Consider the following 144,179-nt stretch of genomic DNA (forward strand, 5'->3'; position numbering starts at 1 on the left):
CTCCCGGTCAGACCCTGTAAGAAGGAACGTTCCCTAAGGAGACGCGATGAGCAGTAAGGTTGTTGAGTTATCAGGTATTTCCAGGCTACATTGAATTCACTGCACTCTAGCGACTGGCGATAACGAAACTTGCATTTCAGCAAACGGTCTTCTTCATCTTACACTAATACAAGAACTGAGTTTGTACGCTTTTGTTTTGTGTTTTATGTTGCGAATCGCGTACTCACAATGTTTGTTTGGATTCGTATTTTTAGTAACAATCGAATATCGAAATTCAGCAAGTACACTCATTTATTAACAACACAACTCGTACTCAAATACATACTTCATATTTATTTTATGTATATTATTTCGTATCGTTTTTCGTCTAATCTACTATTATAAATTTAAAAATTTTTAAGTATGTTCAAATGCTTGCAGACTGGTTGGATTTCCCTCCCTAGGGAGTTAGTTATATATAAATTTATTGCTTTTGCAATCTCTTTTGAGAGGGAAAACATTATTGAGAAGGGAATATGGAAGTTTAGACATTTACAGGGCTTACGACCGGTAGTTGGCTGGTTTATTTGCCTTGTAGGTGATTTGGTTCAGCCGGATAAATCTCGCCCGCATGATAAAGGTTTCAGCTCCTTTACTTCACAAAAGCCAACAGATGGAAGAGTCGAGGAAAGGTGGATGTTTGAACATGGGCAGAATGGTGAATGTTACACAGTGTGCAAAGTGGCCACTTAAACAAGCCAATGACAGGTCATAAGTCCTGTAAATGCCTAGACTTCCATATTCCCTTCTCAATAATATTTAGCTCTCTTTTGCAATAAATTTACCTTTATAAGTATTTAAAGATAAACTTTCATCGTTTTTTTACTTGTTTGACTTATTTATTTTTATAAACACTTTTTTTTAATTTACATAATTTTTGCCTATCATGATTGAGGTCTTAGGCTCAATTCCTAGTAAATGGCGTGAAATATTGGATTTAACAGTCCAATAAACTATTGTGTTATAATATATAATATCCCCTCATACCAGCACTTTTGCTAATTGGGAACAGTTCGTACAAATAAAATATGTAATGTAATGTAATATGTACAGTTTAAAAATCTTGTATTTTGTCATAAATAAATAAATCTTAATCTTATCTTATCTTTTTTTTTTCAGAACTTATTTCTAATGCATAAATCTGATTACCTTCACTTTTCACTTTACGAAATATAACTCAAACTCAGAAAAACAACATTGAAATTATTAGTTTGTCCTCGTGAATCAAACCTAAAACCTTGTTATTAGTGTCTTAGCCATTACTTTCCGGCACATTAAATGTATTACAATATAGATGAACAACATTTTAGAGAAAGGTAAATGGTAGTCTAGGGATTAACAAAGCTTGCGACCTGTCTTTAGCTGGTTTTCCACAATTGGTCAAAAATATATATGTAGAGCAGTAGTAATCTTTATGAGAAATAATTATTGTTTTCTATCTAATTTATTCCTTAATTTACCGGAAAAGATTTTTTTTATTGTTTTTCAAAATATGGTCAAAGTTTGCATTCAAAATTAATTTGGATTCTAATAGTATGCCTAAATACTTCATTTCATCCGCTTTCTCAATAATTCCACCATCATGCGCGGTCCGTCTCCTATAGATCAGGATAGACCAAACGCTTTCCTAAAAAAATGACTAATTAACATTCAGTGCCTATTTTTTTAAAAATAAAATAAAATCAATAAGTTATACTAAAAAAAAAAATAACTAATCTTTTTGGTAACTACAAGTTTTTTTTTCTAAAGTTTGTTGTTAATCGTAGCGTTGTGCGATGGGTTCGATGTTTATTAATTAATAACTTTTTTCCTGCGCAGTAATGCGTGAACTGAAGTAAAAATCACTGCGCTCTGTCATATTATGTAAGAAAGGACGGCGATCTGTTGATTTATATAAGGCGGTCGTTCTGTACTAAATTCACAAGTCGGCGCGTGCGCAAGTTAAGATCTTTAGAAGCTCAGTCGAAGCAGTTCCAAAAAACAAGCTCTTGTTTATTTTTCATATATTGTGACTATTTAATAACAAATTTAGCACTTTAATCTGTTAAAACGGTAGTACTATTAAATAAGCATAACTCTCTTATGCTGAAATCGTGGCATAAAACTCTTTTTTAGTTAAAATACATATTTAACATTTATTCCCCAACCAAAAACCTCATCGCACACCCCCAATACATGTACATACATTAATTTTCTTGTTTTTTTTTCTTCCTTTTTCCATTTATTTAGTTTTTTCAACGTGAAGTTTTAGTTTATTAATTTCAAAACAATTTTAATATTTTTTTATTTTTTTAGAAAAAAAAGAATTATTACAGTTTTCATTATTTACATAAATACTTAAATTTTCAGACCATTTCCAAAAAGTCGTAAATAATTTGTGCTTGAAAAATGAAAATCCATTTGTGGTAGAGTGGGATTTGAACCTGGGACCTTTGGTCCGTGAGTCCACAATACTGTCACGGGACCGCAGCTCAGTTCGGTATGCTTTTTATGTCCCGTTAATAGAACACTGATCCTGGTACATCAACCCTCAAAAGATAACGCTTTAGATGACAGCTGAAAGATTATAAAATATTACAAAATAAGGCTATAGGCACCGAACCTAAGATGTTTTTCACTAATGACAAAAGTGAAAAAAACGCATCACTAAGCATTATTATACGTTTATCCATAAAACTTTCATTTTTGGCACCAAAAGCAGCTTATCGTAATAAAATATTATCTAAAGATAAAGTGATAGGTCTAACGCTTCGAGTATCAGATAAGGGGCTATATTATATTTCGCTGTGTTTACATATTCGCCAAGTAGATCAAAATTTAAACCTCTTATTTACATTTTACTCTTTATTGAGGGAAAATTTGTTTAATAAAAACAGCAATACACAGCACTCGTCTTAACTTTATTTAAAAATATTTAGAAATTCTTACATAGGTGGTAACCTTAGATATCTTATATTAAAAACCATTAAACAATGTTATGCAGCTATTGAATTAAAAAATACACCAGAAATAATGCTAAGAAGAAACAAATCTAAAAAAACATATGTAAAAACTACGTAATATAAAGGCATTTAAGGTAAAAAGTTTTAGAAATGCAGGAAACATTGTCATTATATTTGACCACTTAAATACCTATGTAAAACTTTTAAGAGTGCACTGACTAAAAAATATCTTTTAAAAAACAATGACATGAGATGAATGAATAATTACCTATACAGTATTGCAATATTAATGATATAATGATTAAATACATTGTTTAAATACATGAATTTTTAAAGTAACTATTTACAATGTGCAAACACGTGAATCAAACACGTAAAAAGTATTTTATAAATAATTACCCTACATCAGTTTACATAAAATGAAAGAAAGAAAAAAACACGTTGAAAACCACAAACTAAAAAAGAAAAAAGATCATGTCGAAAAATGATTTATACAAGATGATTCACTAGGAAGTATTACAGGAAAAAATAAGAACTAATAACTCGTACTTAGAAAGAGGAAGTCTTGCATAGCTGCTAAAAATTAGTTTATGAACACAGATTTCGTACAACCATGAGCAAAAACATCGATAGTAATGCAAAATCAGACGGGTTTTTAATGTTGCTTTGGTTTCTGTAATCTTTAACTTCTCCTTGACTCGGAGAGTCCGTGGTATCTTTAAGCTCTTCTGGACATGGAAGGAGACTGATTGGTATTTGGAAGAGATGTTTTTGATCTTGTTTTTCGTTCATATTAGCGCTCGCATCTACATCGTTCGTTCCATCTTGCTGCGCATCGTCATAGTTCTCGTCGGCCTTTTGATCCTCGTACATTGATTCTGGCAATTCGTAGTGGTCTTCTTGCGCTTTCACTTGGATGTGGTTTTCGTGTTGATGACTGATCTGCTTTTTAACGGAGTGTTTGGTTGGCGTTGGGTCGTTGACGAGTTGGTTGTGAAGCTCAGGTTTCAGGTGGCAGGTGACTTGTTCTAGGGACGATCTGATCTTTTCGCTTTTGGTATCATTTCTCAGCATGTGCATCCAAGACAGGCGGCAATCACAGTCGAAGTTGTTACCTGTGAAAAAAAAACATTTTCAAATTAAAATGTTGATAAAATATGTTTTTTTAATTTATTTATATCTCTGGAAGGGTTTGAATGTTTTTTATATAACTTAAGTATTAATGATTTTTATGTAATTATTAATAAAACTATCAATAAAACTTCTTTGTTTCGTTTAACTTTTTTATTATTTTGACCAACGAGCGCTTTTGCCTAAGTAGGCATGTTCAAGACTGGTAAATTGTCACCAACGTTTACAGCTTTTATACTATTTCTAGCACATTTTGGAGATAAGAAGATCAAATAAATATTTTAAAAGAGAACAAAAAACATAAATATTTACAACTAGTTTGCTAAACAGTTCATTTTTGGGAGTTATTGGACTGAAATTGGGATTAGACATTTATTATTTATAAGGTGAAAAAAGAACACATGACGAAATACAACAAAATGGGGAATACTCATTTTAACAAGTTACATTGGCACAATACTTAAATTTTTTGACAGGGAAGTTTACATATAGATAAATGACAAAATATTTTAAGATACATATCTAGATTATTCATTTGTTCATAGAATGAAGTAATTATATCGAATGAAGTAAAGTAAATCTATAGAGTTTTATTTTTGTATTTGATTTGTATTTGATTTGTTTTTTATTTTCAAAATAAACCACAAACCCATGGCAAAAACATGTAAACACACGTGACATGTGACACATTTTCACCATTTTAAATCTTTGACTTTGGAGATTATAACCTATTTATTTATTATTTACTCAATTATCACTGTCATTAGTGCTCCAAAACACAAAATAAAGCCTTATATTTAACTTGAGCTCTAAACAACATATTTTTAAATATATTTAAGTATGCATCATAATAATACGCCATGAATAGAGTCGCCCATTCTGACGAAATTCATTCTATGATTATAACCACGATATAGTTACGGTTTACAGAAATACAACACGGGCCGTAGCTACTCAGGTCGAGAATGAAGAAGTTTAGCTTTACGGGGAATTAAGTATAATAAATGTTGTCTTACGAGCTGTAAAATTGGCAGAACTGACCGAACTGAAGCGGAAGAGAACTTGAGACGTCACATGCGGAGTAAATTCATAAATACAAAACTTTAAAAAATCATAACGCTGGTAATACGATACATGATAAATTAAAAAATATATTTTTTGCTTAGTTAATTAGTCTATTAACAAATAATAATAAAAAACACTGAACTTCATCATTGCAAGTGGAAACCGAAAGCGCCCGTTACACGTTAAACGTATAAACAAACTTGGCAAACTAAAAATTTGGAAAGCTTTTGTTGTATGCAATACATTTAAAGACCTTCTTTAGGGGTAGGAATGATTACTCTGAGTATGTTTCTATATCAGATAATAAACCTATCATGTTATTTACAATAGTAAGTTCATCCACAAGAAAAACTTTTATGCAATGATTTATTAATTGAGTTGTATGTAATGTTTTAATTAGTGTATGAAAAACGTCGTTAATTTAAGCAAAACAAAATTGTTTATCAAAATGGCTATCATAATTTAGTGAATTGCTCGCCAATTAAAATACTATTATTGTATTGCAACGGTCGACACGTGGCACATTTTGAAAATAGCCATAATGAGATGAATAATTACTACGAAAATTAATCCTAACGCGTGAATGGCATACTGTTTATTTTGAAAATCGCGAAAATAATTTATTATTTTGACTCATTACAAGTTGTTTAATTCATAATACAATTATTGAAAAAATTATCCGTGGAATAAAAAAACGAGTTTCGTATTTTGATTAATCTGACTTCAAAAGGTATTTTAAGGCTGATTTTGTTAATATTTCTTGATAAAACTCCATAGTAAATGATTTTAATAAAATAATAAATCAAATTATCAATGAAACTTCTTGGCTTAGTTTTAGTTTTTTATTATTTTGACCAACGAGCGTTTCCTTGCTTTTTTGCTTCGAGCGCAGTCTTGAAGATACCTATAAAAAAAGCGCAACAGCGCTCGTTGGTCAAAATAATAAAAAAAGTAAATATAAACCAAGAAGTTTCATTGATAATTTTATTTGTAATTTTATCAAACTCATTATTTTTAAGGTTGCAATCTTATAAAAAGGAAGGGAATCATACGGTTTAGTCATTTCAAAACGCTGTTTTTCAAAAATCGTGAAATATACCAAACTACGTGAACAAGCATAAGATATAAAAAAAAAATGTAATATAAAAAGTTTTATATAACTAAAATATGATTACTTTTTGACTGGCAGATTACGCCGTTTAAAATTAACACCAAAATTTGGTAGATTAGTTTTCATATAGAAACTTGGTTTAAATTTTTTTTTTTCTGTCAAATGACTTGAGTAACTTTAAAAAAAGAACTGTGGTGGCTAAATCTATTTTTTTTGTTTTATAAAAGAAATAAAAACTCTTTAACTTTATAAATTATATAATACATTTTGTGGTATTTTTTTTTTCAATTCTAAGTGAAATCATGACATTCAATAATCGTTTTTTTAATATTTTTAATAAAACAGTTCTAAATTTTAGTTTATACCATTTTTTTGGAAGTAAATTTTTGTTTGTAATATGTATAATCATATGAAAATATTTTCGTAATAAGAAAATTATCTTTTGATTTAAGTCCAAGTAAAACTTTTTTTTATTTCTTATATTTGAAGCATTAACTTTGTGGCCAAACATTCCAAAAAATGGTAATTAATTTTTGTTTAAAATCACTTACCGACTTTTCTATGTCAACTGGCTTCGAGACGTATCCGTCTCCTCATTAGGACACTTTTAACACTAATATGCAAATCTCTTTGTAGACATTTACTGTAGTAGTTGCACAAAAATATGAAACAACGTGTAGGCTTTTAATATCATACGTAGTATCGGCACGATGTTTTATATCAAGGTGTATTGTGGGATTTGCATATTAATGTAATTTGAGTCCCGACAAAGAGACGTACGTCTCGAAATTGGTTGACATGGTAAATTCGGAAGGTGGTTAAGTATTTAGAAATATTTATTTACCAACGATTACATATTTTTTTTATTTATAGTGTCTAAACGGATTGAGACTGAATCAGTATAAAACCCAACTTAAAAAAAAATAATTATCTTCAGTGATCATTTTGATATCTAGCTGTTAGATATTATATAAAGAATATCTTAGTATAAAAAAATATCATCTTAATAATACGATAAAAAATATTATAGTTAATAAATATAATATTATAGATGTTAACTGAGATGGATATGTTCTCATCATCACTATGGCTGCATCATCTGCGTGGCATGACCTTATCTCCCTTAGTATATTCACAATTTTTTTCTTTATTAAAAGTTTTTTTAATATATTTATTCGGCTTGTGTAAGAAAAGGTTTTTGGCATAATATATATTGTTGTGCTATATTTAGTTATAAAGGTGCTAAACTTGCTTCGTTTCTTTGTTGTTCTCAATATGTGTCCCGAATTGAGTTGTTGTAACTCCTGAGAATGTAATTCAGCCTATAATACTTGTAAAATACTTTGCGATGTATGATTTATGAATAAAAAAATAATTTAAAAATATATATTCTTCACAAAAAAAATCTATCTTGACAGTTTTTCTTTCATGAGACTTATGAGTACTTTGGAAAAATATTTGAAAATTTAGGAACAACATTACAGAGGCAAATATTTTAGCGTGATAAAAAATACTTAAGAGAAATAATATCTAAATTATTGGCTGAGAAATCGGGTGTTCAAATTCATTTTCTTAACAATTTTCGATGAATCACTGGAATAATAACTACTGGTGTTAGAAAATAACTTTTTATATTAATCAAGTTTTTATTTGTAATTCCACAGACCCAAGTGACTCGGAATAAATTTCGTTACTATCGTGTTTTACGACCGTAAATGTCTGTGTAGCCAGTTTATTATAATATTATTTGTCTGCTTCTACGTGACTGTGTAAATTTAAACAATTATATTTTTAAATGCTAAAACGCCATGCAAAATGTTAACCCAACGTTATTTAATTATTGTAAAAAACATGAAAAATATCATTAATATTTAAAGCATTCACTTTATGGTCAAACATTTTACTATACGTTATTATACTATTAATAGTTTTCTATTAAATAGTTTAATTCAAAACAAAATGGCTTTAAACAATAATGATATATACATTTGTAGCAATTTAGCTGTCAAGACAATTAATTATTGATATAACTGGTTATTTTGAACTTTTAGATAAAGCAAGAAATTTATGATTTTACTTTTCTATGATATTTATTATTATTTAATGTAAATATAAAAAAAATTAAATGCAAACAAAAATATTTTGCCAAATATTATTAAATATTTGTGGATAATCACCGATTTTTTACGTTTATTGGTTTCGAGTCGCACCCGTCTTTTCCGTGTTATATACAAATATTTAATAACATTTAGTAAAATATTTGACCACAAAGTAAATGCTTTAAATATAAAAATATCTCGAACCAAAATTTATGTTTGAAGCACTACTTTTTTGGATATTTATTATCATGAGTATTATATAGAAGTTTTACTAACAATATTGAGTAAGTCCAGAGGTTTGTAGATAAGGCCTGGGTTGTATTATTAAGATATAATATATTTAAATGACACTCCATACAAATTCGACCTAAAAAGTCATCCCTATAGGACAGGGATTGACAAGCAGAGATAGCATACTTGCTATCTCTGCTGGTCAATCCTCACGTCAAGCAAAACAAGTCGTACAATCAAAAACACGGACTGTTTACATCGGCCTACTGTAACTTCTATTAAGTATGTCGCTCCCTTCCGCATACGCGTCACCTTTGTTTGTCATTTCGCTTTACACCTAACTAAGTGAGCAGAACGAAGACAGGAGATAACTCACGAATTGTAACGTATTAATAAGACGTTTTTTAACATAAAAATAGCTATTTTAAACAGGTATTTACTAAGGTAAGAACATTACTTGCCGGTGAAAGGTTATACCATTGCTTTTCCAGATCAATTTGTGCAGTGTCATAGCTTATATATAGACATTTTAGTAATTTAGAGGAGAAAAGTATCTGGCAAACGCTAGCAACAGACTAAATTCCGCTCTATCAAACATATACTAATTGGCCCAAGGTGAATGAACATATTTCGAACCCTTATGTTTACTCTAATTTTATACCTCAATGGGTGTACCTCGTATGATTGATGAGTTAATGTGATAAATGATTGATAATAATTTTGAAATGGGAATATGAATGTCTAGGCATTTACAGCTAACTTCAGTCATGTAAACATCAACATAATCTAGAAAAGGCAATTAATTAATGTACAAGTTACATATAATGGCAGACGCCATAATGCGTTTTATAGTTGTGCAACCGGTGATAAAGCAACGCCATCTAGTGGTCGTGGCTGTAACTATAACTAAAATTAACATGGCCGACAACGCCCCGCTTACAATGATCATAAATTATTTACATTACCCCATACACCCCGTGACGTTTTATTATATTCCAACTCTTTATTCCGAGCCTCGGTCGTAAATCTGAAATTACCCGGGCGTACCCGCACACCAGATAATAAACACGATACTTATTGAGAACTTTAAATTAATATGATTTTTTTTAACAAATAAACGAAGCAATAGACACGTTCTGAGTCAAAGCGTTGATTCATCATTAATAGTATTACTAGCTTTACCCACGGCTTCGCTTACGTGGTATTATGGAGAAATCAGTTAGGAAAATAATTTGTTTGGTCGTTTAATAAAAAAAATCCCATAAAATGATTTATTTTTTCGGGATTGGAAAAAGCTTGGTTTTTCAAATATCCCTATGAAAAAAATACTATGATCCATTAGTATATCCACAACTCCTCTTTCTTCTCAAGCTCATATATTGTCCATGCGGCTCGATTGTGGAATCATCTCCCATCCACTATCAAAGGTAACATACAGTATCTCTGTTTAAATAATATTAAAATTCCTTAATTCCACACAAATCATGGTCACAATAGCTTTGTCTTTGAAGGTGTAAAAAATTATAATTATCTTCCCAATGAACTAAAAACTATTAAAAATAATATATCAATAAATAAATTTAAAGTAAATCTAAAGAAATTTTTTGAACACGTGTCAATACTACATTAAATTTTAATTAGTATAAATGTATTATTGTTTTATGTTTTTCTTTTATATATCCTATGTTTTCATTTTTTTCTCATGTACTCTTATTTAAAATTATATAAACTCCTATAAATAAACAACTACAACAGTGTAAGTCACTCTCCAAGAACAAGAGTTAGTCTCTTTTTTTGGAGAGTTACAGTGATAACATTTACTAGATGTGTAAAAGTAGATATGTATTGAATTTTTAAAAAAACATATACCTTTTATGAAATTTATCAATAAACAAAATAAAATAAAATAAAATAAATAAAAATCACGTCCTCTTTATTCCCTTTTCTCTTTGGGTAATAGTATTGATTTAAGATAATTTATATACAAATACAATTACGCATATTTTTCTTTACATATATCTTTAGCTTTTCTAAAAATTTGAAACTTTAATATTTCAAAAATTTTCTAAATTTCTACTGTGTCTAAAAACATTTGGACATATTCAAAATACTGTTGATTCACTGGTATAACAAAAAGAAAATTGAAACATTGTCATCTAGAAGGTGAAATAATTCAGCCAGATGAATGAATAAAGGTTTTGGCACTTTAATTTCACAAAAGTCTTAACAAATGTTTGTGAAAAATTCTTGAAGTTATAGCAACCATAATATCCAAGCTTTTGTTCGTTGTATAAGTTCAATGTATAATGTCAAACGACCATTGTAAATCTATGCTTTGTAAATTAAAAAATCAAACCAAACTGAAATAATTGTAAAATGCATTCCTCGGCACGGGGTTTCCCAGTGAAGAAAATATTACTAATACCAGTATGCAGAGACAAAACTTAAAGTGAGGAAAGTACATTTTAATCTCAAATGCGGAGAATAACCCGAAGGTGAAAACAATATAATGTACTTTCCTCACCTTAAGGATTGTCTCTGCATACGGGTATAATTCGATTATATTATGCTCCGGTGAAGCAAATAGATATTAAATAAATAAATAAAATAAAGACACTGGAAAGGAAAAAGTTACTAAGTGACATAATGTTGCAATTTTACAGAAGACCCAGCAACGGTTTTTTTTGTTTTTTAATTAACAAAAAAATCCTGTACATACGCATTATTTAGACATGATTAGATAATTGAAATATAATTGTGAAATACGAGATTATTAATTATAAATATATCGCTTGGTAAACTTTACTATTCCAGCGTCGATTGAACACGAGTTTAAGAAATTTATCAACTTTATCCGATGCGTAAAACTTGAACAGATGATCGAGAGACGCAGTATTTTTTGTACTAAAGCATTGTCCTGTGTGCCGTCCGGTGTACATAAGGAAACAAATACATTTTAGCTTGCATTTAATTTCACCAAAAAAAGTATCAAATAAAAGTCGTAAGACAATTTCTTTCCGGACTCTCTAATTTATATTTACTCTAGATACAAACGTAATATATTAGTTTATGTATCATGTATGAATTTACATTTCAAAATGCAAAGAAATGTCTTGGAAACGTTTATTTTTATTACAACGCATGCTTTTTAAGTATTGTTTTCTTTTCTTGAAAAAACAAAACGGAAAATAATTTATTTTGGAGAGAATTTAAACTCGTCCCTAAAGCATTTGTGCCACATATGATGAAATAAGTACATTATGTTTGTACAATATATATTTATATTTATGTGTATGTGTGTGTATATATATATGTGTGTAAATGTATCTGCGCATATTTATATATGTAAATATATTTCATATCATACTGAATACTCATTTACCTATGTTTGTACATTTCCTTATTTTTAACTTGATATTTTTCCTTTTAGTCTTTGTTATGTTATTCTTACTTTTAACTTCATTTAAATACTTAATGTATTACTAATATATGCATAAAAAAAATAATTATGTGTACTCATTTCATCATCTATTGCACAAATGCAGTACAGACGATATTATGATAAATTACGCATTAACCCACTCGTTCCTGTGATGTGACCGGCGCGACGTTGCAAACTGTACTTAATTAATTAATATTGCGGCAACTACTAAGAATATTAACACGGTTTTGTTTGTAATATTTAAGTAAATCGTAAAACATAGGAAAAAATATTATTTCACGTATGTTAGTATATTATTTCATTTTAAATTAAATATTTTGTCCGTCTGGATCTCAGAAAATAACAAAATATCGTGTACCCTTAGACAAATATTTATTTGAGAGAAAAATATATAATCTTATTAGATCATTGAGTAAGACACGTGCATTATTTAAATTAGATGAAAAGAGACAGAGGTTATCAGGCAATTATTTCCTTACCACAGATTACTTTAAGTTAACCTAAAGTAACTTCTGTTAACCATATAGCGACACAGGTGAGTTTTTTCACACAGTATGTTTAAGGTTAAATTAAACAATATATGTATATATATGTAAATATTATAATATGAATGTATATTGTATATGTATATGACCTGGTCATGGTACCGTGGTAGTTCAAATCCTACTTTACCACAAACCTTTTTTAATTTTTCCAGCACAAGTTATTTACGACTTGTACGAAACGATTAAAAAAATTAAACATTTGGGTAAATAATAAGAACTTGAATATTTATTTTACAAAAAGTCAACTGCCAAGGCAACGGAAACGATTTAAAATTGTACGGGGAAAAATACGTAAAATCGTAAAAACATGCTCGTGATAAATTTTGACAGAAAATGTTATGCAATTAAATGTTTAGATTGTTTTTTTATGTGTGATGAACAAACAAAAACACAAGTATTATAAAAAGGTATGTTGCAATGAGGAAGTTCTGTGTAATTTTTTAATTTTTTTAATTTGTTAATACACTACTAAACTAGTACAAAATATTTTTTTTTCAATTTTTTTAAATCGTATTATCAGCACTACGATTTTTTAAAGTTTTATATTTCTTAAATAACTCCGCGTGTGAGGTCAGAGGTTCTTTTCCGCTTATTTTCATTCAGTTTTTCCCATTGGTTCATCCATGATAAGCAGTGTATCCATTTTGCTGTTGTTTTTCAGAATAAACAAAAATAAGAAGAAAAGAAAAATAAGCAAACAGGAAATCATCATACGTTGATTCATATGAACCAGTGACGCCATTCAAAGTTGTTCGTTTTTATAAAAATGTTTTTGATTATTTTTTTCGTACATTTTCAGGAAGCTTTGCACTACAATTTAATGCTACAATTTTTAGCGCGCGCAAGAAAACATTGATTGTATCCAATTTCCGGTAGGGCTGAAGTTTCTCATTAGGTAGTATAGGAAGTATATCATTATTAAGGAAAAATATTTTTCACTTTTTTTTTCGCTATATATCTTTAGCTATAAAATATATTTATGTAAAAAATATTTATCGGAAGCGGGTTCTGTTAATATAAGAAAAATGGATGTCATTTTTAAAATATCTAGATCAAAAATAATTACGACGTACTAAACTTGGACGGCATTTTTTTTATTTAAAAGTTTCTGATAATGTTTCTGTTTTCTTTCTGTTCCTTTATTTCTTACTCGTATCCCTTAACGTATAACCCGGCTACAACAATTGTTTCATATTGATATTTCAAGCACTTATAATAATAAGAATGCATCTTTTCCCAGATTAATACTTTTTTTTTTCTGAATTCGGTAAATATTTCCTCACAACTATTGAAAAATTCTAGAGCTTTAATTAAAAAAAATAATCATAATTTGATCTAACTGTACCTTTTGAAAAAGGTTTAAAATACTTTATTTTTGTGAATACAATTTCATATTATATTTATTTTCTATTGTTTGAAAGCAAGGCTGGGGTTTTCTATGAATCCGCTGATGAAATTTTTTTTCAAAACCGAGCAAACGAAAAATCGGCCTCGGGGTGTAGTGACCAGCGCGTTTACCTACCATGAAAAGGTCTCGAATTCAATTCCTGACATGGTTAAAATGAAATAGTTATTTGAAAAAGGGTGTTATTACACTGGAATATTTCATAGTCTCTGGACTGGTACCTGAAGCCTAAGACTGATAACCTTACTTTTATGTGACAAAAATGATCAAGATGCGCTTCGGATTGGTGTACCAATTCAGTGCCTAATGTATCATTAGGTGCGAAAAGGGAATGACGATGAAAAAAAAAAAATCTATTTCATTATTATTATCATATTTTTAAGTTGAATTGGCTTTTTACAGGTACGCCTTTTTCCAATTTTTTGGCATTTTATTTAGTTATATGGAGAAAACAATTAATCAACCTATAATTTTGGATTGTTTGTAACTATTGTATATGGCTGTTGTTTTCTTTTAATAAATAAACAATGATAAACATAAATAAGGAATACTACAAAAATTTTGAATTAATTCATTTTACGTCATAAAAATATGATAAATGTATGCTACAGAAATGAAATAAACGTATTTTCATCTGTGTTTTCAAATAAAAAACAGAAAACAAAAAGACAATTTTCCGATTTCACTTTTCGCTTTTCTTTCTACAGAAATGCTTGAATTTTATATGGCTGAATTTAGCTGGGATATCAAACGTCGACTACTCCATTGGGTCTGACACGAAAGCTAAACATTTCACGAGTGATCGGATGCGGTAATCAAATAGCAGGGAACGTTGGTTGGAATCGAGGAAAAAATACACGCCAAAAATAGAGCATGTGCTGAAATAAATAGCGTACGAACGAAGAAGAATGTATCGTTATTTTAAATAAAACTTGAGCGTTATTCAGAAATCATTGGTTTTTAAAAAAAATCAGCATTTTTTCGGTACTACTTACGGCAACCAACAAAATGACATTCAATGTGTATTTATTTAGGTTCAAGTTCAGTGCCGAAATACGGCGTTTATTGGCACAAACAAACAGTCAAAATTTTTGTTTATCAGTGATCATTTGTGTATGTAAATAAGGCCATTTCTTAACGTCCGTATTGCTTTATGCAAAGGATAATACAATAAGGTTGATATGTCTGTTAATCGTGATTTCATGACGCATACTATTTCAAATCAATAAACGTCAAAGGATAAATATTATAGCAACTGTAGCGAATTAGTTTTTAGTCAAAGTACGGAACCACGTAGCTGCAATTATTCGTTCTACAAATAAACTTCACAGAACAATAAACGTACCGAATCTCGGAGCCGCTGTGTTCTAGAATGCACATAACGCTAATAAAATATAATGTTTACATGAATATAAACGTAGTATAAACCGGAAAATTGTAGAACCCAGCATCGCAACGTCAGTGAAGCGAGCATGAAATGCAATTACAATTCAATGCTGACCACACAACTTGTGAAATATTCCTTGCACTTAAGTCCAAATCTAGATGCATTAGCGACATGTTGGTCGAATGCATTTTAAATCAATGTTTAAAATGTTATCCAATGCATTAACGCAATGTCAGACAAGACTTCGTATGTGAACCAAGCGATGGATTAAAAATAAGTTGATATTCAAAATACCGATTTGGATAAAAGTAGGATGAATATTTGTCTTACCTTATTTTATTTTATGAGATTTACATAACATTATTACAGTAATATTAAGTTGCTCTGACAGTCAAACTATACAATATTTTTTTCATATTTTATCGACCAAAAACACATAATAAATATATACATATAATGAACAAAAGTCATAATGAATATATGGTCGCCATTCAGGCAAGTCACCAACCCAATCGACATTATTTTGAGAAATGACCTAAAAAAATATCGGATTTTTATGTTTTGGAGGTTTTATGTACTTTTTCGTGTCTTTTAAATAAATTCTAGTGTTAACTTCTGATTTCTGATATCTTAAAAAATACCTCGAAGGTTTTTAATGAGGCAAGGTGGCAAATATTTTTTTTGAGTAACTTTTGCTTGTTCATAATTTGATCGGGTTGTGGTCCCGTGGCTAGTGTCTCGGACTCACGTACCAAAGGCCTGTGGTTCGAATCCCACTCTACCCCAACTCAATTACCATTTTCTTACAGTGAGTTATTTACAACTCGTTGAAAATGGCCCTCAAAATTAAATATTTGGGTAAATCATAAGAACGCAAATATTAAAAAAAAAAAATATATAATAATAATATTACGTAACATGGACAATGCAAGCTTTAAGAGGAACAAAATTTTACTATAATATTGTGGTTAATTATTTAAATAAATATTTTTTTACGCGTTTTTTTACGAATTAATAAATAATTTAAAGTCAAATGGCGAAAAACAAATAATTCGGATTTGCGCACCTTTTTTTCTAAGTTACCTCCTTGAGTTTGCTACTTAAATATCATAGTTTTATAATTCAAATGGCATATACTTAAAAATTGTCATGTTTAGGGCTTGTAAATTTTGCCCGAACGGTGACGATATATTATATTAAAAACAATACATACAATATAAATCGAAAAAATAGTGAAATAATAAAAGTAAACAAGATATTTAAAAATCAGTTAATAAAAAATAATAATATCAATTAGAACATGTGTTGACCATCTATTTGTATCAATTACCATCAACTCCTTAGACTTTACGCGACCAATTTCTTTAAAAAAAGTAGTTTCACTAAGGGATAGTCGCTGTAACTTGAGTATCTTACTTTGTTGAGATCTTAGAACAAACAAATGTACAGACTGATATCTTAAAGAAAACGAAGGAAACAGTTTCAGGGATTTTGACGTGTCTTTCATTGACTGGTTTATGAGATCACCTTACATAACTTGTTACCCAATGTTTGATTTCCACATCTTCATAATTGTTTTATGTTGTACCAGTATACCTTCTTTATGTATTAAACATTATTTATTTATTTATTTATTTAAACGCTTTTATCAAGCTTTATCTCAAATGTAGTGTTATTCTATAATGTTGATTATTAAATAAAGTTTTATGGAAAACATAATATATTTATATATTCAACTTAGGTAAGAAATGCATTGATTTAAAAACCGAAGAATATCCGAACAAAAAATCAACCGGCTTATTCTGTCACAATTTCATTTCGTAAGTTCGTACGTTCGTCATATATCCAGCTCTCACTAACGCAACCAAAAACATATTTTGATCTTGTTCCCTTTCATATTATATGAACGAATTTACGAAACAAATTAGATACAGAATAAGGCCACCGTCAATTACTATAAGTTTTTATTTTGGTGTTTTATCATAAATTATATTCACAGAATGTTTGTAAAGTAATTTTCTTTTCTTTTCTTTTATAACTTCTTACTGTCTTATTTTCTTTGAAAAATAATTTGTCTTACTTTTACTCAACCTTAATTATCATTTAATTTTATTTGATTAAGCTACCTTCTTGTAATGTACCTTTGTATAATGTATACAAGATGGTGGAGTTCTATAAATAATGAAGGATATATATATTGTGTTAATAAGAATTATATCAAGGCTCAAAAAAGTTGTATGTATTTCATGTGTCTTAGTATCAAATCCAGGACCTCGAGTATGGTAAGCAAAAGAGCCAACCACTACACTACGAACTAGACTTTTCTCCACTCATTTTCCCTTTTCGGCATTTTAATCTGAGATAACCCATTGAGTCAAAAACACTCGTCCAGAATTCTGATTATATTTCACAAACAGAACTGTATTCTTACTCCGCCTGGACTCATACTAAAAAACGTATCCGCGCTTTCATGTTTGAAATTGATCTACCTTACAGTATTCTAGTAATAAATATAATATTACAAATACCGAATTTAAGAAATCTTGAAATAAAAAAATATGAAATTTGTTGCAACGGAGAAGGAAAACATAGAATGTATGGAAGTCTAGGCATCTATAGGGCTCATGACCTGACATTGGGTGGTTTAAGTGTCCACTTTATAAACTGTGTTACATTCACTATTCTGCTTATTTATTTATTTATTTTTATTCATACAAGTACACTTGACACTCTACACTCGATTGTTGGATCATCTCCCATCCACCATTAAAGATGTTACTACATTATCTCTGTATAAATCACGTCTGAAGAAACATCTCCTTTCTCTTCCTTAATCTCTCCTCCTTTTCTCTTTCCTCTTTTTTCCTTTTCCCCATAAAGTAATAGTTTTTATTTAAGGTGAATTATAAACAAATACGTTTATTTCTATTTTTATAAATCGTTTACTTTTTAATTTTTGTTTTATACTGAATATGTTATGTTACTTGAATTATAAAAATTAAACTATAATTTTAATGGTTAGTTGAAAGAAAACAAAGAAAAAATAAGCCCACCAAAGTACAAATAACATTACGTTTAAAAAGTTAAATAAATACATAAATATTACAAAAAAAAATAATGATAACGTATTCCAAACTCTATGAGACCAAAGGCCCTGTGTTAAGTAGGGATGCAACATAATAGGGGTTGAAACATGTACATAATTAAATTAAATATTATTACATAAAAATACATTTATTTCAAAGGGCATTTGGACAACACACCTAATAGTTTATAAATCTTTGTAATATCTTGCAGCAGTTTCCTGTAATGGTCTCTTCCCTTAGACAAAATCCAGACTTGTACACTCTTTCTGAAAATGGCTTAAACGTACAAATTTCTTCAACTCTTCCATCTGTTGACTTTTGTGAAGTAAAGGAGCTAAAATCTTTATCGTGTGGGTGAGATACATCCCGCTGAAAAAATACACCTACTAGGTAATGCTTTCAAATACTTCCCTATTCTCTTCTCAAAAATATTTTACCTATATGTTGCAACAAATTTAGATCTAAACAACACCCTAGGGAAGAAATTCAGCCTGTCTCCAAACATTTGGACATACTCAAAACATTGTAAAAAATAATCCTTCTAACCCCTGGGCCACTTAGTCTTGCCAGTGGCAAACCTTGCGATACTTTCTATAAGTGCCATTGAAAAGGGAAAACATCAGAAACTCAAGACAATTATATAGTTAAGGTGCGTGTATTAGAACACCAACAAACACGTAGTAAAAATAATGTTTTGTCTTCCGAAACATTCTCAATAATGTATAGGGGTATCTTGACCTAATCTCATTCATCACGTTAGCTCAAGATACACATTAGCCCGTTCTTTGCCTCCGTATTTACACGCGGAGAATTTCTTTATTTCGGGAAATCATAACAAATGCCTTAATAGAGCAATAACCGTGACAAATATACCGAAAATGGGCACGGTCCCAAGAATAACAAAAGTTCCGCCATAACCGCTTAAGTACCTTCTCCACTCGAGTACAGAAAAGTCGGAATAGTCGTCGAAGGCCCTATCAAGAATATGGTTTCCAAAATGTGAACCATATTAAAGAGGTGCTTTAAGATTCCTGCGAATTGTACAGGATGATCTAAAATTATTTACTTTTTTGTCGTAATTAAAAATTTACCTTATTCATGTCAATAAATAATTTTATATACTCATTTGCCGACTTTTCTATGTCTATCGGCTTCGAGACGTTCCGTCTCTTTATCAGGACATTAATTATACTTACATGCGATTCCCAAGTTTTACAACTTAACAAGCGCAGTAGTTACACAAACATATTAAACCAACGTGCTGATACGAGACATGCTGTTTATAGCTAACGCTAACTTCCACTGATTTAGTTTTTTTTGTGTTTGGTTTTCGGAGAAATAGTTGAAAAAAGAAGACAGAAGGAAGAGGGAGCATAATTTTAGTAGTTAAAAGGTTTTCATCTATTTTTTCGATACGATAAGTCACTTTAAAAAAAACAGCGCATATTGGTAAGCAATACAATGTAATTGCTCCAAAAATATTTAATTATTAATTGCCAAATATAAAAGACTCAAAATGTAAAAAAAAAATAAAAATAAAAATAACTGCACTTATAAATAATGTAGCGAGAGGTTTTTTTTAAAAATATGTGTAAATCAAAAAACGTAGTACTTTATATAATTAATACACATATTATTTATATTTTTATGTATTTCATTGCTTTATATTTGTTTCAATATATATATTAAACTATATTATTTATGTTTTAGTAACAAATATAAACTTAATTTTTGTATAATAACAATTTTAACTTTCTTACATTTGATTAGCTAGGCAATAATAATTAAGTAATTTTAGTTTTTTTTTTTTATGTCATTGTTTTATTAGTATAGGACTACTTATTTATTTATTTATTTTGTTCATTAACGCCCAAAAGGCATTTACAAAAAATAAAAATGAAATACATGCTAACATACTAAATAATAAAAGAATATACAGAAAAAAATTGTGAAATTAGTTAAAAAGGATATGATAAAAAGTTTTAAGAAATTAAAAAAAAAACAATAATAACAAAGGTATGTAAGAAAAAACAGTAAGCACATAAACAAAAAATGCAAAGATATAAGCTTATGAAATAAATTCTGTAAAGCAAACAAACAAAGTGTTATAGTGTGTTGGGCGATGAAAAATGAAGTTCTGTTCTTGAAATAAAACGAGAATCCTGTACGATCATTTCGACTCGATGGCTACTCTCATTTAAAAATCCTTAAAAAGTCAATGAAGCAGCAATAAGTGCGCCTTATGATGTATCGGTTAGTGCGTTTGAAAATTTTATTAAAATTTTTTTTGACGTGCAGTATTTTATAGTCTCGGTTCTAACAACTAAAGCGTAAGATTGATTGACGTAATTAAGTTATATACACGCTTAATTAAACATGCTTACATTATTACTGCCCTTTTTTCATCTGTCAGGTAAAAATCCTGTTACAAAAATCAAGTGAAGATATTTCCACCCCGTAGTGTGGTAATTGGCGCTTTCGCTTACCATGCTGGAGGTCCCATGTTCGATGCCTAGCAGGGGGTAAATTATTGGTTTTCATTGAAGTTTTCAAACCGGTTTTAGACAAACAAAAGTTTTTTTAGTGTGAGCGAAACCGACCAGAAGACCCTCGAATTTCATTTTTTTTTATCAGACGAAACATTTAATTGACTTCTCATTTTCCATTTATAGTGGATATAACAATATAACATTGTTAGAAATAAACCGTGTGCTAAAGTTTTATTTGAAATTTATAAGCTTTCATATTATTTGCTTTTGTGATGCCAAAAATTAGTATCGCAAAAAGTTTATGAAAATACCATCCTGTACTGTGGAAACATCACGACGATGGTTTTATTGGGTATATGATTTACTACTTATTCCAAAACTGGTGAAACTACATACATGCTATCCTAGTGCAAGGTAATCTATTTCATTAAACATAGAATACGTTAATATTTGGATACCTTAACATGGAAATTCGTATGACTTCAATTTGAAATTTAATATTATTTAATAGTTATGATATAAGATAGAATACATTTTTAAAGAATATATGGTAAGTTTGATTTATTTGTTTAAGCACTATTTAACATTAGCATTCACCATTTTGCTAATGTCTTAACATCCACATTTTTTCAACTCTTCCATTTGTTGAATTGAGTGAAGTAAAGGAGCTGAGAATTTTTGTGAAAAAAGTTTATTATTTGACACAATGATGTACATATTTTCACCAAACCTCTGTTTGAAAACAAAAAAAAGGAAAACAATTTTATTCTGAAAAAAAAAAGGAATTAATTCCCTCTCTAAACACAAGCAGTTTCCTTACTTAGATATGATGCAGTGATGTTTTGAATAATATTTGAATTTATCATTTGTTATTTACGTTTTAATATTCTAAGTTTATTTAAATGAATAAATAAATAATTAACATTTTAAAAATAACATATTGAAGTAAAAACTGTCTTAAATTTTGGTAGAATACCTTTGTAGATTATTTAACAAAATGATTACACTTAGTCAATTACAAGATTGGAAAAAATACAATTTATTCATATTATGACGGAGACGTAAACATTACAGCTTGATGAGAATGTATTTATAATATTACTAGCGACCTCCTTGGGGTAATAGCTAAGACTTTTGTGTCACGCATGAAAGATTTGCGTTTGATTCCCGGTAATGTGAATTTTCCTAGGTTTAATTAACCACTGAAACTGGTACTTCTGGTCTGTCGAGGTTCAATAAATTAAAATTATATGTAAAATAAAAATAAAAATAGTTGCAGTGAACAGTTTCCGTGTAAATGTTTTAAATAATAAGTCGGACGTACCAGAAGGTTTGTTTGAATATTGTGCGTATTAAAGATTTACTTGTGTATTAAGTGGAATTTAATATGCTAATTTTATAACTTAAAATATGACAATAGTGAAGGAGAGGTGTAGACAATACTAAATGAAATCTAGCCGGGTTAAATGAACACAAATTGAATTTACATTTACGATAAATGTCGTTAGCTGTGTCGTGTCGGGCGACCGGTACCAGCACTGATCGAAGAGAGTCTGATTTGCGTTAGCGTTGACTTAAAATGCCTTTTTTTGGTTTTTGTCCGAATGAAAAACAAAATAGATTCAACAAAAAAATATCAATTTATCGACTTAAATATACTCGAATTTGTCATAATTTTTTTTACAATTCTATTTATGAGGTAAAAATTTAATTTAATTTAATTTAATGTTCAATAATATACTTATTCAAAGATAAAACATGGAAGTAAATATATGTGAAAGCCGAAAAATATAATAATGTATTAAATGCATGGCTAGATACTAATTATTTAACTCTTAATAAATCTAAAACTAACTTCACCCCATTTCAAATCAGTACTAGAAACTATTCACAAAATGCTTATCTAAACATCAAACTACATAACAATAATTGTCTACATTGTGCTTATTGTAATTTCCCAATATTGGATAGGGTAGATAATGTCAAATAATTAGGAGTAACTATTGATCTAAATTTTAAGTGGAAACAGCAGATTGAAAATATAACAAACAAACTTAAATGACTGACGTATATATTCAAAACAATTCGTAATACAATTAATGTTAAAAAAAAATCATTTTGTATTGTGCGAATCAATTTTGGAGTAAAGTATACTCGGATGGGGTGGAGTGAGTGACACAATTTTAAATAGTGTAATTGTTGCGCAAAAATCGATAGTTAAAATTATATTTGTAGTCCCTATACAGACATTTATTGAATAAATATTCCACAAATCACAAATTATGACGCCAAAGCAATTATACGCTAAAACAATACTTGCTTACATATTAAAAAACTATTCTTTTTCAAATAAAAGACATAACCGTAACAATACAACAGATATAAATAATAATCACTAGAGCCTCAAAACAAATACCACTTAAACAAATACAAACGAAAACCACTTTCGAACAAAGGGATTTTAAGTACTATGCCATTTAAATCTATAACCTTCCTCCTTTGTCTATTTAAAAGATTAGAATTAAAACATGTTCAAAAAGGCTTTGAAAAAATTGATAGTGGAGCTAGGTAGATGTAAAATGGGTTGTCTCATTCGCCCAAACCAATATTGAAAATACTGCTCTACAAATGTATATTTTATGTTATGTTTTTGCTATTTTATTGTACGTTTTATAATATAAATATTATAGGTGTACATTAATTAATTATAAACTTATATACGTAGTGCTCAAAGCTGTCTGAATATTTTGTTAATTATCTCTTCTTCTTCTTATTTTGTTAGTCATCTTTGTTTGTTCTCACATGTAAAAATATTTTTAAAAGTATATTGTTATGTGTCCTCGGCACGGGAAACCCCGGTGAGGTCACATCATTTATATTATTAATATTTGTTTATAATGGAAAAAAAACAAATAAACACATAAATCAAAACTAATTATGCATTTTAAGAGGGCGAATGCGAAAATGTTTTTGTAATTTGTGTGTATGTGTGTGCAAGTATGTTTCTGACAATGTTGAATGATTAAAAGTGAATTTAATAGTCATAATTAATGTTTATTTGTTGTTTTTTTATGATTTTAACGAGGTAACGAAACATTTACCTTATTGATGAATATAAAATTGTTAAAAATGCTCCGGCCAAAAACCCAAGTTATAAGGGTAAAACCAAAAAACCTATTAAGATCTTACAAAATAAATGATTTTTCGGTTGATTGGCGAATTTTTTAGAGCAATTGTTTGATTTTGTATGTAAAACAAAGGCGTACGCGTATGCAGTATACGGCGTAGGGGTGCATACAAATGTAAAAAGTAAATAATTCAGTGTTCACAAAAAAACTAAATTTTAGTAAAAAATATAAAAACTTTAAAGTTTAAAAAAGACAGAAAAGGTTGAGGGTGACTGTTTTCTGTGACTATTGTGACTTCAACTAATTCATAAGAATTTTTATCATCGCTTATTGCCGGGGCATATGGTGTTAACTGGCGCGCACTCCGATGATTCATGTCGCTGAGAGAAATATTTTACTCTCAGAGACATTTTAGCTTTTTAACGGGTCAACTCGTATAAGGAATGCCTACTCAGTACGTTAAATATAACTGATGGCATAAATAATCACAAATGCAGATGTTTTTTTTACAAATTGTTCCTAATTGAGCTGGTGAAAGGAAATACATTAGAAATCAATTTAATTCATTAAGAACCCATAAGTCTCATATGAAAAAGAAGAGTGAATTAATCACAAATTAATAATATTTAAGAGAAAGGAATATGGAAGTCCAAGAATTCACTAGCCTTATGACCTGTAATTGGCTGGTGTTACTTTCACCGTTCTGCCTATGTTTGAACATCCATATTCTTTCAATTCCTTTATCTGTTAATTTTTGTGAAGTGGAATAGCTGAAATCTTTATCGATGCGGGCGAGATTCGCATGACTGGATTATACGAGCATCACCAATATACTAGGCAACAGCTGAAAATAAATCTTCTTGGACCAGTTGCTTCCTAGGGGATGAAATCTAGGTTTTTTTCAATCTTCTACACCAGCGAGGAAGTTCCGTGTTTATTTAAATTTTCTTCATTAGTTGAAAGACGATATTTTTTTAAAAAAAAACAATATTTTCTGGTCCCGACCGTGATGTATGGGAGCGAAGTATGGACTTAGAAGAACGGGGACGAAAGTAGGCTGAATGCTGTCAAAATGCAATATCTCAGGCAAATGTGTGGTAAAACTATGTGCGATAGATGCACAAATGTTGAGATCCGTGCATTATGTAAGGATGAGACAAGCATTTTTGACAAAATGAAGAAAGGAGCTCTGCGCTAGTTTGGACATGTAGCGCCAATGGACGGCAATGCAAATGTTAATGGATGCATAAATAAAGGAAGACCGAGAAAGATATGGCATGACCAAATCCAACAAATACTTGAAGATGGACAAGTCAAAAGTCGGAATAATCAGCGCGCGTGCATGAGAAGATGATTGAATGTAGAGGAAGCGAGATATGTATGCAAAGATATAGTGATGTGGCGTTTTATCCTCTCTGTCTACCGCTACAAGGAAACGACGTGATAGTTTGTTTTTATATTTTTTTTTAAACTCGTATATCGTATTATCAGCGCTATGATTTTTTAATGTTTTGTTTGGATCGTGTACGGTAAGCAAATCAAATACCCTTCATAGCTCTCATATCATTGGTATAAACTAGTGACGTAGTTCGAAGTAGTGCGTTTTTATCAAAATACATTTTTCTTTTTTTTTCGTACATTTTAAAGAAACTTTGTGTTACACTTTAATGCGCTAATCTTTACCGCACGCAAGAAAACATTGTTTGTAAAAAAATTCCCGTAGAGCTGAAGTTCTCCATTGGAGATGACAGAAGAAACAGTGTTGGTGTTTGTACAATAAACGTAATTTTATGTCATATTTTTTTTGTTTCTTGTTGATTATGTTCCATTGTTCTGATGTGTGTTTTGATCACTCACCGGCCAGAATTTATAATGTTACAGGGGATGTGATTTCCAAATTTCGGTGGGGATTTTAAAAAACACAAAACATTAAAAAATCATAGGAATGAAATAAAAAACAAAATTGTTGCTTAATTCGATTTGCTCAGTCCACTGGAAATCCACAGAAATTCCTCGTTCAATGAAAATAAGTTCCATTAGACATTGCGTTTTCAATATCTCGAACAGAAACCTACTCGTAATTTAATATCGGAATTAATCAGACAGTTGATTGATTCGAATAAAACAACTCGTACAATATTAATCAACTAAAATTGATGCAAAAGGAAATTAACTAAACGAAGTAGTGGGTAATTAGATTTTCTGAGGATAATTCAAATATACATAACCCATTCGTATTTCCTCAAAATATTCCAGCCAAATTTCCATAAACATTAAAAATGAATAAGCTTAGTATCCATTTTGTCAGTATTGTTATTTACGTCTGAGATTTGGTTTTATGATTAATGTCAACCCGCATATTTAAGGCGCGCTCCCACTTCGGTGATAAACGTAAGTGTAGGCGGCGCGGCGTCCTGAGTACTAATAATATAATGTCGACATATTTTATTACATCTATCAATTTTGTACGGAATTTTTTGATGGATTATTTTTCTAAAAAGACAGACAAAGCTGCCATTAAGCCTATCGAAGCAACGCTTGTAAGTAATATTATGCTAGTGCTCCTTAATTTTAAATGATATTAAAATTGCATTTACGTTTTAAGTGATAATAAAAATGTTTAATTTATGTACGCGCAGTATGAACAATCAGTTAATATTATTTTACGATCATTTTTATTTCCTTTTATGCTTTGCATATAACTCAACTAAAATGCAATCAATAACCGCTATTCAAAAAAGTGGACATAGATCAAACTTAAAACCTACAAATAACATTATACATTTTAGGTATCAGAGCATACAGAGACGAAGAAGATGAAGTGAGTATCCAGCAGGGGCGAATCGTCAAAATTAGCAATCATGCACAGCTTACTATTATATTTGACTTTAGATAATAATGTTTTATAGTAAATATGTTTCTTCAAAAATAAATAAAATAATTGTAATTTAATACAAATAACCACCACCGTTTATATTGTCCTACTAAAAAATATCTATGAAGTGCTCGTTCTCAGTGAACGATGAAACTAGCCAATTATCTCAGTTTATTCCTCCATACAAAACTGTACACTATATTTACATCTTTGACTCGAGTCAGCGTTTTTATTACAAATATTATTTGAAGATTTTTTCTTTGGAAACTATTATTTCGAACGTTATTTCCGAATAACTATTTTTCTTTGATAGGATACCGTTGACATATTATTATGTATCACATAGGATATGTGGCGTTTGAAGTGACCGTTTTTGGCATTATTTTAAAAGGAATCGGCCAGTGCTTGGTGTAAACAGTTACTGCTGAATGTCATTGTGGTATTTGTTAATAAATTTTTGTACGAGTATTGTATTAAAATAGTGTAGAATAAAACTAAGTTTATCGCGTAGTAATAAACAGTTGATTTTCACAGAACCACAGAAAAAGGAGCCATTTATAATTATATGACTTACATATTATTTACTTATATGCACGTACAAATTAATAAGCAGTTTTTGTAGATTACCTTTAAAATAAAACATGGCTCGCCACTGGTATCCAGTTAGATGCTAACTGGACTGTTTCATTATATTCACTCTTTATTTGAAATGTCCAATGATGAGTTTTTCGGTCTTCTTCGTTTTCTGAATCCATCATAATTCGCATCATAAACCGGTTTAGCCGTTTTCTGGCTGTTCATTCAATTAAAAGGTCGAGACAAATACAGCACTCCTTTCTTAATGTTTTCAATAATGTTTGTCTCAGCTTTACAAAATGCACAGGTATTGACATTTATGCACCAATTGTGCCAACACAGTTTTACTACACATTTACCTACGTGATTTCATCTTGATCAGCATTCAAATGATGAAAATCAAGCAAAACTTACATCGCTAAAAAAAAACAAAAAATCGATATTCAGTTTTGTTTACTTTATTTTCAAATGCAGTTGTATTTTTAAAAATGTATACGCTTTGAATGTATGTCTGTAATGTTTTTGTTATTTCACAGTATTAAAATGTAGTTTCTCTATTTCAGGTCCCGACTCCCGACTAGCTAGAAAATTCCTGTATTTAAGAAGAACCTTCTTTAATACGTGGGTTTATTTTTTTATTGCATTAAATGATGCTTAAATAATTTAAATACTTAAATAATATCCAAAAATTAGAAAACGTGCAGATAATAATAAAAATTAAAACCTACATATAAATTTGAAAATATACCACCAAAAGTTGAGAAATGAGACATAATTATTATAAATTAGAAAACATATCGATAGTGATATAAATTGCAGCATAAATATAAACTATCAAATATACTAGTAGTAATTATAAAATGAAAAAAGTATATAAATTAGAAAAAAACCGATAATAATAATAATTGAAGCATAAATATAAATTTGAAAATATACCGATAATCATTTAAATTGATGTACGAGTATAAATTAGTGTATATATAATTTATAATTAAAAAAAATAAACATAAGTGTAAAAACTAATAATAATAAAAAAATTGAAACAAATGTAAATGACAAAACATGAAAAGTGAAAAGAAAATAAATTTAAAAACAATAAGGAGATATTTGACAATGAAATGCAACACAATTTTGCAACACAATTGAATACTTCTGTTAAAAATTTGCCAAAAAATCTAACTAGAAGGAACAAAATATCGTTTGAACGAATAATTTTGGTACGGAGACTTTGAATAAACCAAAATGATACAACGATCTAGGTGTTTGTATATTGTAAGCTTGATTCAAGTGAGAGCGTAAAGTCAGATATTTACTATACCCAATATGTTTCGGAGATACTCAGATCTCTTTTCACAGTACCGTGTTAAATTTATTCAATTTACTAGTAATTCAAACCTCAGCAAGCCAAGCCTTTCACACCTTCTTTCCTCTGGTTTAAATTCCCATTTCCCCTTTTCCAAGGCCCCAGGCGCCTCACTCATATTTTGACTACAAAAGCCCGAGATAAGAGATATCTAAGCATAAGTGTACGCTGTATTATAGCCTGAATCCTATATCCCAGTGTGGTTGGATGAAATTGAAGGAATTCGGGAAATGTGAGATAGAGCGTTTTGGCGGAGAGACGTCCCGAGAGCGCGCGATATCAGTAAAAAAAATCAAACACATTTCCTGGCAGCTTTTAAAATTTGTTACACTGTATATTTATGTCATTTTTATTTTTATTTTTAAATCTAGGGTAACAATACAATTAACATATAAAAACAGAGATGAAGAACATTTTAGAGAAGGTAATATAGAATTCTAGGCATCTACAGGGCTAATGACCTGTCATTGTCTGTAACAAAATGATGAATTGTAACATTCATCATTTTGCCCATATTTGAACATCTTGTTCCTTCATTTCTTCATTTCATTCATCTGTTGATGTTCGTGAAGTTAAAGATCTGAAACCTTTAATTATGCGAGTAAGATTTAACTAATTAAATTATTTCACCTATCTACATACTAAGCAACGCCTGAAAATGTTACATTATACAATTTCTATGCTTCTTTATGGACCAGGTGGATTTATCAACAGTATTTTGAGTTTGTCCAAATATTTGTAGACAAAGACGGGTAAAATTTACCATTCTGCCCATATTTGAACATATATATTCATTCAATTCTTTCATCTTTAGATATTTTATAAGGTCATAAGCCCCGTCGATGTCTAGATTTATATATATCACATACTCTTAAATATTCTTCATCTCTGTTGTAATATGTTAATATTAACAGCTCCTCAGGGAATTGAATCCAGTTTTTGTATACAAAAATTTGGACTTACTCAAAATATTGTTGAATAATAAAATATTAAAAAAATAATGATATTTTTTTTATCAAGTTACTGAATAAGCAATATCCCTTCATTTTTTTGTATTTTTTACCTTCTTTCTTCAGTATGAAGATGCCCATTAGCGGGTGAAAGCGCTAATTGGTCAAAATAAATAAGTTGAAGTGTAACAAGTATTTTTAAATATTAATAACTTAAATGTAAGTATAAGTTATTACATCATTACAATGGAATTCTATAAAAAATTGTCGATAAATAATTTTAATGAAATAAGTATATCACAATGTTTTTTTTTTCAAATATCTGAACTTAAGAATATTCCGTTTTTTTACTTGTGGTAACACAATGTCATACTATCGCGCGCAAAGGTATTATTTACCAGAGTCTTTTAAGAGTTAAAAACAATTTTAACGCAATAAAATAATAGTTCTTTAATAAACAATAAAGAATATGCAATCTAAATAATGAGTATTATATTTAATTCACTAACGTTCTAAATGGATCTTAAACTTAAGAAACCAATTTATAAAAATATGTTTTTCGTTGTGTATCTTTGCTACCAGTAAAATTACATTATTTTTTCATATCAAAATCCTGTATTACATAAAGCAGAAGGCATGAGAAACACTTTCAATTTTCATTACCAAAATCTTGAAAAATGGAAACACGGGAGTTCAAAATTTTCTTCAGGCACGAGCAAATTTAAGACCGCGTCTACCCTACCTGAAAAATTGAGAATTATCGTACGTCGTATTTTTTGCGAATTCTACTTTTACATTTTTACAAAAAAATGTTTGACATACATTAGATTAAATCATTTAACGAATTTGATTAAAACGATCAAGCCGTTTGAAACACGAACTTTGTAAACTAATTAAATTTAAAAAATATTAACCTGAACAAAAATGTAGGCAAAGGCGTGAAATTCCATGTCAAAGTTAGTACACATTTTTGCTAAGCAGTTTTATGCAATGTATGTATTCATTGGCAGCTTTCAAAAAGAAATGGGAGTGCGATTAGGAGTAACAGGTGCCACATTCAACAGTATAAAGGCTGTCTGGAGATCGGGTATTAAGTTAGTGAAAACTAAATGCCGCCTTTATAACACCTGCATAACACCTATTCTCCTCTACGGATGCGAATCGTGGCAGCTCACTAGGGCCCAAAACCATGAAAAACTGAGTTTTGAGACTAGGGTGTGCAGTGCTTTGACTTTGTGAGGAATGAAGTAATAAGAGAAAGGACAACTGTCGTCAAGCGGAGGACATACTGTTGGCTGGGTCAAATACTGCGGATGCCTCCTGACAGCCTGAGCCACGCTTGCCTACTTTACAAAGCATCGGGTTCTTGACATCCTGGACGTCCTCTGGTGACTGTTCGTCGGCAGTTTATATCAGAACTTTGGGACAAGAACCTTACTTGGGAGGACGCGAAGGAGTTGGCAGCCGATAGAGATGCATGGAGGCTCTTTGTGGATAAAAACTAGGAAGCGGACATGGAATGATGATGATGATGATGATGTATTTATTACGATAAGAAATTATATTTCTGCTTGTATTCTGTATACTCGTATTACTATCAAAGATAAAAAAATAAAATTTCTAAATTAGTCCAGAATGAATGCAATGGACTGGTTTTGGTACCGTTGGAAGTGTTGCTGACTCAGGAACAGGAAGTCGAAAGCTCGAATCCAGCTCTTTCGCAACTTTTTACCCATTTTCTTATACGGTTATTTACGTTAAAAAAATAGGCTCAAATTTCAAGTTTTTGAGTAACATAATATAAGGACGCTAATATTTATTTGTTTTTGTGTTTATATTTTAATATATGTATATGTATATTACTATTGTATTACCGTTGTACTTCTTTACAAATGTATATATGTATATTATTGTGTTATTTTTTTATTATTCTATCATTCCCTTTCCAGTCCTAATGGTTCATAGGGCACTGCATTGGTATACCAATTGCAGCGTATCTTGACCATTTTTTTGTTGCGTGAAGGTAAGATAAGATGATCAGTATTACTCTTCATTAACTTGTTCAGGAACAATGAAATATTCTAGAGTAAAAACACCCTTTCGAATAAATATTTCATGTCAACCATGTCGGGAATCGAACCTGAGACCTCTTGCATGGTAGGCAAACGCACTGACCATTACACCACGGGGCCGACCAAATTATTGTTTACTTGCGCTATTTGAATTTGTTTGCCTTTTATATATTAAGGATACAGAATAAAAAGGACATTAAAATAAATCTACAAATATAAAGAATCCAGCTGAATGTAAATAGCCTTTACTTTTTTAAGTACTCTGAAATTGTTTTCATTTACACCAAATAATGGCTGAATTTCCAATATTTATCTGACGTCTACCCTTTATTCCTTATACGCATTTTTCAAATATTTTTTTTTAATCTTGGAATGTAATAAAATTCATGTCAATTTTTATTAAAAAAACAATGTAGATCATGTGACTACTGTCAAATTCCATTCTTAGTTTAAAACACATACAAATTTACATTCATCCTTTATATCATGTACCCTTCATATTTATAAAAATGTCTAGACGTAAATAGAATATTGTTAACCGTTTACGTTGCGTCATTGGCTGAAAGAGAGAAACCTTTTTTAACTGATTAACATACAAATATTTATTTTTTACTACATATACCCAGATGCTAATTACCTTAGAGTAATTGATAGCCGGTGGCTAACAGAGTCGCTCATACGGACAAAAACAATTTTATGCTTATCAACTACGAAGTTAACTACAGTTTACAGCAATACAACGGTCGGTATGTACCCAAGTCAAGAATTGCAAGCGAAAACCAAAACCATCCGTAACACGTTTCTTGTTAAACTAAAAACTAAACCAAACATTTACAACGCTTGTCTTCAATAGAGCAAAGTGGTTTATCTTTGGGCGAGAATAAATTGTTACTCCTAGGTAATTTTACAGAAGTCATGTTTATTGTAAATGGGTCTATCTTTATTTTAAACTTTTAATTTAAACAACAAAATTTTGAGTTTGTCCAAATTTTTGTAGACAAGGACTGGATTCAACTCCCTGGGGATTTAATTTAAATGTTTTTTTTTATACATACTTACTTATAAACTTTTTACTGTAGTTTTGTTTGTTGTGTTGTATACCTTGCTATTGTCGGCCTCGCGGTGTAATGGTCAGCGCGTTAGCCTAACATACAAGAGGTCTCGGGTTCGATTCCCAACACGGTCGATTCGAAATATTTATTGAAAAGGGTGTTTTCACTCCAGAATATTAAAAAGTCCCTGGACTGGTACCTGAAGCGTAAGACTGATCATCTTATCTTCATGCATAAAAAATAATCAGATACCCAGCGATTGGTGTACCAATGCAGTGCCCTATGCACCATTCGGTGGGGAAAAGGAATGATGATGATGATAATATCTTGATAGTTACTTGTTTTCTATGAATAATGATTGTAAAATATTGAATTTATCTTGAAGCACTCGATGACAAATTGCTTAAAAAGATGTTTATCTGGACTTTTAATGTATTCACGTATTTTCGTATTTTTCTACAAAAAAAACTTTGTGAATTTGTGTTTAAAAATGAAAAAAAAAATCAAAATCCTCCACCGGTTCATTTTTTTTGCCGATCCCTGTCAGAAAATGCCTTGATGGCTCGTATATTTTAATCGCAAAAAAAAAAAACCTATTTTTTAATTAAAAATAAGAATAAGCGTCTTTATTTCGCTTGTGTAAAAATACTGAATATTAATTTTATGAACATAAAAAAAAACATATGAAAAATCTTATATTAAAATATAAAACATATGTTAACTAGTATCTTAATTAACAATATTTTGAGTTTGTCAAAATTTTTGTAGACATGAACTGGATTCAACTCCCTGGGGAGCTGTTTATATTAACATATGACAACAGAGATGAAGAACATAATTACCTGGTCCATGAAGAAGTATAGAAATTGAAAAAATAACATTTTCCGGCGTTGCCTAGTATGCAGGTGAAATAATTCAATTAGATGAATCTCACTCGAATAAATAAAGGTTTCAGCTCTTTAACTTCACAAACATCAACAGATGAAAGAATTGAAGGAATAAAGATGTTCAAATATAGGCAGAATGGTGAATGTTACACAGTGTGTAAAGTGGCCACTCAAACCAGCCATTGACAGGTCATAAGCCCTGTAGATGCCTAGTATTTTAATTCTTTAGTTCAGCAGATTTAATATTTGCACTTTTACAAAAGACAAACAATTAAACATGACAATTTGATGTTTAATTGAAAAAATATGTACCTTTAATAAAAATATATTTATAATTAATACATGGGTGAAGTTTAAAAGGAAATGAAAGTGGTCGAGAAATAATAAGTAAAAGTAATTTTGACGCCATTTTTCTCCCAATTTATCACTTCAGGAAGGCATCCTCGTAATATTAATTATGACGCTTAAATCATCCAATTAAATTATAATGTTTCCGTGGTTGGCAGAACAATGCATAGATTTGTTATGGTGGTATGTTTTGTGAGAAAGAACGGAAAAATTAAGTAGATAATATTTATTACAATGCTTGGTTAGCTATTGTTTTTTTTTTCCAACGAGCTTTTAATCAGTAATAGTATACTTATTATTTATATTATGGATAACTTTTATAGCGCCAATTTCGTAATATAATACCTCAAAGGCGCTTTTTATAGTGATTTTATGGATAATTAAATTGAATTTAAGCTTTAAAATTTGTAATTTAATTTGAACAATTTATTTTGCTGTCACATGCTACGTATTCATTCAACTGATTTAGAGAACGAGTGGGTTTTGAGTTTTTTTCTGAAATTTTACAGCCTCAAACCTTTGCTGGGAGAGAATTCCATGCCATAGGGCCTGCAACCGCAAATACGCATTCCCCCTTCCTGTAAGAGGCTACAACAATCTCTTGATGAAATATTTATAAATCAAAAATCAATACAGTCAATACATTTATAATTTCGTCAGGACAGGTGTTTCATAGATTGCTTTGCACATACACATGTGTGTTTAAATAATTATACAATAACTACGTTCGACGATTAGTCGCTTTTTATTATATAATCATTTTAAAACTTACCAAAAACCATATAAATAAGTGAAAGTGCCAGTTAGTTAAACAAACCATATTTTACTACCTTGTTATTATAAATAATAATCAATTCACTCTTGAACGGCTGAAATTTGAAGCTAGTTTGCACCACCACAGGTCAAAAAAGCTTTAATCATGAGTAATTATTGTGATCTCACCAGGAATCGAATTAGGAAAACACCATATGAGAGACAAGCGAATTAGTCATTATACCATGGTCGGGAAATCAAAAAAGGTTTTTAATCAACAGTATTTTGAGTTTCTTCGAATGTTTAAGGACATGCTAGATCTTCTCCCTAGAGAGTTATTTAGATATGAATTTGTTGCAACAGAGAGAAAACATTTTTAAGAAGGCATTACAGAAATTAAGGCATTTACAGGGCTTTTAACCTATCATTCGCTGAATTAAATGGCCACCTTACGCACAGTGTAACATTCATCATTCTGTCAATGTTTGAAAATCCACATTTTCTCACCTCTTTCAAGTGTTGACTTTTGTGAAGTAAAAGAGCTGAAATCTTCATCACGTGGGCGTGGGTGAGATTCATCTGGCTAAACCATTTCACGAACTAAGCAACGCCCTCAAACGTTTATCTATGTTTATACTTCTTATACCATTTAGTTGAATCAACAGTGTTTTTAGTATGTCCGAATAAATGAAGACAGGCTGGATCTACCCCCTACGGAGATATTATGATGACAGGTCATAAGCCCTTTAAATGCCTAGACTTCCATATTCTTTTCTCAAAATTTTTTCCCTCTCTGTTGCATTTTTTTTTGTATATGTTTAATGGTAATTCACACACGCACAGTTCTTAAGATAGGAAAATAAATTTGGGGAACTCATTTTTCTATTAATAATAATTTTGAAATAAATACGGCTTATACAACGAAGCGTCTCGATATCTTAAATATTCCAATGAAAAGGGGATTTTGGAAATTGGATTTCTGTTTACAAAAGGGCTTTAGGACGGGACTCAGGAGAACAAATTTTCTTGAATAAAAATGAAATTTTTGGTAGATTTGAAGGAATGTACCACAACATAATTTTATAAGAAACCGAAATTTCTTTTTTTTCTTTGTGACAAGTTTCCGTATGGAAAATGATTTTTGAAGAACTTAAAATAATATCATGTGTCCGTATTATAATTCCCTTACACAAGATACGTGAAACAATGAAAAAAACAATTGTTTTTAAATCATTTTCTCTCCACGTCACTTTTAAAAATATGCGTTTACCTTATGGTTTGATGATCAAATGGCATTTTAAAAATAAATAATTGAATTTGGATATTTTTTTAACGATTGTAAGTATTCTTATCTTTGCAGGTGAAATCAATCCAAGCATTATTTAATTATTACGTTTATCAATTCTTAAAGAAATTGTGATTTTTTAAAAAGATTTGGTTTGGTGATAATTTTTAAAACATCTATTTCAATAAAAAAATCCTGGTAATGGAAGAAAAAAAATATTTTAATCGACTATTATTTTTTTTTTGCTTCATCACTTTTTTTCATTTTAAATATTTCTGCAAATATAATTTTAGTTTCAAATTATTATTTGTTTTTTTTTCGGTTTTGTTAATTTGAAGTACTGACCATATTTTATCACTTTCATTATTTTTATAATCGATAAAGTATGATTTTTTTGAAATCCTGCCAACAGTATTGTTTTTACTGTCAGGAAATCGTTTTTTTTTTATTTAATTCATTTCAGTTTTACTGACTTTGAATTGAATTTTAAAAAAAGTGTAAAAGAAGCATAAAAAATTAAAAATTGTTTTCAGGCGTTGCCTAGTAGGTGAATTAGTTCTGCCAAATGAATTTCACGCATACTAAAAAGGTTTCAACTCTTTCACTTCACAAAAGTCAACAGATGGAAGAGTTGAGGAAAAAAGTTGAGTGAATGTTAGACAATGTGTAAAGTGGCTACTTAAACCAGCCAATGACAGGTCGTAAACCCTGTAAATGCATAGACTTCCATATTCCTTTCTCAAGAAAATTTTCTCCCTCTGTTGCAACAAACAAATTGAGATGTTCTCTTTCATCTATTTGACATTCAAATTTGAAGGCTTGCTCAAATAAAATGTTGTGTAATGTAAAAAAATTACAATTCTTGAAGAACAGAAAATTTTCTTTCAAATTACGTATAATTTTTATCGATTTTTAAACTTTTGGTCCTTTAACTTTTTTAACTCATTTTAAAATTTGGAAAAAAACTAAGAGTGTTGTCGCCTAATATTATCACGATGTTATTTAACTAACGATTTACAAAGCCAAAATGAAGATTGCAACGGACAAAAAATAAGACTAAACCTTTGGTAACATTTCACAATAAATACAGTTACGAATCTTATGCGACCTTTCTTAAACCTAGTGATTCATTAGATAAGTTTGGGGGTAAAGTTTATAGACCGAAGCTGAAGGCTATTTGGGGAACAAGAAGCACAAAATAACGCAGATAGAATTACAACTAAAGTTAGAGGTACAGCGCAACTACCTCTTTACAAAGTTTCGAATATAGGTACACTCGTAAATATTATATTAAACTTTTGAGCGCGTTTCAATAATAATGACTTTGAAACATTACAATTCTCAATGCCTTAAACACATAGGACTTGACAATCTAGCTTTGACTTTTCAAATAACAATTAATTAATATAACGTGTGTCTAAGATAATAAGATAAAATTACAATAAACGTATACATAAATATCATTTTTTTTAAAAAAAAGGACGTTTTAATTTAATTATTTATTCTCTGTCTATCAATTCATACAACTTTTCTTTCAAAAAGCGTGGGTGCCTCAAATTCGCAATTAAAAGCACTGTGTTTTGAAAACAGAATTGTTCACAACAATTTGTTTAAAAATAGCAATAGCTTACATCAATTTGTTTGAGAACAGAAGGATATTTTTACCTATTTAAATATGGAGAGTTAAACTAGGTACCATACAAGTTTTCGAAAAAACGCTATTTTTTTATTTTCGCTGGGCATACTATTTTTTTGTTAAGTGTCCATAAAAACACAAATTTTCAAATATTGTCTAAAAACAGTTAACATCGCTCTAAAATTTGAAATTATATTTAAATATACATACAATAATACAATTAATAACATCTATATGGTGCACCTAAAGTATTTTTATGATTTTATCACATTAAGATATATATTTTAATGGTATAATTATACATTTTTACAATTAAAAAAAAAAAAAAATCACTTGTTATATTTTTACTTAAACTAAAATCCCACCAAACCACTTTCTGTTGCTTGTTGGCGAAGATTATATTTGTACTAACTTAATAATATTATTGACATTTATAAAAACAATCAAAAACAGATAAAAATTAACAGCCGGAAAGATCAGAATAAACATGTTTATACAAATAATAATACATTTTTACACTAATAATTTATTTTTTAAATACAAGAAAATATATGAAAAATTAAAATATTTACACCTAAGCTACTATAAAAACAATATTAAAACCGTTGTATTCAGTTTAAACATTCCCGAAAAATTGTTGGTTTGTGACATTTTAGGTTTTTAAAACGTCTTCAATTACAACTGCGTATTGTTAAATTTATACTGGAAAATTTTTCTGATTATTTTTTTGAATTTTTATGTGTAGTTTGTCGTATTGTTAGTAATTTTACATTTCTCGTACAAAATAAAACAAGAGTAAATGCTTGAAGAATCACAGGTTTTGATCTTAATTTGCCAAAGGCTTTGTCCTTGTTTTGTTCATGACTGAAATGCCAGAATACACAAATGTCAATTCGCATTATCATTTGGTAGATCTGCAAGCTCGTCAGACGCAAATTCAAAGCTCCGTTCAATAAAACGTTCGGCGACGCTGAAGTTTTTTTATCTCGCGAAATGTATCTATGCTACGGCATATGTGATGTACTTTTGACAGTTTGATAATGATTGATTATGGCCTAGAGTTATACGAACGAATGGGAGAGTGAGATGGCAAAAAAGATGACAGAGATGGCGAAGTATAATAAAGCAAAAGAAAAGATTCCCTAAAGAGAAAATTGAATATTGTTGAAGGGAAAAAATTCAAGTCGTAGCTTAGAGACGCAATTCCAAGCCAAAATCGAATTTATGGTGAAAGGTGTGTTTTCATACTGATCCTATGAGGATTTACTATGAAAAATTCTCACGCATAATATGTAGATCGATCATATTATCTTTCATTCTATTTTTACTCTCACTGTGGACGAAAATAAAGTCACATTATTGGGAACATAATTTCATTGATGAGAATATCATAAATTTTATATTCAAAGCACTTTGTGCTTATTTATTATAATAAAACAAATAAAACAACTTCATTTTTGAGCAATTTATTTTTTTATATGTTTCTGCTGACCGGTTTCAAAGCTAAACAAGCTTTTTTATCAAGGTTTACTTAACTAATCAAAATAAACCCGACCCTCTAGTCTTATTTACAATTTTCAATTCACTCTTCGATGCGCCTGAACTACTGAGCTCGATAAAATTAAATATCCCAACTAGAAACCTCAGGCAAAACTTACTCTTTCATACCGATAACCATAGAAATAACTATGGTTTTCATTCCCCTAGGCCCGGAATTCTTAGGTCTGCCAACAAACATACCAGTCTTGATTTCTTTGATAACAAGTTATCTTCTTTCGAACGATCACTGAATCAAATTCAATTATAAACACCCCTCTCCCGCTTCCACTCCTATCAAGTCTACTACATACAATTATGTATTTGAAAATATTGTATTAAATTTTTTTGAATAAAACTCCCGTTGATCCCTTTTTCTCTTACATCATTTCACATTACATACATTAATGTTGTTATTTTTAATCAAATTTCTCTAATAAAATTTTAATTATTGCTAAAATCGCTTTAATGAAATTTAATTAACTACTTTTGGTTTAAAAACTTTTATTAATATTGCTTTTTCAAATTTTAAAGATTACTTGCTTTACCTGTTATTCTTTCATTTTTCTCTGCTGCATTGTTTATGCTGCATTGTCTACGTCATTGTCTGCAACTACTTTTAATTACTTATATTGTAAATATAAAGTCAATATATTGCTGCTCTTACCATAATGTGTCATTGGTTTTAAAGATGTTTTTTTTAATTGACTTAAATTTATTGTCTTATATTATTTAATTTAAAGATTATTCTCATCGTTTCATTGAATCTGACAAACTATGTATGTGTTTGTTAAAATAAAATAATACGTTTTTCCTTTTTGAAAGTATTCCTTTTTGAAAATTTTTTAATTTTTTTAATATCTGAGAATGTTTTTCAATCTTTATTCTTACCTTTAAATTACTTTTACAAAAAAAATTTCTTCATTTTTTATATTATTTCTATTTGTTAATACTAACTACAAACTTTTAAATACCTTTTTCAACTTTAATTTTAATTTTTAAACAACTTCCATTCATGTTTTTTTCCTTCTCTTTTTTGTACTTTTATTGATAACTTTACATTGAAATTATTATAAAATATGAAAACTTCACTGGTCTATTCAAGTTAAGTCTTACTGTGTGAAATATAAAACCATGTAACCTAACTGTATGTTTCCTGGATAAAAGAAAAATTTAAAAAATATCATTATTTCTTTCTACTTTCCTTTCTAATAATTTTCTTTATATAAATATTTTCTCTCAAAATGCACATTGGGCATATAAATAAATAAATAAATGAATAAAGATTGCTGTCTTTTTTTATTATATCAGTAATATGCTCCACACGTGGAACAAATAAATCAAGTGTTTTTGTCTTTTAAGGATGGGAAGATTTCTTCGTGACTTTAAGATTCTATAAAGAAATTTAGCATATTTCAAATTAAAAACAATTCTCGTGTGCAACTGTAGGTATGATGTCTACTTTGCCAACAAAACATCAAAAACAAATCTCATAAATTTCAAATATAACTTATCCTCTAAAAAGTTATTTTACATTAAAGTTTTTGAATTTTATAAAATTAAAAGCTTTTACTCGCGGCTTCATTCATGTGATATTAGGGAAAAATTAGTAAGGTTTTTTTATTTTTATGTGCTTTCTTATGATTAAACCAAAATTTTCAATTTTGGAGGCCATTTTTAAAGAATTGTAAATAACTCACTATTAGAAAATGGGAAGCAAGTCGTGGTAGAGCGGGGTGCGATCCTTGGACCTCTGACCCGTCACGGGACCACAACCCGGCTTAAATTAGTTTGATCATTTAGCAATACAATTTTTCCCGATAGCATTGTATATTTTTTTTAGGGATAGAAAGTAGCCTGATCGATTGCCGACCCTCCAAATATCACCATGAAATAAAAACGACGATCCGTTATTCTATGGCTACGTAGCATCGTTATTCTGTTTACAAATCCAAAATCCTAATACAAAACCAAACTAACCATAAGGCGGCCTCCGTAGTGTAGTGGTCAAGACGCTTGACTCACGCACGGAAGGTTCCCGGTGAGAACACAAAAAAATAAAATGTGTTTTTCTCAAGCCTGGGTGCTCTGTGATGTAATTTACCACTGTAATTAGGCCTCCTGGCCTGTTGTGGTGCAAAAAAAAAAATGTAAAAAAAAATGTTAATAGCAAGTCAAGTATAGAAATTAAAAGAATCAATTAAAATTGATTATATTTATTATGAGCGGCTACTCATTTTCAAATAGTGTTGCTCATTGTTGCTATATTTAATAATTTATTATTGTACTTTTTAAATTTTGGAATGAAAAGCCAGTAATTTATTTCTCTTCTCACCTCTCCGGCTATATCCATGCAAAAAAAACCACGTTAATCGGTCGTTTCGTTGCGACGTAATGGAACCACAAACAGCAGAAAAACACGGAAAATATGGAATTATAGATATCATTATAAAATAATATTTAGGAGATGTATTTACCTACGGCAATCAAAGTTTTTTATTTATTTATTGTTTTGGTGTTTATTTTGTAAGACTCCATATTATAATGTTATTACCAAAATTAGTTTTAACGAATGCATTGTTTAAGTAAACTGAAAGTCTCTTTCTAGAGTTATACAAGTTTTAAGCACTTAAATCATAATTGAACGTATCCTACTTAACAATTGGCTTTTGATTGCTATTTGTTTTTCCCATAACTATAATTTATATACACGCCAAGCATGATGCGTTCAATTATTATTTGAGTAACAACATTTATATGGCCGTAAAATAGAAGGACCATCAGTCTATTTTATCTTCGCATTCATGCAATTGCCGGATTTTCATTTTAAAGAAATAAAATTACATCACTCAAATCATTGTTTGATTAAAAAATTGAGGTTTAAAATACATGTAGTTTGATCCCTTCCCGCTTTTTGTAGATCTCTTTGTCACTAATATATTCTAGGATAAAGTAGGATAGACATGATTTAACTAGAAGTCTTATAATAAAGTAGGTATACTGGCAAAAAATTTTAACTCGAAAATATGCAGATTTGTCACAATTACGCAGTTTTGTAAAGTTTTTAGCGCCCTACAAACTGACAAAATACACTCAGCCGTTTTGAATTTCATATATCTGTTGTTTTAAAAATAAATTTAAGCTTAAATCGTATACTCGGTATTTTATTCAGGCTAAAATATTAAAATTACTTAATATTTAATGAATTTAAATTAAAAAACGGATAAATTAAAAACATGTTCTTAAATGTGCATTTTATTAATTTATCATTATATTTTAATAAGATATAAAAGCGTAAAATTGGAACAAAACGTAAATGCTTGATTTCTCAAAATAGGGATTTGATAGCTAAACTTTTTTGCCAGTATACCCACGATATGTAGATTATAATTTCTGGCTGCGATACGATCCCACTTACTATTTAATGATGCTCACACTTACACACACTTACACACACCTGAACACTTACTCCCACACTAATACACAGAAACACACATCTACAGTTACTCTCAAACAAATACACATAAACACACCCTTTTGTTGTAACACAATTTAATAATATGTATAATTCTTATTTAGAAACATCGCTGGTCTGTCTTTAAACCGTATTTTTTTAATGTTATTATATTATTGTCGACTGTTTGTTTCTTTAAAATAAATAAATAGTTAACAAACTACAACAGGGATGGAGAATACCTTAACTTAGGGAATATGGAAGTCAAGGCATTTACAGGGCTTATGACCTGTCATTGGCTGGTTTAAGTGGCCACTTTATACACTGTGTAACATTCACCATTTTGCCCGTGTTTAAACATCCATATTTCTTCAATTCTTCCATTTGTTGATTTTAGTGAAGTTGAAGAGCTGAAACCTTTATTGTTGTGAAGAGATTCATCTGATTGAATTATTTCACATACTAGGCAACGCATGAAAATATTTTTTTCAATTTTTAAACTTCCTCTTGGACTAGTTGGTTTCATCATAATATTTGAGTTTGTCCAAATGTTCGCAGACAAAAGACTGGATTTCACTCCCTCGGGAGTCATTAAGATTAACAAACTACAAAAGTGACGGAGAATACCTTAAATTAGGGAATATTACACTTAAACCAGCCAATGACAGGTCATAAGCCGTGTAAATGCCTTGACTTCCATATTCCTTAATTTAAGGTATTCTCCATCCCTGTTGTAGTTTGTTAATCTTAATGACTCCCGAGGGGGTGAAATCCAGTCTTTTGTCTGCGAACATTTGGACAAACTCAAATATTGTAAATAAATAATTGTTTAATTATACTGCATACGATAATTTGATTGTTCGTGTTTGTTTTTGCTGAGTGAAAATCTGTTTACGCAGTTCTTTATATATGCATTTTTTTCATGTAAGTTTTGTAATTGCCTTGGGCCGTAAATGTAATAAATAAAAAAACCTATGTTTATGCTTGAACTTAATGTAAATTTATGTATTTTTAAGAACAAATTAGTGAGTGCGAGTTACGATGTAACGCGAGTCTATTTATAACAAAACCAATTAAGTTAGACCAAACAGTGTAATAATACTCGGTCTATATTAAGTTGTGACAAACTAGTTGAGTTCTGGTCCATTGACATAACACGCTTATCCGCTTAGTTTCACAGTCTCAGCAATCACTCGTAAAATGGGACAATTGATGTTTCACGGGATCCTTCATTCTTTGCGTATCCTTTGAGAGTATGCCCATTTGTATACAGTCCTTATAATCCCTGTGTTGAATGGAAATGCAACAATTTCAAAAGGATTCCCAGGGACAGACGCAGGTAAAGTTATTGTAAGTTAAACATAATTGAGGACTTCAAAAGAAGTATTGTTTAGTACGGCAGTAAATTTGAAGGAATTTTAGCCATTTGACAGTTGGTAGTCGATGGGTATTGTGAATAAGTTTTGGCGCCATGATTGAAACGTTATTGGTTTCTTAACCCTTTCAGACCTGAATTAATTTCTGTGACTAAAAAAATAAATTTAAATAAAGGTTTTTTAAAAATAATTTTAGGTATTTTCATTGTTTTTAAATAAAAATATGCTTGAACAATTTTATATATTGATTTTTTCTACAAACAATGGTCTTAAACTGATAGTCAACCAAAAACATAAATTTAAATATATCATTTTGTTAAAATGTATCTAAGCATACAACGAAAATTGGCCAAGTCGGAATTCTCCTCTGTTGGCAAATCAAGATTGAAATTTTTACATAGACACTAACTTATAGTTTTGCTATCTGATACATAATTGATTTAATTTATTTTTTGCTTTACATATTACAAATCATTAGCAATATATTGTTTTAGTATGGAAGTGTTTTGATTTTATGAATATTTTCTGTAGCAGATGTTCATAGATCGACTTGATAAATATTTTTAAAAAAAAGATTTTTAAGTAGAATAAAATTTGATATAAATCTCAAAATTTTACCTGGCCACTTTTCCTTGGATGCTTGCAATATGTTTATTCAATCAAATTAATTTGTTGAGAATTCATAATGTATATTTAAATTTGCTTTTGATATTATTGATAAGGATGACAGAAATTCACTCCAAAACAAACAAATCAGCCAATGTAAAAAACGAACTTGACGGGAGAATGCTGATTACTGAAGTGTACAAAAAAAAGACGTTTTTGGGAGTTCTAGTACTTAAAAATAAACTCGCCGCCTTTACATTTCGGTAGGTACGACAATAAAAAACCTTCAAATTCGTAAATATTTTAATGAACACCTGGGCTGAAAAGGTTAAGTTATAATAATAGATTCGTCAAGTCGAATAAAAAAATATCTCTTTGTTCCATTTTCTGACATTAAGCATTTCATTTTCATTATGTACAAAACAGTAAGGTACAAGATACAATATTACATTATTAGACATGAAGATGTATCATACAATTACAAATCTCAAAGTTATATTCATGATTGATACAGGAAGAAGAAAAGAAAAAATAGTACCTACTAAGTAAAAAAATATAAATATGGGTAATTTTTTAACATGTAAAAGTGAGAAGACATTGATTATTTACAACACGGATCAGTTATATCCGGTTCAGGGCAGATTGGCCGGAATAAAAAAAAAATTGTTACATATCACCTAAATCCTAAATTTGTTTAAACAAAGAGGACAACATTTTTGCAAAAGGAATATGGAAGTCTAGGCATTTACAGGGCTTATGATCTGTCATTGGCTGGTTTAAGTGGCCACTTTACACATTGTGTAACATTCACTATTCTGCCTACGTTTTGACATATATATTTCCTCAACTTTTCACGAAAATCCTGTTTTCCATGTCATTTTTGCGTCTCGTAGTTTTGACATGAGCTGCCTACAAAAAGTAAGCGGACGACGTTCAGGACGTCGAGGACTTAATGTCCTGTAAAGTGATTGTATCGTAGTAACGGCATCTACAGTAAAAACAAACATAACTTATAAAATAATTAAAATTTGAAAAAAAAAGATTTACTGATTTCAGAATATTAATATACAATACTGATCAGATAATTATTTCTCATATTTGATAATTTTTCATTCTTTTGGTTTGTACAATATTGTACATGTAACATAGACGCATTAAATCCCAACTTCCAATAGGTATAAAAATACTCTCTTGGCAAAAAAATAAACCTTTACGGGTGATGAAACTTTGCCATAAAAAATATATAGCCCCTGCTATCACTATGTACTTAATTTATTTTAGTACCTAAGTCCACTCCTTGTAGGGAGATACAAAATGTTTAATTTAGGATTATCTTCCTCTTTTATTTTATGTCGATCTAGTCGGCGTCACACGAGCGTGTAATTGGCTGGCATTACGAAGGCTAAGCTGTTATTTTTAAATAACTAGGTTGACGGAAAACCGACATAAACAGTTTAGACGCGTAAGTCAATTTGTAAAAGTCTTAGACATCCGACGGCTCTAAGCGAAACAAAACATTGGCTGAAAGTAAAAGCTCGCCACGGAAAAAGCTCATGAATTTACATTATGTTACTTTTAACCAGTCTTTCCAATATATTTTTTCAATATATTTTTTCCTAATTGAAAGCTTCGGATTGATGACACCACATTTTGTAAGCCAAAAATATCGATACATATAAAATAGTAATACAATCATCGTATCTAAAAAAAAAAATATTTAGTAATTACTAAGCTTTAAATTTTGCACTCTTCACTGATGGTTTTAAGTTAGCAGATCATTATTTGATAATTTTTTTGGAATTATTTGTAAAAATATTATAATGTAATATAAAACGAAACGAAAGAGTGAAAAACTTTAAATAAATATTATTTAGATCAGTATATTAACAGAGATGAAGACCATTTTACCGTAGCAAATTTAGAAGTCTAGGCATCTACAGGGCTAATGACCTGTCATTGGCTAATTCTAGTGGCCCCTTTACACACCATTATGCCAATATTTATTTATTATTTTTTTTTTCCACATAATCAACCATGATTAATAATAAAAATACCTAAAAAGACCTCACTGAAGTTACCCGTGCCGAGAACACTTAACAATATACTTTTTTTTTAAAATATTTTTACATATATATTCCTTCAATTCTTCTATCTGTTGATCTTTGCGAAATTAAAAAACTGAAACCTTTATTGATGCGGGTGACATTCTGATCGAATTATTTTACCTACAAACTAGAAAATATTTTTAGATTTTTTATATCTTTTTGTACTAACTGGTTTTTTAAACAATATTTTAAATCTAACTAAATTATTGTACACAAGAACTTACACTTAAACTTATTTTTAATACAACTGTCAATGTATTATAAGAAAGTTTTTATTAAAAATTTTCGGGTTTAAAAGTAAGCACGTCATTTTGTCGTCACACGTTATGACCGCCGACTGCGCTTCTAATAAACATTGCGTACAAGTTTGACACCAAAACGTTATACGTGCCGTTAGTCCCACAGGGCGCAAAACGACTAGTTTTTGAGTAATTCAAAAAATGCACATTTTAAATAATTCAGCAAAAAAATATCCAACGTTGCACCAAAAAAATACTTATAAAGGTTCCATCGTATTTTTTTGCTTAAAACTAGGTATTCAATAAAATAAGCAGTTTTTATTGCAGTCCTGTAAGAAATAACAAAAATGTCGTAGACGGTGGTGTTGCTACCTGCTTATGGGATGAAATGCAAAACTGACTGCACCCTGGTTCCATTATTATTATGATTAATTGAGATTATGGATTTATTATGATTTTGTCAAATTTGTTTTATATATAAACGCCCCTCTGGTAATAAAACGAACCTTAAAATATATATGAATATCTGTTGATCAGTCTGAAAATGCCCATTAGAGAGATAAAGCGCTAATTGGGCGAATAAATATGTGGAAGTTTACCAAGTATTTTTAATTGGTAATTTATATGTAAATATAAGTTATTACATCATACATACCCTATTTTAAGGGCATCAAATGAACTATTTCAAAGTAATATATTTGAATTGTTTTTGTACATAAGGCCGTTTACATGTAGATAATACAATAGATTTAACAATATTGTCTTGTCCTAGCTCCGTGAACAGCCTGGACCGCGTAGGACAGAACGCTAAAATTCGGCCCCAGTTTACAGGTGACGGCTGCGAAAATGAATACACGACATCGTTTGTTAAGATCGAATTCAAGAAAAGCCTAGGTCCGTTCATTCATATATTTTTTTTTCATTTTTATTACTAAGGTCTTTAGAAACTTAATTTATCTTTCCGCAGTGACTTCATTTTTTATTATTTCTTTTGAGTTTTCAAAAAAATTGGCCGTATTGAGCGCAAATTTGTTTGCAGTTTAACCTCTCGGTGTCAAACATAGGACAATCGTTTAATATATGGAGGACGTCCTAAGAGATAAGTCCATCGCAAGGACAGCAATCATTATCTCTTTTTGAAAATCTATAATGATATTTTCGGAAAACGACACGTTCACGTCAAGCAAATCGCTATTGTCACGAAATCCTGTCCGTACGTGTTCATGCGAGGACAGTGTGGCCGCTGCGCGGTGGTGGAAGTAATCATTGTTCCAAGGAGATAGCCTGCTCATGTGCCCATGAATCTCGGTGGCGATGTCTCCGAACATATTTTTTCCCTGAAAGTTGCTGTTTACACGTGGACAACGGTCGAGTCCTGGGACAAAACAATATTTTATTGTCTACGTGTAATCGGCCTTTGTGTGCAAAAATATTAAAATTAAAAGCTGTAAATGTACCATAATACAAAATGAATGAATTATTTTGATGTTGTAAACATTTCCGTTTTTTTTTATTTGTATTTCTCATTATTATTTATTTAATAAAATAAGCAATGATTCTTAAATAAAGTATCAATTTTTTTTTAAAATAGTAGCAAATTTTCACGCAATTTGTTAAATTTCATATTTCATGTGAACTGCTTTTCTTTGTTTGACGTTTGTGGTGGAATTTGTTCCTGGGAATATTAATAATTAGTGCGAGATCGTTAATTACGACTTGACATTTATATTTGAGTTTCTGGCTTTTGAGATTTTGATAAATATTTAAACGCAGTATTCTAATACACATATCAAACGAAAGCTTTCATGTTTGGCTTAATAAATAATGCTTATCGTTAAATTTATCGAAAATCTACTTTAATTGAAACAGAATAAACTTGCCTTAAGTAGTTTTGTTACTAAACAACAAATCATAACGATAACTTTGTTTTATTAGCAGTAATTTAATTTTAATTATTTTTTATATCTTATTTATCGAATATCTTATACGAAAAAAAAAACATGGAAAGCCTTAAAACTAAAATAAAACACTTGTATTAACCCATGTTTTTATGTAGTTATTTTTGCTTTTCTTTTCAACATGTAAAATTCAATATTCCGACTCGTAGATTGAGAAACAATGAAGTACTGTTCATCGATCAGCATAGAACAAACTATGGCCTAAATTATCCAATGACCCGCCTTTGTCATATTGTTAACTCAAGACAGGATCTGGACTTTTCTAGTTTAAGTTTACAATGATTTAAACAAGCACTAAATAAATAGTCCAGATCTTGTCTCGATGTCCCTTATGTTTGTCAATGTTTCTTTTTTTTTTCTTTAAAAGTTTTAAACTATTCTTTTATTGTAATATTTAAACCTTATAAATTGTATACATGGACAATGTCCGTTAATAAATAAATAAATAAATTTAAAGTAATGCTGATGTATCATACATTTTTTAAAATAAAAAATAGAGTGAAACAGCTTTTTGTTTCACATGGTAGTTCAGGATTTAAAAAATATTTCATTGAGAACCATGTTTAAAATCAATATTTTACTTCCACCCTGCCATTGAGTCGAAAACACTCGTCCGGGGTTGTAGTACTTCTATTTATACTTCACGCACAAAACTGTATTCCTTATCTGCCCACATACATACAAGTATGCAAGATTTGATGCACGTGGATCCATGAGAGCTCCTACCTAGTTGGATGTGACAGAAAAAAACGGTAATAAGCTTTGATACGTGTTTATTACACGTATGGACAGAGCAACGGAAGAAGTAACTACGTAAACGTTTTACGTTAGTAACTGTATAAATATTAAACTATTCAACTACATGATGGAATCGGCTGTACGAACTGACAAACTAAAGATGCTACCACTTATACACATTTATTACCCAGTGTTCATTTTACTTCCTGGTGTGATTTTGAGGTTGCGTACTAATACCATGTTTCTCAGAGATTTTATATCCGCTCGTATCAGCAGTTTGTTATTAGTTATTTAAATTTTTTAATAATATAAGGTTTGCATACAGACAATGTATGATTCACCTTATAATATAGTCCCACAGTATCATATATTAGGTAAACGAAATAAGTCTGTCTCGTAGTGTAATGATTGACGCGTTTGTATCTCATGTTTTAGATTCTAGGTTTGATTCCTGACAAGATGTAAAATATTGAATTATATAAACGCTCAGTTTTATTGTTCCTGGACTGGGCACCTAAATCGTAAGACTGATCACTTAACATTGCGGTTGAAATTGCAATGCCGTGCCGTATGTACCACCAGGTGCGGAAAGGGAAATGATGATGGCGATGCATTATATTGTTATAATTATAATTAATTTAAAGCTTTACCTTGCTTTGAAAAAGTTTTATTATAAAAATGTGAAGATAAAAATTATAATTACATTTTTGCCGGAATGGACAGAATGAGTTAAATAAATCAAATAAAACAACCTACAAATTTTGACCTTTTTGATACGAATTAAACATTTAACTGTTTTTTCTTTTGTTGATGCAACTGGCTTTTGTTGGTACAGAGAAAATTTATATATTACAGGATGAAACAAAGGAATCATAAATTTTATTTCACTTATAAAAAATATTTTGCAATTGTGTTTTGGCTTAATCAAAAAATAAATCGGAATATCCAAAGAATTTATAAATATAAGCCTCCGATGATTTAATGCACGGTGCAGTATGAATATTTCGTTACTGACCACCTAGAAGCCTTTGATGTTCGCTAATACCGAACAGGGTTTTACTGCTTAATGAGGATTTTTCCTGGTTGAAAAATATAACTGAAAATACAAAATTCACGAGCTTTTGTTAAAGCATTCAGTTTTTACCGGGCTGAAATTTTTCGCGTGATATCAATACTGCTATGGTGGAATTTTCTACATCAAATTACACACTTTAAAAATTTGTGTATTTGTTATTAAAAGGATTATTAATTTTGGGGTAGACTATAAAGGATTATGATATCGTCAAAACTGAACAACCCCCGTGTCATCAATCAAACTAGTTTAAACAAATAATGATGGATAAGTTTTTATTTATCCTGTGCAAAATAGAATAAATGCTTTCAAAAAATAACTTTTTTCTCATTGTTTTATTGAATATTATTTCATTTCCTATTATCAAGTCAATTTTATGAATTGAGAGTAAAATTAATTCAGCTCGGAACAATCTGTATCATAAACGATTAAGTATGTTTAATGAGATGCCGAAAGAGATAAAGGATGCTGAATGTAATAGTTGACGCTATTGCCTACTGTTTTGAGGTCCAGGAGTCGGTATCTGGAAAGGTCACCATGAAATATTCATTTTAAAGGTGATACTGATTTATAATATCATTGTTATATTTTTGAGATATAAAGAAAATTACTTTGTTTTATGAACCACCTGTTTATTGTCACAACCGACTAGTTTTGGCAACTGCACGTTGCCTTCTTCAGGGTTATATTAATTTAAATGAATTTATTAAAAAATGGTTAATTAATAAAGGTCGTTAATAATTAACCACAAAGTTAGTGCTACAAACATCCAAAATATAAAATAACTATCCCTGGACTGACACCTGAAGCGAAATACTGATCACTTTAACTTTAAGTAAATGATAATTGAGAAACATTTAGTTACCAACACAGTCTCCTATGTATCATTTACTGCAGACGGGGAAATGTTGAAAAAAATATTTTTTTTAATCTAAAATAAATTGCAGGTAAAAAAGATGCTTCAATTTTCTTTGCGTCCTACATTTTAAAATTAAATTAGATTAAATAAGCTACTTAACCAGCCATTGACAGGTCATAAGCCCTGTAAATGCCTAGACTTCTATATTTCCTTCTTTAAGGTATTCTCCATCTCAATTGTAATTTGTTAATCTTAACTACTCCCGAGGGGGTGAAATCCAGTCTTTTGTCTACAAACATTTAGACAAACTCAAATATTGTAATAAAACCAACTGGTCCAAGAAAAAGTTTAAAAACTAGAAAATTATTTTTAGGCGTTGCCTAGTATGTGAAATAATTCAGTCAAATGAATCTCTTCACAACAATAAATGTTTCAGCTCTTTAACTTTACTAAAATCAATTAATGGAAGAATTGAAGAAATATGGATGTTCAAAAATAGGCCGAATGGTGAATGTTACACAGTGTGTAAAATGGCCGCTTAAACCAGCCATTGACAGGTCATAAGCCCTGCAAATGCCTAGACTTCCGTATTACCTTCTTTAAGGTATTCTCCATCCCTGTTGTAATTTGTTAAATTAGCTACGTTCATAGACATTTAAATTTTTTAATTATTTTTCTTACTAATAATTTATCGTTCTTCTTATAATGTTTATTTAAAAGTCTCAGGGCATATTGGTTAATAATATAATTATAATCATTACTCTATTCGTAGCTAATGGTGCATAGGGCGCTAAGTACCCCAATTGCTGGATATTTCGGTAGTATTTTGTAAAATTAACGACAAATAGTAAGAATTATGCCTTAGGGGACAGTTCAATGACTATGAAATATTTTAGTATAAAAATACATATTTTAAGCATTTTTGACGACTATGTCGGGAATCAAAACCGAAACCTCTTGGATGATAGGCAAACCATGGCAAAGCAAGGCCTTGAACATGATACCACAAGGCGGACTGACGGTCAGCGTAATAATGATCAACAAATATATTAACGTTACATAGATAATAGATGCTAATTATAAAAAAAACACTAGTGGACCCGACAAACTGTATTCTGCCCGAACGTTGGCTTACCTGCTATTAGCTTGGAAAAAGACTTTTCATTAATACGTAGGTACTAAGTTACTTGTAAATGATTGAATTCCAAAACCAAAAATTATTAATATTCAAATATTGAATTTAAGTGGGTACCTAGGTTATTTTTACCAAACATAAAATTATCATTTTTTAAATATGGAATTGTTTTTCCGAATTTCAAACTCTGCTCTTCTTACAACAGGGGCACACTATATTTAGGACCGTGATTTTTAAAATGTATTGAGTGTCAGTTACTATTGTTAAGTTTTACCAAGAATCCAGTAAAAAGACGTAAATGGGTAGAAATGATAACGAATTAAAGGTATATATATATAGATATATATATATATAGGTATATATATATGTATATAAATAGATATATATATATAAAGGTATATATATATAGGTATATATATAGATATAGATAACGAAATAATCTAATTGACATCCACAAAAAACAAATGCTGTTTGGAAACATTCAAATACATTTTTTTTTATGTGCAAAAAAAAAACATCATCCTAATTCTTTAGTATATGCATTCTCGTTTAATGCAACACTGGTACGTCAATTAAAGATGAATTCTCTTAACGTTATTTTTATGGATTATATTAGAAATTTTAAAATCTACAGACATGCGCAAGGTAAAGCTCATTATTTTGCAAAAAAAATGTACCAAAATCAGTTAAACCGATTAGAAGTTTAGTGACATCGTACATACACAAGAATTATATAATATATCAAGATGTACTCATATAAACAAAAATTTCGCTATCCTCTTGAATATTAGAAAAATTAATTATTAATTAAAACAGTGTGATATTATTCGTTACTCCTCTCTAAAAGTGAATTAAAATATAAAACCCCCCAAAACAGTATTATTCTTAAATACTATTGTATGTTTTACATACTCTCAAAATCAATTTTCCTTTTTATTGAAATGTAATTTGCTTACAAAAAATACTAAAATGTTTGTACAATGTACGTACATCCATTAAAAAACAATCAGCAAATTATATGAAAGTAGGTATAATTATTTCCAGAGTAACACAAATTGCTTTTAAACCATTTAATTATTTAATTTATCACGATTAATGAAAAATTTACGAATAGTATACGTTTGGTTCAAAAGAATACTTATTTAACGAAGGGCGGTAATTTATGTGGGTGTTATTTTTATAAACTTTTTTCTTAGGGAAATATATTGAAATATTTAATGAATATCAACATAATAATCTTCGCATTAGGTTTAAAAAAATTATAACAAAGGTTTTGTTTTACACGTTTTGTTTATTTTAGTGTTATTTATGTATTTATTTGTGTGAATTAATTTATTAAAAACATGCAGTCAAAGAGTAAAAAGCCACATAATAACTTAGCATTTTTATCTACCATCAATGCATTTGAACAATTAATTGTTATATTTTTGAATATCAGCAATCCTTTGTAATTGAATAAACTGGTTATCTTTGACACAAACCTGTTATTAAATATGACATGACTGCAAAATAAAGTACTCTATTTACGCTTAATGAGCTACCACGGTGGGGTAGACTTGATGTCGATTTTTATCAAAGGCATTAAAATTTTCTGTAGAACATTCCACAAACACAACCCTTAATTTTTAACCCATGAGTGATTAAAAATATAGATTTAAACGCAGAGCAGGGAACCAATTAAAAATACCAAGTTACTGGGGCAGTACTTTAACGTATAACCTACATTATTTAACTCTGTGCGTACATACATACATAAATACATAGGTACCTTCTTTATCTGATGTAAAATTTATGCACCTATGGCGCTGAAAAGGGCGATGAAGTCAAAGCGTAGTAAAGAGAGCTCTCACAAAAAGTTAAAACGTAAAAAAACATTTATTTTATTTATTTTCTTGCGATCTCACGGCGACCCGAACCACTTGTATCTTAGCTATTACACCACATAGCCGTCAAAGTGTGAGCTTTGTAGTTATTGTTTTAGGCAAATATTTTTTTAAATTTTATTTTCTTAAATATATCGATTCTGTTTCTTTTAATTTCATAAGTTTACTGTACATGCTAATAATAATAGAACAAAATAAACCGAAAAAAATCACTTATAGGCATAACCTATGCGTGGGTATACTGATTTAACTATTATTAATATCGGTATGTTTTCTATTTTAAATCTATTTTTTTAAGCATTATTTAATGACATGAACAAAAACATGTAAAAAACGGTCATTCCTAAACACGGGAATTTCCTAGCTAATCGGGACATGAAGCGAAAAACCTCTGTACATTTTAGAACTGTGAAATAAATAAATAAAGCAGTTTAACGAGACAGCACGAGTATATGAACAAAATTACCCATACGTACTGATACATACATGGACACACAAATATTCATGCACAGCATACATGCGTATATAAACAAATATTTGCATACGAATATATGAAAAATGGAAAGTATAAATATTTTAGTACAAAAACCAAAATATATCATATTATGCTAGCAATTTAGCTAGAGTAATCAAGTACGTCTCTATCTATAACCAACTTTTTGGCATGTTTTTTAAAGGTGATATTGATTAACCTTTTAATGTATCTCACTTGATTTGTAAATACATTGTATGGTCTGTAAGCGAAGAAGAGTACATTTCTCTTTCCTAGTCTTGTAAAAATGGGTACTTTTATTTTAAGGTTTAGCCTCTGACTGGTTCGATTTTGATTAGTTTTAAATAAGTTTTTTCGAATTAATGTAAATTTCGAAGCCTGTACGCAAAATGTTTTTCTCTCATTCATGATTTTAGTTTTTAAAAAATAATTGGTTAGATAAGTAAGTAGTGGGTTTTTAATGCGTGATTTTAAGTATTATTTTTTGAGTTATGTCTAATTATGTGTTTATCTAAGGCTCTGAAATGTACAAGAGAATAAAAAACTTAGGAAAACCTACTCGTGTATTTAATATATAAGTTAAATTATTTATATTATTATTTATCAAAACGTTTATTTTTATTTGTAAACGTGCATGTCTTTTTGTAAATCAATCCATCTGTATGATAAAAATGGGAACTATTTTAAAAACGCGTTTTTAAAATTTCAAACAAAAATAACTCGAAGTTAATATAAAAAATAAGTTAAATTTTTAAGGGTCCTTTTATCTTTGATTTCGTAGTATCTACCTAGGCAAAATTTATTAACATATTAAATTTCAAAAATTAATGATAACGAAACCGTAATAAGCATTTGTTGGGATTTAAAATTGTATATTTACCTTTGTATTAAAAGCGATAAAATCAACAAAAGTGAAATACTTGAGTGTATAATGAGAAAGCAATGAAAAAATTCCTCGCATTTTAGCAGAAAAAACAGATATTTTATTTAGGCATAAAAGTAAAAAATGCCATTAAAAAGCATTGTGTCTTTTTACGAATTGCCCTATAAATTTACCTTAGAGCCGTCTTATTAAGATATATCTCCCTTAATTGTTAACAAAGGTATCAAACAGGCAATCTTTTATCTACCCTTCTGGGGGGCTAAGGGCCATTAGGAATTCGGGACCCTTTGAAGGGTAGAAACTTATGACTAGGGTGGCTCCTGTATTGAAATAATCATAACATATGACAAACATGTGTGACTTTTACGGATGCTCTTATTCAAATACATTTTTATTTCTATCACGCGTACTCGTATTTCTTTTCTGATGCATGACAAAAAATGATTGAATAACGCATCGGATAACGCACGAAATGAAATATTTTTTTTGAAAATGTATTGAAAACAATAATTTAATATACTTTCATATTACAACAGAGATGAAGAACATTTCAGAGGGGGGAATATAGAATTCTAGGCATTAACAGGACTAATGACCTGACATTGGCTGGCTACTTTACGCATTGTGTAACATTAACCATTTTGCCTCTGTTTGAACACTCTTATTTCTTCAATTCTTCCATATCTTGATGTTTGTGACTTTCACAGTGACTTGATTAATTGACATAGTTAATAACCTTTAAATAAGCGGAACTACATGCAGGATTATGGGATTTACCTTTTGGTGACTTATTTGAAAGACGTTGGGGTTAGGAAAGTTAACAATAACGATAATTATAATCTAATCAAACGTTATTTTATTTATAAAATTACTGGAATGGACAAAGGTTATTGTAATACAAGTAAATATAGTATTTGCTACCAGTCGTGTTTGCAATATGATCATGAGGATAAATGACAATATCCGAAAAGGTCCTTCATATGATTTGCCAAACTCACAGAAAAACGCAGTGAAATAAATAGCGTAAAATTCAGTTAAAATTGTGATATATGAAATTAAATTTTTTAAAAGACTTACTCGTTGATAGACAAAAAAAACTGTGCTTTTTTATATGAGTAAAACCGATAGAATAATCCACGGTCAGTAAAATGATTTCGGGTATGTGAAAGAACGTATTTTCTCAATTTTTCTGAAGTTAAAGAGCTAAAACTTTAATTGATGTGGATGAGATTTATCCGACTGAATAATTTTTTAATCATTTTTCATAGCTCTAAAACTGTTTAATGCATTTCATACAAACAGTATGATAGAGATTGATTATTTAAATTTGTTTTGATTTAAACATTTTACTGAAATTATGGATTAAAATAGCAGCTTTGAATAACGTCTTTTTTTAATGAATTTAGCATAATACACATATATTATTATTTTCTTATATTTTATTGACGTTTTTTTTTCGGCTAATATTAACAGGATTTTTTTTTTTTTTAATATCTATCGTATTTTTCCAGTAGCCTTTATTTGAATTTTAAATAAATGTATACTCACACACAGGTCATGCCTTTGTAGGATATTTTTTTTGTGTATATAGAATAATATATTTTGTAGTTGTTAGTTATATATACCTATAAAAAACTAAAAAAAAAAAAAAGTTAATCTACTGGGCAACGCCTGAAAACATTTTAAATTTTAAATTTATCTTTTTACACCATTTGGTTTATCATGCGTAGTGTAAAAAAAAATTAAAACTTGATTTCTAAAGATCAACTATTGTCAAACTCATTACAGTGAGAAAAACACGTTAAAAAATCTCATTCAAATGGAAACGGAATACAAAATGAAGCTATCTCACAAAAAGAATTTAGATGTAACATTAAAAAACATAAGTATCTAATTTCATAAAAACAAATCGTCTCTAACGGGTAAAGAGAAGAAATTGGCTGATTTTTTTAAGGTACTTTCAGTCCATTTACGTCTGGGTACAGCTGAAGCTGTAAGGGCTGTTATACTAAGAGTAAAACAGTATAACAGAACTAATGTTCGGGAGCGCTTCTAATATCTTTTAAGCGAAAAGCCTTCTAGTAAGAGCCTAGTCATTCCTATCACCATATGTTCTATTTCTAGCTTATTAGGAAACAAACGCCAAACTTTGCGCAGATTACTGTTCGTTGTTTACGTAACTCTAGTCATTTGCATGCATACGACAAGTTGGCTTACACGTTTTGTGTACTATCTCAAAAACTTGGATGAACTCCATACATAAACATGCTTATTTGGAAATATCGTCTTATTCCGCGAAAACCTATTGTGTCAAAATTTAAATAGCCAGTTCGAGATGGTGCAACATTAAATTTCAGTAAATATAGCTGTATTTTATTAATTCGAATTAATTTATTAAACGTAACTGCACATTGCATTTATACAGAAATTTTCTTCATGGAGTTGATTATTTGGGATAGTCGTTAAATGAGCATATTGAGTAGTTTATAATATGTATATGTACCGCATGTAGATTTGCGTATAGATGTGTGTATATTTATGCGTTCATATATGTGTACATGGATGTTTCAGAGGGTGAATTCGGTTCGGTATTTTTATTTAGTACCAATAATTATCTCCACGGAAAACGCAAATGTTAACGTTATTTTATTTTCTCACTTACGTCTCTATTTATTTATTTTTTGTTACATTTAATATTTCCATCTTTTGTTTAATTTATAAAATTTTAATTGTATTTTTTATGTTTGTAAAATCTTTGTTGTTAAATGACTGTGTTTTCTGACTAAAATAAAAAATATATAAATATATTTATAAAAAAATGGTGGATTCAACATTTAAAAAATATTTTTTTCTGATTAAAATTTACTAGATCAAGAGATATTTTTCATTTTTATTTAACCGAAAATGCTTCGTTTATAATATATATGATGTATTTAAAGGGTAAAACTCAAAGTATCTGGACTAATATTTGCCAGAAGTTATGTAAGTATGCAGAAATCCAAATAATTAGATCAACAATTAAATTAAGGTTTTTTTCAAACGCAAGATTTAATGTAGGATTTTTTTATTGCTTTTGAAATACAGCAAATTGGAATAAAATGAAAAAGTTACTTTATCACGTCCTGCAAAGTTAATTGGCTTGACGAAGAAATTCATTTACGAGCGGCGAGTTTTTTTTTGTAACAAATCCTTTATTTTTATTTTACCGATAATGACTCGGATATTTGGCAATCCGGATGACTGGTGTTCAGATAAACAAAGCTCTACTAACGAAACAAAGCAAAATTGCACCAAATATTTTACGAGTATGTCATGTGACTAAGCTGATTTAAATTAAACCAATAAACAACTTGTAGATTTACGCCAAACATTCCTTAAACCAAAATAAGATGTTAATGCATTTGAATGTTGTTTATTAAAATATGTTTTTATTAGAAATTACACTCGTTTAAATATTAGTTAACTATTAGGGCTTTAAGGCTATGCCCGTGATAAACCATAATAATTGACAGTAAAAAATACGTAGTAAAATTAATTCAACTATAACATTTGATGCAATAGAATAACAATTCAAAAAAAGAAGGTATAAATAATAAATAATAAAATTTCAAAGAAGACAATATAAAAAAAACAATCAGATACATTAAAACAATTGACCTTTTTTAATATCTACATCCCAAACATAATATAAATAATTATCTTCCTTAAATGGAAATATTTGAATTAAATTGAATAAATTGATAACTCAATAATAAATTTGTATTGATTTATTATATAATCAAAATTAAAATGAAAAACCTTCGTTTTGAACTACTTAATTACGGACAAATTTTTAAGCTGAACAAGAATCTTTGTTATAATTTCAATAATATTGTTTTTTATTTCGATAACAAAAGCGTAAAGACGAACCCATAACATAATATCGGTGAAGTGTTGTTAGTTCGTATATGAACACACATGTATAAATTTTTACCGTCGTTAAGTCGTAAAGAAAGTTTAGACAAATGTAAGGATTTATTTCACCCAATAGCAATTTTACCTATTTTAAGCGGTACCGGCGCCGGGTTTACGTTAGGATCGGAAAACGTTAAACGGAATCCTACACACACAGGTCCTAATAACCCTTTTTGTACCGGGAGATTTATGAGAAAAAACTTTTATAAATTCCGCTACATTAACCCATAGATCGATTGCGGGCCATATATTGTGCCGAAAATATGGCTTAGTCAAAAACTTATGCCAGTTCTCATTGAACGTCGATTTTAACATTATTTAACTTGTAAGCTGAATGTCTTTACAAACTATATGTTTGTTCTTTGTAAACTATATGTTCAGGTGAATGAACAGCAATGCAGTTATGTATGTGAAATTGCGTTCGTCGCGGGTTCGATTAACGCCAGTTGCAAGGAAAAAAACAAAGAATTTCTTTTTAATGGGTCTGGGTGTTGTAGTTAATTTTTATAACTTTCTTCTATATCCTCTCTTTAACATCTCTATATGAAGCCTATAATGCCTTTAAAATAGAGAGTTGACGAGAAAAAAAAAAACAAAATAGAAACAGAATTCTGCATGTGTGTTTTTGAGTCGATGGCTGCTCTCAAGTAAAAATCCTGAATAAGACAATCGAGTAGAAATAAATCCGCTTCATTGTGCAGTGGTTGATGCGTTCGCCAACCATTATCGAGTTACCGAGTTCCATTCCTGGCACAGTGGACGTGAAATATTGATTTTATCGGATTTTTTAACTGCAATATTCCATTGTTCCTGGACTGTCATTGGAAGCGTAATATTGATGAACTTACTTTCATGTGACAGATCATGGTCAAACAAAAATGCATATAGTTAACCAATGCATTTCATCACCAAGGGTGCGGATAAGAAAATGATAAAAAATATTTCCTTTTGAAGTCGTTAAATTTGGTATTAAAATATCTTAATAGAAACAGCGTTTTCACCTTCTAACAGGTTTCTTCAGACTGGTAAATATTATATAGAAATTATAAAATTTATACAAAACTAGATATTGTTTATCTTATCAAGTATTTGATTATCTAGTCTTCCTTACTTATGTATTTATTTAAATACCACATAATTTTATAAACATTTCAATACCACGATAAGAATTCAATAGTCTTTAGTAAAGGAATTTAAAATATATTAAAAAAACAAAACTTTTGCCACAATTTGTGTTTGCAATATGGCCATGAAGAAGAATGATAATGTCCGACAAAAGCTTTTTATATAATTTGTCAAATCCAGAGTGAAAAGAGCAATGAAAACACTAGAGTAAAATTGAATTCAATTCGCGGCTTGTGAAATTAAACATAAGAACAACGCGTTCATTGACAGAAAAACATTGATTTTTAGTACGAGCAAAATTGATGAGAAAACACGCGATCATTGAAATGGTTTTGTAGAGAAAATATTTCCACAGCAAAAAAAAAATAAAAAAATCTACAAACGTATCGAAAAAAAATCAGTGTTTATTCGATCAAAAACGCTTCTTAAATTTATTATTGTTATCGCATTTCGCCTGCTTCATCTTTCTGTGATAATTTAAAAGTCATTACAAATTGGAACGTCAACACATTTTCAGTAGAAATTTATGGCCATTGCGTAATAAAATATTCCGGTGACATTTTTCTCGTTCGTGATTGAATTAAGATTCGTCGAAGACAATAAATCATCTTCACTGTAATTGGTATCCCAAAATAATACGCCCCTGCCTCCGGAGCGGGCCGGCTACAGATTTTTACGTGAATTTTTAACGCGGCAAGAACACTAGTACCTACGCGTATCTGCGTCACGCGCGACATGGTAAGCTCCAAATTCTTCATCCTGACAGCCAATCAAGTGTAAAACACTGAAATCAATTATTACGGTGAAGTAACCTATCATCGTACCCGCCACCTATTACCGCGTCATTTTTAACTGTATTTTGATGTTAATGCGAATGAACATCTTATGGTTCGTTCTCGGTGTCATGAAGGGTTTAGCGCGACTAACATTTGTACATTGTATATATAAATAGCACATAAAAAAAAAGTTCAAGAACTCTACTATATCTATGTTCAGGGAACCAAGAGTAAGGTTGCATGCAGAATATTTGGAAACGCTGTTTTTAAAAACCAAAACTTAACATGGGCCTAAGAAACTTATTTTATGTTTAATTATCTATTTTTCGTAATTTAATAAAAAAGTTTTATAATTAAGGCCTCAACTTTATTATTTAATAAATAAACACAAATATGAAGGTAGTAGAAGCAAACTAAGAAATCTCCACCAAAAATGAAAAAAAATAGTTATTGATGCCAAAATAAACTAAACATAAACACCTACCTACCTTAATAATAGCGTAATTCTAAACCGTCTCTAAATCTTGCAAAAACAGATTTTAATTGTACTACCTGACTCCGCAAACTTAGCATTCTCCATTGAGTTGGTGAAGCATAATTATTACAAATCTCACAATTCTTTTTTCAAAGTTTATCGCAAATATCTCAGTAACTCCTTCAATGGAGATTTTTAAGTTTGCTTCTAATACACTCATATTTCAAGTTTTTTTTTATTTTTTTTTTTTTTTTTATTCATCTAAATTACACATCAAAGTTTAAATATTAATGGAGTAATTGATGCTTTTTAGGCTATGCCCGTGTCAAGCCATAATAATTAACAATAAAAATAAGTAGTAAAATTAATTAGATTAAATTATAATGACATGTGATGCAAAAGAATAACAATCTAGAAAAAAAGGTATAAGTAATAAATAATAAAATTCCAAAAAATGCAATGCAAAAAAGATAATCAGAAGTAATTTTTAAAATATAAATATACAAGTTAAGAATCACACATTATCAAATAAAAAAAATAAAATTTACCAAATAATAGTAAAATATAGAAGTATTAAACAAAACAAAAAGGGAGTATCATTGGAATCAACAGAAATAGAATATATATATAAATCATAATTGAAATGATAATTAAGATATGTTTTCTAGAAACTCACTGGCTGCAGACATTCTGTCCAATTCTTTACCATCTTATAAGTCAACAATATCAAGTTTATTTGTAGCTGCTCGTCAAACTATTATTGACAATTCAATTTCATAAATCAAAAAAAAAATACTTACTTGTTTATTTTTATTACCTTATAGTTGTTTTTTATTTTTTGCTATTAAATCAAGTTGCACTGTAGTATTGGCAAATACGCATTTCATAGATACATATTTTTATTTCTTATTTTTTCGTGATAATATATGCTTGCTTGTTTATTAATTTAACTCAAAAATGTCTTTCTTGCTTACCGTAACACTTTATTTATTGTTTGATTTACAGAATTTATTTCATAAGCTTATATCTTTGCATTTTTTGTTTATATGCTTACTGTTTTTTCTTGCATGCCTTTGTTGTTATTATTTTTTTTTTTACTTTGTAAAACTTTTTATCATATCTTTTTTAACTAATTTCACAATTTTTTTCTGTATATTCTGTTAATTATTTAGTATGTTAGCATGTATTTCATTTTTATTTTTTGTAAATGCCTTTTGGGCGTTAATGAACAAAATAAATAAATAAATACTATAGTAAGAAATATAAGAAATAGGAGCAATAAATAATATGCCAAATAATAGTAGGAATATTCTTTGTAGACTCATATTTATGTCAATGTTGCCACACAAGAGTAAAGAGTAATTGAAGTATCTAAAGGCCTGTTATTTTTTTAAGTAACTTTCATAGAATCGCGTTGGTGATAGGAAACGTACCGAATATTGGAAAATTGGCAAATTCGTCTGTTCGGTATTTCCAGTAGACTGATGTTCTATGTTCCGCTGTCTGATTGATGCTTCCAGGAATATGAGAAATTACCAAAGGAGCAACCCTAAATTACTATTCCATGTTAGGTTTCGTGTTATTGATTATCTTCTGTAGTGGATAAATAGTTCAAAGGCCCGGCCGCTTTGATCGTATTACATGAAATAAGTCAACTAATTGACGAATAATAATTATTCATGCACCAGTTGAATGAAGTCAGTAATGTAGGTAAAAAGAAATATAAATAAAAAATGAAGAACAAATGAAAAGCAAGAAATTTCACCTACATTGAGTAAAATTCTGTATCCTTCCTGTATATATATTTTTTTATTTCTTATTCTTAGAGGTGGGGGTCATTGCTATGCAAGCTCCTGACGTCACTGTGACCTGTAAAGATCAATTGTGACGGGTTCTCGTGAATAGTTCTTGTCCTCCTGTATATGTGCATTTTATCAATTTTATTTTTTCTTTGAAATAAATTAATAAATAAACAATTTTTCAACAATTTATCTTTAATTGGTTATGCGTTGATTGCATATAAATCAAGTATTTTTATTAACATATTCCAACAGTGATGAAGAACATTTAAGAGAAGGTAATATAGAAGTTTAGGCATCTACAGGGCTTATAACTTGTCGATGGCTGGTAAAAGTGGCCACTTTACACACTGTGTAACATTCCCCATTCTGTATTCCTTCAATTCTTTCATCTGTTGATGTTTGTGAAGTTGTAATATCTCTCTGTTGTAATATGTTAATATTAACAGCTCCCCAGGGAGTTGAATCCAGTCCTTGTCTACAAAAATTTGGACAAACTCAAAATATTGTTAAAGTATTTATATTATTAATATTTAAAGCATTAACTTTGTTTTGAATTTTTTTATTATTTGTAAAATGATATTAAATTTATGTGTATAAAAACCTACCGGCTTTTTTATATCTACTGGTTTCGAAACGTACCCACGTCTTTGTCACGGCACCGATTTAACAAGCGTTCCATTTTAATGGTCACCCTTTACCTAGTTAACTGATGATCTTCCCTTCCATCCCTCTCCACTTTTCCTAAATATTTCTCCCAAAACATCAAACATCTTCATTCAATAAAATCAGCGAATGTTAGTGCTGGCTATTAAAAGCATGTGGTATTAAATCAGCAAGTTAGCTTGACATTTTTATGCAATAACAACGGTAAAGGTGCACAGTGAAATTTGCATATTAGTTCAATGGGTGTCCTGACAAAGCGACGGATACGCCCTGAAACCGGTAGGCATAGAAATATTAAAAAAATATCCGTCTCTTTTGCCTGTACCATATCTTTGAATTTAGATTGAAAACGTTGAGAACGTTTGAGAACGCATTTTTTATGTCTAGGCATTTAACAGGCTTATGATCTGTCGTTGGGTGGTTAACTCTACAAACCATTCACTATTCTGACAATATATATACAAACATCTGAATTTCTTCAATTCTTCCATTCGTTGATTTATATGATATTAAGGAGCTGAAACCTTTATTCATGCGAGCGAGATTAATTTATCTGAATTATTTTATCAACTAGGCAACGCCTGATTTTTTTCCTTCTCTCCAATCTACAATCAGTCTTGTAATCATAACTGTCTTGTATAGTATTGTTATACATTATAATATTTTTTGAGTAAGAAAGAAGAGTCATCAAGTTACCTATGATATCTCATTAATTAAACTGGTAGGCAAACTACCTATTTGGCAAATCCAGAACGCTAAAGCAATAAGGAACTACGGGAAATTGGATACAATAAATGCTTTATTGCGCGCGATAAAAATTGGACCATTAAATTGTACACCAAAGTTTCTTAAAAATGTACGAAAAAAAAACAAAAGTATTTCAATAAAAACGAACTACTTTGAACGGCGTTACTGGTTCATATGAATCAACGAATGATAAGAGAGAATAGAAGAATTTTCAAATATTTGCGTTCTTATACTAATTTTCTCCAAACCTAAAAAAAACATTTTTTTTTCTACAATTTATTTAAATTCGTGTACGTTTGTTCTTTATGTACTTGTGTTTTATATCACTTAAATTTCTAAGCCCCATGGGCCTTAAAAATGGAAAAAAATGTTTACATCGACAAAAAAATTATAAATACCTGTGCTCATTCATTAAACGCTCAGATTTTTTTAAAGAACCGGGGCAATAAGGAAGAGACCATTGCAGGAGACTGCTGCGAGATATTTCATATACATACATGTATTTATGTACTATTTATCGTGTTATCCAGATGTTTATTAAAATTCATGATTATGTTTTCATTTTTATTTTTGGTATTCTTTAATAATACGAATGCTTCCACTTTCCATAATGTTGTATCCCAACTCAACACATAGCTCTTGGCCTCAGAGAGTTAGGGGGACCTTATTTTTTTTTTGTAAAATGTATATTTGTATAAATGAATAATAAAAAAATAAATAAAATAATATGTATTATTATCTGTTCTGTGTATGTCTTAGTACATTTTGGTATTCCAAATAAAATAAAATTAAAGTCTAACATACCAACTTTACCGGATGTATAAGGATGTTTTAAATTGTTCCTTTTATCCTGTAACCCGATACGTACAATCTTCAATTACATCCCCCTAAAGATATCAGTTGATTTAACAATCGGAACATTTTTATCTCACAGAAATATGAAATACATTGTAAGGGTGCATATTGCTCAATCGAGTGGAATACCTACTTTGAAGAATTTAGGATACAAAAGGCGTAAGAACTTTTGTTAAAGCTCCTTTTTATATTGTCTTCAATACACAATTTGTTTTTTTTTTCTCTCAGACAAAACTTTTTGAAGATTGTTATTTTGTTATGGAAACATCATATAACGAATTCCTATGATATAAAAAATGTTTTTTTTAAACATTTTTATTTATTTATTCATGCAAAGATACAAAATACAAAAAAAACGTATCTCTAAATCAAAGAGACCACAAGTCTTTTGTTGAGTTGGGATACAACCATTTGGAATATGTCCATCATAATCATTGTTTTTTCATTTTCATCGAATTTGTAAACCAAATCCAGCGTGTTTTGATCATCTGTTATATCAAGTCTTACGCTTACGCGCCAGTCCACAAACAATAAAATATGTTCAAATTGAAATATCGAAATTTAAACAACCTTTAACATCAATAATTTTCATCTTCCCTTCCATGAATCAAACCACGAACCTCAAAAATTATAAACAAACGCACCCCCCACTTCACAACGATGCGGACTTATCTCTACTCAATTTCCTTATTCAGGATTTTTAGCTCAGAACAGCGAGCTGCAACCATTGTGTCTAAATCACTCCTTCAGGGTTCTGATGTTATTTTACACACAACACTGTATTCTTCATCTGCCTGGACACAGAACTTAATTCGGTATTTGGTAAATTTAAAGTGCCCTATATAATATCATTTCGTGCAGGTGGCGCTAAGGAGGAGAAAGAATAGGGAAATATCACATACCACAAATGCCGATGAAAATATATAAAACGGATTTAAAATAATAAATTGTATTTTTAAAATCAATATGGGTATTGTGGAGAAAAGTTTTCAAATATAACTTTTAAAAAGAAATTATTAAAAAAGATGTCACTAGAAAAACGCGACATGTTTGGCATTGATAATTGTGACGTCAAGATTTGTGAAGACGTTCAAGACGTATTAGGGGCGTGGCTAATACAATGACCGATTTTGCGGGAATCCAAAATTACAATTTCAAAAATATTTTTTATGCTACTAAAAAGCACCAAAAAATATTCTTTCTACTTGTAAGTATTTTGTAGACTATTAAAAAACTTCAAAAATATAAAAACATATACTTGATACTTTCTTATTGTATAAAAAACCATAAAAAATTTGAATTATTTCAACGAACATGGTGAATCTCTTTAAAAATGGAACATAGCTAAAGGCAAGATGGCTAAAAAACATTTTGCACTTAGATCAGCTTTATTAACCATCATTGGAAAAGGTCATTATATCTGGACGCAACTAGCTTAGTAAGCTATGCGTACGTGTTTTTAAAAACAGCATTTGCAAATCTAGAATAAAAGTAATTATATTTGTCTATATTATAAAAATATCACTATGGAAAAATCCATTAGGATTGCAAATAATTTGTAAATAAAATAACAAAAAACGCAGTCAGCCATATTTTTGTTACGTAAAACTGTAAATACTTTTCTTTTATAAATTATATGTTGACTTATTTCAAATTCAAAACGACATTCATCCGTTATAAAAATTTACAAAAGCGGCTCAGTACTATTCAATTCAAATAAAATGCCTATTACTGCGACCCTTATTTCTACATTCGGAGTTATAAAAATAAATTACACACTCTATGTTTACATTAAATAAAAGCTTAAGAAAGACACAAAGAAACTTGATACGGTAATATTAGAGCGTAATGTTGAATAAATACATGTTATATTTGTTTGCTTTTACACTCATAGGGTGATGTATAATGGTGTCAACTTCACAAAATGTACGGCAGGGAAGGTACCGTTATACATTATGGGGAAACACTCACTGTTTTATATGAGCTGATACAAATGCCATATTTAAAAAAAAAATGTTATTATAACCCACTTGTGTAAATATACAAGTGTCGATTCCTTCGCTACATTAATGTGTTATATACAAAAAAAAAACTTGTCAGTTTATCAAAATACATACGAGTATTTTTTAACGTTTTTGAAATTATTTAAATTATCCAACAACAAAAATATAAAAATTAATTTAAAAAAATCACATTTTTCATATACGAGTATGTACATGTCATAATAAACTATAAAATACTTTTTTGTATGTGGATGTAGCGATTTCAGAGTGTAAATTGTAATATCAATTGTCAATTAATTTAATTAATATTAATTTCATGCAATTTGAGAAGAAATTAGAAAACATTTATTTTTTTAAACCGTCTTTATTTGTTATTGATAAAATAATTTTATAAAATGAAGAAATAAAAGTTTTTCCTATAATTTTACAGGATCATTCAAATCTTTGTAACGTAATTATAGCATCGAATAAACACATTGCCTATTTCTAGGCTCCACAAATATGGTAAGCAGTATGATGACAAGGCAGATATTTTTGGTTCTGGACTTGATAGTTATAAAATGAGTCTAATTTATTTTTTTCACTCGCAATATAATTCTTTAACTTTTCTTTATGTTTATTAAATAAATAAATATATATTAATTACTGTGTCTGTTAACTGTTTTATTTTCTTATTTAATATTATTTCCTTTTTATTTGTATAAATTTATAATGTCAGTGTCAAATGTTTATAAAATGGTGTTTGATTTTTTTTTTTAACTTAACTTAACTGAAATGTTGTACTTTATACGTACATTGAATATGTGTACCTATTGATATTGTTTTAAGGGTAAATTTTTTTATATAAGTACATTTATAATCACGTATTTTTTTTCCTAAATAAGGCCTTAAACCGTGTGTAAAATAAAATAACATATTATGAAACATACCAGTAAATGGTATAAGTGCATTAAAAAAAAAAATAATTGAAATTGCAATCGCTAATTTAGTAAGTTAAATACTTTTACAACAAATGTATTTATTGTATGCAAAATTACATAATCAAATTTATTCGTTTTTTCAAATAACCCGTTTTCAATCATAGGCTGTTTCTTCGAGAAAGCGTTTATTAAAGTAAACATTTTAAGTTCAATTAAAAAAAAAAAAATGAATAAGATAGAGTAAGTACATTTATTCTTCGTATAAACATATTTAAATTCGATTTCTTAAAGAGCTTTCATTGAAATATTTTATTCTGTCATTTGTGTTATGTAAGTCCATAATTTTCAACAGAATTGAAATTTTTAATTTTTTTAAAATTGCACTAATTTCAAACCTACATATATATTGCAAGTAAATGTAAGTTATTTACTCTATTTTTACCGTCTAAAGTATAATTAGTTTCTTTTAAATGATCAGCGAATACATTTTATTTTACAGAAACACTTCTTGTTTGTACATTTGTCCTATACATTTATAAACATTTTCAAAACGAATGAAATTCGAAAAATTTTTTTTTTAAAATATTTTACAGAAAAATAAATGCGAATGGTTCTACCTTGATTTTTTTAGATGGGATATGATTTTGACGTGTGTTTCTTCAATTTATGGGGGATCAGAAGCTTGCTATCGCAGAGAGATTAAGTCATTTTACGGTCACAATAGAATTCGCTAGCGTAACGATGTACTTATCCGACCGTAAACAACTAAATTATATAATGCCCTTTGCAAACAAAGCGGTTTTAACTATTGTTATCTCATTCTCATAAACTAGGATCAAACTGGATACGAGACGAAAATAAAAAGGAGTACTACGTCGTGAGTTTATAATAAAAAAGCTAGACAATAACATAAAGGTAGGTACTCACCATCAAGATAGATGTAGCTGGATACGTTTTTCAAATTGTCGATTATTGGCCGAATATTCTCGAAAGTTAGGGTTTCGAGACTATTACTGCGTAGATCCAAAAACACTAGTCCGCGAACTCCTTCAAATAATCCTCCAGTTAAAGAAGAAAGCCGATTTTCACTGAGGGATAATCGCTTTAATTGAGATAGTCCATCAAAAGCGCGCTCCGATATAAACTGCAGCACGTTTTTATCTAAAAGTAACTCTTGCAAGTTCCATAGTTCGGTGAAAGTGAAATCTCCAATCATGCTCATTCGATTGTTCTTAAGATCAAGTCGTTTCAAATTGGCGAGACCGTCGAAGGATTCTCTAGTGAGAATTGAAATACTGTTTTTATCCAGTTCCAAATCTAACAGTTGCGTCAGGTGCTTGAAAGCGCCGTCATGTAGCAGGCTTATATTGTTGTTTATAATGTAAAGTTTTTGCAGCTGGGGTAGATTACAAAAAGAATCTCTTTTTATTTCTGTAATCCTGTTATCATCTAAATTTATGGTTGTCAAATTGTAAAGGCTTGCAAAAGCATTTTCCTGAAGTCCTACAATTTTGTTTCTTTTCATCGATATTTCCTTCAAGGCTGTCAGGTTCGCAAATGCAAAGGGAGTTACCTCGTCGATATTTGCGTATTGAATGGTCAGCATTCTTAGATATCTCAATGGTTTTATCGCTTTCGTTGGAACAAAGCTTAGCCCGCCATCAGCCCTGACGTTGAAATTGAGTTCAACTAGATTAGTCTGCGAACCGAAAGCAGCCCAAATAGGATCTTCATTCAGTAAGCCGCCGTTAAATACCCAACATTCTGCTTTGCTTGCATTTTGCGCTGCCTGGTTCTCCTCGCAATAGCAGTGAACTTTAGAATCTCTGTCAGAAATGTCGCAAATGTTGGGTCTGTGCGTGTGAATTAAGGGTCCCGCTGATTTCTCTTTGCGCCTTCTCTCTGTATGCCGCCCTTGTACTAAGGTATCTTGCATAATCAACAGAGTGTATAATGAGAGGATCGAAATTTTTAACCATCTTACAACCATTTTTGTGATTGGTAAAACAGGACACCACGAAGAAAAATCTGTAAAAAAAAACACTCATGAATTACAAGGGAAAAAATGGTTTATTGAAAACGGATTTAATGGGCAATTTAAGTCGCAAATTCATTCTGTGTTTTCTATGAAAATGGTTTTCATGCGACCATGAAACAGTAATAAACATATGGTGTAAAAGCGCCGTACAGTAATTGAAATTATTTATTACAGTAATGTCCATAAAATAGACACGGAATATTGAACGTGCTTTGTGGGCGACATTTTGCGAAATGTGAATATACGAAGTGCGTGCCTGATTCAGAGAATCCACTAAAAAATAAAATTCGACCAATAAAATAAAACAAACAATTTAACATTGGTTACGAAATCCTTCGTACAAGGTCTGGAATCAGAAAAGCTTTTACTGCGTGAAAATTGGAAAAAAATATTTACTATTGAACTAAAAAATAAACTCCTTAATAAAAAAAAAAGATTTAATTTTTATTATTTTTGATTATCACGTATTTTATTTAAAATCTAAAATCAAAAAACAATATTATTTTTATAAAAGGTTATACTGTTCATCAAATTCTTAATTTTATAATAAAGTTAATTACAAATCAAAGCCACATACAACTTTCAACCCATAGTAGTCTGAAACCTAATTTCACATTGCCAGTAGGTCGACTGAAACCCACCCTAGGTAACGCACGCGAATCTATTTTGTCCCATTGTATAGCGGGTTGAAATGTTTATAGCTAGCGCTTTACACCTAAAATATGGCGTGTTGTCCACATCTGTTGCGACATGAGTGCATTTTGTGAAGTTATGTTTTACGGTCCATCAACTAATATGTTGTGGAATTGAAATAAAGCAAATATATCGTACATAAGCCAGTACTCATTTATCTCCCTCAAAGCGTGTTAAACATATTATTGTGTGAATTAGGTTTATTTCGGATTTTAATTCAAATGTTGACTTTCATAAAAAAAAAATTTTTTTTTTTATTATATCAATAAAAGACGAGTGATACTTTAATCCACAAATTTGGAATATCCAGTGACCGGTTTCATCGCTTTCGTGACATCTTCGAGACTGGTATCTTTACTAAGCAGCTCAATGTATTTATACAAAACAGAGGTAAGGATAGATAATTCAAAATTATATGAAAATATATTAAATAAAGTTATTTTTATCTTAGGGATCATTATTAAAATTTTAAAAAAATAACTTTCATTTAGTTTTGAATTGTCTATCCTTACCTCTGTTTTGTATAAATACATTGAACTCCTTAATAAAGATACCAGTCTTGAAGATGTCGCGAAAGCGATGAAACCGGTCACTAGATATTCCAAATGTGTGAGTTAAAGTATCACTCGTTTTTTATTTATATAATAAATTACAATGAACTTCCATCAAGAATTTTCACTTACAAACTTAAATGTTTTAATAAAATACAGTCATTATTCATACCGATTATTAGTACAACTTATTTATTGTTTTTGTATTTAAGATACGGTCTGCATTTTTTAGATGTAATACAGTAATGAAAAAGCTATCTTATTCAAGTGAATGTCGTTTTGAATTTTCGCTTTTTGACCCTGATTCATTCCGTATTATTCCATAGAACAAAGTAAGGCTGCCATTTTGCAAGGAAACAAAGACGAAGAACTTGTTGATATACTGAGCTGTACATTCATATCATAAGTAAATACCATGAGAACAAAAAAATAAATTATATAAATACGAGTATAAGTTAAAAAAATACATATGTAGTGGATATGTAAAAATAATCGTAGTCGTTGGCATAGCAGAAGTTTTTTTTTTCTTCCAAAACTTTGTATTTCTTTTAGAATCGATGATTTTGTAAACGTATCGAGAAAAAAATTTTGCTTAAAAAAATCGAGTGGAGATTGGTCAGTAGTAGTTAGTTTACCTACCTTTTAATAAATGAAATAATTGTTAATAACTCCACCTTACGATACTTCTAAAAAACTAATAAACAAATAAAGAATAGACATAAATAAATGAAGAAACACTTAATATATAAAATATAATATAGTCTTTATTAAAAACTAATTGCCAAATGGAGTTGGGGTTAGAATTTTAAAATTAAAAAACACACGTGTGGATTGAATGAAAAAAATCTAAAGTACCTACTTTAAATAAATAATATTAATTCAGTCGATCCAGAGAAAGTTAATAATGCACGTATGTTTTATTACCTATGCTTTTTTAGATTTAAATTTTTTTTAATGAATAACCTGGGCTAGGAAAATGAATTGAGCAGTATGAGAGTACTCACCCTCTACTCAAAAGCCCGGCCATTTAACGCTCGTGTGGCTATAATATAACACGAGGCTACATAGGATACAAGACTTGATATATCTCTCTTGTTTATTAAAATAATGAAGTCGTATTTTCTGTAATCTTCAAATGAACATTTTACATCGGATTTGGAAAGTAAAATTTGTGGAATATCCTTGCCTGGCGAAGAATAATTAAACAAATGAAAGTGGTGCCAATACAGCAGTTAATAAGTTTTGTCGTATAAAAAAGAGCGCGAGAATAGAATTCTAGAAATAAGAAAAACAAAGATGCAATTCTGTGCTAGTTACGAGTGTATGCCCGGCGTTTGAATAATTTGTGATTTATTTTGCATTAACAGGCCTAAGTTGTATTTAAATTTTTATGATTTATGGAAAAAGAATTAGTAATTTAACAGTTTGTCTCTTTGTTTTTTTTTCAAACGTCAACTCCAGAATATTCTGTAATCTGCTTGTGGTAACACGATGTTACATCACCGCGTGTAAAAGAATTTAGTGGCTCAGCTTTTAAAAGTTAAAACCTTAGGCTTGTAGGACAAAAACTAATATACGGAGACCCGGCACAATGAACTGCACAGGTCGCAGTGACATCAGGGCCCCGATTCCAATGGGAAGTTAACATTTATCTCAAATTTTATCTACAAAGTAAAATGAAGTTTTCTGTATATATTGTTTTCAGTGTTTAAAATATATATTTAAGAACCAAAATTTATTTACAAGCAATTGAAATAGATCAAGTCAAAGAAGGAATCGTGTGTAAGAAATACCACATTGTAAAACGAGGCTCGCACAGAGACATGCATATTTTATTGGCCCAAAAAATTTTTAATTCTTTTTTTACTGATAATATTTCATTAATTCCAAATTTTCAAAATTTTCTTTCTATTAAAAAACATGCACTATCCTGAATTCAAACTAAAGATATGAATTTTTCTTTATATTATATATATATATTATATATATTTTCTTTTTTTAATTACTATAAAAAAATGCCATATAATCTTTTACAGAATATTTTACATTTTCTTTCTTAAGTTAAAGAAAAATATAATAACTGTCCATTATTTATTATAGGAGCAAAAATTCATTAAAATTTTCTTGTATATCCACGAACAGGCCATGCCTTTGTGATTTCATTGTTTACTATTTTTAAAATTAATATGTATTTCATTGCTATGTTATTATGCTCATTATACTTACAGAGGAATATTTTTCTTCAATGAAATGAACAAAGATAATAAAAAGTACAGTCAGGAATACAATATATTTAAGAAAGAAGTAAAAAATACATCTATAATTATTCTTTATGTAACACTGATTAAAAACATCGTAAATATCTTTTTTGTTATTTACATATGCTATTTTTAAAATATTACTGATCAAAATAAAATAATCTAATGTAAGACGTCACCCCCCATTATATACACAAGAATTGTTTATTTATTTTACGTAATGGGAAACGTTAATGTAAATATATATATATATATCTGATTATTGTAAAAAATTGTATTTAGTTGTAATATTGTATTTTAATTTGTTTATTAATAAATAAAAAATATTTTTTTTAATACTCTGTTTTATCACTTATGTTTATTGTAAAAAAAAAGCAGAAAATGAATTCATTTTATTTTTTTAAACATGTTTAATTATAGTTAACTGACAAAGATACTTGAAATTTTTATGCAAATATACAAATTTTTGTTCACAAATATCAGTTTTTCTTTATAAACAATCGAAGATATCTTTGTTAACTTCCCATTGTAGTTGGGGCCCAGGAGCTAATATAGCACTGACCCTGATTTTTAATCTTAATTTTTGTATCAGCAGCTTTAAGTACGAACGTACACGTATTCTGGTAATTCTGATGTAGGAAATTCCATTCTTATACAAGTGGAGTGAGTATAAGTATGCAATATGCGGTAGACGGTTTACAGGCATGTAAGTATGGCAGCTAACCGATATAATGTCAAGGCGGAGAAAGGCACAGGGGATAGACAAAGGCGTCTCGCAGAATGCAAGTTGCAAGTTCGTTGGAGGGAACGTAATTTGATGGCTTAACAGTATCGGCAGTAAAGTGGCCGGATGTAACTTAATAAATTCTTCAAAGATATCTCCATGTAGGTGAGCTCCACAAACAAAAAGCATTGCACAGTATATGCTGACCGAATGGTTTAATATTAAGTCACAACATAACTTCTTCGATCAACTTTTGTTTTTATGCCCAATGTCCAGACCAGAATATGTAGATTAGTCGATTTGTTGTAAAAATTTAAATTCCTTTCAATAAATCTTCCAGCTTTTCATAGATCTCTTCGTCATTAACACAGTATGAGATAAAGATGGATTGCCATGGTTTATCTGTAAATGTTGTATTTGTTTAATTTGTTTATATTTTATTTGTTTATTTATTCACTTTATATACATTTACAGTTTACATACATATGCATAAGAGTGGACATGTTGCCATAAAGCAATTTTTTTCTACCTACTCAAACCGTTCGATTTGATTAAATCAGTGTTATATAAACATGTTGTTCGTTGATTAATACTTTCATTATGGAATAAAATATTGATAAACATTTTAAAAAATTTAAGAAGTTTAAATTAACTAAACATCTACACTATACTATGAAGAGAGGAAGGGGTGAAAAAGTGGAGAGAGGAAGAAGAAAAATATGTTAACATATTTGAATTTCACCAGTGGTAAATATGGAAAATATTCGAAAACTCTATTTATTTATTTATTTATTATTTATTATGCTACTCATTGCATTAAGCCTGCAGTTGGCAAGCCAAATGTCAAGAAAAGCAGTCGCCATAGTAATTGTAATTTAATTTTCACTTTTTTGTATTAGATACTCCTTACTATTTTGCAAATGCAATATATTGTATAATTTTTATAGTAAAGGCCAGTTTTTCGCCAGTGAACTGTAAACATTTACGAGGAAAACAAAAAAACTAACTGACACGAGCGTTGACTTAGAGTTTACATACGCGTTGACTTATGACTGCGATAAATTAAGAATTGTCATTATTGTTCATTGTGATCGCTTAAATGCTAAACATGTTTTTAAGCACGTCGATAGTTATTTGTGCTTGAGCTACAGAAGACGTATTTTCTACTCGATGCCTACTTTTAGGTAAAAATACTGAAAATGTTAATCGACCAAGAAAATAACGCCTAGTAGTGTAGTGGTTAGCGGGTTTGTCTACCATGTTTAAGAAGGGTCAATATAAAATATTTGTAATAATCCGTAAAGGATTTTTATATACTTCAAATAAAAAAATATGAAAAATTAACGTGGCACAGCAATATTTTATAAAATTTATACTGGTATCTGAAGCGTTAGCTTGATCACAGTAAACATAATCAAGATGCGCTGCATTCGCATTCGTTTATTTTTTAATTTCATTTTTTTTCATTTATAATGGTTCACAAACAATTACATACGACATTGGTATAATAATCACAATTTGTTATGTTTAGATATTAATTATCAATTACATGTTAAGCGTATTTATACATTCCTAGTGCCCTATGTGGCAAAGGGTTTGATGATGAATTATGATGACACTTATTTGTATGACAAATGTCGGATTTTCAGAAAAAAATCAATTTATGCATGTGATTTTTAATGTTTTGTTAATATTGTTTGGAATCCTCATTTTTTTCATAATTGTGAATGCTTCGTAGTGCGCAAAGTAATTTAGGTGATTGACCAACATCTATGCCGAGTCTTCTAGTATAATATTCCCTTTGTTTAAAATGGTTCTTTGTTTCTTACTGTTTAATTGATGGGTTTTTGAGTAACAAACAAAAACTGTTAGTTGAATTAGAAAGTATCCCAACGTGATTCAATCAACAAATATTTTCCCCAATGAATTTTATGGAACGTAAAAAAAATCCATCAGCAAATTTTACGCGTCGACCGCCATGATGTAAACATTTAAAAAATAAGTTTTTCCCTAAAATAAAGAAAGGCGAGAGGGTTTTTTGGAAACAGGTTTTTTCAAGTAAAAGTTTTTACATAAAAATAATTTAATGAAGTATATTTAATTTATTTAAGGCTTTATTATAAAATTTCCAAAATTTAAAATAAATCTGTTTTTTACACGGGTACCTACTTACATTTATATTGTGTATTGATAATGTTATGTACGCATGTATTTCGTATTTATGCAGATACATAATAGAACCAGAATCCTAGTCGAGTGTCTTTAACTACCCCTATCGGTACATAGTGGTTCATAGGGCATGGCATTAGCATTAAAAGTGGTTTCACTTTACAATCGGTTTCCCTGATCTGGCACCTGATTTGTGGTCAACTTATCTTCATGTAATTTATAATCAAACTACGTCGTATTTAGTTTACCAACGCAGTAAGTACCCTATGCACTATCGAGTGCGGATAAAGGTATAATCTTGATGACTTATGTATGTTGTCCCGGTCTTTATTTGACACATTTTCATTTCATAATCTATGTGAACCTTGGCTGCATCCAGTAGTCTCCTCCACTATTGTCGGTCTGCTGCCCTTCTTCTCGAGTTCTTTACTTCCAACATGGTCATATCGACGATGATGCAGTCCAGCCATCGCATTTCGACCCTCCTGGTCTTCGTCATCCTTATGGCACAGAGAGATTTAGGCGTTTTATAAGGTTTTCGTCGTCCATTCTAATAATGTGGTAAAGCTAGGGTTTCCTAGGACAGCGGTGCCCGTATTTTAACGGCCGTTAAGAACGGTGATGCGATGGATAGCCGTCGTAACGTCGACTAGAGAGTGGTTTCCTAGGGAAACGGTGTTAAATGGTTTGATAACACCGTTTTCCTAGGAAACCACACTCTAGTCACCGTTACGACGGTTATCCACCGCATCACCGTTCACTACGGCCGTTAAAATACGGGCACAGCTGTCCTAGGAAACCCTAGCTTAAGCCCACCTCAAGCATTCCACCTTGATGGTGTTGATTACATCGAGCGCTTGGTAGATATCAAAATGCTCTCTAATGTAGCGTCGACGCCCCCTTTCATTTATTTATGTAAAAAAAATATTTCTTCGGACCATGTTATTCATTTATTTAATATACGGCCAAGGCAATTAAACAGCTTTTGATGAAACATGTGTATGAGAAACTGAACAAAAATAACATAAAACTATGACAAGATTCAAAGACAAACAAGAGTAATAAAATATTGATATAAGATGTATTTACAAACACGATCAAAATATAAGACTCCGAGTTAATCCATGCCAATTCATCTTCATCCCACACTGTGTTTATGGCAAAGAGATCTAGAAAAAACCGGAAGATCTGTCCCAAAGAATTACGATTTAAAGTTTAAGGTTAAAAGAAAATAATATGGAAATATTTCACACTAGGAAAGCTTTTAAAAATGTTCCTTTGATCCATTATTAAACAAACTTTCAATATATCCCGATATACGATGTTCCTCCGTAATGGTCACCCTAAACATATTAAGCTTACCCCCTCCCTCCATCCCCTCTACCTTTTTTCAACTTTTCCTCAAACAACATATAATATTTTCATAATAAATTCAGTGCATGTTTGTCTTAATCAGTGCATGTGCTTATTAAAATGCATTTCTTGTTGGTTTTATATTTTTGTGCAACAACTATAATGAAGTTGTGTGGTGGGTTTTACATGCTGGTTTGCATGTTGGTTCAATTGGTGTCCTGGCGAAGAGACGGGCACGTCTCGAAACCGGTACACATAGAAAAGTCGGTAAAGCTAGGGTTTCTTAGGACAGCGGTGACCGTATCTTAACGGCCGTAGTGAACGGTGATGCAGTGGACAGCCGTCTTTACGGTGGCTAGAGAGTGGTTTCTTAGGAAAACGGTGTTGTTAAATGTTACCAACACCGTTTTCCTAGGAAACCACTCTCTAGTCACCGTTACGACGGCTGTCCACCGCATCACCGTTCCCTACAGCCGTTAAGATACGGTCACCGCTGTCCTAGGAAACCTTAGCTTAAGTGGTTATATACAAATATTTAATAACATTTGGTGATTCCAATTTGTGTGACGAATTGTTTAATCTACGCATTCTGGACATCGGGGCATAAAAACAAAAGCTGACGATTATTGATGATATTCCATCGCAATATTTTAATACAAAAAATAAAAAATACTTTATAGATTTCCTCTATTAATGTAATTTTGGAAAGCGTCAGTATTAAGTAAACGTGTTTTGTTTTAGAAATGATTTTTTGTACATATTGTTTGTAAATAAGTTTTCAGCTAGTTTTTCAAATATACATTTTTTGTACTGCTATCTAAAATTAATACAGTGCATCAAATATATATTTCAATAAATTGCAGGGTACCAAGTTAGCAAAAAATAAAATGACTGGTGAAAGTACCTACGATCACGAACCTTGGAACTGAAGAACGATAGAAAAAAATATAAACTAAGGTATTATCAATTAATTACTTATATCAAAATATAACGAAGTAATTATAAAAAAATATGTTTACAAAGAAAACTTACTGAAATGAAATATAATAAAAGTAAATAGTTAATAATATATACATTGTTTTTTCTTTGTTTTTTTTAATATTATGTTTTGAATTTACTTTTAAAAAGTATGTTTTCCAAAACAATACGATAGAATAAAAATATTTTATATTTATGTAAATCTGCCATCAGATTGAAAGTATATTTTTTGCTGAATTTCTCTGGAAGCCAATTACTTTAAAAATATGTAAACAAACTTTAAAGCCGTTATATTCTGATATTGTGTTTCTTTGAAAGAGAAAAGGGTAGTATCACTTTACGTTTTATCTAAAAAAGTATTACAATAAAATAATTTTATTTTCATGGATCAATTTATTATACGCAATAATAAAATAAATAGCAAATATGTATTCATAGAAAAAATGAATTTTTCATAAAGTAATTTTTTTTTTTTTAAGACAGAAAAATTGAGGTTCGATGAAAAAATAACATGTAGTATAATGTAATAAAAATAAAAACATATTTTCCAGGTTTTTCAAAAACAGGTTTCTGGCGTATTAGTGCTCCCTTGACAAGGTATAATTTGGAACTAAATATACCTAATTATATTTTATAATTTCAATTTTGTACTCTCATCTAATACGTATGGAGATAATAAATTAAATGTTAATCGGAAGCAGTATTTTGTGTTTGTTTTGAGGCATGGAGTGAGAGGTGATGTGTTCAGCAAATTCGACAAAAGCAGGAATTATTGTTTAATTTATTATTTATGTTTTTGTAATATGGAAATAGCATGTACTTTGAAAACCGATAAAAACATATGAAATAGATAAAAATATATTAATTGTATTTCTAAAATTCATATTTTGATTGTGGAGAAATGTTTTCATTCATAACTTTAAAAAATAAATTATAAAAAATATTTCAATATGAAAACCCGACATGTTTGACCTTGATAATTGTGACGTCAAGATTCGTGACGATTTTCTATTTAAATTTAAACGGTCACAAACAAAGTTCAAATTTTACACAAATCTTGACGTATTAGGGGCGTGGTCAAAGCAATTGAACGTTTTCGCTGGAATTCTAAATAGTAAATTTAAAAATATTTTTTTGTGGCCAATAAGTAGTAAAATATATATTTTTACTCGTAAGTATTTCATTTCTTTGAATCCCTTAAAATATGTATGTGTATATTTATAATTTTCCTTTAAAAAAAAATGTTATTATTATTTTATTTTATTTTTACATCTGAGCATGTTTTTCATTCTTTATTTTAATTCTTAAGTTTTAATTACTTTTACAAATTTTCTTCATTTATTAACTTTAATTTTAATTTTTAAAAGACTTCTATTTATGTTTTTTTTCATTCTCTTTTTTGTACTTTAATTAATAACCTTACATATAATTACTTTATAATATGGAAACTTCGCTGGTCCATAAGAGTTAAGTCCAACTGTGTAAAATATAAAACTTTGTAACTGTACTGTATGTTTCCTAAATAAAAGAAAATAAAAACTAAATAAAACTAATAAATAGACCCTAAGTATTTTTATTTTTTTTATAAAACGTGATATTTTCCTATTGTTTATCACTTTTTAAATTTCTACGATTATTAAATAAGTTTACTTTCGTAAATAGGATTAAAAATGGAACGAGTAATACATGTATGTAAATTAACCAATTCCACCCTCGTTTTTGATAATAAAGAACAATGTTTTAACAACAACAAAAAAACAGTAAATGTTTCTTTAAACGTGATTTAAGTTACTGTAGAAACATCTTTGATAATGGATGAGAGATGACTTCACAACTAAGCCGCATGGACAGTAGATGAGTTTGTTAAGAAGTAAGAAATGGATGAAAAGGAATCCAGAGAGTGATTTGATAATGGGAATGAAGAGATGAAGATGATTTGACAAGCGATTTTTTTTCACTAAGACAAAGCGAAGCGTTAAGCTAAACTAAATATTAAGCCAAGACTTTGTACCGATATTTCTATTGTATACATTCAAAAGTTTCCTGAATTGCCTCTCTTTTGCGCACGTTAGTTAATTTTATCGTGGCAACGAACTGAAATGGAAAAGACAATATTGTTGCTTTATTACGTCTTAATGGACAGAATTATCGACAAGTGAGATTTTTTACAAATAGGAAGGAAAAGGAGGATCGTCCTAAGTAATCTAATTTATTCGCCCATAGCCGGGAGCGTAGTGTAACAATGTTACAATAGTGGAACTAATCTATAGATTCAGCTCACGTATCTAGAACCTAACATACGTATTCCATACATTTTCATCCCAACTTTCAAATTTCTCGATAGTATCAGTAGTAAGAGTTACTGATCATTTCCCCTTTAAAAGTTTCTACACTTTATCTGCGGTTTTCCTTGTTCTGTCAATGAAATTTATTTATAACAGAGATTGCCATTTCACGTGCAAAGTACATTTGAGTTAGAGGCAACCAAACTTACAAAATTTTAAATTGAAATCACATATATAAGTTAAAGTTGCATACATACTTGCAACGTTAATCAAATTAATTCATTTTTAAAGATGTGCAAATGTTAATACTTCTGGTTTTTACCCCTTTAAGAGTTAATCAAGATTATACATATGAAAGTCTAGGGATTACAGGTAATGTAAGAATATTTTCGATTTATCAAACTAATATACATCAACGGAGACTGGACCGTTGTCCACGTGCAAACCACGAGCCCACTGCGTGATATTACGTGATTGGCCTATTTCACTTTCGAGAATCGATATTAATTATATTACAATAGTTTGATTATTTTCAGCCAAGCAAATTGTATATAACATATACTATCAGATATTTGAAACTCTCGACCATTTCAATGATTTGGTTTGACAGAGTCAGGAGATTTCGAGCATCAAGACACAAAGTGTCATCCAGTACATATGTTTTTGCAATATTCATTTTTAACCCCATGCATACGGAGTACTCATTCAGCTTATTTTTAGTGACTTGAAGACCTCAACTGAGTCATCAATTATAACCGCATCATCGGCAAAGGTATTCTAAGCATTTCATATATATGTTTATACAAACCGTTATAATTTGCTTTTGTCTCGAAAAGAAAAAAAATTGTCATGACACTTTTCTTTTTTTTTGTTTATTCAGAAAAACAACAGCAAAACAAAAATATATACACAACATTATAAAAAAATTCATAAAATAAAGCCAAATCAGTTTTTCACATAAATACAATTATAAAAATCCAGTTCAGTTAGATATTGATTCATAGAAGTGCATGTGTGCGAGTTTTTTTGTGTGAGGATGCGTGTGTAAAAAATGGAGTGTGGTTATGGTAGGTATGTGAATATGTGTGTGAGTCTATATGGGTGTGAGGGTGGGTTTATGGACAGAGTAAGTGTGTTTGATATGAGTGAATAGAAACAACTTAAATTTATAATCTAAAAATATGTTTTTTTATAAAGAAACATAATTTTTTTCATGTTATAGTTTTTTAATTTTTGTTTTAAAAGTGAGTTTACTGCAGTTAAATATGTCTATGTTATTGAAAAAAACATTATAATTACGCGCTGAGCGAATCAGAGGCGAGTTCTGTGCATAACTGGTGCGAACTGTAGGTACATGGAAAAGAGATAGATTTGTGTGACGGGTGCGGTAGCCAGGTACATTAAGGGCCAACTCAGAAACCAGAGCAGGACTATCAAGACGTCCATGAAGAATATCATGTAAAATCCCCATATCTAATACCAAACGACGATCCTCAAGATTAAGTATATTATGTTTATGACAAGAAGTTTTATAGTTAAGGTCCGTAAATCTGGATCTCCAATTGAGATGTCCCAAAAATGTTTTCTGAATATTTTCAAGCCTTATCTTGTGTATTGAATACTTAACGGTGCATGCGCATTATGTCATCTCAAACATCGAATGATCTAGCAATTCCAATTGGGATAAGAACTCTGCATCAACAAGCTAAATCGTACAAAATTATAAAATTTCCCTACAGGATACATCTTGAGAACCATTTTAGCCTTTTTAACTCTTTCATATTTTGGAGTTAAAGAGCTGAAACCTTTATTTGAGGTACCGGGTGAGATTCATCTGATTGAATTATATTACCTACATACTTGGCAATGCCTAAGATTTTAAATTTTTATACTTCTTCATGAACCAGGTGGATTTAATAACAATATTTCAATAAATAAGTCAAATCAAAATAAATATATTTTGTTTTATTGCAACCGAGGGGTAGTTTAATCAATAATATATTGGTTTTCAAAATATTTCAATACCCTACCGTTCATCAATTCCGCGTGTTAGAAATGCTACAAAAATGTTCTCTATCTATGTTATAAAATAATACACTTATTTTACAGATAGATTTATTACTGTCAGTGAGAGAGTTAAACAGTTATGTTATTCTGCCAACTTCGGACCATTGCATCCCATCCCAATCGAGTGTGACGTCACAAGCCGGTTATAACGCGACCCAATAATAATTTACGACCCCTGCTTACGGTTCGACACGGTCCAGTGCTTAGATTCATGATTGAATTTACCCCATTTTGCTGGAAAAAACAATAATCCTAAACAGGTTTGTTAACTAGGTTAAACTACCAACTTTTGTATTTTCAACAAAAACGGAGAAACTTTATGATAACTGGAACCTGGAAGTCGGAAGTAAGGGTGAGTTCCAACAAAAAAAGTTAAATGTATTATTAATACAGGTAAACGTCGTTGTACGCCGGGGTTCCGTTTCGAGAGACAGGCTTAAAAAAAATCGGCGTAAAATAAACACAAATACAATGGAAGAAATAAGGTTAGGTTCCTTGTCAAAATTTTAAGAACAATCTCACATGCTTATTTATTACATATCCTATTTATACATTCGAAATAAATTATTAATGTATTTAACAAATATAATTCAAATTCGTTTACAAAATAAAGAATAATCTCTTGATATAAATAATAATTTTTTATAATAAATACTAACTCACTAGTTCGTCGGACTCAATTTAATTCTCAAACGTTTTTGAAAACAAACATCCAATTTTATTTGTTTTGATTGTTTCTTCCTTTCTTACAGAATCATGGCATAAAATTGGACTTCTCATAAATCCAATAAAAACCCAAATTGAACTTGTTGGTTGTAAACAAATGTATTCAAAAGTGAATTTTCCGCACTAACTTTTTTCAAAATGGATGGTACAGAAATTCCATTCATGACTTCAGTCAAAAACTTAGGTTTTATCATTCATAAGCATTTTGGGCAGCACGATCAGGTTAACGAAGTTAGTCGTAAATTTTATAGCAGTTTTCACTCACTTAAAGGATTATAGGATTTCTCACCAATTAATGTTAAGCAAACATTAATCCAGAGTTTACTTCTTCCTCTCCTTGACTATGCGGATGTATGTTATCCAGATGCTAACTCTGTATTGCTTGATAAGTTAGAACGATTGCAGAATATTTGTAATCGTTATATCTTTAATCTTCGCAAATTTGACCACATAACCGAGTATTGCACGCAACTACACTGGCTCAGTATCATGCAAAAAAGAAACATTCACATTCTATGACTTCTTCACAATATTTAAATAATCCTACTTCGCCTGTTTATCTGAGAGAGCTCATCCAATCTCTTTTACAAAACGGACTATCACTTCGTTCTAGTAACGAGAGAAACCTTTTAATACCCTATCATCGCTCTAATTTTCTTGCCTCCTCTTTCACAGTAGTAGCCGCTTGATTGTGGAATAATCTATCCACTAATGTTAAAGACGCTCCTTCTTTATTTACGTTTAAGTCAGGATTGAAATGTCACTATCTAAATATTTAAATTATTTCTTTATCCTTCTTTTTTCCTTCCTATCCCCTCTCCACTCTTCATAGTATAGTGTTAAATATTTTTATATGTATTTTTATTTTTGTCAATCTTTGCTTTTAATTTTTCTATAAAATTGCAAGATTCAATATGTCTATGTATTTATAATTTTCTTAAACTGAACGGTTCGGGTAGGTAGGAAGAAATTGCTTTAATGCAATATACCCTTATGTATACATATTGTTTATGTATATAAAGTGTCAAATAAATAAAATAAAATAAAATTTCAAATATTTGACTATTCTTTTGATTTAAATAATAATAAAATGAAAAGAAACTCTTCAACAATTTCACGCACACAATAGGCTGCTCGCGTTCATGGTTATAGAATAAAACAACGTGTAAAAGTGTCTCGGCTATTAAAATCGCGGCGCCTACTCTACCGTCTGCCGTCTGGTGTCGGCCAAACCGGGAAATCTCACGCTGACACCAACTGGCGTAATTATAAATCGGCGTAAATCGAACCGGCGCTAAACGACGTTTACCAGTATTTAAATTTATTGCAGTGAAAAAGAATATTTTTTAGAAGGGAATATGGAAGTCTAGGCATTTATAGGACTTATGATCAGTCATTGTCTGGTTAAACTGGCCACTAAATACACTATATAAAATTTACCATTATGCCTACGTTTAAACATCCAAATTTCCTCAACTCTTCCATCCGTTAATTTTCATTAAGTAAAAGAGATACCTTTATTGATGTGTGAGAGATTTAATTGTCTGAACTATTTTATCTACTACGCAATGCCTGAATTTTCTTAACATTATATATACTTCTTTAATACTAGGTTATTGAATCAACAATGTTTTTATTATTTCTTAATGTTCTAGAAAGCTTGATTTAATTACCTATAAGGTTATTAAGATTTAAATTTATTTCAAAATAAAGTCATTACATTTTCATTTTCACAATATCAGTAAAAGTATTGATATATTTAGTTGTAAAAAAAACATAAGCAAATAGTTATAACTAACATTATACTTGGTACGCACAAAAATAATTTTAGTTACAATACGAGTATTGCAAATTATTAATTTCAGACGCATCATGTTTCCTATTTTTTTTTGTATATTCCGTTCTTCTTCTGATGAAATTATTTGAGCAACCTTGTATGCGTGGTTTTGATTGGTTTTTTGACGCCAATATTCAAAAAATCAAATTGAAAAATATGGTGATGATTTGGAAATGACACACCACTGCATATATTATTTTTAAAAATGTTTTCTTAACTTATATAACGAGCATCGTGCGTTTTAGTTTCTTACAGAACCTCGATTGAAACTATCTTTGAATTGCGACCATTACGCCTCCTGTATGCCGAATCAACGAATCACATGTGACAGTCATGTACCCCGGGATATTTATTCATTATTTATTATTTCTTTTATTACACGTGTTTCACTTAACATCAGCAAACATGATTTATATTTAAACAATCGTACTTCTAGTTCTTTGCAATGGGCTAAAACACTTGAGCACATATGTGAAAGTCGAGACATTTACAGGGCTTAAAACCTGTCATTGGATTGTTTATGTTTATAGCCACAAACCATTCAGTAACATGTCAAAGCTCTATAAATGCCTAGCCTTCTATACCTATTCTCTCGATATTATATTTATACTACCCGTAAATGGCTAGATTTCCGAGTTCTCTTCTTTAAAATATGTAGTTGCGAATTATGTGGATATGCATTAAAATATTGTCACAATTCAACATCCCACATAACTATTCACTTCCCACCTTCAATATACTTTGATAGCCCGCCGCATTAAGACCTCGTATGGTGAATCACGCGTTCATTTTGTTGAAAGTGTGCAGCATCATAGACTCTGTTTCCACCAACCACCAGTGTTCGGTTTCAAATCGGAGGCCTGTCCTTGTGTTGGTGCCGCTTGAAATTGACCAGTCAGAGAACCGCAATTTCATCAAGAACGAACCAGGTAAGTGGTATTCATTCCTAATCCATCTCATTCGTTGGGGTTGTGACCAATTGACACTGCATAATTCAAGAGTTTTTTTTTTATTAGTCCAGATGTTGTGTATTGTTTTATAATTTCCTTCCATATTCCCTATTTTCCACCTGCTGACAAATCTCCAAGATATAAATTTTGTAATTCGTAATATTATCAATATTGAAATCATTAACTTTGTAGTCAAAGGTTTCAATGAATATTTGTAAAGAGTTGTATATATATTATTACCATTTACCGACTTTCCCATACTCCTTTTTTCTCTTCCCCTTTTCAAACTATTGCTTCCACAAGATAAAACATTTTTTATTAGGCATAACACAGGCCCCGCGGCGGAGTTGGTTAGATTGCCAACTGTGAAACTAGTGTCACGGATTCGATTTCCGCCGGTTACAAAAAGAAAATTCAAAAAACGTTTCTTCTTTGTAGAATAATAGGGCAATCTCACATGCTACAAATACCGATAAAAACACGTAAAATGGATTTATAAAAATTAATTAATCTTTTTAAATCAATATGGATATTGGGGAGAAACATTTTCATACTTATCATGTCTTCTCAAAAACGGTTGACCTTGACAATTGTGACGTCAAGGTTCGTAACAGTGCTCTACTTAAATTTAAACTGTAACAAACAAAGTTAAAAATTTAACTGAAGAGTGACGTACTAGGTGCATGGTTAATGTAATGAATCGTTTTCGTGGAAATTTTCTTTTTTTTAAAGTGGTACTAATAAGTACAATAATATTTTATTTACTTAACACTATTTTTTATTTCCTAATTGGATTAAAATTGTAAAAAATAACTCTTTGGTTTGGGTGTTGTGGTTTTTTTTTTATAACTTATCCTCTCTTAAAAAAAAAATCTGCAAATTGGTGTCAATTTCTTAAAGCATGTGTCCTCTCAGCATGTTGGATTAATATTTTTGTCCAACTACTGTAATGAAAGCGTATCGTGAAATTTGCATGCAAGAGATGGGTGCGTCTCGAAACCAGTAGACACCGAAAAGTCGGTAAATGTTTATATACAAATACTCAAGTCCCTTTTTTTAAGAAATATACTTATTTCGCTTATAAAGTATGCGTAAGAACAATAATAACAGGTGATGTTTGATGAACACCTGAGGCTGAGGACATCGTAAGATGAAGATGGCAGTAAAGGAGAAACTGGTTTAGTCATGCCTGAAGAAGGTTAAAGACCAGAAGGAATTTGTATTTAACTACGCATTTCTTTCGATTTTTGCGCGTTAATATTGTAAGAAATGTTGCGCAGCATTGGCTGTAATGTTGGGTATACCTTAGACAGCGTCAACATAGACTATTTAACATTACAATATACAGGACAAATCTACCAATCGTTATGCCTGTTGGGACTAGAAGTTGCAATGGCTCAAAATTAGACAGCGGAGAGACTATCTCTCCCTCTTACTTCTGTTCAATGTCCTTCATAGTCCTAACGCTCCTATATATCTGCGTGAAAAATTTCAACGCTTATCAGTTCATGGTTTACCTCTTCGTTCTCATTCTCAAGGCACTTTCTTAATACCCATACACAATTCCTCTTTCTTCTCTAACTCATATAGTGTCCATGCGGCTCGACTGTGGAATCATCTGCCATCCACCATCAAAGATGTTACTACATTATCTCAGTTTAAATCACGTCTGAAGAAACATCTCCTTTCTCTTCCTTAATCTCTCCTCCTTTCTTTTTTCCTCTTTCCTCTTTTTTCCTTTTTCCCGTTGAGTAATAGTTTTGATTTAAGGTAATTTATAAACAAATACGTTTATTTCTATTCTTATATATTTTTAACTTTTTAATCTTTTTTTTTTCTATTGAATATGTTCTGCAACTTGAATTATAAAAATTAAACTTTTATTTTATTGGTTGGTTGAAAGAAATTGCCATTTGGCAATAAGCCCGCCAATGTACAAATAACATTATCTACAAAAAGCTAAATAAATAAATAAATAAAAAGTTGCCTGTTTAACATAGAGATAGCAACAGTGCTATCTCTATGTTAAAAAATACTACTTTGGACATTTTTCATGTCTCTGAGGGGGTGTGTGAAATTCCGTGGGGGGATTGTAACAATAAATATATCGGCCAAACTGCGAGAAATTAAAAAATTAGAATTAACACACACTGCCGTGGGTTTTCTTGAAATAGTTTTTCTGAATTTGCGAATTATTATGGATATAAACCATTCGTTTCATTCTCAAAAATTAAACTTTTTCGTTCTGTCACAAATAAAGATATTATAATGAATAACTTAACTAACTTAAAAAATTGAAACACAATTTATTATATTATTATATTCCAAAATTCTTCGCCCCTGCTATCAATATTCCCCATAATTGGGTAAACCCCACCCCCTCCACTACACATTGCCTTGTCCCTTCCACCCGACCCTATCAGTACCTAAGTTCTAATCTGTGTATGTATTTTAGTTAAGTTTACATTTACACCTGATGATGGGTAATTTAGAATACCTGAAACTAGTTGCGTTATAATAAATGAAACTCTTATGTGGTAAAAATTACAAAGCGTTTCACTTAAAATAAATTCTCTGAGGTAGTTTTTTCGTTACAAAATTCTCTTACACGATTCTCATGATATTATGTATACCTACGTGTTATTGATTGACTTTTTATTTATATTATTTCTATGTCCATGAACTATTTTGTTATTTTCAGATGTATGAATAAATAAAATTTAAATTTATATAAATAATAGACACCACCAGACTCCCTTATAATATTGCACCGCACCGCATATTTATCCTCACGGGACTGTTCCTCGTGGAAGACCTAAAAAATGGAAGGACAGCTAGGAATCTGCTCAACAAAGGAACAACCCTATAGATAACAGAGCGCATACGTCTTTTATGGCAATGTAGAAGAAAATTTATTCAATTACTCGTAATATTTACTTATTCAAAAAATACATATTTTTTTTAGATAATGTGAAATAAATTTATTGAATTACTTTAAAAAGTAAAGAAAGTTTTTAATTAAATTCCACCTGTAGTCAAACCAATATGACCTTCGCTAGGTACTTAGCTAACAAAAATAAAACGGAATTTTCATCTACCCATTAAAAAATTCGAGAAAATGGAGAACAGAGCCCATTCAAATCATTTATCAACGGCCGTTATACAAATTACCGTATCGGAAAATTCTGTAGCCAGAAATTTACAATAAATTGTAGTTGAATACCCCAGTAATTTATCAAAAAAGCGAGACATGCTTCGGTAGAAATTTGTTCAGTAACGTGATGCTACGTCACTTTTGTCATCAATCATGACGGCTAAGTTAAAAATGCAATTTGGAGTTGCAATGGTAGAGCTGCATGCGCAGTGCAATATTCTACCGGGTTCCAACTGCAATTATCATGACTCCAATATTTTATTTTATTCCTCTCATAGTGCAATGGTAAGTGCGTTAATATAACATATATGAAATTCAACATTCGATTCACAGTGTGTCAAATGCAAATATAATAATTAGTTGGGCTGATAACTTGTTTCAATATATTTTAGCCAGTAAAGTCACATGGATGTAGATACTGGTTAATTTTTGTTTTGTGAGGTTTCTACGCCTTTTTTTAACGATAAAATAGCATACATCGTTGTATTGTTGATCCCACAAATCCGAGGCATATTTGCAGGTGAAATTAAATTTATTTTTTTATGGAAGGTAGGTACAGAGTTAAATAAAAAATGAAGAAAAATTGTATGTGCACACATAAGATTCACTTGATCTCTTCAATAAGTATTTGATGATTTTCAAAAATAAATTTATAAATTTCCTACAGTTTTGGTACTACACTCCTCATTTTTCTATTTCCATAGTAATTTTTCAAGGCACCGTCAGCTGCTTTGCCAATACTTGTCGGGTCACGATCTGATGGGTTATTTTGAATTTAAAACTGCAGTCGAGGAAATGATTTGTCACTTTCTTATACTGACACTGTTTGATATAGGCAAAACGTTAATATTGTCTAAAAATACTTTATCATTGCCTTTATTTTGCCTTAATTAAAGGCACAGTGGTTTTTAATTTAATTTTAACTTGTAAGTTCAAGACCATATAGGTATAAGACTTAGGCCCCATATTGAATTATTGGCTCAACTAGTCCCAAGTAAACTAGTCTCAGCACTGAGCCTCAGCCAGAGCCTAACAGGACATTATTCGGTTTTGGCCACACTGTTTTGCTCCCGAGCGCGCCGCTTCGTTATTTCGACGGCCGACATATGCGCACGGTTTTTTAATTCAGCGATAAAATTATTTTCCGCTATTCGCCTTGTAAGTGTTTTATCATCATCATAATTTATTTCCACGCATAATAGTGCATAAGACACTGCATTGGTACACCAATCGCAGCGTACCTTGATCACCTTTTTGTTATATGAAGGCAAGATGACCAGTCTTACGCAGGGACAATTTTTATTTTTTTTTATTTAAGAAAAACCACAATTCTTATATGAAATATGAAAAATAGTACATACATCCAGTTAAAGTTTTTTACAAATATAATAAGAGGACATGTTACATAGTTAGGAGAAAAAATAATATAATATATAAGAGACGAGAAAAAAAAAGAGCAAGAAGGGATAAGGAAATAGAATGGAGAAAAGGAGGAGAGGAATTTTTATAATAAAGTTGACTGATTCAAAATGTTAATATGATAATTACATGAATTAAGGGAACATAAACTTATACACACTGACAAATGTTTCATTTTACAGTGTTTCAAAACTTAAGTTAATAAATATTGTATTAAAAATATTAACGATCGTAAATAAAATATCTTAAATAGGGACAAAGTAGGTAATATTTGTAGCAGCTACTATGAATAAAATATTTTAGTTCAAAAACACACTTTTTAAATCCATATTACAATCATGTCGGTAATCGAACCCGAGACCTCTTGCGTGGTAGGCAAGCGCGCTGACCATTACGCCACGAGGCCGACGAGTTTTTTACAGCTATGCCTTCACTCGCACAACGCCGCAAACATTAAATATATCACCATCGTCCATCGCCTCTTATCATCCTCATTGGTTTCCAGTCAAAATTGTGTGCCTGCAGTGTTCCAGAAGGCCAATATAATAGAAGGCCAACAGGGAATAGCGTGAGCTGATTTCCGACTATGAAAAAGACTTCACACCAGATTAGTCAGTGTTATTACATGTTTATTTTCTCTGGTCCAAGTACATCTCTAGTAAATTGTTGGCTGCATAATCCACTAGCTCACATTGTGAGTAAGGAAAAATTTATTTATTGTTCTGTCCGCTATCGCGAATTTATTTTACACCCAAAAAGCGGATCTATTTACATGATTCACCAGAAATTGTTAGAATGCATAAGTTATAACTTGGGTTTTAAGTTTTAAAACTTTAAACAAGTGATTAAATGTGTAATTAAGTTGCGTGTAATAATTTATTAAAAAAAAAATTACATCGATATTGTTCGTTCCCATTTTATATAAGTTTAATGTTATTTGTTGTTGTTATAGCTGGTGGCATAAAACAAAAATAATTTTAAAAATTGAGAGTAAATAAAAATTCTTGCATAAAAAAGTTGGATAAAACGCGATCTTCAAATTATAACTTTTGTTAACACAACCTTTTGTGGTCCAACTGGCTCTTAGCCAATTATTAAAATTGACTTAAGTTTAGGCCACCGAACGAAATCATTTCCCTGCCTCGCTATGTTACTTATCCCAACGTTTTCTTGACCTTTATCCTAGTGCTAATGTATATTTACTCAACACAATACCCTTAGTTATGGCAAATCAGATTAAATTGAATACACAAAGGCTTTAAACAGATTTATCGGTGGATTACGGCATCAAAATTCTACAGGTAGCTAAAATACTCAATGAAAAAAATTCTACCAGGTAATCAGTTTATAATTATTGTAACCTTTAAATAAAATGTGGTCCTGTGGGATATTTCATGAACAATATAATAATAATAATAATAATAATAATAATAATAATAATAATAATAATAATAATAATAATAATAATAATAATAATAATAATAATAATAATAATAATAATAATAATAATAATAATAATAATAATAATAATAATAATAATAATAATAATCAAAGTTTATTAACAAAAATAACAATAACTTTATCTACTACATAAACACTTAGGTAATAGATTTCTCTGGATCATGTCTAGTCTGGCTAACTAGGTACAACCTGTTTTAAGGCAGACATTTTTATGCAAACATTAACAATAACATAAACACCTTATTGGTAATATACTAAACAGTTATACAATATTAATTTATTAGGAATTTATTTTTAGTAAATTTTCCGATTTTTCTCGACCTAAATCAAGTGACCAATTTTTTACAAATTTGTTAAATTGAATCCAGGTCATGGTTTTGAAATCTTTAAGTAGCATATTGAATATTTTGAGGCCCAGAAACCTGAAATTTCTTTGCCCGAATTCAGAGTTTGTGAAAGACCCCTTATATATCTTTATTTTTAATGAATCATTTACGAATCACAAAGAACGCTTTATTTTCATTTTTTAATTTACATATTTTGGAGGTGACTGGTGAAGTCTACGGGCTGCACCCAGAAGCTAATTCGGAAAAAAAAAACATTTTATTTATGTTTGAATTTTTATTATAATGAGTATTGATTTATTATTTAAACTACTTTATTTCAATTGTCGGCCTCGTGATGCAGTGGTTTGCATGTTTGCCTTCTATGAAAGAGGTCTCAGATTCAATTTCCGACATGGTTGACATGAAATATTTATTTAAAAAGAGGTATTTTTACATTTGAATATTTTATAGTCCCCGGACTGGTACCTGTAAGACTGATCATCTTACCTTCATTGAATAAAAAATATCAAGATACACTGCGATTGGAGTACTAATGTAGTGCCCTATGCGCCCTTAGGTTCAGAAAGGGAACGACGAGTATTAATTTTTATTGTATATTTTTTAACCTCACCAACTGAAAAAAAATACGTGGAACATAAAAGGCCCGGCCTTGTCATATTATTGGTTGTTAAGTTTTATTCGTTTTTTAACAAATGAAGATAAAAAAAACAAAAAAAAAACAACAAATTAATCAATAATTCATAGTCTCTTCACCGTATACTGTGCAAAAAACAAACATAACAAAAGCAAACAGAATATCATGTAGAGCAGAAAATAATCTTTTGAATAACGTATACTCGTATGGTACCCTTACCTTAACCACTTTTTTTTACTTGTGCTTATTTTTTAATTCAGAAAAAAAGGACGTTTGTAACAACAGCTAATATAAAAAAATGTTCAGCGTACTGCCGCTAGAAAACTAATTTGCTCATGAAATTAACATCATATTTAGACACATAAATTAGGTTTTCAGCGCTGTTTTGCAAGCAACAATTTACATGCAATATTGTTCTGCGTCCAGTAATTTGCCTCAATGCAATGGAGGGCGAGAATATTTTAAGTTTCGCTAGAGTTTTTAGCTTCTAGATATTCCAAGTAACCGTACCTCGTTCTATAACAAATCGTTGCAGTCTAGCAATAAATAACTTTCGTTGAAAAGTTTATCATAACATTATCACGTTTTCGTACTCCCTGGAAAATGCATAAAACGCAAACTAGCATTAGCACAGGTATGGTGTAGTTACTTGTACTGTAAACTAGAAAACTTTATTGTTCATTACAGGTATTGGACAGAAAATCCCTCATGGTTTGATGAGATTATAATTTATGTACCCTTAGCTTGTACTAAGAAAATAATAAGAGTCATGAAAAAAAAAAAAAAATACTTAGCAAAAAAGCCAAAATTAGGTAGTGTGAAATACTACTTAAATACTCCGAGCACAAGTAAACACAATTTGCTAGGTTAGATTAATACTTTAGATTATAACGAGACTCTTTTTTTTCTCGATATATTATATTAGGGAGTTTAATACAGTTATAAAAGAAAGGACTTGTGACCGACTAGGAAGGCACAACCCGAATGATACGAGAACTCGGCCGCGCTGCACTACTCCCACCGTTTTCTCACATATACATATAACTATGTTAGTTCCCATACATTAACATATTAAAATACATGGATTTTGCAGTAAGTAAATGTGTAAACAGATGTTGTTTTAAATATTTATATGTTTAAAACACTACAAGAAACATTAATATCTTAGAACTGTCGTGTTTATGAGTACCTATGTTTGACATTCATCAACTTTTGTATACCCACATTTTACTTTTTTTTTTCTTCCTTCTGTCTAACTGAATATTTATTTTTTGTAATTTTTTGGTTTTATAAACCTCTTTTTCATAATATTTTCAAATTGCATACTGTAGAATACTAGCCTAGTTATAGTTTCTATGTAAGAGTTACTAGTAATGTTTTGTTGTTGAAAAATAAAACAATGTTAAACTATGGTAAACATAGGTGCAAAAAAAATGTTTTTAAGGTACGAATAAAACATTTGATTAACTTTCTTGGAAACGAACATATTACAGCTATTAATTGACAAGTGTTACTTGGTTTTGGTGTGATTGAAAAATGGAAATAATTTTGAAATTTTATCTAATCATCATATTTAAAGTAATTTTTTTCCAAAAACTAGCTTTTTAAAAATATTATTCTTTTAACTTTGTTTTTTTTAAAAATATATGTATAAAATGATAAACTATGTGTATTTAACTGAATATATAGTAAAAATGTTATTCGTATTATTACTTATATTATAAGTTGTATAAACAGTACAATTTTAATATAAATGGTTTATATTAAATCAAAAAGTTAAATATTTGTTTGTAAATGAAAATAAAAATTCATCGACTTTTTAAAAAAAAAAAATGTAATTGTTTTAAAAATAAATATTTCTATATTTCAAATATTTGGTACGGATATGTTTTTGATAAATAAACATATGAACATTTTTTATTTAAGATATTTTTTTCATTATTTTTTTTTATTAATGAATTTCGTAAAAAGTACATGTTTTTGTAAAATTCTAAACATATCTACTTTTACACATCTAGTTAATATTATCACTGCAACTCTCCAAAAAAAGAGACTGACTCTTGTGCTTGGAGAGTGACTTACACTGTTTTAGTTGTTTATTTATAAGAGTTTACGAGTATATAATTTGAAATAAAAACATAGGATATTTAAAGAAAAAACGTAAAACCATAATACATATATAGATAAGATATAATTAAATATTCATTATTTTTAATTACATTAAAAAACATATTATGATTATATGTAATAGCATCTTCGAATAGTGGTAAAATTTAAAATACTACGTCACATCGCGTCGCGACGATTATTGGGTAGTGCATTCTATCTTAAATTGAAAAAATCCATGAAAAATTTAAGCTGAAAACCGGACAATTTATCTTAAAATGGCATTTCAACAAATTATTGATTTTATTATTTCAAATCGCTACGAATTTGGAGGAGTTCTGGTGACGGACAAACAACATAACTTACCAACAAACAAAAGTATAAATTGCATTTTTAGTGGTAAAATAAATATATTGGCGTGATAAAATATTTCATTTAAACATCCAATTAAATATTATAGGATAATAAAAGGCAAAATTAATTATTGCGGTTTATTTTATGCTTATTTTATCTTAAATTTATTGAAGACCATTATAAGTTTTTGTTTATTTTGTAAGGTGTAAAAATATGCATTTAACATGAAAACATGTGTTCGTATAAAAAAGCGCGGCGGGCTTTCATAAAAAAGTAAACAATATTCACTATGCAAAATAATCACTTAAACCAGCCAATAATAAAGCATTACTCTTGTAAAAAGCAATTTTACATATTTTCTTTTCAAGAATATTCCTTTTCTGTTTTCATATTTATCGTGGGTAATATAAATTGTTCTCTTAAATGTATTCTTGCATTATATATTTTTTACGCAGAAATTAAAATTTAGTCAAGGATTTGCACTTAAAACGATATTTAAACACATAATTTTATTTACATTTTCGCTTCGTTTATTAGAAAGATAAATATTTTTTAGGTCGCAAGCCGAACACGCGCTTTTTGAATCAGAAAATTTCTCGAAAATTTTAACTACGTTAACTTTGTAAACTTCTTACCACTCAGATTAAATTTAACCGGCCGTATTCTGATGTCCTGTTTTATAACTAAGTTAACAGCTTGCGTGTAAATAGGCACCTAATTATCTTTAATTCGATATCTTAAATACAATTTTTGGTGACAAAAATTACCCTAGGCATCACAAGCAGTCCTGACCAAAAATACCGGCGGTGTTTTTTTTAATATTTTATATTGTTGTTTATTTATATATTTACGTTTCAAAGATATTTTTTTTTAAATTTTGATATATGATCTTAACTTTGGTACAACATGTTTTATTAAATGACTTATCTGTATTGTATTTCTTGACATAAATATTTTTTTTTTTTTTTTTTGTAAATTGATTTGTCATGATATTTATAAGTGTATTGGTTTTAGTTTAGAAGAGTTCTTACTTAATACGGAATTTTCTTGTAATTTGGGGCATAAAAAAATATGATTGTGATTTAATAAAATTGTTTATTGTGGGTGAAAAAATCTGATTTTAAGGAATCTGTTCGAGTTAGTAAAATAAAATGTAAGTAAAATATAAAACAAATGTATTTATATATAAATAAATGTTAAACAAACTCCCTCTCTAAACACGAGTTTTCACTCTATTAGAGATGTAGAAACGTTATTATTGATTATGTATGTACCAACCATTATGTAATTTTACACCATGTTTGCCAAAATTTTTTTTCAATAAATAAATGGTTTAAAAGTTCATAAAATAAAATTTTAAAAATTGTATTTAAAAAAATATTATCACAACAAAGATTTATGTGTTCAGTCTCTTAGTAGTAAACACGTTTTTTAGTCGTCTTTCCGCCCTGGTTCGCTCCTGCTAGCCACTCTTTGCTCCGCTCTACCCGCTGACTGCTTTTGCCTCCCTTGATCCTTGTACAGGGTGGTAAGTCCTTTTCAGGGCTGTTGAGGTTGACTTGTAGTCGGTGCAGTCGTGCCTATACCTTCCAGCTTTGTCTTTTGGCTCAGTTTTGGAGGGCGGTGCCATGTTTACGCCAGGAAGCCTGATTGTGGCAGACGCGGGTGACGAACCAGCGCAGACACCTAGTAACGCGTAAGTTACACACCTATTCTTTCAAGAAAAACGTTCCTAAGCGCCACGCAGCCAACTTTACAGAAGAGCCATTGAAAGCACATTTTTTTTAATTAATAAAAAATCTCGTATTTTTAATTTTTAATTTAAATGATGTAGATTAAATTGGCTCTTCTGTAAAGTTGGGTTCATGTCGTTTAAGAACTTTGTTTCTTTGTAATAGGTACTCACTTTTACTATAAATTATTTATTCACATATTACTTGCCTGCGCATCTCACTTATGCACATACTATGTTACCGCCTTTGCGACGCAACATATATTTGAAAAACGGCGTATAAAAGCAATACAAAAGAGGTTTTAATACTTAATTGATTTAGCGTCTAAGACAACTTATCTTGTAACTTAATTTATTTACAAATTCAGAGAATAAGTTTTTTCTCAAACTTGACCTAGATAGGTTTACAAAGCTTACATTAAACTCAACAGGCAAAATCTTTAACTGAATGTCTCCGGCTAAATCTAACGATCAAATATAACTGCCCAATAAACGAAGGTATTTGAACGGCAAGGTCTGTAATCTTTCAATTCACAAAGTTTCTGATTTTTCAATTACTTTTTTTTTTCATCTCTTAGTAAAACGACTTGTAAAAACTATGTGAGAAACTCAAAAATCAAGATTAAAATAGAGATAAAGAGGCTTTTGTCACATTTTTAATACAAAAACACGAATGTTAAATTGTGTTTTTCTTAGCTTGTTTTTTATTTGTAAAAAAACTTATTTCAGAATGCTTCAAACATAAAACAATTCCGTTTATTTCATTTTATTTGTCCTTGTGTAGGCGGATACAGAATAAAGTTCTGTGTGTAAAATAAAACTAAAACCGTTGACGAGTGTTTTCTACTCGATTGCTCCTCTAAGATAAAAATTCTGAAAAACAAAAGGACTGATCACTTTACCTTCATATAAATTACAAACAATTGTTGATACGCTGCATTCGGTGTAAAAATCCAATGCGCTATGCACCATCAGATACAAATAAGGGTACTAACGAGACTATTTCCATGTATGTATTGTTATGACAAAAAATCATTAGATGTGATAACTTTATTTTAAGACATGTATTGTTAACATCATTATTAGACGTTCAAGGAAAAAAGATGAAAAGAAAGACATAAAATAAATTCACTTCAAAAACCAGTAAAGCACAAGTGAAATAATTGTTCCGTTTAAAGTGCTAGAAGCGTATTGAGAACAAAAAGGGAATTCAACAAATAATTTTACACATAAAAATTGGACATAAAAACTCTAATGTCTTGTAAAATGAAAGCCTTAAAACTAAACGATCTCTCTGCTTTTTTATCAAAGCATTACGACGAACGCAATACTACTTGAACCGAGCAATTTAAATTTGCGTAGTCATAAAGTATTACTTATCAAAATTTCAATTGTAAGATATAAAAGGAATTTCGATCGTAGTAAATAAAATTTAACTCAATTGGTTTTCTTGGAAAATTATTTGTGCCCTAAAACAGTGGTTCGAATTCGTCGGTCATCTTACCGCATCACTGTCAATGATCGACTGAATATTTTCTCACAAACACTGGTTACAGAACATCGTCTCAGTCTTTATTGTTTTGAATAATATCTTTGTGCTCTCTCTTTACATATTTACTACTGTATTAGCGTCTTATCCTTTTGTCGCAAAACAAGGATAAATATTTGTTGTATTAAAATCCAGCATAGTTATAAAAATTTTACTTTCCAAATCCAGCGTAAAAATGTCTTATTTATTTTGTATGCAGATAATTGGTAGAATTCCTTTTACTTTTATTGGATTTTATTCTACTTTATTTTTTTTAATATACTAAAGTGTAGAATGTGACGCGTTTTGTCATTTTAGGACATTATTAAACTTACTTAACTAACCAAACTAAATTACCCTACAAAATTATCAATATATATATTTGAAGATAATAAAAAATACAACCTTATCATTTAAAAAATAAGACAGATTCATCAATTATTGTATCGTAACTAGTGTGAAATCACAGCTACACAAGAGTTAATTTGGTTATATCACGTTCGTCGAATGTTTGTCATTCTTTTGTTCCTACTTTATTGATTTTCTGTTTGATATTTATAAATGATGTTTTATCGCGTATTATTGAAGTTTAATATTCGTGTCAACTAAACTCAGGACTTGGGACTTTTGTCTCAATGAGTCATTGATACTGTGGCTCTTCTTTAACAGCTTTATCCTTTTTATCACGGTGAACTGGTGACTGGTTATTATTAAAAGAGAATGCCATTTATTTATTTACGTACATTCATAAGTTTATTGTACATTATTTGAGACATAAGTCCAGACTCCATGGGACTAAAAGCCCTGTGTTGGGATAGGTCTGGCAATAAGTTGACACAGACACATGAGTATATCACCACAAATATAGGATCAGAAACATTTTTTTTAATGCACATATATATATGGTATATCAAAACAATAAATTAAAACATTTGGAAAATCATCAAGGAGTTTCCCACTCCAATCCCTCCCACTAAGGAAAATCCAGTCCTTAACTACTTTCTTGAAAATAGTTTTTATCCTTGAGAGCTTAATACTATCTTCCAAAATAATGAACACTCTCGGTGCGATAAATAAGAGATGGCTCTGAGCAAAAGTCGTACGGGTTTTGGGTATGACATAATTCATGCTCTGGGAAAACCTCGTACGGACATTTTGCTGAGACCTCTCCTCATTGTTCGACCAGAAGTTTGTAAGTGCTTATTTTAGGTACAATTGTCTCGTATCCAGCTCCTTCATGTATTGGAACAACTGTTCTGACGGGTATGTTGGAGGGCGCCGGAATATTATTCTCAATAATAATTTCTGTGATATTATAAGAGGCTTTAAAATAGATGCCGCACAACCCCCCCAGCCAGCTTTTCCATAGGTTGCAGTGGATTGAAACATAGCAAAATACACACTTCTGAGAGTGCCAATATCCAGAAATTAAAACATAAACAGATAATTTAACCATTTGTTTTTGTGTTCATATCATGTTATGTGTTTTTTTTATATTTCTAGATTGAGTATTTTTAGCGTGATGATATGGGTGGCTTTGCACAAATAAAATAAAACAGCTCGATTTATAATCACTTAATTTGTGGAAGGAATTTTTTTATTGTCAGTTGAATTTGATGAATTTAATTTTTCATAGTTCTTATTTTTGATCAACTCAAAATAAATTAAAAAAATGGCAGTAATGGAACCGGGTCACCTATTTTAGTTTTCGAACGATAACATTTGTGACATTCGTGTTTTATTCCTATCGAATATTTAATGAAATAGATGGGGGGGTAATCGCAAAATTAATCTTTTCTCTCACTTTCTTATTTGTGATTAGGTAATTATTCAAAACTCCCTGATAAATTACTTCTATCCAAGGCGTACCTTTTTCTTACCTTTCTGAGAAATAGCTTAAGTATGGTCGATTAACCCTCTAGGCCAAAGCTAATCCTACCGAAGGCCTTTTTTATATCGGCTACACCGTTTAAGTATTTACAGTATAAATACTTTTAATATCGGTAAATTGTTTCTGTAAAATTTAAATTATCTGTATTTATTTTAAATAAAGGCTTTTTCAAAATAACATTGATAATTGTTCCTGAAAAAAATCATACATAAAATAAATGGAACTCTAAAAGCTTTCTAATTACGCATCCAATCGTATGTGACTAACTCAAAATGCACAAAACAACTTTTTGAAATTGTCATTGTTTATGTTTTAACAAAGAAATACAGTTCCCTGCATCTGTTTCGTCATTTAATCGGTTGAGTGTCATAAGCGCGTCAACGCGCTCTGCATTTCCGTGCTCGTAAGGCCAGCCATACAAAAATAGCACTTAAAAACGCGTGCTTTTTAAACACGCTTTACGCGTCGAGATCAAATATTCCGAATGATTTTAAATTTGTTGCACTCGGAGACAACTGTAAAAAAAGAAACACTGGGATATACGGGAATTATTAAAATTAACGAAATCATTTTTTTGAAAATTGCCTAAAATTTCGCCGCCCGTTGAAAACTGTCGAAGCGATACCTTGCGGAACAGAAAAGGTGAAATAAAATACCTTCATCTTTATGCGGCCATAGATAAACTTGATACGCAATAAATTATGTTGGGTTTCAATTTTACGTCACAAGTTTAGTGGTTAGTTGTTATAAAGTGAGAAAGGGTGTGTTCAAATTAAATTAAACACATCCGTTTCGTTAGAACACACTAACAGTGCCACTCTATTTTATATAATTACATGCGCTTTCATTATTAAGAGACTCGTAACATCACAGGGCAAAGGAAAAATGGCCGACACTTTTATTCGAAGCGGTCACGCAATATTCCGGTAGCACTTTTACACGAAGGGCTTGGGGTCTAATAGCATTACCATGTTCACGTCTCAACTCTGTGCTCATTTTAGTCAAACATTTTCATAACAGGGCACTGATAAAAAATCTGAATGCGGCTTTGTTATTTGCCCCTTTGCCATGACGTACAGAACTGTCATAAACATCATAATCCTTACACTTCTATTCGCTTATGATGGTGCAAAGGTCATTTATTAGAACACAAAATGCAGTATACCTATAGTATTTGTTACATGAAGGTAGGATGATCAATTGCACGTTTCAGTTATTTATTTTAAAGTTCATATACATAAAAAGGCGAGCAAATTGCCTAAAGGCAATTTCTTCTTACCTACCCAAACCGTTCAGTTTGAGTAAATAAGTAGTATATGGACATGTTATAAATATTCTAGGTACAGATTTTAATAGTCCAGTTTACAGTCCATCAAACCCTTATCTGCACACAACGATGCATGGGACGCTGCATTGTTAGATAAAATACAGCGTTTCTTGATCATATGTCACAAGAAAGTAAAGTGATTAGTCTTACGCTTCAGGTACCAGTCTAAGGACAGTTAAAAAATTAAGTATTAATCATCTATAAAAACAAATATTTCATATCGACCTCCCCACGGATCGAGCTCAAGACCCCAAGCATGGTAGACAAATGCAGGAACCACTACACTCCAAAGCGGACTTTCTTCCACTCAATTTTGTTTTTTAGAACTTTAACCTAAGAGTCGCTTTTTATTATTTATTTATAAATTTATTTCAAAAAAGTAATGTACATACTTAATAACAGGGAATCTATATAAAACCAATTAATGTAAAATGAAAACGGAGTGTTCTCTGTTTATGATAGTTTCCATCTTAAATGGCACAGCCTGTTCTAAGATGGAGACTTTCTATCTTTAGAGCATAAGTAGTCCTATACTCATAAAACAATAACATAAAAAAGAAAAACTAAAACTACTTAATTATAAATGCCTAGCTAAGCAAATGTAAGAAATTAATAATTGTTATTATACAAATATAAAGTATATATATGTGCCAAGAATACATGTTAGTTAAACATAAAAAAATATAGTTTAATATATAATAAAACAAATATAAAGCAATTGATACGAAAACACTCGTTCTGAATTCTGGTTCTTTAACAAATATTTAATTGTATTCCTCATCCGCGAGGACACTGAAAACCGTACTAAAGAACGCAAAATATTACAAGAGATAAACCAGAATTTAAACAAATATTTTACTTCAACCTTGCAAGCATCGAACCCGGAACCTCAAGCATGGTAGACGAATGCATCAACCACTACGAGATCGACTTATCCCTAATATATTTCCTTTATCACGAATAGCTGTTGAGTCGGAAAAACTCGTCCAGGGTCCTAGGCCCTAACTACAATAAAAAGTAAACACAGTTATCTTCAACTGCCTATAAAAATAAATTGATTTTTCCGTACAAAAATTTGAATATTTGTTCGATTTTTTTCGAAACGTATTGAATTACAAATTACCGATGATGGCACTTAAAATTTTTACACAAACATACACGTCTTACTACACAAAATTTGATATTACTTTATCGATAATTAAATATAACTCTCATTTAACGTTCCATTGAAATCGGCGCCCTGGTTCTCTTTCTTGCACTGAAATGTATTATTTATGCTAGAGACAAATATAAATGTCGTATTTGAAACGTCATGTTTATTTATGCCAAGTCAAATATTACGCAATAGACGTTTTGAGTTCCGCGATATAAAAATATTGATATATTTGGTCTTTAAACAGTACACACATAATATAGGTAAACGTCCTTTTTTGCCGGTTTGATTTACGCCGTTTTACAAAAGCGGTGCCAGCGCGGGATTCCTCGGTTCGGCAGACACCAGACGAGAGACGACAGTAGGCGTCGCGATTCTAATAGCCGAGACACTTTTACACGTTGTTTTATTCTATTACCGTGTACGCGAGCAGCCTATTGTGTGTGTGAAATTGTTTCCAAGTCTCTTTCTGTTTTGTTTTTAGTAAAAACAATAATGTATGATTTTATATATATTTTTTATTATTATTAAAATTTAAAAAATACTCAAATATTTGTAGTTTATGCTATGCTTCTGTAAAAAGGAAGCAACAATCAAATTAAATGAAATTGGGTGTTTTTTTTTAAAAGTGTGAGAATTTAATTAAGTACTGACGAACTGTTTAGTTAGTATTTATTATAAAAAGTTCATTATTTAAATCAAAAGATTATTATTTATTTTGTTAATGAATTTAAACTGTTTTTATTTTAAACATTTATAATTTATTCTGAATATAAAGGATATTTATTAAATAAACATGTTAAATTGTCTTTAGAATTTTGACACGGAATCTAACCTGTATATCTTCCATTAGATTTGTATTCTTTTAACGCTGATTTTTTTTACTTCGGTGTCTCGACGTTTACTTTTATATATAAGTCCTCATGTTAACTTAATTCTTATAATTATTAAACTGTTTATTAATCATATAATCAACTGTTTAATAATAAATATATTTCATAGTCCCTGGACTGGTATCTAAAGCGTAAACCTGATCATCTAACCTTTATGTAACAAAATTGATCAAGATACGCTACGTTTGATGTACTCATGAAGTGTTCTATACATTTTAAGGTGCGGAAAGGGAATAGTGATGAACTGAATGTACATTAATCATCAATATTTCCACCTTATCATTTAACCAATAAAAATTCTAATATGTTAACAAAGAAGATTATATAAAAACCTTCAGTTTTGGTAATAGACAGAAGATCTAATGATGGTGATGATTAATGCAAAACAACACGGAACCACACCGCATACCCACCACCACAGCTGTATATTATTAGTGCATACATGTCCACCCTCATTCCAATATAACACCCACCCTCTCACTCACTTACACTCACACAAACACACTAGTATGTATTGTACGTGTATTTAATGTATTTCTGTGGATATCTGTCATTGGTTTTATTCTCTGTATATTTTATTTGTTGTATTCTCGTTACATGTATTACTGTTGATATCCCCAATGAATAAAATAAAAAATAAAAATAAAATTAGCCTGTCATACCAAGAATATTTAAATAAATGAACCATATAACAAAACAAAGCTCTAAGAATAACCCCGAAAAAAAAACAGATACACAAGGGTAAAGTGTATCTTTTTTTCTTTTCTGTCTCTTAAAGTTTTAATAGCAAATTTACCCGCTACACACATATATTTTTTACGCATATTTAATTAAAATAAATATGCCTTAATTTTATATTTATCACTAAAAAGCTTTGGCTGCAAATAAAAAATAATGGTAAGGCATAATGTTATCGTCGGAATGTTATTACTCATTTCAGAGTGTCAATCGATAGCTGAAAAAAATGTATGGGAAAGGCGGCTTGAAAATATTAATTAGTTTACGAGTGTTATTTCGTCTGGTGTAAATAATGACAAAGTGCTTAGTAACGTGACAAAGCGAAAACAATTTAAATTAATAACCGGAGCTTTTGAAAGTTAAAATCATGTAACGGGCTAAAGTGGCGGGATATAAAAACCATTTCCATATTTAAAATTTGCTACACCAATTTGATGTGTGAAAAAAGTGAAAAGCCCTTCATTTGAATGTTGAAATTTACATTCGAGTCTTTTTCCAACAATCATTTGGTAAATATGTAAGTGTGTAGTTAGATCCGCGGCACGCGCTGGCGTGTAGAACTGACATTTGCCGCGTACAAAAGGAAAGTTCCAGTTATTTCTTTTAATCAAGATTATGAGAAATGTGTACACAGTACTCACACAAAAATGGCATCAGCGCGGCTTTGGGAAAAACTTTCAGCGGGAGCGGTAATACCCCATTTTTAGCGCTTAAAATAAACACGAAGCTTATATTACAATTACTCAAATGAATCGGTCATGTAAGAAACCCCGTTAGTCAGGTTTTTGACAAACATAACATTTTTTTTTTTAGTTTATTTTTTTTAGAAACGTGTGTTATTTCGTTAACTCTTGTGTGGCTGTGTTGTCACACTAGTCTACATACGATACAAGACTTGGTATATCTCACTTTTTTATTTGAATAACGAAATCGCATTTTCTGTAATCTTCAAATGGACGTTTTTACAGCATATTTGGAAAGTAAATTTTGTATAACTAAGCTGAATTTCAATACAGCAAATATTTATACTTACAACGCAGCGGTAATTATGTGTTCTTACACATCTCTTGAGAGCACGAAGATATAACTCGTAACAAAGACACTGTCATGTAGCCGGTGAAACTGATTCAGTCTGCTATTGACAGTGATGGGTAAGGCACGCATGAAAAATGAACGGCGTATTTAAGATTTTTAATTTATTTTGCTGAAACAGGACTAAATTACAAGTTTGTTTGTAAAAATTATGGGAAAGGAAATATTTAATAGTAGGTATGTCTCCATGCTTTTTTTTTCAAACATCTGAACTTAAGAATATTTTGTCTTTTGCTTGTGGTAACACGATGTTACATCACTGCGAGCAAATGAATTATTTACTTTAGTCTTTTAAGATTTAAAAAACCACTTAAGGTGTGTCTTTTTTAATCAATTTAAGCATGGTTAACTCGGCCAGTCAAAAAAAAAATACACAAGCCACTGTGAATTATGTTTTTACTTCTCTAAACGCATTCATAGCGTACGAGAGTTGACACTTGACATTGTGAGTACCTAGTCTATGGTCTTACGTATTTGATTTGGGTTTCGTAGAGTTTCAATTTGTGATCTGTTTAAACAAATTATTAATATAATACTAGCAATATGTTCAAATGTCTGCTTCTAAAACTTCTGCTGACGACAATATAAAAATATCTAAGAGACGTAAGGAGCGGAATACGTGAAAAAAAAATAAAGTTGTCAGTAGTCATCAAAGTATTCCTGAAGGACCCAAAAGAAGGAGGTATTGTTGTCAATTACATGAAAAATCTTCAATTGCTGGAAGTTTTGGTACGAGGAACATTTAACTTGTTGAAGCTTTCAGTCAGTGTGCTCTGTATTCACAACTTAAAAGGCAATACTGCTTTATTTTATTTTTGTTTAAAAAAAACTGGAAAAAAAATGTCCCAATACTGTCACATCATTCATTTTATATCAATAAAAAATGTAAAGTACTTTGATGCATGTACAGCGTAAAAAGAAAAATCACATTTAGTTACGATTGTATACTGCTCAAAGCAACCATTTTTAATATTCTAACCACTAGCAAAGAAAAAAGAAAAAAAACAAAATGAAAACGTCGAGTTTTATTCCCTGAAATAGTATTTATTAAAGAAACAACACAATTCAAAGGCCTTTAATTAACATATTAAAATACAGGATACAGTTTTTTTTTTTAATGAATTATTTATCATTTAAAAAAACACTATTAGCTGCATTTTATTAAAATAAGAACAAAATTTTAAACAAATACTTTTTTTGTGATTTGTGACTGATGAGATTTCTCAAATGACCGATTCAAATGGTAATTCAGATATATTATACATTACACATACTACACACCAGCAAAATTATTTGAAAACTCATAGATACAATATTTTTTTATAAATAATTATTTATTATAAAAAATTCACTATTAGCTTCATTTTATTAAAATTATAAAAAAAGATTTTATTAAAAATTTAAAAACAAATACTTTTTATTGTGATTTGTGACTGATGAGGTTTCTCAAATGACCGATTCAAATGGTAATTCGGATGTATTACACATAACACATACTACACACCAGCAAAAGTATTATAAAACTCATACATTTTGTAGAAGAGTCATAGATGAGGGGTCAGTACTAAATAAGCTATATTACATTATTACATTAACATTATCTTTATTCTTGACAATATTTTGAATAATCTCACTTCACCTGTTTGTGTAAGAGAGCTCTTCTGAGCTTTATTACAACATAAGGCTATTTTTTCGCTGTAGTAATGAGAAAACTTTTTCAATACCCAATTGTCACCTCCTCTTTAACAGTACTTGCTGCGCAATTATAGAAAAGCCCTTTCAACATTCATATTTCAATCATAATTGATAAGTCATTACCTGAATATTTGAGTTTTTCATTTCTTTCACACTTACCCCCTTGTCATTTTGTAGAATAGTGTAGATTTTTAGTTTAATTAATTAATATTTATTTAAAATAATACACACTTCGTTTTTTTATTAAAATTAAAAGGATTATTTTCTTCATTTATTTATTTTAAATATAAAATATTTGCGTTCGTATGATTAACCTAAATATTTTAATTTTGAAAACGTTTTCAGTGAGCTGTCAAATAACTCGCTATTAAAAAAGGGAATTAAGTTGGGATACAGTAGGGTTCAAACCTTAGACCTCTGGTCCGTGAATCCGCAAACAAAATAAATATCCCTTAGGCAATATACCCTCCCTTATTTGTGCATATGTAAACTATATAATTCATTTATTTATTTGATACTCCACAAGAAAAAAAACATATAATTGAATTAACAGTGTGTAATGAAATCCAGAAAACCCCTTTTTATGTAAATAAAGTGATTAAATAAATCAATAAGTTGAATACGTACCGTAAATATAAATGAATTAAAGTTTATACATTAGAAACTATTTATAAAATAAATTCTATTATACAAATATATAAAGAAGAAAAAAAAAAGGATTTATGATGAATAAGTCATTTAGCTACCAAATTAATATTAAAATCTCTAAATTCCACACAATTCATGATCAAAATAGCTCTGTCTTCAAAGGTGTCAAAAATTACAATAATCTCCCCAATGACCTAAAAACTATTTAAACTAATACATCAATAAATAAATTCAAAGTAATAAACATTCAATTTCAATAAGTGTGAATGTGTTATAATTCTCTGTTTTTCCTTTTATATCCTTTGAGTTTTTTTTTTCTCATGTACTCGCATATTTATAATTTTCTAATAAATAAAAAACTATAACACTCCAAGCACAAGAGTCAGTCTCTTTTTTGGAGAGTTACAGTTATAACATTCATTAGATGTATAAAAGTGGATTTGTATAGAATTTAAAAAAACATGTATTATTTGTGAAATATTTTAATTAATTTTAAAAAAGGCATGTAGATGGTTAAAATTAATTACAATTGTAACATTAATAATATAAACATTACATTGAAATACATCTTCGTAACATTAAAATATTTTTAATGAGTGTGAAATATATATTTTTTTATTTATTCATATAAAGATACTTTTGTTATTTAAATTATTTTTTGACAATTCTTGATGGAATTCCATTGTAATGATGTAATAACTTATATTTACATATGTGTTATTTATTTTTAAATACTTAAGAAAGAGCATTTAGCTTTACATATATTAAATAACGATGTATCAAACTATGCATCACATTTAAACGAATTAAAACACAATTTTAATAAATCAGCAGATAGAAATCAAAAACTCACCCTTATTAGCCCCCTTAATTGGACCCTGTACATTAAAATAAAACAATATTTATTTTTCATTTTATAGAATCTTCTCTTAAAGTACACCGCCAACACATGTTTCAATAATTTGTCTCCCTCTGTTCCATTGAAATATTGCGTATTGTATATTTTTCATCTAATTTTTAAATGTACCAACACTGAAGATAATATTTAGTTTTATATAAATTACCTTTATATTGTATAATATTCACCAGTCTGAAGATGCCTTTTAGAGAGTGAAAGCGCTAATTGGTAAAATTAATAAGTGGAAGTGTACCAAGCAGTTTTAAATAAATAACTTTTACTTAAATATAAGTTATTTTATCATATAAAGATACGTTAAACAAAAATATGATAACGTGTACCCTACCTACTATGAGAACAAAAGCCCTGTACTGAGTTAGGATACAATATAATAGAAAAATAATAAAAATAATAGAAACCAGCCAAAAACAGGTCAAAAGCCGTGTAAATGCCTAGACTTAGATTATCTTCTCTTCTATTTTCCAAAGTGGTTCTGCTTCTTTGATGGAATATATCTGTATCTGTTTAATTTAATTTAGTACGTACTATTATTTGACATATAATTTATTGCTCCTATTTCTTATATTTCTTACTATAGTATTGAGTGAGTCTAGAATACATATCTCAATTATCATTTCAAGTATGCTTTAATATATATTCTTTTTCTGTTGATTTAAATTATATTCTTATTTTGTTTTTTTTTATACTACTATATTTTACTATTATTTTTTTGATTTTATTGATACCACTATTTTGTATGTTTGATTATGTGTGATTCTTAATTTGTATAATTTATATTTAAAAAAATATTTCTGATTATCTTTTTTGCATTATTTTCTTTGGAATTTGATTATGTATTACATTTACCTTTTTTTTCTAGATTGTTATTTTATGTCATAATAATTTGATCTATTTAATTTTACTTTATATTTTTATTGTGGCTTGACACGGGCATAGCCTAAAAAGTCTTAATAAGTTCGTAAATATTAAATTTTGTTATTTCGAATGAATAAATAAATAAATAAAATAAATAAATTTTATCGAAAGTCCGCGACAAAGGATCGTTATGTATTTCAATTTCTCGTTATGCAAGGAATTTTATAATTGTTTAATAGACCCCATACATTCGGTGTCAAGTTGTCGTTAGCGGGACTGTTAGCAATTAGAAGGGGTTAAAACCTACAGTTGCAGGTGAAAAAATATTTATGTTTATTTTTAATCTACCTCAGATTAAAAATTACGCACGCGAAGTTTGCTTTGGGGTTTTCCTCAACATTTCAAATAAACAACACATGAAGTATTTTTTGCCTACCTAGGTTATATTTTATCTAAATTATTAATTTTTCTTTTGATAGTCACCTTTAAATTTTATTTACTTGTATTTTTTATTATTTTATGCGAATTTTCTAACGACAAATATTTATTTTAACAATAAACTAATATAATGATGTAGTAACTTATATTTACATTTAAGTTATTAGTTTAAAAAATACTTGGTACACTTTCACTTATTTATTTTGACCAATTAGCGCTTTCAGTTTTAGAAAATAAAGTATTTTTTAAATTAATAACTTATATGTAAATATAAGTTATTACATCATTACAATGGAATTCCATCGAGAATTGTCAATAAATAATTTAAATGAAATAAACTGATATTTTAATTGTTATTTATTAATGTTTATTTCATGGTTTTTTAAAGAATATATCTACAATATTAATTCTCTAGAATTAATTGATTGCGTCTGTCTCATACACCCGCGCACAGAAATTTGAGCCTTGTTATCGTGGTATCCGCGTTAAATTAGTATTTTTCGTCTGTTAAAATTCTATGTAACAGTAAACAACAGCTGACTGTTTTATTTTTTAATGACTTAATCTTATCTTTTCAATTACTTACTCACCAATATTTTTATGTAGATATTAAATATTCCTGTTATTTTTTGTAGCATTATTTAGAGTAAGAAATTAGTCGTAATTACATCAGAATCCCTGCAAATGACAAAAACTAAAGTGAAGCCCAAAGGTACGGTACTTCTTGGTGACCGAGATCCTAATCAACCGAGGTGGGAAGAGTCGAAAATTGAGGCCAGTAGGACCGGTAAACCGAGGCCCGGAGGGCCGATTACATGAGTTCCGAAAAGCCGACTGTTGCTTGCTAGTAAATATTATTATTCTATTCAATTCAGTCCACAGTATTGTGGACGATAGTGACAAATGCATAAAAAATATTTTTTTTTATACGATATCATTCAGTTTTTTTTTTTCGCAGCTCATCGCTTTCTCCGTAATTTGACGCCGGTAAGTTCAGAGTTAGTAATATAAAACCATGTTGAAAATTTCGAAAGACGTGTTGTATTTTTAAACTGATTAGTCATCTCAAAATTGTATAATAAAGATTATAAGAAATAAGTATTTATAAACAATATTTTGAGTTTGTCCAAATGTTTGTAGACAATGGCTGGATTAGACTTCCGTATTATCTTCTCTAAAATGTTCTTCATGACTGTTGTTATATGTTAATATTGACAGGTCACCGGGGATTTGAATCCAGTCCTTGTCTACAAAAAATTGTACAAACTCAAAATATTGTTGATAAATCCAGCAGGTCCATGAAGAAGTATAGATATTGAAAAAATAACATTTTCAGGTGTTGCCTAGTATTTAGGTGAAATAATTCAATTAGATTAATCTCACCCGAATAAATAAAGGTTTCAGCCCTTAAACTTCACAAATATTAACAGATGAAAGAAGAGAAGTAATAAAGATGTTCAAATATGGGCAGAATGGTGAATGTTACACAGTGTGTAAAGTGGCCACTTAAACTAGCCATTGACAGGTCATAAGCCCTGTAGATGCCTAGACTTCTATATTACCTTCTCTTAAATGTTCTTCATCTCTGTTGTAATATGTTAAGTATTTATAAATTTCATACTAAACTACGACGTATGATACATAAATGAATGAACACATGTTACAATAATTATACCAACTTTAAAACGAATATATTTTTTCATTTAAATTATTTATTGACAATTCTTGATGGAATTCCATTGTAATGATGTAATAACTTATATTTCCATATAAGTTATAAATTTAAAAAATACTTGGTACACTTCCACTTATTTATTTTGAACAATTAACGCTACATTACTTCCACTTATTTATTTTGACCAATTAGCGCTATATAATATGTTTTGTTTATTGTTTAAATATCTACTATTATTTAACAAGTTAAATAAAAAAAATCTCATCCTACTTTGCCGGTTAGATTCCTAAAACATACAAAATGCGACTCGCCTCTTTGTCGCCATCTCAAAGTACTTCTAATCGTAAAACGAGATGACACAGTAAAAATAAGTGCTTTCCCACCGAAACACAAAACAAACAAGTGATTGTAATAACATTTCTTTATTTGAATAATAAATAGAAAACCTATTCAATAATACTCGAATTTATAGGCCCATTACACACGATCATAAAAATCCACATGACATGATTAAAATAACAGGGTGGATTGATTTTTATTGTAATGTAATTATTTTTTTATTGGGTTCATTTAATTATTTTATTTTATTCTGGATTTTTAGAGCAATTACTTAAAAAAATAAGTAGAAGTATTTTAACAATACTAGAGCCGATTAAAAAAATCCACTGTTGATCTTATAATATATAATATATTAGAAAAGAGTTTACGTAATTGTAAGGGAATGTGTGTATGCATGAATGAATGAGGAAGAGGGTACATGTGTGTGTAGGAATGAATGAGGAAGAGGGCGCGTGAATGTGGATGCGTGAGTATAAAAAAATAAAAAAGAATTTAAAACTTGTAATTATATTGAAAAGGGTACAAGAAAGAGCTTGGTAAAAAGTTTAACTATTGAAAAAAAAATAGTTTATACCTACTTTCGAAACCTTTTTGTTAAAATTTAAGTCACGAAATCTTATAAATTGTGTAAAGTATGGTAAATTTCAAAACCTTTTTCTGAAAAAAAGTATTTTATTTTTAAATTTAATTGATGCACACTGAATAAATAATGTGCAACGAGTGCCATACAATACGGTAGGTAACCACAAAATGCAGTAAATACGATATAATGTCAACAATAAAACAAGGTAGGTATGACGATACCCCTACGTTGATTCAAAACGAACATACACATACATATTGCATATATGCACCTACATAATATATAAATAAGAATTACATATACATTTGATAGAAATGATTAGAATGATAAAAATCAGGTGTCACAAACAGTTGGCAAATTTAATCACAAATTTAATAGCAGGTAAACGCACTGACTAGTACACCATGATACCGACTTTCCCATATTAAAAAAAAAATAGAACTAGAATCCGTCAAGAGCGTTTTTGGCTAGATGGCTACTCTCAGGTAAAAATCCTAAAAAATAAGATCGAGTGGAGTCAAGTTTGCCTCGTAGTAAAGTTGTTGGCGTATTTGCCTATCGTACTTGAGGTTCTGGGTTTGATTCTTAGGAAGGTGGATATGACATATTGATTACAAGGTGGTTTTACACTGCACTCTAATCGTTCCTGGACTGGCACCTGAAGCGAAAGACTGATTACCTTACTTTTAAGTAATATATGATCCATATACGCTGCATGCAATGAACTAATGCAGTGCTCTTTGCACCATAGGCTGTCAATTTTTTTTAAATTAAAAAAACATTGTTAAGATTAACCCACGCTAATTTTATGACATCGTTTAAAGTCGGAGGGACCATTATAGTGTTTTACTTATGACAAATGTGCAATCAGGTAATGTATTTTTTATAACTCTCTTCCATAATCTCTATTTTACACCTGCCTACAAGTCTCTAAAATAGAACATTTGGGGATTACCCCTTTACAAAAACAAAAAAACTCATTTGAAGAAGCTACAAAAGATTAATTTCATAAAATTTTACATCGCTATTTTCATTTTTGCATTATTTTTAAACAAGTTAATTAGTAAAGTGTCAAATTACAATGTTTGCAGTTTATCCAAATACTTGCAGACTGGTTGAATTTTTTCCCTAGGGACTTGTTCATATTTAAATTTGTTTCAACAGAGAGGGAAAAAACATTTTTGAAAAGGTAATATGGAAGTCTTATGACTGTCATCGGCTGGTTTAAGTGGCCATTTTACACACTGAGTAACATTTACCATTTAGCCTATGTTTGAACATCCACATTTTCTCAACTCTTCCATCTGTTGACTTTTGTAAGGTCAAAAAACTGAAAACATTATAAATCCACTTTTGCAACAAAAACTATTTGAAATATGAAAATACTTTTAAACCTATACGGTAGAAATTGATGTTTTTTTATAATAAAATCTCTTTTTTTAAGGAATTTGTTCAAAACATAAAAACGAATGTAAAATAACTCCCTCCACTAAACACGAGTTTTTACTCTACTATATATATTTATATATTTATTTATACATTTTATCATAAATACAATTTTATGTTCACTTTGCCCAGCTAACAAGGGTACATACCTCGTTGCAAGCTAGGCAATTACATTTTAATACATGATAATGTATTAAAATGTAATTGCGTGCTTCCGTAGCGTAGAGGTCAAGAAGCTTGACTCACACGATTTAACGACTCACGGTTCGATTCCCGGTGAGAACACAAAAAAGTATGTAAATTCTTTCAAGCCTGGATGTTCTGTGATGTAATTCACCACTGTGATTCGACCTCCTGGCCTGTTGTGATGCAAAAAAAATAAAATAGTTTACAACTTAGTAGAAAGCACATACTAATAAAATATAAACTTACTTGTATACACATTTTTATACATAAACATACACTCATACATATACACACATATACATGTATACATACATACACATATATACACATATATATTCATATATATATATATATATATATATATATATATATATATATATATATATATATATATACACATATATACATATACACACATAAATACATTCAAACATACATACACACACGTGTACACTTACCCATGTGGATATACATACCTAGATTCATAAAACATAGACAATTAATTTTATATAATGCGAAACTTTATGATTTCCATTTGTATTTATGTATTTTTTTTTTTTTTAACATCCAGTAAGCATCTCCGATCCGCGGCACGCATCAACCTTTCTGACTCCCTACGACCAATGTCATGAAAGAGCGAGGTCAACACATTCCGCAACTTGACAACACTCCCGCTTTCCCACGATTCTGGCAAAAAGTAATGGACCTTCTTGCCAACGCAATAGTGTTGCCTCGATGCCAGAACAGTGTTGACCCCTTCACTTAGTATCAGACCCTAATTATAAACAATATTTTAAGTATGTCCAAAAGCTTGTAGACGAGGCTAGATTTCATTCTGTAGGGTTTTCTTTAGATTTAAATTTATTGCAAAAGATAAGGAAAATACCTTCTAGAGAAGTCTTGGCAATTGCCGGGTTTACGAATTGTTACTGCCTATTTAAGTGGCCACATTACACACTGTGCAACATTTACCATTCTGACAATATTTAAACATCCAAATTTCCTTAACTCGTCCATCTGTTGACTTTAGTGAATTAAATGAGATGATTTTTTTAATTTAAATTATTTATTGACAATTCTTTATAGAATTCCATTGCAATGGTGTAAAAACGTTTATAAGTTTTTTATTTAAAAGTACTTGGTACACTTTCACTTATTTATTTGACAAATAAACGCTTTCACCCACTAATGGGCATCTTCAGACTGGTGAATATTATACAGTTAAGGATAGGATAGAGTAATGTGGCGTAACCAACGTGAAGAAATTACTGATGAGTATGGGTGTCATTTTAGGTACATACTGAAAGACATAATACTAAAAAAGAAACTTCTTAAACCTGTGTTTATTTCTTCATAATAAATTGTACTATTTAAAAAAAATCAATTATGTGTTTTATGTTCTGAAAATATATGATAATAGCCTATTTTCATTTTGTTAGTATAACCTAATTAAATGTATATTATCCATTATCATATTGATAGTTACGTTACTTACAAAACAATATAATCAACATGGTAACCCAATTTTGATGTTTTTGTTACCATAAAAGAGGTTATTTTATTTCATTCCTCGCCAAACCGATCATTTACCGACATGTTTATAGAGCTTTTTATTGTTGTTAAAGAAAATATGTTTCTAACATACAACAGTTTTTATATTAGAGAAACTACTGGGTATTGCGTTTTATTTTACAATTTGAAATTGGCAGTAAAAAGCAAACGAACGCACGAAAATACAATACGATTCGCAAACTATGGTCGTATTTTATTAAATATTTTTGTGACTTGGATCTAAAAGGGCAAATGTCATATATCGCAATATTACGGGAGAGTGATTTTCAGTCCCTTAGTGACGTTTTAATGAACTGTTTGACGTGTTTGAAACGAACATTAATCAAAAAATACATTGCCAGATATGCATGTGTATATAAAATAGTTCAAAATATTGTTTTTCAACTGACATCGACAGTCTGCAAAATATTGGCAAGATAAAATTGAAATCTGACATTGACCCTTTTACGTCCAAGCCACAAATTTATAAAAAATCAAAATTCGATTTTTATATCAAAAGCTCCTTGTTTCCACATAAAAAAAATAAAGATATATTTTTTTGTGAAAAATACTATTTATTTATTATTAATTATTTTATGGTTTATTAATAGAATTCAAAAGAGATGAATAACATTTACAAAAGAAAATTTAGGAGTATACGCATTTAAATTTTTTCATACAAAAACTTTGACCGGTACCTTTTTATATTTAATAAAGGTTTTATCAACCAAGTCATCGCAAAGCGTGCATTTGGGAAGGTAAATAATAATTAAAATGGGTTGTGGTCCCGTGGCTAGTGTTACGGACTCACGGATCAGCGGTCCGAAGTTCGAGCCCCACTCTAACCCAACTTAATCCCCATTTTCTAATGAGTTATTTACAACTCGTTTAAAATGGCCTCCAAAATCGAAATATTTGAGTAAATACTAAGAACGCAAATATTTTATTTTTTCATTTAAAATAAAAAAAAATTAAAAATGTTCTTACCTGTTGAACACCTCCTTAAATTCAAAACAGTCTGATTTATCTGAAAATAAGTAAAACAAATATAAATAAATATTGTGTTTTATAGATTAACTTGAGTTATCTGTATATTACCTAAAAACCCACCTACTGCCACTCCAGGGACACTGAAATATTTATGTGTAAAACCATATAAATATTTCACGTTGACCCTGTGAGGATTCGAACACGAGAACTAATCGAGCGTGGTAAAGGACCGCGCTAACCACAACAGTATAAAAAGAACTTCATTTTCATTCGATTTACTTTTCTAGGGTTTTTATGTTAATCGAATATCTGCCATTGAGCCTAAAATATACATATTTGATTTAAATTTTATTTCACATACATAATTGTGTGCTTCCTCCGCCGAGACACAAAAATAACACAAACGGAATAACACCTAGATAGCAAAATCAACACACCAATATTTACATTTACATTTTACATTTACATTTTACATTTTTTTTGTTTGCACCACAACAGGCCAGGAGGCCTAATTACAGTGGTGAATTACATCACAGAGCACCCAGGCTTGAGAAAAATCGCATTTTAATTTTAGTGTTCTCACCGGGAATCGAACCCGGAACCTTCCATGCGTGAGTCAAGCGTCTTGACCACTACACCACGGAGGCCGCCAATATTGTAGTATTTATGATGACTTTGACCTTCTATCATGAGCGTGTAGGTTACCTCTATACAGAAAAAAGTAGCCATACCTTTGATCACTTAAATTATATTATAGTCATAATATTTTCAGGAAAAGAAAGTAATTTGATTTACATACAAATATCATTATATTTAATAAACCCGTGTTCCTTTTGAAATAACGTAGATACAACAAAAGTCATGAAGGGACTTTTTGGTTGAGTTTAGTTAGGGGATATTTTCATTGTTCACAATCAAGATACAACCATAAATCATTATCTGCCGTGTGTTCAGAAATAAATTGTTTTCGGAAGTAATTACAGCCAATATCATCATTATTTTTATTTAAACCACATAATAATTTGATGTAATCACAGGGAGCTGTGGACAACCATTTTTTAAATGCAATTCTTTCAACCCACATAAAGTTTTGTTTTTCATTTTTGGTTATGATATTTTTTACAATACTGAGTTTATTTTTCAGTATCCGAAACATGTAATATTTTTTTCTAAATTATTTACCGCAGATTCAATCTTGACAATTTGCCAAGGATGTGATAAAGTGTACATAGGACAAATAGAGCGCTCAGCAAAGAAAAGGATTGACGAACACAAAAAAGCGTGTAAACTTGGGCATCCTGACAAATCTGCAATAGCGGAACACTTTATAGACCCCGGACATTTTTTCGCCTTTGAACCGAAAATTTTGCATTAACCCAGTAATTACAGTGCACAAATAATAAAAGAGTCAATTGAAATACACAGACACCCAAATAACATAAACAAAGACGACGGGTTTAAATTAAATTCAACATGGTTCCCAGCACTACATACTATAAAAATGAATAGAAATGTGCTTACTGCCGACTGCCACATGGTACATATTACAAGTAATTAAACACATAACAAAAAAACAGTTTACCCTGAAGATGGCTCCTGAAATGGTAGCTGAAACGTCGGAACAAATCCAACACACACGGTTTTACCCAAAAAAGAAACATATTGACAACAGTGACCGTGAAAACCTTCGCACCCATGGTTATAAATCATTTGTCTTGGCAAAATTGCTATTTTCTTAATTTAATTCAAGCAACTCATTTGGTTGAAATACAGAAGAAATGAGAAATTACCAGAAGAGACCACATCACTAATGATGATGTTCTCAGTAGAATCGAAGAAGAAAAGCAACTTATCAAAATCATCTCAGAGTGGTGGGCCCAATTGGCGCATGAGAGTCAAAACATGTGTGTAGCAGATAAGTTCGTTTTTAAAAAGTAATCTTATTTGAGTTGGCTTTAAAGAAGATTTTTTTAATTGACGTATTTTGTTTAGAAATGTTAATACATAGTAAATGATTTAATAATAATTAGATATAAGTTAATATAAGGACATTAATATATTCTGTTTGTACTATTTTACGACTTAATAAAAAAAAGAGTCTCCAGCATGACATCATAAAGGGACAAATCACAGAGGGCGCCCCCAGCGGGAGCATTTAGGACAAGTGTGCTCCAAAGATTTATACTGCGCCTCATATGTTGAGCCAAAGAGAGCTTTAGAGAAGAGAAAGCAGTAGAGGACGAGATGCGAGAAACTGTGAAGAAGATAAAACGAATAACCATTTATCTACTACACCAGAAAATAAATCAGTTTAAAAATACTATTAATTTGTGATGATTTATCTGCTTCTGGTGAAGTCTTTATAACGTTTAACTAGTTTACATTATCTGAGTTCCAATTTTTCAAAAGTGTTTTAGTGAAGTGTCGTCAAGCGCAAGCATGTGGATCGGGCGTGTAGCTTGCTCTACTAAACTCACAACCCTCCTTTCACCCCCTCTCTCTTTTTTCAACTATTTCTCCATATCATTTCATGTAAGGGTTGCCTACTGAAAATATGGCATGATTGTTTTTTATTTTTGTGCAACAACTATGGCGATGGTGTATGGTGGGTTTTCCATGTCGGTCAATTTGGTGTCCTGAAGAAAATATAGGTATGTCTTGAAACCGGTTAACCTAGAGAAGTCGGTAAGTAGTTATTTACAAATATTTAATCACATTTAGTAAAATGAGTTAAATTTAGAGCAGCTTCAATAGATAAATGACTTTAAACATATTTTTTTTCGGCCAAGGATTTTATATTTTTTTAAAGTATGTAAGTGTCCCGAATTACCATGAAATTTTCTAGCAAGTCGGGACACAAAAAAAATCATTGTGTAATAATGGGATAGTGAATTCTGTGAATTAATAAAAAAACATAAATAAACCTACCAATTTTTTTTTCGTTCTATTCATCCGGTCGGTTTTTTTACTCCCGGACAGAACGTACACCAATCACTTTCCCTGGAAGGCTTTCATTGCTCCACAACTGTGTCACATTTACGCATAACAAATAAATTGGATAACATAATCTGTTTTTTACAGCTGCAGTGCAAGTCAAATTTTTTTCATCACACACGATGACGTAGTTCTGCGTACCGTGACATCTTATGATAAAAATTCGTTAATGGATGAAAACAAGGAAAACAAGTACCAACAAATAGAAATGTTTGTAAAGTGTTTGGTAACTTAAACGCCGTTGGTCCCGCCTAAAGTGCGTTGGTACAAAAAAACTCAACCTTAAAAAACATTAATGGAACAAATGTGGAGTGTGCACTCATAGTAATTACATTATTATACACCCGTGGTTTATAAGCCTACTAACATACGCGGCTAATATGCATTGCAGGTTCATAGCATTGCAGTAACGGAATAATGACAATTGCATTCAATTTTCTAATGCAGCAGGTGCCACGTGAACTATATGATTATCTTTGTCAACACACCCTAATGATTTTTTAGTTACCCGGTGCAACGCGACGTGTAATACCTTCATAATACCGCGTGGCACTTCGTAAAATTTAAGTGTAATGGCTTGTAATGCAAAAGCATGCGAGTGCATTAGATGTAACATTAACGAGAGTAAGTAAAAATGATATCAAAATACAGTGAGCATGAAAACGGACACAATATTTTAACGGTTCATTTTTATTTTCCAGATGTACATTTTGATCTTGCTAGACACCCATTTCATAATGTTGTAGACACATGTAGTTAATACCGTTCACCTATATTTTAAGTCGTTAAATTAAGAGAAATAATCGGAAAAAATAATTCGCTAAAGAGACACTTGTAAATTTCTGGAATTTTAAAGATTAAATAAGGCCACAACAAAATATACAGACCTGATCTACGGGAAGAATAAATTACGCTGCTCCGATCACTCACTCAAAGCTGGCTCAAAGAAGCTTTACCCTCCTGGCCTCTAAGTTCAATCATCTTTCGGCAGTCATAACGAGTTCTTCTTTTTTTTCCAATTGGCTCTTGCACATCGATGGGGACGAGATTGTTAAGTTGTTCAAGGTTCAGGAATAGTAAAAATTTTCTCGAATGCGTTAATTCATTGAATGAAATAATCTATTAAACCCTTTTTGCTTTCTTTCCCTCCCTATTCCTATCCGTATTTATTTGTTTATATATCCCCAATCGGCATTTTTAATGACATATTTATACAAAGAAAATTATTAAAAAGGAAAGTAGAAAGACACAATTGTATAAAGTAGACTTGGTGGGAGTGGAAGCGGGAGAGAAGTGTTTATAAATGAATTTGATTCAGTGATCGTTTGAAAGAAGACAACTTGCTATCAAAGAAATCAAAACTGGTATGTTTATTGGCAGACCTAAGAATTCTGGGCATAGGGGAATGAAAACCAAAGTTAGTTATATGGTTATCGTATGTAAAAGTAAGTTTTGTCTGAGGTTTCTAGTTGGGATATTTAATTTTGTTGAGCTCAGTAGTTCAGGCGCATCAAAGAGTGAGTTATAATATGCTTTAAAATCGTATTATATTTTGATGTTTCGTTCTGATGTTTAAATATAGTTTAAAGGGTTATTTTGTGTCTATATTGATTATTTTCACATATATTTTATACAACATATGTAAATTGTTTTAACAATTATATTTTTGTACCATATACCTATTCAATTATTTTTTATGGTTTTATTTTTTTCTGTACTGGTTTATATTTGCTACTTCTTAGGTATGATTTTTATTCTATTACTTTTATAAGTTTTTAATGCTATTTCTTTTATTTGGATTGTTTTTTTCTAAATTTCATTGTTATTTTAAATATTGTATCATATGAAATAATTATAATCAAAGTATTTAATGATATTAATTGTATTTGGATTGTTTGATTTTATATTGTATCATATGTAATTTTGAATTATTTTGATTTACTTGATATTTTGTTGTTGTTAGTTATTATAGCTAAAAACTTATTTTATTTATTTTCAAGGTTTTTTACAAATATAAATACATATATAAATACATAAAAAAACGGGTATATAAAACCCATTTTTTACTACTTACTGAAACCGTTTAGTTCGAGGAAATTAGAAGTTCATGGACATATTCTAGGTATATCAATACGAACCCTTTTGATTTAATTGTAAAACCAAACGTGTGTTTTTTTTAAGAGAAAAAATAAACTAAAAATCTACACTTTACTATATGAAGATTAGAGGGGGGATGGGAAGGAAAAGAGGAGAAGCAAGGATCAAGTATTAAGATAGAGACATTTCAATATAGATTTGAATGTTAATATAGAAGGGGGCATCTCTGACATTAGCGGGTAGATTATTTCACAACTATCAGTCGGTAGTGTCAGTGTCGTGGACTCTAGATTGAGAAGTTCGAGGATCGAACCCTTGCCCTACCACAACTTGTAACCCATCTTCTAATGCACTTATTTACGACTTAAAGAAAATACCCCCAAAATTAAAATATTTAGGAAAATCAAAAGAACGAAAATATTTTTTTCATATTAGTGATAAATCAAATTCAAATATTCAATTGTATCTCATTTTTCTTAAATCAGTGAATATTTTGTTTGACTTTGTTTAATTCAGTATTAAAATACGGTACGAGTATTTATTTCAAACCGTCCCCATTTTCCTATAAAAGATATTTTGAATTTTTGTTTAAAAATAAATGAGTTAAAATACCAATGTTTTTTGAAAATCATGAAATACCTTATTGAAACAAAATTTAAAATAAAAATTAAGCAAAAACAGTACCTTTAAAAAAATTACAAGATAAGCGTGACAAAAAAAGTTCATAAATTGAACACACAAGCATAGGCAAAATGCTTATACATTAAAATTTTGTAATATAATTACTTAACCCAGCTTATGACAAATCGCAATTTGTTAAGTAATGACTATTTATCTTTATAAACTCCTTAAGAGATAAAATCCCGTTCTTGTCTTCAAACATTTGGACAAACTCAAAACATTGTTGAAAAAAATCATGTCAATCAACAGAACCGTTATACTTTTTTTATAATTGTTATAAACTATATCGACATACCTAGATATAAAATATTTGTTTTAAATTACGGCATTTCTTGTACGGTATGATACTTCCTCGATAAAACACAATTTCGGTAATTTTATGTGGGTTCGTTTTGGAATCTCATTTGCGTCAATGGGTGTGAAAATTGGCGATAAAGTGGGAGTGGTCCAAATTGCTTACAGCTGATACTATTCCGCTAGTTGTGTTAAATTTGCTTTTTCGATCGAAGCTTTAGTAAAAAGTTAACTACACTTCGTTGGAACATATTTCAGGAATATTCAGCATTTTCAGGTTTCCTTGGGAAAGTTCCGAAATATTTCTAAACGTTATTTTACGAGCCAAAATAACGTCATAGCGTTTTTTGATCTGAATATAAATATTTTATCGATACTTGAATTTAGCGGGAATACCATATTAAAATAAACGGTTTACGCGAATAGATACATGCAGCTTTAAGTCGATAAAACAATATAATTTCTTGCTAATGTCGCGTCATTGTTATTGGCAAACTTTTTCTATGCGTTCAGATCAGAAAAACGAAATTTCAAACTAAAATCGGTAATATTTACAATAATTTTATTAAATTTATAATAAGGTTTTTTATGCTCTTATGTTCAGAACGTGTAGATCAGTAAATTTTTTGCACAATTTAGTTTTTTTTTTAAATAAAGACCTTCCTATTTGTCGTAGATCTCTTCTTCCCATGCGTAAATATAAGCCATATCGATAAAATCGCCGGTAGCCAAAGAAATTGTTCACAAAATCAAGTTTCCACTCGGAAGTAGAGTAAAGACTGGACAATATATAGGTAGTAACACATTTAGTTTCACAGTCCAATAACAGTCAATCTGCTATAACATTTTGTTATTGTTATTTTTATTACTGTTAGTATTGCTTTAATTTTTTTTAACTACGTTTAATTTAAAATCTTCTTTTAATATTACGTTTTCAAATTTTTCAATTTCTTGAAATACCGTTTTATTATTACTATTAGCATGTTTTTGTATTTTTTAACTGCTTTTAAATACTTTTAGAAGTGCTTTTAAAAAAAAATATTGCTTTCATTACCGTAATATGTAACTATTTTTTAAGTTGGTTTTAAAATTAACTTTGAATTATTGTATTTTTTGTTTTTTCTTTTCATCTGTTTTTTTTTTTAATTTCTTCAAATATACACACATACGGGTTTTCGCAAACCCAGCAAAATTCATATTTCTTTATTTTGAGCAAATCACAAATAAATTATACAATACTTAATTTCAACTATTTTTTTAAACTTCAATTTTTTATTGACATCAGAAAATATTTGATTCGTAAGCAATGATAGCATAAGCATGATTATGTCAAGAAAGAGTAGTAAAATATTATTTTTTTAATACATTCCAAGTTTTACAATACTTTGTTGGGTTGGTTGTCATGTTTGCAACATACCTGATTAAAAGTCAAGTTCTTACAAACAAAGCCGATTTTGAACTAATTGTGTCAAAATTTTTGTAAAAAAATGTATTTTGAATGAGTTTCAATTAATATCTCACTTTTTTTAAATTTTGGATTTTGCCGGGTTTGCAAGTATTACGTTTTTTTTTTTTTTAAATTCAGTTCAGCATGTTTTTTATTTATATTTTTTCAAATTCGTACTTCTATAAAGTTTTTTCATTATTAATATTATTTCCACGTATGTAAATACTGACAAGATACTTTCAACATATTTTTATTACTTCGATTTAAATTTGAAAACTTTTTTCAGTTTTGCTTTTTTCCCTTTATAATATTATTGTACTCGAAAAAACAAACATAGTTATTAACAACCTTAGCAAGAAATATAATATGAAAATTTCACTAATCCATTATAATAAAGTCTTATTTTGAATACTTTAAGACTATGTAATTGTACTGTAAATTTCCTGAATTAAAAAAATAGATAGTAGTTCGTACACACAGTGCAGTTAAATTTTACAGGATAGCCTCAGAAAGTTCTAACATGTGGTCCAGTCTGTGCTCAGTGACTCAAGTTAAACGTTTACGCAGTTACCCTTCCCATTACTATATTTATACGACATCGACATGTAATAAACACACATCAACCCTCAACATCGCTTTCTTCTGTTAACCTCAAACTGGGTAGGAGCCCTCATGCACCCTCAAGCATCAAATCCTTCACTTTTATTATCTTTATACGGTTAACACTAACCTTCTTACATTAGTGAATTATTTTAACAAAAGATATAAAAATCCACAATCCAAAAATCATTAATATAGAAGAAATCTTTAGTACAATAAAATAAGTATGTACTTCTTTTTATATTTATGTTTTTTTTATTTCTACAATCGTAGTTCTGAAATCATATAAAAATGTATAGAGAACAAAATTTTGAGTATGTCTAAATGTTTGTAGACAATGCTGGATTTCAATCCTTATTTAGTTGTCAAGATTTAAATATATTTCAACAGAAAAGTAAAAAAAAAGGCTTTTACTACAGGAACATGGAAGTCGAAGCATTTACAAGGGTTTATGGCATGTTTATTCTCCTATTCTTCACAAAAATCAACAAACAGAAAAGCTGAGGAAATGTGGATATAAAAATACAGAATGGTGAATGTTAGACAGCATGTAAAGTGGCCACTTAAACCACCCAATGGCAGGTCGTAAGCCTTATAAATGTCTAGACTTCCATTTTCCCCCTCTAAAATATATTTCCTTTTATATCGCAATAAATTTAAATGTATTGAATGTTTGAATTATTAATAACCTATTTATGTGTTTTACATAAATCAGTTAATAAGTAGGACTAAATAAATAAATAGTACATTTCTATAGCCTAGACCGACTGTGAGGTCTTTTGTATTGAGAAGCATTCGCTGAAGCTTATTTTAATATAATAACTTATATAATTATTTTTTTTACAGAAAGAGCTTTTATTTACATAAAATATTTCCGCAGTGCGTGGAGTCTAGCATATAAATATAATTTTGATACTGAAAATATTCAAAGCAAAGATTGTCAAAAGTTTATCTTTTAACTACCATCGCCGAAGCAAGCTTATCAGCATTTATTAAGATCAAACGTTTATTATTCCAAAACACGTCAGCATTCATCGAATCAACATTCTACAGACTAAATAATGTTTCGATACTGAACCGAAAATACGCGTGTGTAGTTAAGTCAATAGAAATCGCAATGGAACTAAAAACGCGAACATGCTCAGTTCACCGGGTATTTTGGTTAAAAACACACTTGGGTATTTTTAAACGGAAAATTTGTTGGTTTCCACGTGGAAACAGCCGCGTAAAATATGGGTGTAAAAAAATGTATGAAACTCGTGGGATTTCCAATACATGTTAAAATGGCCGCCTAATGTACACCTGTCACGACACTAGCGCCAGACGACACTCGCTATAACTAATGAAACTTTAAATGTCCTCCTATTACTCGGCGGCAGTATAAAATAATTTACTGAATCACTTACCTCAGCGGAGGGGTTTTAGTCAAATGAGGTGAGTCTAATGCATGGAGGATCGTAAAAATTGTGAGTGGTAACACACGACTTTTAAATGATTGACTTAAACAGCTTTCATCGCTTTGAGTAGATGTCTAGAAAACTTGTTTTACAGAAATGTACTTGAAATGACCCATTTAGCCATTCTACCATATGATCAACTTTAATAAATTTCCTTTATAAATAAAAGACGAGTGACACTTTAATCTACAAATTTGGAATATTAGAAATCATAATTGACAAAAATCACACTCACGAAGGATGGGACACTAAAAAAAATAAATAAGTTAACTCAATAAAATTGCGTTATATCAACTCATTAGTTAACCCGAAAAAATGTTGAAAATGATCCTTAAGATTAAAATAATTTTATTCAATTTACTTTCATATAATTTTGAATTCTCTATTCTTACCCTGTTTTGTATAAATACATTGAACTCTTTAATAAAGATACCAGTCTCGAAAATGTCGCGAAAGCGATGAAACCGGTCACTGGATATTCCAAATTTGTGGATTAAAGTATCACTCGTCTTTTATTTATATAAAAAATAACAATGAATTTCCATCAAGAATTTTCACTAACAAACTTAAAAACTTTTATAAATGCAATGTAAAATATTAGGTTAAAGATAGTTTATATCATATCTGTTTTAAATATATTGAATAGGTTTAAGTTACCTTTACTCAAGCAATAAACGTTATATTTATATAAACACGAATGAAAAAATATTATTTTAATCAAAGTTGCGCTAAATAATGATGTTGGAAGAAAAATGGATTCACAAAATATATTAATCTATATAAAATTATGCTCCATAAGTAAAGGGCTATTTTTTTAAGGTTATAATATGAAAAAATCTGCAATCTATCAAAGCGTAGTTCTTATTTTGTTATTTTTTTTAAATAAAATATAAACTATAAAAAAAAATGATTTTGGTCGTAAAATAATAAAAATAAAAGCAAACATCAATTAGTTTTCAAATGGGGGCGAAAAGACATAGATACTTATAATTCATCAGAGAGGTATGCTATTTTTACAAATCGACTTTATAACAACGTACCTTTAAGATTCACAAATTACAACAGAAATGTAGATTGTTATGGATATGAATCTTAATGAATCTCTAGGTGGTGAGATCCAGTATTTTGAATACAATCATTTGGATAAACTTAAAATATTGTAACATAAATATCAGTATTAATAATGATTAAGCTTTTCATATTTAGAAAAATATATCATTGTTTGAGGTTTATAAACCCTATAAATTTAACACTTATGTCTGAGCACTCGATAAAAAAGTACTATTTAATATTGTTGATATTTAAAGCATTAACTTAGTGGTCAAACATTTAACCTAACGTCCTTTAATATTTTTAAATAATAACTAACCGATTTTTCTATGACTACCGGTTTCGAGACGTACCAGTCTATTCGTCAGGACACCAATTAGACCAACATGCCAAACCCACTGTACACCTTTACCGTAGTTGTTGCACAATATCAAACCAACACGACGAGAATCTGATTAGGAAAAACATGCCCTTGTTGGTGTCCTGACAATGAGACGGGTTCGTTTCAAAACCGGTAGAAATAGAAAATTCGGTAAGTGGTTATGTACAAATATTTCATCACATTTATTATTATTCAATAGTTTATCGGAACAAATATGTTTACATCTTTATGTAGTGTATTGATATTGTAATAAAATGTGTATTCTTTTGAATAAAGACCATGCATAAATAAATAAAAAAATCTTTAAAAATTACAAAAACTTTAAAAAGCTAAACCTTTGCTTTTAAAAATTTCCTCACTACTTTCCGCAGTTAAAGCATATTGCACGAGCATGCGAAAATTTTTAAAATTGAATTACGTGATAATTAATTTATGGTCTTATTGGAGTGAAAAATTCCGTAATAAAGTTGTTGCTAAGATTAAAGGCATTAAAAATAAAAATATGTTTAGTCATTTGCCTTACGCATGGCGCTGTTTGGCTTGACCGAGAACCTTATCGCCTAATGCGGGGTCATAAAACCATTTTAATTACGGTATTTTTAATATTACAGGAACCGTGTCTCCATATGGCTTAACCGTGAAATATACCAACAATTCTCTCATTTACGGTATAAACGATAAATTCACAGCATAGCTGCACGCGCTAAACAATAAATAATGGAACTAATTACTATTTATTAAATCCACACCTAACATCTGCGTCATTTACTAATCAAAATAATCAAACCTTAATGCATTTATTTCAACAAATTACAGGGATATCCTGTTATTTTTTTATTGATGTCATAAACATGTCTGCGATGCAATTAGAATATTACTATTTTATGATATGAAACTTTAACACAACACAAAAAGAACTTAATTGTTTGAAGGGTAGGTATTGGTATTTTTACATATTATCCTTACAATATTAATGTACTTAAAAAAATAAAAATTGTTAATTGATAACCTTAGCATGTAATAGAATATGAAAAGTTTACTGGTCCATTAGAATTCTTTGTAATTTAGTAGACTACAAAACTATGTAATTGCCCAGTATGTTTCCTGAATAAAAAAAATGTCTTCTAACCGTTATCACGTTTTATCTATTAAAAAACGTTAAAATCGATTACGAATTAATTTTAATATTAAACTTGGCAAATATATTGCAATATAGCAATTTCTTCCAAAAAACCAAAAAAAAATTTTCTTTTATTCAGGAAACATACAGTACGGTTACATAGTTTTATATTTTACACAGTTAGACTTAACTCTAATGGACCAGTGAAGTTTTTATATAATATTTTAATTATATTTAAGGTTATAAATGAACTAATTTTTTATACAATGATAATTACAAAAAAGAGAAGGAAAAAAAAAACGTAAATTGAAGTTGTTTAAAAAATAGAATCAAAGTGAAAAAGTTTGTAGTTAGTATTTACAAATGGAAATAAAATTAACAACAAAGAAAAAAAAGAAAAGTTTGAAAAAAATATGTGAAAATAATAACGTACCTAACAAATATTTGACATAACAAACAATGATTAATAAAAATCATTAACAAACTACACAAAAAAAAATGGTTTAACGCATCTTGTAAAAAATATATGTTTTTGGCTTTTTAATATCACTACTTAAGAAAAAAAAAGTTTAATAATACGAATTTTTAAAGCATTTATTATACTTCAAAAATGTCGGCCGTGTAATGATCTTCTGCTCGTAAAAACCTTTGGGTCAATTTATTTTTCTATTCATTATTGTATAATATTAAATATGGTTTATAATTATTGCGCTCATTTCGCAATTGATTAAATATAGCAACAAATACTTAAAAAATTAATGTATTTTTCAAGATAATTTTGAGTTCATCCGAATATTTGCAAACATATATAAGGGTATTATGTGGTGAATAAAATCCTCGTTTTTTTTGTCGTTTTTTATTTTTTTTGTTTTTTAAACTTTCGAATTGCAATTTTTCTAAATGTTTTTTTTTAAGTTTGTGACTTTTGCCTGAACGGCGACAATATCTTACCTCTTGAGAGGAGCGATAAGAAGAAAATATTCAATTATTCTTATAATTGAATTAGATGTTTTTTTATTTAGTCGCGTAAGTGAATAATAAGCCCAATCTAAACTATACTTTTTTTATGTATCTAATTGTGACATTTTATGAAATTAAAATTAAATACAAGTGCTTCTGTGAAAACAAAATATAATAAATAAGTAACAAGTTCTGTGGGTAAGGATAATTTATCACGGAAACAATAAATTAAATATCTGATCCTGCTCACACGTCCATGCAACTAAAGACCGGAAACATAAAAATGGGATTATATTATTGTTTGTCATTTCTATAAATCATGATATAGTAAGTATTCAAACCGTCCATCAACCAAAAATTCATCCGCGGACCTTAAATGTTTGCTGTAGATAATACGTCAGTTTAGTTATTTAGAAATAAAATGAAAAAAATGACCAAATCACTTAACTACGTATTTTTTTAAAGTAAAATTGCGAAATAAATTTGATATTTGCCAACCGGTTAGTGAACACGACTGTCATTTTATCATGGCCAAAAAATTAATTATTATTTTTAATCCTTGCCAAAAGAAAAATAGTATTATGTAACCGATCGGCATAATACATTTATTTAAAAGATTTTACAAAATGGTTCTTCGTGGTTAAAATATTTTGTTTGGAAAATCACAAACATGTGCTTCAAACATAAATTTTGTGAAAAAAAATTTGGGTTTTGTGATAAAATAGTAGGTAAATGTTATTAAAAGTATATTTTACTGTTTTTACAATATACGAGTACGGAGGTTCATTGTTACAGGCCCACTATATTCAATACTAGCGCCAAAAGATATAGCGAGATCAACTCTAGCGGACGGTTTTCTCATCTTGTCTACGCACGTGCAATCGTCATTTTGTATATTCTGCTATGCACAATCCTTCCCTTGATTTGTATGAAAAATATAAAATATGCTAAAAAAACATGCTAAAACCTTGATCTGAGCGAAATAGATATCTCGTTAGGAGGAGAAAACAATATACATTCATCCTCCGAGTGCTGCCAACGCATGCGCAGATTTGAAGTATAAAGTTTGTTTGTAACGTCACTTTGCATGCGTAATGGCATACTATTTTAAAGAATTTTGTTGATTTAGTTAGTTATAATATTAGGTCGTATAAAACAGTACGGAAACAAAAATAATGGCGAATTTAGCGTTCCTGATTCCGACGCGCAGGCAGTCATATTAATATCGCCCGCTTACCATGTCGGGCTTATCACATTGTTGTGATATTATTTAACTTAATATACAGGTTGACGAATTGTAAACAAATGCACCGGCAACGTTTTTGGTCAGGAGCCGCCATTAGGCAGGTTTTTTTAATGTTAATAAATATACTGTATTTTATTTAATTTCTCTAATTTATAATTTCTTCCAGTAACCGGGTTTTAAAATAATACGTGGTTAAAATATTTTTAGTGGAAACTAACAAACAAGTATTTCATTAAAATTATTTCTGACAATTCTTGGTGGAATTCCGTTGTAATGATGTAATAACTTATATTTACATTTAAGTTATTAATTTAAAAAATACCTGGAACACCTTATTCAACTTATTTTTGAAATGTACATACACTTAAGATAATATTTAGTTTTATATAAATTATGCTTTCACTGTATAATATTCACCAGTCAAAAGCGCTAATTAGTCAAAAAAAATAAGTGGAAGTGTACAAAGTATTGTTTAATTAATAACTTATATGTAAATATAAGTTATTACATCATAACAAACAGCTTTAAACATAAATTTTATTTTGAGATTTAGGAACATGGGATACAATAGGTTCAAAGTAATACATATTTCACTTTTTTGCAATATATGGAGGCTCATTGTTTCAGGCTTCGATTAGCTAGGAGTTCTCTGTGTTTAGGAAGGACCTTTTTTATATGAATAAATATAATGTATTTAATTTTATTTTTGTAATTAATAATTTTCTCCAGTGATCGGGTTTTGTCATGACTGACATTGTCAGACAGTCTGGCGATGTTGGTCGTGATGAAACTCGGTGAAAATTATAAATAAAAGTGGAATAAAATTAAGCGCACGGTATTTTTATTGCAAATTTTTTTTTTGTTAAATGTGTTCTTACAGAAAATGAAGCTTTAATAATTGAAAAAAATGCTTAAAATGGTAAAAATTAAAACATGTATCGAGTTATGATACCAGGTCTAGTTTTGCGGATGAATTAGGAGTCCGAGGTTTGAACCCCACTGTACCTAAACTAGATTCCTATTTTCTAATAATTAGTTATTTACAACTCTTTGAAAATGGCCTCCAAATTATAATATTTTGGTTGATCATAAGAACGCAATTTTTTTTTTAATATATACGAATGCAATTAAAATTGTAACATACAAAATATTTTGTCAAAGAAAAAAGGTTTACATCCACCTGCTCAACATTTTCTTAAATAATACGTGTTTATATCGCAACTTATACCTATGTTATGAACAATGTACTAATATGCATATTTTGTCCTCACGAATAAAGAATACAGTACTTTTTCATACACAGAACTGTATTCTTCTTTCCCCTACACACGGAATGGATGTAATTTATTTTTTTGGAATTATGATTAAAAGAACATATTGGTACCTACAAATTACATTGAAATAATATCATTTATTCATTGCTTGATATTTTATACAATTTGCTTGAATTTCTAACAATTGTGACGATTTTTCCTTCATACTAATTATTACTGCTTCAAAAAATACTCGATGCTTCCATTAGTATTACGAACGCTTTTTGCTTCAGTTAATTTTCTGAATTCCACAGCGAAATCATTGTATGGAAATTCGTTATCGTAACATACGTATAACGCAAATACCTACGATATTTATCATCATCGACACAATCGAGAAATGTCTCCGTTCCACCAGAAATGAATTATTAAAAATAAGCCAGAAGAGCGAAAAACTCGTAAAATGGATATTAAAAAATCATTAGAATGTTTCAGTAAAAAAAAATTGTACTTATATAAATTTATTTGAATGTTGGAAAATGTGATACAATACATAGATAACGTTGTATGTAAAATAAAAGAGGGTGTCAAAATGTCGTAGCACGAATGAATATTGATGAAAAAGAGTGACGAATGTGGTGACAGTTTGCACACATTATTTGTATTTCACTGATAAGAAATATTTCTAAAGACTACAATGTTAAGAAAACTCACGAATTTACTTACAAAAAATCGAAATACGGAGTAAAATAGAAGTACAAAAAAAATATTTAGATATCTACAAGTACGTAAGTCAAGTTTAAGCTTAAAATCAGTCTTAAATTTAAGAATTATGATTTTTTTTAAATTAAAATCTTTGAATTTGTTGAATAAAAAAAAAACATAAATTATAGACCTTTTAAATTTATTCAATAGCGTTAACTCTATATGGAAATGTCCAGAACTATTATTACTCATTTCATGGTGCCGGAAGAATGACTATACAGAACGTATCACCGTTTTTCGCAACAGTTCACGAAAGTATAATATCATGTGTATGTAAATAAGTACTAAGACTTATTATGCCATTTTTAATAGACTAACGCCATGAACCCGGCGATAGATCGGATATAATCAATGTTAGTTTCTCAAGAACAAATCTATTCGACCATTCAAAAGATGGTGAACGGAAAATAGAGGTACGTGTAATATAATTCATTATTTAATTTTATATTTTAAATTTAATTCGAACTTCTGGAATACGTGTGATTGAATATTAAAAATTTATTTTTATTTTTCATTAAAAAGATATGTACTCTTTTTAGAAAATTAAACAAAATATTTTTGTCCTAAATTTTTTAGGACAATGGGGTATTTTCACGAATTGGGAATAAAGTTTTAAAAAAATGAAACCATCCGTTTACTCATTCAAAACACAATGGCAAGCGGTTCTGTTCATCCGCATTGTTAAACTATAGATTTCATATGGTTCTCTTTTTTATTTATTAACTAACTTTTCTTTCTTATGGACTATTTTTATTTTAGTAACATAAAACTAACTATATTCGCAAGCCGAATCGAACGACTAGAAGCTGGCAATTTCGAAGCCCTAAGTTTATAAATTTATACCAGTTACTCGTTTTACTATTACTACTACTACTACCATCACGCCATTTCCCCGTAGAGGTAGGCAGAGAGAATGGACCGCCACACACGTCTATCCTGGCATACAATCCTATTTTGTCATACATGCCCCTAACCTAAGTTCTGTCTGCTTTTGACATGACCAGACTTAAGATTTTGGTTTATCTGATCATGCCACGTCTTCCTTGGTCGTCCTCGTCATATATACTTGTTTTACCAGTCTCTCGTCGTCCATTCGTTCTACGAGACCAAACCATCTCAGAGACCCTTTCTTAATCTTATCAATTATACTTGTCTCAGATTTACACTCTCGCCTGATTTCATCATTTGTAACCCTGTCATAGATTGATTCCCCACACATTCGTCAAAAAGATCGCATTTCAACCGCGTTCACTTGGCTTTCATCCTTCCTCTGCCAGTTCCATGTTTCACTTCCATACAAAAGTGTTGGGACTAAAACTCCGTTTTACGATACTATATATTAGTGTTTCCACAGTCAAACCTTTTTGTTGTAACTTTAGTTATTGTTTTGATGTTTTTTTTTTCATTTTATTTTTGTTTTGTTATTTTTTTCTTTATATCTTGACTCATCATAAAAAAAACTAAAGGCTTAAAATTTAATGAAGAGTTTGGTGAAAATAGATATGCCACAACCTGTCACTCTCATTTAGGTACAGTTTCGTATGCTACATAATATTTTATTATGAAATTAGTCATTTTTAATTTACACTTATTTGTTTATAAATTTGTATAAACCACGTAAATTTTTTTAATTACACTTCGACCGGTTTCGAGGTTACTACCTCATCGTCAGGAATTTAACTAACTTATAATTACACGCGTTGCTATTTATATAATAAAATATTGTATGAAAGACACAGAAGATTGAAAGAAAGAGAGAGAAAGAAGATAAAATAAATCATAACGGGAATAGTTTTAAAAGAGGATTCGAAGTTAAATTTAATTGATTATTTATTATTTGAAGTTTTTGATTAATGGCTTTACTAATTTCTAATCGTTCTAAATTATCTAAACGAAAACCATTTTTATTGACATGCAACAATGCTTACAATATTAGGCCAGCTTCTTATACTAATAACAACATAGGTAAAATATTAACAAATTGTTAAGATAAGGATGATAAATTAAATCATTCGGGAATTTATACATTAAATTGTTTAAATTGCCCAAATGTCTGAGTAATAATGATTTTTCAGAATTCGCAAATCATCTCATATCCGAAAACCATGAATTTAATCAAGAAACAAGTGTAGAAATTTTGTGGAAATTTTGTAGAAGTGGTTTATAAAAATTTATAAACAAATAAGTGTTAAATGTCATACCACAAAGTGAAAAATGTTTTTGATAACAATAATATTTTTAATTTAGACTTCATATCACCGTAATCCAATGCATATTTTTTGGCATGTATCTACCATAAAACAAATACTGCTAGAGATTTAGATAAATACCTACGTATTATTTTAAAACCTAAAACCTTTCGGGGACGATGGTTGAAATCATAAATGAAGGATAAAATAACAAATCAAAAAAATATCATGGATGAAATTTTTACATTTTATATTTTTGTAAAGCTTTTCATGTGATATGTTATTGAAATAAACGCAAAATATCCATGTACCTTCGGAATGTTTCGTTTATTCCGCCGCACCTCGGTTTTATCTTTCCGTACTTCTGCGGAAACCTTAAGCCTTTTCCATGTCACGAAATTCATATGGTGATGCTGTAAATCCTTCCATAAATGGTGGATAAGGGGTGATACCTGCGTCAATTGTAAGGAAACATTTCGAAGAAAATACAAAGGGAACAAGCATTTTCAGAATTTCGGATTGACAAGCAGGGAACGCTAATACGGGCGAGATGATAGGTAATATTTCAAAGTCAAAGGGAGTAGAGGAAAATTTAAAGTAAACTAGGAATTTTCCGTTCCGAGTGATAATTTGACAGGTTAGTCTGTTGTTGCGGGTGTAGTCAAATACGAATGTGTACTGTGTACTCACTCACTGATGGAATAACATTCAATTTGTGAAACACGAAAAACGTTTTTATGGAATGTAGAATTTATGCAAAACCATGGCACGTGCGTATCGTAATCGTGCAGAAATGTAGAACGATCACTCATCGGGAATCCTTCATCTTGTAGAAGGCAAAAATGTAATATTTTGTTCTTTGTTAAATAACTTCCTATAAATAAAATCACAAAATACTTTATGTACATTTTTTTATTTCTTTTTTATTTTATTTTTTTTTTTAATTTTAATTCCCGCCAAACTGCAAAAGCAGTTTTTTTGCAAAGATTTCTCTCTTTAAACATTTTGGTAACACAGTATAGTAATGTTTACATAACATATAAAAAAATCTTAAATATATCAATAAAATAAAAGTTTAAAAAAAATAAATACAGGTAAATCAAATCTTTTTTGATAACGGAATCTTCTATTGAATAATGCAGCCAATTCTTCGGAAGTTTTTTTCCTCTTGTTCCCGTTATTCATTATTTTGCTTATGCATACAAAGCTTTTTTCCTAAAATATACATATTTTTTGTACAATAGTTATTTTTCACGGGTCTGAGTCCATTCCCTAATTATTTTTTTTCATTTTTGCTAGAGTGGTCTTCAGAAAGTCAATGTATTTTTCTACAGCGGCTTCATTTTTTATTACTTCCTCTGGGTTTTCGAAAATTTGGCCATATTGTGCGAACATTTGTATGCATTTAAAGCTCTTCAGAGTTAGTTGAATAATATTTTGAACGTAAAAATCTTAAAAACTGTGAACAAAACGTTAATTCTAAATTGGGCTGTGGTCCCGTGGCTAGTGTTGTGGACTTACGGATTAGAGATCCGAGATTCAAACCCCGCTTTACCTCAACTTGGTTCGAACCCCGCTCTACCCGAAATTCATCACATATGGCTTAAAAGACATGGTTTTAATATTGTACACAATATTTTTTTTTAGTGAAATAATTTTTCGAAAAATAAAAACATTTGGGTTCATACGGTTAACCCAAATATTTATCAAAATTAAAATGTTTTATATTGTTAGTACACAGTGCTAGGAATCAAACCCAGGATTACAAGAATTATAAGCAAACGCGCCAACCACTACATAACGGCGTGGACTTATCTACACTCGATTTCCTCATTTAAGATTTCAACCTGATAGCAGCCATCGAGTCAAGAACGCTCGTCCAGTGTTCTGGTTCTACTTCACATACATAACTGTACTCTTTGACTGATTTTATAGAGATTTTTATTGTTATTTTTTAGGTTCTCTTAAAAAATAAAATATGAAGTAACAACATGTTAACAAAAAGAAATACAAAATAAATTAAAAGTATAGAAACAAAAAACAAAATGAAGTACCATACCAAAAAAGAAGCAACCCCCTGTGCTTGCTGTGGGATTATAATATTAATAATTAAAGTACAGAAAACACAATTTAATTATTTTATTCTGTATTTTTCATTTATTTAAAAAAATAAATAAAGGTATAAAAAACATTTTTTTTATAAATAAGTGCATATACATATGCATGCAAATGCGCATGTATGCGCACGCATGAATAATTATACACACATGCACGCACAATGTGTGGATTTTACCTGGAAACCAATTTCCACTGTTATCTGACGCCCTATCGTATTAAAAACAGTGCAGATGGCAAATCGTTTACTGTATGTAAACAGTAAATTATCAAGACATCAAAATTACTGATTACGTAGCGTGGATATCAAATTGCTGACAGTCAGGGAAACAGAAAATCACCCCAATTCCCCCCATTAAAGTAAAAAGAACGCTATGGACAAATACTATATAAGCGTCAGCACTGAGCATCCTTAAGTACCTTGGCTCATTCAGTTAATTAATCAACAAGTCTCGCGCTCTATTGCCGATTCTGTATAATATTATTGAAAACCGCCACCCGGTTTGTAATGTTAATTGATTATTTATATTTTAAAAATTATTTCTGATTATCTTTTTTGCATTATATTCTTTGGAATTTTATTATTCATTACTTATACTTTTTTTTCTAGATTGTTATTGTATTGCATCACATGTCATTACAATTTAATCTTAATAATTTTACTATGTATTTTGATTGTTATTTATTGTGCCTTGACACGGGCATAGCCTAAAAAGCCGTAATAAGTTCATTAATCAACAATATTTTGAGTTTGTCCAAATTTTTGTAGACAAGGACTGGATTCAACTCTCTGGGGGACTGTTTATATTAACATATTACAACAGAGATAAAGAACATTTAAGAGAAGGTAATATAGAAGTCTAGGAATTTACAGGGCTTATGACCTGTCAATGGCTGGTTTAAGTGGCCACTTTACACACTGTGTAACCTTCACCATTCTGCCTATATTTGAACATCTATATTCCTTCAATTCTTTCATCTGTTGATGTTTGTGAAGTTAAAGAGCTGAAACTATTGTTGATAAATCCTTCTGGTCCATGAAGAAGTATAGAAATTGAAAAAAATAACATTTTCAGGCGTTGCCTAGTATGAAGGTGAAATAATTCAATTAGATGAATCTCACCCGCATAAATAAATTTAAACCAGCCATTGACAGGTCATAAGTTCTTTAGATTCCTAGACTTCTATATTACCTTCTCTTAAATGTTCTTCATCTCTGTTGTAATATGTTTAAGTTCATTAATATTTAAACTAGTGTAATTTTGAATCAATAAATAAAAAAATTATAAAATAAAAAATAAAAAAATTGTTCACGCCATTTGACGTGAAGCACAAAAAACTCTCCCTTGAAAAATTAAGTTAGTCGTAAACTTTATAGCAGTTTGCACTCACTTAAAAGATTACAGAATTTCTTGCCAATTAATGTTAAGCAAACATTAGTCCAGAGCTTACTTCTTCCACTCCTTGACTACGCGGATGTATGTTATCCAGATGCTAACTCTGAATTGCTTGATAAATTAGAACGATTGCAGAATATTTGTATTCGTTATATCTTTAATCTTCGCAAATTTGACCACATAACCGAGTATCGCACGCAACTACACTGGCTCAGTATCAGGCATAGAAGAAACATTCACATTCTATCACTTCTTCACAATATTTTAAATAATCCCACTTCGCCTGTTTATCTGAGAGAGCTCATCCAACCTCTTTCACAACACGGACTATCTCTTCGTTCTAGTAACGAGAGAACCCTTTTAATACCCTGTCATCGCTCTAATTTTTTTGCCTCCTCTTTCACAGTAGTAGCCGCTTGATTGTGGAATAATCTACCCACTAATGTTAGAGACGCCCCTTCTTTATTTACATTTAAGTCGAGATTGAAATATCACTATCTAAATATTTAAATTGTTCCCTTATCCTTCTTCTTTCCTTCCCATCCCCTCTCCTTTCTTCATAGTAAAGTGTTATTTTTTTTTATACATATTTTTGTTAATCTTTGCTTTTAATTTTTGTATAAAATTGTAAGATTCAATATGTCCATGTATTTATAATTTTCTCAAACTGAACGGTTTGGGTAGGTAGGAAGAAATTGCCTTAAGGCAATATGCCTGCCCTTATATGTATATAAAGTGTCAATAAATAAATAAAAATTACGTTTCTAGTGAATATCCAATTTAAAAAAAACGGTCTTCAATTTACAAAAAATATTATGTTAGAAGATTACATATAATATATTAATTAAACTCAAGTAAACGGTCTACACGGAAATTAAACCTGGATTAAGGTATTGATAAATTACAAAAACTTGAAGCACAATCAAAATGGTTGGAAAATCGAAATTTAACCGTCGATAAACATACATTAAGCCAATTTATTAATGCCCAATAATATAATTGTAAAGGGGAACATAAATTGTATCCGAAAGCTTTGTGCGATCAAATAAAGTAGACAAATTGTTCTTTCAAATAAACCGTTATCTCAGTTAATAATGAAAGTCCGAATTTTCCGAATGAATCATTAGGATTTATATATTTTCCAAACGAAAACAGGGGCAATGCTTCCCGGGAGAATTTACCCGCAAATTGTTACACATAATGCCACAACGTCACTTTGAAATTACTTTGATCATTAATCAGTTTTTTATCGGTTCACATAATTACGAATATCTTATACCCACTTCTGATTTATTTACTCAAATAAATTATTGTTTCACTAATAATATATATAGGTTGTTATTTAATACCTACAAAGTAAGGGTTTTTAAATATTATTATTTATTTTGTTTTGAAATCTAACGAAACAAATTTTTTAAAAATAAGTATTTTACCTTACGTGCAATATTATATGCAGATGGCGAGTTAATTACCGAATGGTCTTACGGACCACTAAAATTAAGTTTAGGAACATGCTGTACTGTTTTTTAATTTAAAAATAAAAGTTTTTAAAATGTGTGTTTTATCAGTATTTGCATGTACATTATTGGTGAAAATGTGTAATTTATTTTTTATCTTAGTATTTATGTTATTAAAAGAATTATTTTTCATGGCATGTAAACCAAATAAAAAATAATGAAATTATTAGTATCAAACCGGGCCAAGATTTTCAGCTGAAACAAAAATAAAATCTTACATAGATAAAGTAAAAGTCAATTCAAAACGCCCAAAATTAGGCGTTTTCATTGTTAAACCTGACGAGCTCATTAAAATGAGTATTCGATAAAATACGCAATGAAATAAAAGGCGTAAACTTAATGTTTCGTTATTATGTTTAAACCGGTTTGTGGTCCCGTGGTAGTATTGTGGACTCACGGGCCAAAGGTCCGAGGTTCAAATCCCAAAATCTCTACTTCAACTCGATTTCCACTTTTCGGCTTTTTGTAAATAGTCTGAAAATATAAATATTTTAATAAACTATAAGAACTCGAGTATTTCTCTTTTTAAAAAAAAAACTTAAATCTTCTTAAAATTCTTTAGTGCAAGTACGCTATATGAACATTATTTATTAACAAAAACAAACAGACCATCACGCCTTTCCCCGTAAGGATAGACAGAGAGGATAGAACGCCATATCACTATGTCTTTGCATACGGACCTCACTTCCTCTATATGCATACATCTTCTCATGCATGCACGCTGATTATTCCTACTTTTGACATGTCCATCGTCAAATATGTGATAGACTTGATCGTGCCATGTCTTTCTCAGTCTTCCTCGTTTTCTGCATCGATCAACATTTGCATCGTAGATCCTTTTAGCCGTTTTTTCGCTGGCAATTCGTGCTACATGTCCAAACCGACGCATCACCCCTTTTTTTATTCTGTCGATAATGCATGTCTCAGTCCTAACAATTCACTGATCCCGACATTTGTGCACCTATTATACATCGTTTGACTACACATTTTCCTGAGGGATCGACAGGAAAGTATTTATTTACCAAAAAGGAATTAAATTATGTAAATATAAACTAACATACAACCAAAGAGACACAAAATGCTCCCGAGTATAGCCGAACGTTATCTGACACATCTCGACCGCAGGCTTTGGCTGAGCCGAAGTTTCGGCCAATTTTTGTCCAAAACCGAAACCGCGGGCTAGACTCGTTTTTTTAAAATCCAAAACTGAAACTCAAACCTTTACCAAAACTTTGGTCGATCACTTTGAATTATAAACTGATATTTCCGTTCAATTTT

At 29.8% G+C, this 144,179-nt stretch overlaps 1 protein-coding gene across 1 annotated transcript; it reads right to left on the reverse strand.

Moving 5' to 3' along the window:
- Window positions 1–2,920: 2,920 nt before the first annotated feature.
- On the reverse strand, window positions 2,921–119,376 carry LOC148276474 (connectin-like). The gene is made up of 3 exons (XM_088234194.1): window positions 119,335–119,376; window positions 70,482–71,582; window positions 2,921–4,096 (listed from the first exon to the last, which is right to left on the reverse strand). Exons 2-3 carry the CDS (start codon window positions 71,542–71,544, stop codon window positions 3,570–3,572), a joined length of 1,590 nt encoding a protein of 529 aa, XP_088090320.1. The 5' UTR covers window positions 71,545–71,582; window positions 119,335–119,376; the 3' UTR covers window positions 2,921–3,569.
- Between the last annotated feature and the right edge of the window lie 24,803 nt (window positions 119,377–144,179).

The sequence above is a fragment of the Micrasema longulum genome, unplaced genomic scaffold (assembly GCF_059751315.1).
Source record: "Micrasema longulum isolate JH-2025_06_02 unplaced genomic scaffold, ASM5975131v1 h1tg001213l, whole genome shotgun sequence".
In the NCBI taxonomy this organism is placed as follows: Eukaryota; Metazoa; Arthropoda; class Insecta; order Trichoptera; family Brachycentridae; genus Micrasema; species Micrasema longulum.

Coding starts and splice junctions, on each gene's coding strand:
- LOC148276474 (XM_088234194.1), bottom strand. CDS start 71,544: ATGGTTGTAAGATGGTTAAAAATTTCGATCCTCTCATTATACACTCTG. Junction 4,097..70,481: donor CAGCTACATCTATCTTGATG/GTGAGTACCTAC, acceptor TTTTTTTCACAG/GTAACAACTTCGACTGTGAT.